Source organism: Oncorhynchus kisutch, linkage group LG14, assembly GCF_002021735.2.
Source record: "Oncorhynchus kisutch isolate 150728-3 linkage group LG14, Okis_V2, whole genome shotgun sequence".
NCBI classification, from domain to species: Eukaryota; Metazoa; Chordata; class Actinopteri; order Salmoniformes; family Salmonidae; genus Oncorhynchus; species Oncorhynchus kisutch.
Genome location: NC_034187.2, coordinates 62,889,774 through 63,033,952, shown reverse-complemented (window position 1 = coordinate 63,033,952; position 144,179 = coordinate 62,889,774). Strand labels below are relative to the sequence as shown.

At 45.1% G+C, this 144,179-nt stretch overlaps 2 protein-coding genes across 6 annotated transcripts; both read right to left on the bottom strand.

The window, feature by feature from the left end:
• Window positions 1-41,110: 41,110 nt before the first annotated feature.
• Window positions 41,111-54,262, bottom strand: LOC109903510 (palmitoyltransferase ZDHHC18). Of its 2 annotated transcripts, XM_031788729.1 has the most exons (10): window positions 53,099-54,262; window positions 51,533-51,693; window positions 49,700-49,849; window positions 49,206-49,343; window positions 49,030-49,081; window positions 48,705-48,807; window positions 47,914-48,026; window positions 47,588-47,681; window positions 45,776-45,886; window positions 41,111-44,112 (listed from the first exon to the last, which is right to left on the bottom strand). In XM_031788729.1, exons 1-10 carry the CDS (start codon window positions 53,344-53,346, stop codon window positions 43,687-43,689), a joined length of 1,596 nt encoding a protein of 531 aa, XP_031644589.1. In that variant the 5' UTR covers window positions 53,347-54,262; the 3' UTR covers window positions 41,111-43,686. The 2 variants fall into 2 exon arrangements, with proteins under 2 accessions (XP_031644589.1, XP_020355865.2); XM_020500276.2 differs by lacking the exon at window positions 45,776-45,886 and having other exon boundaries at window positions 53,099-54,257.
• A 10,566-nt stretch (window positions 54,263-64,828) lies between these two features.
• On the bottom strand, window positions 64,829-133,044 carry LOC109903512 (AT-rich interactive domain-containing protein 1A). 4 transcript variants are annotated; one of them, XM_020500277.2, is made up of 19 exons: window positions 116,693-117,922; window positions 102,483-102,710; window positions 97,776-98,432; window positions 97,482-97,598; window positions 79,325-79,565; window positions 79,012-79,098; window positions 78,600-78,770; window positions 76,859-77,177; window positions 75,940-76,100; window positions 75,647-75,756; window positions 75,167-75,376; window positions 74,741-74,945; window positions 72,173-72,305; window positions 71,795-71,952; window positions 71,280-71,544; window positions 70,950-71,046; window positions 69,913-70,747; window positions 68,456-68,586; window positions 64,829-68,205 (listed from the first exon to the last, which is right to left on the bottom strand). In XM_020500277.2, the coding sequence occupies exons 1-19, from the start codon at window positions 117,611-117,613 to the stop codon at window positions 66,319-66,321; spliced, it is 6,933 nt and encodes a 2,310-aa protein (XP_020355866.1). In that variant the 5' UTR covers window positions 117,614-117,922; the 3' UTR covers window positions 64,829-66,318. The 4 variants fall into 4 exon arrangements, with proteins under 4 accessions (XP_020355866.1, XP_031644586.1, XP_031644587.1 ...); XM_031788726.1 differs by lacking the exon at window positions 116,693-117,922 and adding an exon at window positions 132,948-133,044 and having other exon boundaries at window positions 65,549-68,205; XM_031788727.1 differs by lacking the exon at window positions 116,693-117,922 and adding an exon at window positions 132,948-132,992 and having other exon boundaries at window positions 65,549-68,205; window positions 75,656-75,756.
• Between the last annotated feature and the right edge of the window lie 11,135 nt (window positions 133,045-144,179).

Below are 144,179 nucleotides of genomic sequence, written 5' to 3'. Positions count from 1 at the left end.
AGGCAAAGGTACAGGACGGCAGGCAGGCTCAGGTTCAGGTCAGGCAGAGGTCGGTAAACTAGAGTAGTGGGGCAAAGGTACAGGATGGCAGGCAGGCTCAGGTTCAGGTCAGGCAGAGGTCGGTAAACTAGAGTAGTGGGGCAAAGGTACAGGATGGCAGGCAGGCTCAGGTTCAGGTCAGGCAGAGGTCGGTAAACCAGAGTAGTGGGGCAAAGGTACAGGACGGCAGGCAGGCTCAGGTTCAGGTCAGGCAGAGGTCGGTAAACCAGAGTAGTGGGGCAAAGGTACAGGACGGCAGGCAGGCTCAGGTTCAGGACGGGCAGAAAGGTCAAAACAGGGAAAACTAGGCTTGACGAAACACGTTGGTTGGCTTGGCGAAACAAAAATAACTGGCAACAGACAAACAGAGAACACAGGTATAAATACATATTGGATAATGGGGAAGACGGGCGACACTTGGAGGGTGGTGGAGATAAGCACAAAGACATGCGAAACAGATCAGGGTGTGACACAGGTTCGATCCCAGGTTGTGTCACAACCGGCAGTGATCGGGAGTCCCATAGGGCGGCCCACAATTGGCCCAGCGTTGTCTGGGTTAGGGGAGGATTTGGCTGGGGGACTTTACTTGGCTCATTGCGCTCTTGTGGCAGGCTGAGAGGCCTGCAGGCTGACCTCAGTCCTTAGTTGAACAGTGTTTCCTCCGACACATTGATGCAACTGGCTTCCAGGTTAAATGGGTGGGTGTTAAAAAGTGCAGTTTGGCGTGTCATGTTGCGGAGGATGCATGAGTAGACCTTTGCCTCCTGAGCCCGTTGGGGAGTTGCAGCGATGAGACAACATCCTCGGTATACGGTTTATACTGTATACCGCCCAAGCCTACTGGAATCCTTAAACTCATATTTATGGTTTTCTTGTCAGCATTGTTTTGGCCTCATACATACTGTATACGTGGCTTCTAAAGTTACACAAACACTTTGACAAACACTCTAAATGATTTTGCTTAGTTGAGGCTACTCCGATTGCAGTGGAAACAACAACATCAGTAAAGATGAAAGAAAAGAAGAAAGCTGCTGTCCTCCTGTTTTAAACAGTGAATTATATGTCAAACTGCAGCATCATGGACTTTGTTCCATTGTGTGTGTGTGTGTGTGTGTGTGTGTGTGTGTGTGTGTGTGTGTGTGTGTGTGTGTGTGTGTGTGTGTGTGTGTGTGTGTGTGTGTGTGTGTGTGTGTGTGTGTGTGTGTGTGTGTGTGTGTGTGTGTGTGTGTGTGCATACGTGTGTGTGCGTGCCTTTATACCATAATATCAAAGTGCAGCTCTCCAGAACACTGTGATTATAGGACCAATCAGAACTAGTAGTTAACCCAGATGAGATGTTCATGTGCCAGGAAAGGAAAGAGAAGGAAGACGGTTGAGCCTTGGATTTGACCAAGACAATACTGGCATATCAGAAGAAAAGGGAGATTATATTTTTGCAATCATATTGCAGTTTCCAGTATTTTGTATTTAGACAAGTTATTTGTTTAAATCTAATTGTTTTAAGAAGTGAACTGGTAAAATACATTATATGTGCAGGGTTAAGATCAAACATTGATATTCAATGACTGCGATTTGTACTCTTGTACTCTTACAATACATAATGTTTGAATTATAAAATTGTCCCCATGCCATCTCTACCATCAGCATCAGAAAAGATAAATATGTTCCTATTATCAAACCGTCTTGATCCCTCTATGTGCACAGCATATGAGAACGTTTAATTCTTCTTTCCAGCTGATCCTCAGACAATGGTTATGTCCCAAACGGTACATTTCCCTATGGGCCCTAGTCAAAAGTAGTGCACTACAAAGGGAATAGGTTGCCATTTGGGTATTGTCTCCAGCCTCCTAGTCATCCAGAGAGACAGACAGGGAACACTATTGTGCTTGTACAGACTGTAACGAGTGGAAAATAACTAAAGTTGTGACTCTCTCACACACACACACACACACACACACACAAACTTGAGCTTCGAGTTCCTTGGTGTCCACATCACCAACAAACTAGAATGGTCCAAACACACCAAGACAGTCGTGAAGAGGGCACGGCAAAGCCTATTCCCCCTCAGGAAACTAAAAAGATTTGTCATGGGTCCTCAGATCCTCAAAAGGTACGGCAATTGCTCGGCCTCCGTCCGCAAGGCACTACAGAGGGTAGTGCGTATGGCCCAGTACATCACTGGGGCTAAACTGCCTGCCATCCAGGACCTCTACACCAGGCGGTGTCAGAGGAAGGCCTTAAAAATTGTCAAAGACCCCAGCCACCCGAGTCATAGACGGTTCTCTCTACTACCACATGGCAAGCAGTACCGGAGTGCCAAGTCTAGGCCAAAACGGCTTCTCAACAGTGTTTACCCCCAAGCCATAAGACTCCTGAACAGGTAATAAAATGGCTACCCGGACTATTTGCATCGTGTGCCTCCCCAACCCCTCTTTTACGCTACTGCTACTCTCTGTTCATCATATATGCATAGTCACTTTAACTGTAACTACATGTACATACTACCTCAATCAGCCTGACTAACCGGTGTCTGTATGAAGCCTCGCTACTTTTATAGCCTGTCTTTTTACTGTTGTTTTTATTTCTTTACTTACCCATTGTTCACCTAATACCTTTTTTTGCACTATTGGTTAGATCCTGTAAGTAAGCATTTCACTGTAAGGTCTACACCTGTTGTATTCGGCGTACGTGACAAATAAACACACACACATACATATACTGGACACGCTTAAACATGCACAGCACACACACACACATGCATACATACATGCATGCACGCACACACGTAGAGTCAGAAAGCAAAGTCTGGAAAACCTTTGGAGAGCTTGTTCTTTGATTTTTATTGAAAGGAGCATAAGTTGTTTTATATTTTGGGTAAAGAATGGAACCAGAGTACTGTATTGGTGGTAAAGTCATTTTTCCATGTGTGGCTTCCAGTGAATTAAACCCCTTTTCTTACCAGACCTGACCTTTCAGACCTGAACAATCAACTCTCAATAAGTCAGAGACTGTCAGCGATGGAGGAGCAACACCCATTAATCATGCCTTTGATCCACCTCTCCACTTCATCACCAGACTCTCTGTGTGTGTGTGTGTGTGTGTGTGTGTGTGTGTGTGTGTGTGTGTGTGTGTGTGAGTGTGTGTGTGTGTGTGTGTGTGTGTGTGTGTGTGTGTGTGTGTGTGTGTGTGTGTGTGTGTGTGTGTGTGTGTGTGTGTGTGTGTGTGCCTACGCGCGTGTGCCCTCTGCCCTCCACCTCCCATCAATCCCTTCGGCCCTCCTCGCTCCTTCCATCTCTCTCTAGGTTCAAAGCATGGCTGACTGTGTGCCACTGACCTTGTAAATTCTCCACATCTCATTTGAAGTTATAGCCATCTTTTTAATTAGACTGTTGTCCTCATTGAAGGTGTATAAGCATGTTTAACCCCTGGTTGTAAATCAGACTGGACGTACGTACCTCCACTGTGAATACAGAGATCTGAGGGTCTAGAGTACATAGAGATCTGTTTATCTTTATATAGGGCAGTACATATAAGGCAATGTCCCACAATGACATATGCTGTGTGAATTATAGTGCTGCCTTTGCCTTATGACATCCCTCATACTGTGGAAGAAACAGTTGTGCACTAGTTTGTGGGGCTGGGGTAAATGTGTTCAGTGTTCAAATGCTGTGGCTATTAACTTTTGTGTAGAAGGCACAATCTACTGACACATTCCAAGGGCTGTTTCCTGGAGATTCTCTATGAGCAACACATTAAAGCCAGTATGGTATGGCTGCAACATTCCTATCTAGACTCTTAGTGTGCAGTCTTTTCCGAGCGGAGCAGAGTGAGCATCTGGAAGAAGTATACAGAGGGTTAAGTTAGGGAGGCGGCTGGCGCTTGTGATTTTCCTGGGTTTGGATGAGAGTTGGATGGCTTTTAATAGCATCAGCTCAGTGGCTGGGTGGGGTCACAGGGTCCACGTGGCTCTGCAGAACGCTGCTGTACTGCTATGGGAGAAGGACTCACATTCAGTACTCAGCAGAGTAAAGAGACTGGGATGGGGGGAGAGGGGGAGGAAGAGAGGGAGATGGAAAGAGGGAGAGAGATTGAAGAGGGAGAACGAGGGAGAAAGAGAGAAATAGGGAGAAGGAGAGGGAAAAGGAACGTAAGAGGGAAAGATTCTTAGATTTACGGCTGTTTTGGGAAGGACTTATTGAACTGTGTTTCTATTTAAGGACCACCTATGTGTAGCTAATGGCTGATAGGTGGTGACGGAAATATGGAGAGAGAGAGCGCGAGAGAGAGCTGCGAGACCGTCAGAGGCCTATGCTCCTCTCCCTCACAGGAAATGCCACAGTCTCAGTGTGTTATAAACTTCTCCTCTTCGGTTGCGGCAGCAGGAGGAATAAAGTTGTTTGTGAATGTCGTTGTGAGGCTCAGTTAGTAAGCCATTGGAATTTAACAGCAGCGATATTAAACCTGTGCTGCGTCACACCGAGAGAGAGAGGTCAGGCCAAACGTAAGTCAAAACACAATCCTCTCTGCTCCATACCAACGATTCCTTGTCTCTACGCTCTGCTCTGCTCAATGGCTGGAGAAGGAATACCAGAGCACCAGGAGGGCCCTGGGGTCCAGGGAGATAACCTCGCCCTATTGCTGGTTGCTTAGGATTTAAACCTCAAACAACCTAATTCATACTCTTCAGAGGGATAATGGACTTTAGTGTCTAGCTATTAAAATTATGTACACCAGTACGTACATATATCGTTTGGCTGTATATATATTTTTAGTCACAGGCCTATGTTAAATGTGTATTATTGTTGCCTCACCATCTTTATTGCAAAAATAAATACAAGTATAAACATAACTTTAAGCTATATTATTTTGACAGAGGTAATGAGCTGTCCATTGATCAGCACAGCAATTGATAAAACAGGATCATGTTTGAAACAAGTGGTTCTGAGCTGCTGTCAATATTACACAGGTAAGAAAACAGCTATAGAAATCAGGATTGCAGACAGGCTCTGAGCTACTGTGTCCAACACACCGCCACCTGTTGTTATGTGGGGTACCTACTAACCAAAAAGGGATGTTGTTATGATTTTTTTTTTCAATGACATATATTGCTAAAATAAAGGTTTAAGGAAATACAGGGATGCAGCACATTACTGCAAGACATAACAGCTCAATCAAGCCTGATGGTCTTGGAAGTATAAAAGCAAGGTAGCATAATGGGATAATGTGTTACTGTGGTGTGTGAAGAATCCAATACTTGACCTTTTCTTTTTAGGTTTCAGAATGCCTATTGTAACGAGTGTGCTGAGAGTCGGGAAGCAAGATCAGGGAGTGAGTGTTTTAATAAATGAACACAACATAATACAAAATAAGAAACACGAACAACACACAGACATGCCACTGGAACAGAAACAATAACGCCTGGGGAAGGAACCAAAGGGAGTGACATATATAGGGAAGGTAATCAGGGAAGTGATAGAGTCCAGGTGAGTGTAGCGGTGGTGACAGGTGTGCCATAACGAGCAGCCTGGTGACCTAGAGGCCGGAGTGGGAGCACACGTGACAGTACCCCCTCCCCAACTAGCGGCTCCAGCTGCAGGACGCCGACCAAAACTACTATCCCGGGGATCAGGAGCGGACCGATCACCTTTGCTGAGGCATGGGAACCTGTCGCCGGCTGGGGTGTGGGAACCTGACAGACCGGCTGAGATGCGGGAGCATGGTGACCTAGAGCTCCAGAGAGAGCATACGTGACGCTACTCCCTCCCCGGCACGTTCAGTTCCAGCCGCAGGACCCCAACCAAAGGGACGATCCCGGGGATCAGGAGCGAACCGATCACCTTGGCTGAGGCACGGGAACCTGTCGCCGGCTGGGGTGTGGGAACCTGACAGACCGGCTGAGATGCGGGAGCATGGTGACCTAGAGCTCCAGAGAGAGCATACGTGACGCTACCCCCTCCCCGGCACGTTCAGTTCCAGCCGCAGGACCCCAACCAAAGGGACGATCCCGGGGATCAGGAGCGGACCGATCACCTTTGCTGATGCACGGGAAGCTGTCGCCGGCTGGGGCGCGGAAACCTGACAGACCTGAGTCAGAGGAGCCTGGCGATCTGGTGGAGGCATGAGAGCCTGATGAGCCAGAGGAAGCATGGGAGGCTGGTGATCCAGTGAAGGCATGAAAGCCTGATGAGCCGGTTGTAGCAGGGGAGCCTGGTGATCGGGTGACAGAGATGGCCGCCTCGCTTCGCGTTCCTAGGAAACTATGCAGTTTTTTGTTTTTTTACGTGTTATTTCTTACACTAGTACCCCAGGTCATCTTAGGTTTCATCACATACAGCCGAGAAGAACTACTGAATATAAGATCAGCGTCAACTCACCACCAGTACGACCAAGAATATGTTTTTCGCGATGCGGATCCTGTGTTCTGCCTTACAACCAGCGCCACGGGATGGTTCCCATGCAGCGACCCAAAAAAACGACTCAGAAAAAGAGGGAAACGAAGCGGTCTTCTGGTCAGACTCCGGAGACGGGCACATCGTGCACCACTCCCTAGCATTCTTCTTGCCAATGTCCAGTCTCTTGACAACAAGGTTGATGAAATCCGAGCAAGGGTAGCATTCCAGAGGGACATCAGAGACTGTAACGTTCTCTGTTTCATGGAAACGTGGCTCACTGGAGAGACGCAATCCGAAGCGGTGCAGCCAGCGGGTTTCTCCACGCATCGCGCGGACAGAAACGAACATCTTTCTGGTAAGAAGAGGGGCGGGGGCGTATGCCTTATGGCCAACGTGACATGGTGTGATGAAAGAAACATACAGGAACTCAAATCCTTCTGTTCACCTGATTTAGAATTCCTCACAATCAAATGTAGACCGCATTATCTACCAAGAGAATTCTCTTCGATTATAATCACAGCCGTATATATTCCCCCCCAAGCAGACACATCGATGGCTCTGAACGAACTTTATTTAACTCTCTGCAAACTGGAAACGATTTATCCGGAGGCTGCATTCAATGTAGCTGGGGATTTTAACAAGGCTAATCTGAAAACAAGACTCCCTAAATTTTATCAGCATATCGATTGCGCAACCAGGGGTGGAAAGACCCTGGATCATTGTTACTCTAATTCCGCGACGCATATAAGGCCCTGCCCTGCCCCCCTTTCGGAAAAGCTGACCACGACTCCATTTTGTTGATCCCTGCCTACAGACAGAAACTAAAACAAGAAGCTCCCACGCTGAGGTCTGTCCAACGCTGGTCCGACCAAGCTGACTCCACACTCCAAGACTGCTTCCATCACGTGGACTGGGAGATGTTTCGTATTGCGTCAGCCAACAACATTGACGAATACGCTGATTCGGTGTGCGAGTTCATTAGAACGTGCGTTGAAGATGTCGTTCCCATAGCAACGATTAAAACATTCCCCAACCAGAAACCGTGGATTGATGGCAGCATTCGTGTGGAACTGAAGGCGCGAACCACTGCTTTTAATCAGGGCAAGGTGTCTGGTAACATGACTGAATACAAACAGCGCAGCTATTCCCTCCGCAAGGCTATCAAACAAGCTAAGCGCCAGTACAGAGACAAAGTAGAATCTCAATTCAACGGCTCAGACACAAGAGGCATGTGGCAGGGTCTACAGTCAATCACGGACTACAGGAAGAAACCCAGCCCAGTCACGGACCAGGATGTCTTGCTCCCAGGCAGACTAAACAACTTTTTTGCCCGCTTTGAGGACAATACAGTGCCACTGACACGGCCTGCAACGAAAACATGCGGTCTCTCCTTCACTGCAGCCGAAGTGAGTAAGACATTTAAACGTGTTAACCCTCGCAAGGCTGCAGGCCCAGACGGCATCCCCAGCCGCGCCCTCAGAGCATGCGCAGACCAGCTGGCCGGTGTGTTTACGGACATATTCAACCAATCCCTATACCAGTCTGCTGTTCCCACATGCTTCAAGAGGGCCACCATTGTTCCTGTTCCCAAGAAAGCTAAGGTAACTGAGCTAAACGACTACCGCCCCGTAGCACTCACATCCGTCATCATGAAGTGCTTTGAGAGACTTGTCAAGGACCATATCACCTCCACCCTACCTGACACCCTTGACCCACTCCAATTTGCTTACCGCCCAAATAGGTCCACAGACGATGCAATCTCAACCACACTGCACACTGCCCTAACCCATCTGGACAAGAGGAATACCTATGTGAGAATGCTGTTCATCGACTACAGCTCGGCATTCAACACCATAGTACCCTCCAAGCTCGTCATCAAGCTCGAGACCCTGGGTCTCGACCCCGCCCTGTGCAACTGGGTACTGGACTTCCTGACGGGCCGCCCCCAGGTGGTGAGGGTAGGCAACAACATCTCCTCCCCGCTGATCCTCAACACTGGGGCCCCACAAGGGTGCGTTCTGAGCCCTCTCCTGTACTCCCTGTTCACCCACGACTGCGTGGCCACGCACGCCTCCAACTCAATCATCAAGTTTGCGGACGACACAACAGTGGTAGGCTTGATTACCAACAACGACGAGACGGCCTACAGGGAGGAGGTGAGGGCCCTCGGAGTGTGGTGTCAGGAAAATAACCTCACACTCAACGTCAACAAAACTAAGGAGATGATTGTGGACTTCAGGAAACAGCAGAGGGAACACCCCCCCATCCACATCGATGGAACAGTAGTGGAGAGGGTAGCAAGTTTTAAGTTCCTCGGCATACACATCACAGACAAACTGAATTGGTCCACTCACACAGACAGCATCGTGAGGAAGGCGCAGCAGCGCCTCTTCAACCTCAGGAGGCTGAAGAAATTTGGCTTGTCACCAAAAGCACTCACAAACTTCTATGCACAATCGAGAGCATCCTGGCGGGCTGTATCACCGCCTGGTATGGCAACTGCACCGCCCTCAACCATAAGGCTCTCCAGAGGGTAGTGAGGTCTGCACAACGCATCACCGGGGGCAAACTACCTGCCCTCCAGGACACCTACACCACCCGATGCTACAGGAAGGCCATAAAGATCATCAAGGACATCAACCACCCGAGCCACTGCCTGTTCACCCCGCTGTCATCCAGAAGGCGAGGTCAGTACAGGTGCATCAAAGCTGGGACCGAGAGACTGAAAAACAGCTTCTATCTCAAGGCCATCAGACTGTTAAACAGCCACCACTAACATTGAGTGGCTACTGCCAACACACTGTCAATGCCACTGACTCTACTCCAGCCACTTTAATCATGGGAATTGATGGGAAATGATGTAAATATATCACTAGCCACTTTAAACAATGCTACCTTATATAATGTTACTTACCCTACATTATTCATCTCATATGCATACGTAGATACTGTACTCTATATCATCGACTGCATCCTTATGTAATACATGTATCACTAGCCACTTTAACTATGCCACTTGGTTTACATACTCATCTCATATGTATATACTGTACTCGATATCATCTACCGTATCTTGCCTATGCTGCTCTGTACCATCACTCATTCATATATCCTTATGTACATATTCTTTATCCCCTTACACTGTGTATAAGACAGTAGTTTTTTTTGGAATTGTTAGTTAGATCACTTGTTCGTTATTACTGCATTGTCGGAACTAGAAGCACAAGCATTTCGCTACACTCGCATTAACATCTGCTAACCATGTGTATGTGACAAATCAATTTGATTTGATTTGATTTGATTTGATTTGATTTGACATGAAAGCCTGATGAGCCGGTTGTAGCAGGGGAGCCTGTTGATCCGGTGAAGGCATGAAAGCCTGATGAGCCGGTTGTAGCAGGGGAGCCTGGTGATCCGGTGAAGGCATGAAAGCCTGATGAGCCGGTTGTAGCAGGGGAGCCTGGTGATCCGGTGAAGGCATGAAAGCCTGATGAGCCGGTTGTAGCAGGGGAGCCTGGCGACCATGATGCTTCCCTTAGATGAGGTGTCGCATCTGAATGAGCATTTTCCTGTTTGCTTATTAAGGCCTCATACACCTCATTGGGTGAATACTTAGTGCCAGTATTGGTTTGTGGTGGTAGATAGACACTTATGAAAAATATAGATTAAAACCCTCTTAATATTAGATTTCGTGCACCAGCTGTTGTTTACAGATATACACAGACCGGAGGCAGCTGTTCTATCTTGCCGATGCAGCGTAAACCCAGCCAACTGTATTTTATCCATGTCGTTGTTCAGCCACGACTCGGTGAAACATAAGATATTCGTTTTTAATGTCCTGTTGGTAGGATATTCATGATCGTAGTTCATTTATTTTGTTATCCAATGATTGTACGTTGGCTAATAGGACTGATGGTAGAGGCAGATTACCCACTCGCCGCCGGATCCTTACAAGGCACCCCAACCTACTTTCCCGATATCTCTGTCTCTTTCTCTTGCAAATGACAGGGATGTTGGTCTTGTCGGAGGTCTGAAGTTAATCCTTCACGTTCGACTCGTGAAAGAAATGGGAATTATTTTGATTATAATTAATGGACAATATTGTAGGGGTTGATATATTTTTCGTTATTGAAAATATGTGGAAGTGGAAGTTACAAACTTTAGAAGCCTTTTTGAAAATCAAATACACTACAAATTTGCATTTCCTGTACTGCAGGAAAATCCTCATCAACAAAAGACAGATCAAATTAAAATCCTACATCTGTATGTTGTTGATTCTGGATCGCCTCTATTGTTGATGGTTGACTCCCTCGAATCTAAATGAGAAAATGTGATAGAAAGGCTGCTGGTATAACAATCTGGAATAAATATATCTTGCTGGAATAAACATATCTTTCTTTTGGTCTCTTAACTATGGCATACTGCCTCTGTAATGCAGGTGGTTCTGAGCCAGGCTCACGTGATGAGTAACCTTTTCTTAGACCTAAAGACTTGCATTAGCTTTTTATTGTCCCTTGAATTTCTAAGGAAACAGCTAGAGGCAGGGCTTTCTCCTATAGAACTCAATTTGAATGGAATCGTCGGGCCTATCCATGTGACAGATGCAGACTTGGTCTCGACCTTTAAGTCTTTACTGAAGACTCCTCTTTTCAGTAGGTCCTATGATTGAGTGTAGTCTGGCCCAGGGGTGGGCCCCCCTTGCTGTCTCTGCCTGGACGGCTCCCCTCTCTCCACTGGGATTCTCTGCCTCTGACCCTATTATGGGGGCTGTCACTTGCTTATTAGTGCTCTTCCATGCCGTCCCTAAGAGGGGTGGGTCACTTGAGTGGGTTGACTCACTGACATGATCTTCCTGTCCAGCTTTGCACCCCTCCCCCCCAGTTCTCGTGCAGTGGAGGAGATCTTTGTAGGCTATACTCAGCCTTGTTTCAGGGTAGTACGTTGGTGGTCTGTTGATATCCCTCTAGTGGTGTGGGGGCTGTGCTTTGGCAAAGTGGGTGGGGTTATATCCTGCCTGGTTGGCCCTGTCCGGGGGTATCGTTGGACGGGGCCACAGTGTCCCATGACCCTGCCTACAGTATCTATGTTGTAATAGTCTATGTGCTGGGGGGCTGGAGTCAGTCTGTTATATCTTGTGTAATTATCCTGTCTTATCTGGTGGCCTGTGTGAATTTAAGTATGCTCCCTCCCACCCATCCCCGAGGACCTGTGCCCTAGGAACATGCCTCAGGACTACCTGGCCTGATGACACCTGGCTGTCCCCGGTCCACCTGGTCGTGCTGCTGCTCCACTTTCAACTGTTCTGTCTGCGACTATGAAACCTGACCTATTCGCCGAACATGCTAACTTGTCCCGGACCTGCTGTTTTCAACTCTCTCTCTACCGCACCTGCTGTCTCCAACTCTGAATGCTCAGCTATGAAAAGCCGACTGACATTTACTCCTGAGGTACTGACCTGTTGTACCCCCTATAACCATTGTGATTATTATTTGACCCTGCTGGTCATCTATGAACGTTTGAACATCTTGAAGAACAATCTGGCCTTAATGGCCATGTACTCTTATAATCTCTACCCGCCACAGCCAGTAGAGGACTGGTCACCCCTCAGAACCTGATTCCTCTCTAGGTTTCTTCCTAGGTTCCGGACTTTCTAGGGAGTTTTTCCTACCCACCGTGCTTCTGCATCTGCGTTGCTTGCTGTTTGGAGTATAAGGCTGGGTTTCTGTATAGCACTTTGTGACATCTGGTGATTTAAAAAGGGCTTTTTAAATACATTTGATGGATTGATTGATTGATTGATAGGTTTTAGCTCAGTGGGCTAACACAGTCTTGTGGGTGTAAGAGACCACAAGGGTTTGAACCATGGTTGGTCACACCTTTCTCTAACCCACACACAGTCCTACAGTTAGACTACCCACACAAAGAAAGGATGTGTGTAGATTCACTGTGACCCTTTTCACGCTAAGACAGAGACAAAGACAGAAACAGCGACGGGCTAAGAGAGAGGCAGAGACAGAAACATGGGCAGAGACAGTGGCAGAGACAGAAACAGAGACAGACTAAGAGAGAGGCAGAGACAGAGGCAGAGACAGAAACAGAGACAGACTAAGAGAGAGGCAGAGACAGTGGCAGAGACAGAAACAGAGACAGACTAAGAGAGAGGCAGAGACAGAGGCAGAGACAGAAACAGAGACAGACTAAGAGAGAGGCAGAGACAGTGGCAGAGACAGAAACAGAGACAGACTAAGAGAGAGGCAGAGACAGAGGCAGAGACAGAAACAGAGACAGACTAAGAGAGAGGCAGAGACAGAGGCAGAAACAGAAACAGGCAGAGACAGAAACCGAAACAGAGACAGACTAAGAGAGAGGCAGAGACCGAGGCAGAAACAGAAACAGAGGCAGAAACAGAGGCAGAAACAGAAACAGAGGCAGAAACAGAGGCAGAAACAGAAACAGAGGCAGAAACAGAAACAGAAACAGAAACAGAAACAGAGGCAGAGGCAGAGACAGTGGCAGAGACAGAAACAGAGACAGACTAAGAGAGAGGCAGAGACAGTGGCAGAGACAGAAACAGAGACAGACTAAGAGAGAGGCAGAAACAGAGGCAGAGGCAGATACAGAAACAGAGGCAGAGGCAGAAACAGAGGCAGAGACAGAAACAGAGGCAGAGACAGAAACAGAGGCAGAGACAGAAACAGAGGCAGAGGCAGAGACAGAAACAGAGGCAGAGACAGAAACAGAGGCAGAGACAGAGGCAGAGACAGAGGCAGAGACAGAGGCAGAGACAGAGACAGAAACATAAACAGAGGCAGAAACAGAGGCAGAGACAGAAACATAAACAGAGGCAGAGGCAGAGACAGAAACATAAACAGAGACAGAAACAGAGGCAGAGACAGAAACAGAAACAGAGCATGTATGGTCCTACACCTACACCCTCAGCAGGAGAGGCCCTGATACATTATAGAGGACTATAATGACAAAAACAATCCAGTGTTTGCGTCTCTAATGGCACCCTATTCCATGGTCTATTCCATATGGCTCATAGGGCTCTGATCAAAAGTAGAGCACTATATGGGAATAGGGTGCTATTTGGGACTCCCTGTGACTGGGGACTGGGGAGAGTATCATGGTGTTGTACCGCTGCCCACCCCGCCTACTGTGTGTCAGTTCCCAGGCTTCTCCTTTGTCCCCGTTCAGTCAGGAACAGGCTCCTTTATAACAGTCAATCAGGGTGCCACTGGAACAGGTTGCTTTACAAAGGCCACTGCTCATTGAACACCGCTAAACACAATACTAGCCGTCCCCGGAATCCAGTTACAAAACAAGATTTAGGCAGGGACCTGGGGTCATGATGCAAGGCAGCACTGCCAGAAGATGTGTTCCTTCTACCCATGACCGGGGCACATTTTAAAAATTCCATTAGGGCTAAAGTGAAAAAACTGCCCACCTGGGGAACCAGGTGAGCTAAAAACGAATGCACCCAATTTCTGAGAGGGAGCAATATTAGCTTAGCGTGTAGTTGCACCAGCCCTCGTCAGTCAGCCAGGCCCTTATTGGAGAGGGGCCTGTTCATCTCACATCAGACTCAGAGCAGGCTGGTTTATTTGTGAACAGGCCATTTAGCTCCAAAAGGATAGTCTGTGTTTTGAGGTGAGTGGAATTTAAGCATGTTGACGCTGGCACTGTGGTGCTCTCTTTTTGAATAGTTAAAGTTACAGATTTAGAACAAAAGGCAGAAAGCCAGGCTTGGGAGAATACTTTAGGTTTTCAGTAAAAGTTAGAGAGCGCATTATTGAATTAGAAATATATATGAAGTACTTCTGTTGAATGCTGTGGTTAGAGTGGACCAGCTTTCAAAAAGCCACTTACTATAAAACATGGAAAACCAGAGGAGCGTTGAAAAGCAAAGCTCTATGTTACAGATAATTTTGAAGTCAGTGGCTCTCAAGCCTCTCCTCGGGGACCCACAGACGTTTCACAATTTTATTGTAGCCCTGAAAGGGTGAGAGGTTTGAGAGCCACTGGTGTAAGTAACAAAAGACTGAATAGAACCTGTAATATAGCCAAGCTGTTCTGAAATGAAAGCCTTTCAGTAAGGGGACACTGCCTCACTGTTTGGCTGGCCCAATACAGATGGTCTAAAGATGTACAACAAACTATCAACTGCTACTCTGCTGATTTGCCACTTTTTAGGGTTAGGGTTAGAATTATGTTTAGCGAATAGTTTGCTGAACAGTCTGTTGATAGCTTTTGAACATCTACTGTATACACCATCTGTAGAGGATTATAGGAATAAAGTGTTACCCTCAACGTTGTCTTGATATCTGACCCCAGTTGAAGGCCTTACTGGAACTAGACCATGTTTGTTTCTGCTCACGCCCATCACGTGTTTGTTTCTGCTCACATGGGGTTCTGGTGAAATCAAACACAAAGCTGTTGAACTTGGCAGCTTCCACCAAGGGCTGTGGTGGTGGCTGGCCTATCAGAGCTCAGACCTGAGATCCAACATATAGTCTCTCACATACTTGTGATGCAAGTCAAATCAGATATAAAGCTATTTTACTTGGCACAGGTAAAGTACAGCACCAAGAGTGAAATGTGTATAAACCATATACATGGCAAAACCCCATGTCGCTATAGGAGAGGAGAGCTGGCTGAAGCACAATACAATGGACCTTGAGTAAAGGCAAAGCACGCCTAAAAACACAATTGATATGTGGGATTTATGTGGTTCATTAGCAGTAATGGCCGGTTGGAGAGGGCCCAAAGCCCTGAAGAAAATACCTGCCTCTTACACACATGGTTCAGACAGGGTTGGGGAGTAACGGATTACATTACAAGTAATCAGATACATGTAATCTGATTACTTTATATATTTAAAAAAACTAATCAGTTACATTACCAGCAAAAATATGTCATTTCAAATTCTTTCGAAAAACTAGATGATTACACATTGACACCTTTCTGTTTTCTCAAATACATTCAATTTAGCATTAAAAAAAAGTTTACATTCTTTTCACCTGATCGAGTCTAATCACATCACTATGATGTGTTTGATTGATCCTTTTTGTCTTCTTCTAATGCCTCTTAAGCGGAAAGTAATCTAAAAACAGTGGTGTAAAGTACCGAAGTAAACATACCTTTAAAAACTATTTCAGTAGTTTTTTGTGGTATCTGTAATTTACTTAACTATTTATATTTTTGACTACTTTCACTTTTACTTCACTACTTCACTACATTCCTAAAAATGATATCATTTTTACTCCATACAATTTTCCTGACACCCAAAAGTACTTGTTACATTTCGAATGCTTAGCAGGACAGGAAAATTGTCTAATTGTCTTATCAATCCCTGGTCATCCTTACTGCCTCTGATCTGGCGGGCTCACTAAACACATGCTTTGTTTGTAAATGATGTCTGAGTGTTGGAGCGTGCCCCTGGCTATCCGTAAATTTAAAAAACAAGAAAATGGTGCCATCTAGTTTGCTTAATATAAGGAATTTGAAATTATTTATACTTTTACTTTTGACACTTAAGTATATTTTAGCTATTACATTTACTTTTGACACTTAAGTATATTTTAGCTATTACATTTACTTTTGACACTTAAGTATCTATAAAACCAAAATACTTTTAGACTTTTAATCAAGTAGGATGTACAGGGTGACTTACACCTTAAGGTATCTTTACTTTTACTCAAGTATGACAATTGGATACTTTTTCCACCACTATGCAAAAGTAACTGAAAGTAATCAGATTACCATACTGAGTTTGGGTAACCAAAAAGTTACGTTACAGATTACAATTTTGAATGGGTAACTGTAACAGATTACATTTAGAAAGTAACCTACCCAACCCTGTATTCAGATCAGTTAGCACCCTCGCATAGGACAGGTTTAACAGGGTGTTAGGCTAGGGACTAGAGTAGAGTAAAGCATAGACATAAACAAAAAGTTACAGTACTCGGGCACTGGACACCATTGGTGTCCCGCCCGCCCGACTAGCATCACTACTCTGGACGGTTCTGACATAGAATATGTGGACAACTACAAATACCTAGGTATCTGGCTAGACTGTAAACTCTCCTTCCAGACTCATATTAAGTATCTCCAATCCAAAATTAAATCTAGAATCGGCTTCCTATTTCGCAACAAAGCCTCCTTCACTGACGCTGCCAAACACACCCTCATAAAACTGACTATCCTGCCGATCCTCGACTTCGGCGATGTCATTTACAAAATAGCCTCCAACACTCTACTCAGCAAACTGGATGCAGTCTATCACAGTGCCATCCATTTTGCCACCAAAGCCCCATATACCACCCACCACTGCGACCTGTATAGTCTCTTCGGCTGGCCCTCGCTACATATTCGTCGCCAGACCCACTGGCTCCAGGTCATCTATAAGTCTATGCTAGGTAAAGCTCTGCCTTATCTCAGCCTACTGGTCACGATAACAACTCCCACCCGTAGCACGCGTTCCAGAAGGTATACTTCAATGGTCATCCCCAAAGCCAACACCCCTTTGGCCGCCTTTCCTTCCAGTTCTCTGCTGCCAATGACTGGAAAGAATTGCAAAAAATCACTGAAGTTGGAGACTTATATCTCCCTCACTAACTTTAAGCATCAGCTATCTGAGCAGCTCACCGATCGCTGTACACAACCAATCTGTAAATAGCCCATCCAACAACCTACCTCATCCCCATATTGTTTTTATTTACTTTTCTGCTCCTTTCCACACCAGTATTTCTTCTTGCACATCACCATCTGCTCATCTATCACTCCAGTGTTAATATGCTAAATTGTAATTACTTTGCTACTATGGCCTATTTATTGCCTTACCTCCTCACGCCATTTACACACACTGTATATAGACTTTCTTTTTTTCTATTGTGTTATTAACGGGGCGGCAGCGTAGCCTAGTGGTTAGAGCGTTGGACTAGTAACCGGAAGGTTGCGAGTTCAAACCCCCGAGCTGACAAGGTACAAATCTATCGTTCTGCCCCTGAACAGGCAGTTAACCCATTGTTCCCAGGCCGTCATTGAAAATAAGAATATGTTCTTAACTGACTTGCCTGGTTAAATAAAGGTAAAATTACATTTTAAAAAACGGTACTTTTGTTGATTCCATGTTTAACTCTGTGTTGTTTTTTGTCGAACTGCTTTGCTTTATATTGGTCAGGTCGCAGTTGTAAATGAGAACTTGTTCTCAACTCACCTACCTGGTTAAATAAAGGTGAAATAAATTTAAATTTAAATTGGTAACACCCATTACGACTAATGGCCACGTATCCGCAGTATTTCAGAGATATTGTTTATTAAAGACAAAGAAAGGGAGTTATGTACTGTAGATTGAAGATGGAGGTATTGTACTGTATTTGTGTTTAAGAACATTTGTGAATGAAGGCTTTTATGTTGCTATCTACCAGGTCACTATGCTTTTCACACCATATTATGCAGTCGAACATGGTCACCATGGTACCAAAGAATCACTTGACACTTGAGAGAAAACCTGTTTGTTTCCTTTTATTCCCCTCAACCAGGGATAAGAGCTGTTACTGGCGGCATAGCCAGCCCTGTAGCCAATGAGAGGAGGTGTTATCGTTGGCATGGCTAGCCCTGCAGCCAATGGGAGCGCAGGACAGAGCTGTAATGGCTAAAGCAGGTGACCTGTAAGAGAATCACCATGATAATACATTAAAAGACTATTCAAAGGGGTAAACAATTTACTATTTGTGGAACGGTCTGTGTCTGTCTCTCTTACTGACCTCTTTGGGGTCTTTTTTTCCACTTAATCTCTAAAAACACATGTGAAATAACAGTAGAGGTCGGTCAGAAGGGTGTATGATGGTACTAACCCACTGGGTCACGCCACAGTGGCTTTAAAGTTAAATAAAATATGCGATGAGAGAAGGGTTGAGAGTAGAACATGGATTCACCCCGGTATATGGCTTTTCACCACGCTATTTGACAGGGCCTTTTTTGGCCTAAGTGCCAATGGGGGAAAGACTTCAATTTATGCCTCTATGGCCTCTCTTGGAGTACTTTGGTGTGAATTTGAGAATGCTCTTGGGGATTCCATACAAATATTTCTTATTGATTTGATATATTTTCTCTGAGCAGGTGGAATGGAGAGGAAAAGTAAGAGTAATGCTATACAGTGTGTGTGGAGACCCCAGGGAGGGGCTGCTGTATAGAGGGACCCTACAGTCAGCACTATAACAGCCTTACTGTCACGGAGACCGGATACTCACACCAGCTCAGTGACAGATTAAGGAATGGACTAATGGAGTACCCAGACTGACTGGTGATTTGGGTCTGTTAGTGAAAGGGCTCAGCAACACTTTCAAATCAGCTATTAGGTGGCTATGGGAATCACTAAGAGGCCTCACTAACAAGAATGTGGAAATATAACAGAAGAACATATGTGACTCGTTTCAGGAAACTAGGCGTATGTCGCGCATCACTACTTCACAGGAGCACCACTTGAACGTAAACATTTTTGGGGGGCAGAAATTACTTCCGGAACACTTGAACATTAGTGTGCCTTAATAACAAACTTGTATGTCATCTGCAAATATGAATAAAATTGTTCAATTACGAGCCTAGTAGGTTTAGCCACAGGAAAAAACAGCAACCTTCCCGCTAGCCATGATTGGCTGAGATAATGAGTTGGCTAGACATACCGAGAGATGAGCTTGACATTCCCAACACCCATTAGTTCAAATGTGCACTTCACATTTCCAAATCATAAAACTCATACCATGTACAGTGTCAACATTTATAATCATCATGTTTGATGTACAGTTAGAGGATGACATGGCGTTATACCCTGGGTTGTTCTGAACAGTATGAGCCTGTTTGTTCATGTGAAGAACAATTTGCCACGACACACGCACCAGAATGCACTCATGAGTCCTTTCCTTGCACACTTTTTGGTGAAAGCATAACACTGTGAGATAGTATTTTAAACTTAGCTAGTCATGTTGGCAATATAACAATCTTTCAAATCATGCCCACCTGATCCAGATTGCAATTTATAATGGACCACAACAGTAATTGTGTGATGGTGGTGATGCAGGGCTGTGTTCCAAACAAACAACTGCAAGTGTGCTTGCTGTAGTTCCTCAACGGCACAGCTAGGAGAGCTCAAAAAAGTATCTTATAGTTGAAGACTCTTCTTTGAGTCATAAAAGTGCATTGGAATTGCTTAGGAACTGTGCACACTTTGGAGACACCAGTTAGTCCTCTCACAAACCCTTGTAATTTTGTTGGTCCTATGTTGCATATACCCCACATTTTCCAGGAATAGTCTTATCATGTTACTGAATGTATCCAGAGTATTTTCAGATTTCGTAATCAACAAATCAACAGAAATAAACAGTGTAATGTTTGGATTCAGTCTTGTGTCAGGTGAACTGGTGTGTACTCAGCTTTGGTCTAATCATTTCCAGTTATCTCCAAACTGTTCCCTTTCAATTGCGACCATGGTTATGCATATGCTTTTCATATTTCTTCTGTAGGAAACATTTACATTTATCCCTATTCATATAGGCCAGCTGTAATTTGCCTACGCTCTTCTTTGTGGCAATTGACCATATTACTGGGCAGTAGTCAAGGTGTGATAAAACTAAGGCCTGTAGGACTTGTTTAGTTGATTGTGATGTCAAGAAAGCAGAGCAGCTCCTTATTGCGGACAGACATCTCCATTTTACATCTCCATTTTACATCCCCATTTTAGTTACCATTGTGTCAATATGCTTTGACCAAGTCAGTGTACAATCTAGGGTTACACCAAGCAGTTTAGTCAACTCAACTTGTTCAATTGCCATTTTACTCATTACAAGATTTAGATTAGGTTTAAGGGAGTAGTGAATGATTTGCTTTGTTTTTGATATATTTAGGACTAGCTTATTACTTGCCACCCATTCTAAAACTGATTGCAGCTCTTTGTTAAGTGTTGCAGTTATTTCACTTGCTGACATGTATAATGTTGTGTCATCAGCATACATAGACACAGAGGCTTCAGTCAATTCTAGTGGTAGGTCATTGGTAAACATAGAAAAAAGTAAGGGACCAAGACAGCTACCTTGAGGTATGCCAAACTCTACCTGGTTTAGGTAAGAGAGGATTCCATTAAAGAACACCCTCTGTGTTATGTTAGATAGGTAACTCTCGATCCACGATATATCAGCAGAAGTAAAGCCACAACACCTATGTTTTTTCAGCCACAGACTATGATTGATAAAGTCAAAAGCTGCACTGAAGTCTAACAAAACAGCTCCCACAGTTTTCTTATTATCAATTTCTTCCAGCCAATCATCAGTCATTGTGTTAGTGCTAGGGTCGTACATGTTAGGTTCCCTACCCTATAAGCTTGCTGAGAGTCAGTTGATAAATTGTATACTGTGAAATAGCATTGTATCTGGCCAAACACCATTTTTTCCAAAAGTTTACAAATCAAATCAAATATATATATATATAGCCCTTTGTACATCAGCTGATATCTCAAAGTGCTGTACAGAAACCCAGCCTAAAACCCCAAACAGCAAGCAATGCAGGTGTAGAAGCACGGTGGCTAGGAAAAACTCCCTAGAAAGGCCAAAACCTAGGAAGAAACCTAGAGAGGAACCAGGCTATGTGGGGTGGCCAGTCCTCTTCTGGCTGTGCCGGGTGGAGATTATAACAGAACATGGCCAAGATGTTCAAATGTTCATAAATGACCAGCATGGTCAAATAATAATAATCACAGGCAGAACAGTTGAAACTGGAGCAGCAGCACAGCCAGGTGGACTGGGGACAGCAAGGAGTCATCATGTCAGGTAGTCCTGAGGCATGGTCCTAGGGGTCAGGTCCTCCGAGAGAGAGAAAGAAAGAGAGAATTAGAGAGAGCATACTTAAATTCACACAGGACATCGAATAGGACAGGAGAAGTACTCCAGATATAACAAACTGACCCTAGCCCCCCGACACATAAACTACTGCAGCATAAATACTGGAGGCTGAGACAGGAGGGGACAGGAGACATTGTGGCCCCATCCGATGACACCCCCGGACAGGGCCAAACAAAGTGACGGTAGCAGGCTGATTGGTCGGCTGTTTAAAAACCAGTAAAGGGTGCTTTGCTATTCTTGGGCAATGACTTTTGTTTCCCTCTAGGCATGAAAGTTCAGAGTTTGTTGTTGGCATATCATGCATACGTTTTCTAATCTTACCAATGAAAAAGTAATTCAAGTATTTGGCAATGTCAGATGGTTTTGTGATGAATACGCCATCTGATTGATGAAGGAGGGAGCTAAGTTCACCTTTTTACCCCTAATTTCATTTAAGGTGCTACAAAGCTTTTTACTATGATCTTTTATGTAATTTATCTTTGTTTCATAGTACAGTTTCTCAAAATGTGTGGTTAGATGGTCTTTTTTTTAACCTACTATTGAAGCCACTTTCAGCTGCCCTCAGCACATAAAACAGGTATGGTCTATATGACTGACTGACTACGTGGTGGAGGAAGCGTATCTGAGATGTCTATGTAATACTTCCTCACATCGTTAGTAAGCCCCCTTCCCACATGGCGTATTACATCGTTTCACATGCCATACTTTATCCACACATTGGGACTCATTGTAGAGAGCTCTGTCAACGTGCACACTTTTTTGGTCCCCCCTCGTGCTCCCCTCATGCAAGGCTGACAGAAGAGCCCCCTCAAGGTGTCAGGTGGGAAGAATTACAGGAGCCCTGTGGGACAACTTTATATGAAGCACCTCTGTGCCCTTCACTTGTTAAACTAAACCCCCCTATCCTCGTCAACCCAAACCCCTAAACCCCTCCACCTTGGCTTCTTGCTTCCCGTTGAGGTCAGGTATGGGGGGGGGAGGAGGGAAGAAGGGGGCTTGTGGGGGATACAGCAGGGGGACTGGGGATGGAGATATGGGGGTATTTTTATTTTGGAGGAGACTAGGGGGGCCAAGGAGGAGAGGGATAGGCAGAGAAAGTGGTTGTTACTCGGTAGGTATTACTGCCGTATCACCCTGATTCATCTGGAGCTCTGTTTGAAACATGTTAAGCAAGCTGGCCATCTGACACGTGCTATCGCTCTAGTGACAAATGATTGGGAAGATTTTAATTGGTGTTTATAAAGTATCATTAGCCAAATCAATAGCCTCTGTGTTTGCTTAACCTTAAGGCAGGGTTAAGCGGGTCTTCTAATGTAATAAGAAGAGTAAAGTGAGTGAACAGTGAAGTCATTGAGCCATTCACCCTGCTCAAATTAGCTGCGAGATTTGCCTTGCTGTTTTTTCTGTCTTTCATAATGCATTTTTGTAACAAAATAGGGTTGAGTTTTGTATATCATCAAGCTAATTTATTTTGTCCTTCAACAGTTGAACTGACAGGCTGCAATCTCATGCAGTTAAACATCTCATTCTGAAAGCTGAAAACAGTATGATACTCCTTCACTTCACAGTTGAATCTTAATCTGTTAATGGTTTGCAGACGTTAGTATCCCATCTCAGACAGGGGGACCAGGCATAGGATTGTGTTTTTGGAGCAAGAGGGGTGCATGTTGACTTTGGGCTGAAATGGGGTTTGTCTGTCAGGAAACTTTCCACAGATTTACACTGATTGGATTTTCCAAAATCTGAGCCAAATTCTGTTGGATGAATCCTGGTCCACTGAGGATCCTCCTCTCAGGTCTGTCGCCATCTCTGTTTCAATGCTTTTGAAATGCATTCTTCCTTCCTTGTTTACTTGAGGTAAGCACCAATTTTCAAGTCTACCACCCCATTCATTTCACTAATCCAGAAGGATAGCTCAAAAGGAATGATACATATCTGAAGTTTTGGAACTCTGTCTGGCTGCTCAGGGCCTCATGGTTGGGTTCTGGTGCAGAATGATCTGGCACGGCATGGCCTACCCTGTCATGCCTGGTGTTGAGCCTGCAGGAGCCTCTGGAACTCATCTTCCTTGATCCTCCTCAGCAACACTTTCCAAATCAAATCCAAGTTTATTGGCTGTGTACACAGTTTAGAAGATGTTATTGTGGGTTCAGTGAAATGCTTATGTTACTAGCTCCTTACAATGCATTAAAATGTCAAACAAGTACACAAATAATCAGCAAATCCTTTTTAAACATAACAAGAAATCATGAAATGTCTCAATGAATCCAATTAACAATCCAAATAGCGCCGCAACAGTAATCCAAATGCAATCTATATGTATGTACAGCGGATTAATATACATAAGATATACTAAGAATGATATGTACAGCAGTAGATATATTAGAGTGACCTACAGTTGAAGTCAGAAGTTTACATACACTTAGGTTGGAGTCATTAAAACTCATTTTTCAACCATTAGGACATCTACTTTGTGCATGACACGAGTAATTTATCCAACAGTTGTTTAGACAGATTATTTCACTTATAATTCACTGTATCACAATTCCTAGTGGGTCAGAAGTTTACATACACTAAGTTGACTGTGCCTTTAAACAGCTTGGAAAATTCCAGAAAATGATGTCATGGCTTTAGAAGCTTCTGGTAGGCTAATTGACATCATTTGAGTCAATAGGAGGTGTACCTGTGGATGTATTTCAAGGCCTACCTTCAAACTCTGTGCCTCTTTGCTTGACATCATGGGAAAATCAAAAGAAATCAGCCAAGACCTCAGAAAAGGTTTTTGTAGAACTCCACAAGTCTGGTTCATCCTTGGGAGAAATTTCCAAACGCCTGAAGGTACCACGTTCATCTGTACAAACAATAGTACGCAAGTATAAACACTATGGGACCACGCAGCCATCATACCGCTCAGGAAGGAGACGCGTTCTGTCTTGGGTGAAAAGAATATTACATTTTCTTACGTTCTTACGATTACTTTTTGCAAATCCAATCAGTGCTCCACATTTATTCAACGTCATCACATTGAAATTATGTGGAAACAAAGTTGATTCAACCAGTTTTTGCCCAGTGGGTTACGTCTCTGGAAGGAGATCCTCACCCTGAGCTCGTCTACTTTATTGTCCAGGGACTGAACGTTAGAGAGTAATATACTTGGAAGCGGTGGATGGTTTGTTTGCTGCCTGAGTCTGACTAAAACCCCACTTCTCCTCCCTCTTCTCCGGGAAGTTCAAACAAAGGATCCATGTCAGGGAACTTTAATTTCTGGTCGAATTTCTGGTGAGTGAAGACCGATCTAATATCCCAAAAAGTATTTTTCAACTGTAGGCAATAATATTAGAAACATTCTGTCCAAATAATGTAATGTAACTCCCTGTCCAACAAACCCCAGAACCCCCAGTCTAACAGCTCACACATGACACTCATTAAACAAGTCCAAGCATCAAGAAACACTCTGATCCTCTCAGTCCCCCAGGCTGCTTTGTTTCTCTCTTTCTCTCTCTCAATCCCTCAGCGTATTATATGGCTTCTACAAAGCCAGACATCTTACTTGTGTGCCGTCCAAGCCTGTATTTACTGAGGATACAGTAGGATCGATGGACAGAAAGTCCTCAGTTGAGCTCCCCACCATCGGCCCAGCCTGCCCTTGACTCTGTGTCATTGGGTTGCAACCCTTTTCACAGTAGCTCTACAGCCCATAGTAGTAATCCTTCCTAATATGGAGCCCCTATATACTCAGACAGACAGTGAGGGGACTAGGCACTGCCCGAATCGCAAACATGGTGTCTTCAGTTGGCCATCTCTCAGTCCTATCTATCAGTGCCTGCTCCTGGTGGTTTGACACGGCTACTGGTACCACCTCATCTCAGCTGAGTGTGAGAGGACTAGAGGCACCACACCACTGACCAGCTAACCCCTGACTCCAACACCGCTGTCTCTGAGCCGTCTCTCTGCTGCTTCACAGGCACCGCCGTCCTACTGCCGGGACTCAGCTCGGATTCTGAAGAAGCTCATCCATCAAATCTTCCATGCAGTGTGATTGTGTTTCTTCATGCTTTTCTTCCACCTGACCATTCTCTCACTGCTGATGGTGATGTATCAACATACTGGAGGTCCTTCACTAATATACTGTAGCTGCCTAATAGCCTATAAGATTTCAAGCTAGAAAAATATTTATTGAGCTCTGTTGATAATTGTTAGTTTGTGGTGACAGCTTCAAATGTGTGAAAACACCCCCAGAACATTTGCTAAATAAGCCCCACTGTCTCAACGGTGTTCAAAGGTCATTTCCATCTGCTGTAAAATCTTCAGCGTGGACCTTACCGACCATTGGGAATGGAAGTGGAGGGGTGGGGTTAAATCTCATGTCCAATTAGCCTAAGTGTTATGATAAACAGATGATCATGACTACGACCTAAAACTCAGGTTGTTAGTGTATAAGGGTCACAGAAGATCTGTGTAGTAGTGTGTAGTATGTCAGAGTTTGACCCACACTGTTCTGGTCTGCACGTCACATAGTTCGGTGTGACCCTGTCAAACCAAGACCATCGCTCAGCAGCCCAACTCTGACCACAGACCAACTCTGACCCTGCTACATACTAGAAAAACCGTTCCATCTTCTAGGAAGCCAGACAGTATGAAAACACCCACCGGACACTAATTTCAATATTTTATACTGAGCCTCTACTTTACTTTAAAATGGATGATACATTGATGTGAGAGAGAAATCAAGAGGAAAAAGGACAGACTTAATAAGTAGACTTGACAGTTGACTGGCAAAAGTCTCCTACATCACCACAGTGGCAAATTCCACCAGCTCCTGTCCCAGCCCCAGTCTGCTGGGTAACACTGAACCTGATGGGAGAGGGAACAGTCCTCTCCCTGTCCTCCTTCTATGTACTATTATCCTATCCCTGCAGTGATCTGCTACTGTGGCTCTTCTCTGACTGTTTACCGTTCATATCCATTCATCATTGGGGCCCAAGGGGCCATGGGATCTCAACACACACACATAGGCAGGTAAACATGCACTCACGCACGAACAAGAGACGGATTGAGAAATGGAGAGAGAGAAAGAGAGAGAAATTGATGGAGAAACACAGGACACACTCTTACGTTTCATCCCCTGATGGAAGCTGTGGACAGTCTGGACACACATGGTCACTTTATGGCCACTTACAGCTGTTTGTTCTGCCACTCTCCTCTCCCCCTGTCCACCCCTCCATCTCCACCTCTCCACTCAAGCTGTTAATACCCGTCTTCAATAGGGTCACGGTTACCCAGCAATATCCTCTGCCTGGCTGTATTCATCCCAGCCAGCCTGTGTTCTTCCTCCTCCCAGCCAGCCTGTGTTCTCCGTAACCAAGGATTCTAATAATGAGCGCGGACGGCTGGGTGAGCAACATTTGGGGCCAGAAAGCTTCCATTGACACTCACTGCCTGGGCCTTTGGACAGGAGGTATCGACATGGATAATATACTCACTGTTGGAGCCACTCTAACCTTATCAATGGCACTTAGAGCCTGTCGTTGTGTCTGTATCAGTGTTACAGAGAAAGAGAGAGAGTGTTCGATAGCATATATGAAGCCTTCACTGTATTGAACGCTGCCCTAAAGGACCTTAAGGGCGGCATAGATGGCCTCTCGTTGGGCACAGACAACCACAGTGGCAGTCATGTTTGAAAAAAATTCCTCTCATATTGAACACACAAATGTACACACACACACAGAACGAGAGAGAACCATCCACACACACCCCAATAAACCAGTCTAGTTTATTCAGGCGTGATACAGTCAGTGGTTCCCAGGAAATCCTCAGATCTTTTCCCCTCCTGTGGTTGAAGTCAGAACAGAATGTATACTAACTAGCAGTTTTCCCAGTTTCCTAGAAACTTTCCCCGATCACACCACTAATTAAGAAGGAACTTTCCGTGCTCCTAAATGCCGAAACGTGACCATAAAACAACCTCTGGTCGTAAAGAGAGAGGGAAATCTCCAAGAATCACAATCTCCAGCTGCATCCCAAATGGAACTCTATTTCCTATAAAGTGCACTACTTTTGTGCAATACTTATGACCAGGACTACTTTTATTTACAGCGTCACAGACAGAGCTGGGAAAAGCAGAAAAAAGCTGAAAAGTGGAAAATGAAATCAAAATAAATCAAATTTGATTTGTCACATGCGCCGAATACAACCTTACAGTGAAATGCTTTGCGATTGTCATCTCAGAATGTTTGGCTTGATCATTGACCACGGCTGGATGGTAACATATGGGAGCTAAAGCTTCTAGATAACCTATCATAACTCTACAGTCATATAGAGACAACCAGATATACAGTTATAACTCCTTACTTTAGAGGCCCTGGGTATTTTGTTGACGTACCCGTGTATTCGGAAAGTATTCAGACCCCTTCACTTCTTCCACATTTTGCTATGTTTTTTTCTTCATCAAATCTACACACAATGCCCCATAATGACAAAGCGAAAACAGGTTTTTAGAAATGTAAATGTAAAAATTAAAAAAACTGAAATACCTTATTTACCTAAGTATTCAGGCCTTTTGCTATGAGACTCGAAATTGAGGTGCATCCTAAGGTGCATCCTGTTTCCATTGATCATCGTGAGATGTTTCTACAACTTGATTGGAATCTACCAGTAAATTCAATTGATTAGACAGGATTTGGAAAGGCACACACCTGTCTATATAAGGTCCCACAAAACCAAGCCAAGAAGTTGAAGGAATTGTCCGTAGAGCTCCGAGACAGGATTGTGTCGAGGCACAGATCTGGGGAAGGGTACCAACACATTTCTGCAGCATTGAAGGTCCCCAAGAACACAGTGGCCTCCATCATTATTAAAAGGAAGAAGTTTGGAACCACCAGGACTCTTCCTAGAGCTGGCCACCTGGCCAAACTGAGCAGTCGGTGGAGAAGGGTCTTGGTCAGGGAAGTGACCAAGAAACCAATGGTCACTCTGACAGAGCTCCAGAGTTCCTCTGTGGAGATGGGAGAACCTTCCAGAAGGACGACCATCTCTGCAGCACTCCACCAATCAGGCCTTTATTGTAGAGTGGCCAGACGGAAGCAACTTCTCAGTAAAAGGCACATGGCAGCCCGCTTGGAGTTTGCCAAAAGACACTTAAAGGACTCTCAGACCATGAGAAACAAGATTCTCTGGTCTGATGAAACTCTTTGGCCTGAATGCCAAGTGTCATGTATTGAGGAAACCTGGCACCATCCCTATGGTGAAGCATGGTGGTGGCAGAATCATGCTGTGGGGATGTTATTCAGCGGTAGGCACTGGGAGACTAGTCAGGATTGAGGGAAAGATGAACGGATTAAAGTACAGAGAGATCCTTGATGAAAACCTGCTCCAGAGCACTTGGGACCACAGACTGGGATGAAGGTTCACCTTCCAATAGGACAATGACCCTAAGCACACAGCCAAGACAAAGAAGTGGCTTCGGGACAAGTCTCAATGTCCTTGAGTGACCCAGCCAGAGCCCGGACTTGAACCCAATCTAACATCTCTGGAGAGACCTGTAAATAGCTGTGCAGCAACACTCCCCATCCAACCTGACAGAGCCCGAGAGGATCTGCAGAGAAGAATGGGAAAAACTCCCCAGATACAGGTTTGCCAAGTTTGTAGCGTCATACCCAAGAAGACGCAAGGCTGTTATCGCTGCCAAAGGTGCATCAACAAAGTACTGAGTAAAGGAGCTGAATACTTATGTTAATGTGATATTTCCATTATTTATTTTTTTCAATACATTTGTTAAAATTTCTAAACAACGGTTTTTGTGTGTAGATTAATGAGGGGAAAATATTGAAAGAGAGGGCCCGACCAATGTGTTGCAGACATAGACAAACATGTTGTGGTCTGTCTGTTACAGAACGATTACAGAGTCTATCAGACATGTTTTTCTGTCTGTACAATCTTAGACAAAAGGGTTCCAAAGGGGTTATTTGGCTGTCCCCATAGGATAACCCATTTTGGTTCCAGGTATAGCCCTTTGGGGTTCCATGTAGAACCCTCTGTAGAAACACTGTAACCGAAAAGGATTCTACCTGGAATCAAAAGGGTTCTACTTGCAACCAAATGGGTTCTCCTATTGGGACAGCTGAAGAACCCTTTCAGGTTATAGATAGCACCGTTTTTCCTAAGAGTGTAGGGGAAGTGTCTGACTGACTGACACACACACGCACACACACACAAACACACAAACACTCAAGTTGTTAGCCTTGCCTTCCCATGGCTAGCAGGTTGTGTTTTCCCTATGTGTCGTCTGTTGGGGGAATCAGATCAGTGTGAGTGTGAGAACCAGACAGCTTGTCATTACCTAAGAGGCTGATCGCTGTGATGTAACACTAGTGTATGCCATCGCTACGGCAACCTGGATCTAGCTGCTTACTGTGACCCTGGAAACCAGGCCTGACATAAGAGGGCTAATCACCTGCAAACTGGTTCAGACGTCGGTCTCTATCTCTCTTCCATCTTTCTCTCCCTCTTACTCTCCCTCTTTCTCTTTCTCTGTATCTCTCTCCCTCCATATCCCAAACAGTTTACCAAGTGATGTCTTACTCAAACATATTTTACATTCCTCCTATGTGATACATACTCTGCTCTTCACCCCCCGCCCCCCCCACCCTTTCTCTTCACTGTCCATCCTACTACATAAACTTCATCTGTTGCCTGCAGACAGACAGAACATATCAGTTCCATAACCTCAGCAGCATTGATAGCAATGAACAGTATATATACCGTGTTATTATGAGTTAACTATGCTGAACAAAAATATAACGTGCAACAATTTTAAATATTTTACTCAGTTACAGTTCATATGAGGAAATCAGTCAACTGAAATAAATTAATTTGGCCCTAATGTAAGGATTTCACATGACTGGAATACAGATATGCATCTGTTGGTCACATATTCTTTAAAAAAAGGTAGGGCATGGATTAGAAAGCCAGTCAGTATCTGTGTGACCACCATTTGCCTCATGCAGATGACACAACTCCTTGATCAGGGTGTTGATTGTGGCCTGTGGTATGTTGTCCCACTCCTTTTCAATGGCTGTGCAAAGTTTCTGAATATTGGCGGGAACTGGAACACTCTGTCATACACATCGATCCAGAGCATCCCAAACATGCTCAATGGGTGACATATCTGGTGACTGTGCAGGCCATGGAAGAACTGGGAAATCTTCCAGGAGATGTGGGGCCGATTTGTGTTGTGTACAGATCCTTGTGGCAAGGGGGCTGTGCATTAGCATGCTGAAACATGAGGTGATGGCAGCGGGTGAATGGCAAGACAGTGGGCCTCAGGATCTCATCACAGTATGTCTGTGCATTCAAATTGCCATAGATAAAATGCAATTGTGTTCATTGTCTGTAGCTAATGCCTTCCAATACCATAACCCCACCGCCACCATGGGACACTCTGTTCACAACATTGACATCAGCAAATCACTCACCCACACAACGCCATACTGCCGTCTGACGGTACAGTTGAAACCAGGATTTGTCCGTGAAGAGTACACTTCTCCAGCGTGCCAGTGGCCATTGAAGGTGAGAATTTGCCTACTAAAGTCGGTGAGGACGATGAGCACGCAGATGAGCTTCCCTGAGACTGTTTCTGACAGTGTGTGCAGACATTTGTTGGTTGTGCAAACCCACAATTTTATCAGCTGTCCAGGTGGCTGGTCTCAGATGATCTTGCGGGTGAAGAAGACGGATGTGGAGTTCCTTTGGCACTGCCAAATTCTGCCAAAACGACGTTTACATTAAATGATCTGGCAAAAGCTCTGGTGGACATTCCTGCAGTCATCATGCCAACTGCAAGCGCCCTCAAAACTTGAGACATCTGTGGCATTGTGTTGTGTAACAAAACTGCACATTTTAAGGACCTTTTATTGTCCCCAGCACAAGGTACACCTGTGTAATGATCATGCTGTTTAATCAGCTTCTTGATATGCCACATCTGTCAGCTGGATAGATTATCTTGGCAAAGGAGAAATGCTATTTTATTTCAGCTCCTGAAACCAACACTTTATGTTGCATTTATATTTTTGTTCAGTATAGTACACTACTTTTTGACCAGGGTATATAGGAACCAGTGGGGGCTGCTGAGGGGAGGACGGCTCATAATAATAGCTGGAATGGAGTAAATGGAATGACATCAAACAAATGGAAACCATGTGTTTGATGTATTTGATACCATTCCCCAATGAAGGTGCCACCAACCTCCTGTGATAGGAACTCTGGTCAGACGTAGTGCACAGAACAGGGAACATAGTGTCATTGTGAACGCAGCCCAGGTTATGAAACTGATCCTAGATGATATTGATCTCGTCTTTAACTTCTACACAGTTTCATCTACTAACTTCGTACTCCACTAGCAGAAAAAAGGTATAAGAAACGGAACAGAGGTGAAAATGTGAGATGCACATGAACGCATGGACACGCACAGATGTGTCGGCATTCACACACGCACACATGAACATACAGAGCGACTGAGGGCGAGAGACACACACAGAGAATATAAGATAGCACAGAAGCAACACCTTTACCACTTACATGGTAAAACAGGAGAGTCAAATATTATTTCATCTTTCTCTTACTGTACCTTGTGACCTGTCTTTCATAGCAGAGCAGACGTTGGAAGCCTCTCTTAACAGACAAACATGAAATCAGTCAACTACCCCCCACAGACAACATGCTCGCAGTCAAACCCCTTTCTTTACTGCCCTCCCTGGTACCAGACCACACAACCAACGCATGATAAATATTATCGATAAAAAGTCCTGGTTTCCTGCTTTAATATAGACTGGATATAAAATCTCAGCTTCCATTTTGGTATTTACTGTAAATAAAAAGGGAAACTGTCAGAAAAGAGTAATGATTTTTGGAACTGAATCAAGACATGGCAGGCATTACACTGTATTGAGATTTTCTGAAATGCTATTGCTTTCACTGGCATACTTGGCTGTTATAAGAGCTGACTACTGTTGGGCTAACCAGTAGGAAAGGCAGCAAGGCATCGCAAACAGATGAAATGACAACTGGACACTTTGGTATCGAATGCAGTTTGGGTTGTACTGCGTCCTCTAATTGGGTAGTGTTATCTGACTCGTCAAATAGTGGACACGGTACAACCCAAATGTCATTTGATACTTGGACAGGTCGTTTGATACTTGGACGGGTCGTTTGATACTTGGACGGGTCGTTTGATACTTGGACTGGTCGTTTGATACTTGGACGGGTCGTTTGATACTTGGACGGGTCGTTTGATACTTGGACGGGTCGTTTGATACTTGGACGGGTCGTTTGATACTTGGACGGGTCGTTTGATACTTGGACAGGTCGTTTGATACTTGGACAGGTCATTTGATACTTGGACGGGTCATTTGATACTTGGACGGGTCCTCGTGGACGGGAGCTGACCCTCCTAGTCTACATGTGTATGACCATGACTAACTCTAACCTCCAGGTCTACATGTATAAGATTACTGTACAATTAAGATACAGTGTATACAGTAGGCAGATCAACAGGGTTCTATACTAGCCTATTTCCCCTCCATCCGATAGCAGGGACTGACTGGCTAGTCTCTTCATCTCCTTACTCCTCCATGCACCCTCTGGGACTTCCAGGAAGATTTGAACCCACTTAACCACAATTTGTTTCCAAGTTGTCACCATAAAGCCCTAATTATTTTCATTTCTGATGATTCCAATTTATTTCATGTGATTAGTGATTCATTTATGACCCTCGTTTTAAGGTCAACTCTGTTACATGAACTGAACTATCGTTTTAATCAAAAGAAACATTGGACATCTGATAGTCAAATCATAGTGTAAAAGCAGGTGATCTGGTTCCACTCTTTTTGGTCATCTTCTGGTGTTTAGCGGTGGGAAATGGGCAGAAGACGTCAACCCCGTTACCAATAGATAGAATGGATAGAAATGTTGAATATTCTCCCTGTCACAAGGGGATTTATGTCTGATTTAAGATGAAATTGTGAACCCTGTTACTTTATTTGGCACTTGATAGGCACTTACTACAGTCCTTTTTTCTCCCCACTTTTTATGAATAAAAAAATGCTTTAAGTGGAACATGTGCTCTTTATGACAGAATGTTAAAATGACGTGAAATAAAAATCCGCAAGTTACACATCTCAAAAGTCACCGAAATGGTGGAAGGACCCTAATGTATGTGACACTGTGTGATTCTGTAGCAGCGGAGGCTGTGACTTCCTACAAAACTCTCAAGCTGGTGGTCACGAAACACTCGCTGCTGTGTGATTAACATTGTCTCTGCTTTTGTTCTGGAGGTGTCTCTCTGTTGCAACTTATAATAAACCGGATAGATCCCCTTTACAATGCTCCATGCATGTTTAGTACACAAACACAGGCCTTGTCTAGCATTTATGAAGCCAGCAAACACATTCCTCACACGCTAGGAACATAGTTCCTCCAAGTTTAATGAAAAAAGGTGCCTCGCTCACAAAATACACGTTTTCTTGAGACTTGTAGGCAGAGTGCTGATGACATCGCCCATTGTATGCGCATTTCGCGCCACTTCATTTGTGTGCATATTCATTTTGCGTGCCATTCTGTTGGCTTGTTTCCTGATAACTACAAGGTGCACTACCTAAGTGTAGTGATGATGAATTGTCCCATTGTCAGTCTTACAGGAGACACATTTCCAGTCGTTCAGCCTGTATCATCTGGACTCCAACTATACAATAGTTATTATCATTTGGCCTCTGTATGGTGAGCTTCTGTTTATACCACCACACGGTAATGCAGCACACATTTTAAATATTGAACATAAGCGGTACACAGAACACACCAGAGCCTAGTGTGGCATCCTAACCATAGCGTTGCGGAATGCTCTCCATTGACAATGCATGACTTCCGCCAGAACGCTAAGAGTTTGATGCATCTGGTGGACGTAAAGCTTCAAGAGGAGAAATCTGCACACAATGTGTCCCTGGCTGGGTGTACGCTTGACACTTACATGCGACTTCTGCAATCAGAATAAGAAGATCGCATTGAAAAGACAGGTCGCATTGAAATCCACACACAATACATCCCTGACCACCTCCTGGAGTGGTCAGCCAGATCTGAAGACAATGCGGCCTGTCTTTTCAATGTGATCTTCCTATTCTGATAACGCATGTAAGTATCAAGTGTAGACACAGCCAGGGACACGTGCAGATTTCTCCTCAGTCTGGATGGATTTCTCCTCAGTCTGGATAGATTTCTCTTCAGTCTGGATGGATTTCTCTTCAGTCTGGATGGATTTCTCCTCAGTCTGGATAGATTTCTCCTCAGTCTGGATGGATTTCTACTCAGTCTGGATGGATTTCTCTTCAGTCTGGATGGATCTCTCCTCAGTCTGGATGGATTTCTCTTCAGTCTGGATAGATTTCTCCTCAGTCTGGATGGATTTCTCCTCAGTCTGGATAGATTTCTCTTCTGTCTGGATGGATTTCTCTTCAGTCTGGATGGATTTCTCCTCAGTCTGGATAGATTTCTCTTCAGTCTGGATAGATTTCTTCTCAGTCTGGATGGATTTCTCCTCAGTCTGGATGGATTTCTCCTCAGTCTGGATAGATTTCCCTCAGTCTGGATAGATTTCCCTCAGTCTGGATGGATTTCTCCTCAGTCAGGATAGATTTCACAATCAGGCTACTGAAAGCGCATACAATGGGCGATGTCATCAGGCCACAAGTCTCCAGAAAATCTGTGTTTTGAGAGCGAGAGGAACCTTTTTTATTAAACGTTCTAGGAAATACGTTCCTAGCGTGTGAGGAACGTGTTTGCTGCCTTTATAAATGCTAGCCAGTTAGCTGCCTTATTTAGATGACTTATGCTAACCTGTTTGCAATCCCTTTAGCTTTGCTAGCTAGTTTGGTGACTAGTTACAGAGGTTAGCTGGCTAGTTAGGCTACTGCCATTAAGTTGTTGTTTTATCAGATTTAGCATGTTCCAGAGTTTGCAGAATGCATACTAGCACAAATAAAAAATAATACACAATAATAATACATTCGAATATAGCGCGGGAAAATGGAATCCAGAAACAATGTGGACACGATAGATTTAGGTGTAGAAGCATTACATGTTCGGAATTCCATGATCAGAAAAAAAAGCTATATGAACTGTCAAGTCTAGGCCCCTGATGACCTGAAGTAATCAGACAGATCATCTGAACAGATCCGACCACAATGCGATCTTCGTATTCTAATAACAGAAGTTGTATGTACAGTGTAGACACAGATGTGTCTATGTAGAAGTTGCTGGTCACTATCTCATCAATATTCCCCATTGTGCTTGTGGACATGGTAACCAGCCTCACTTTGTAAACAAACAAAATAAAATAAAAATTTGTTGTGGCAAGTATTTTGAAAAAAATGGTCAAACTGAAATCATACTCAAAGACGCCTGTTTCCAATGAGCTTTTATCTTTCTCAACAAAATTAAATGGTTTAACGTTTTCAATGAGCTACAATTAATAAAGGACTGGGAGTAATCAAAGAAAATGGCTGTGTAATCAATGATCCAACTCCTTGTGACTTGGCAACCATACAGGAAGTACTATTTGAGGAACAAGAAATAGGGTAAGTAGAATCAGCGTTAAGCTCTTGATCTGCAGTGAAGGAAAGTGACGACAGGACAAGAGCAGGTTCCTCAGGGGACTAAGTGGATCACAGACACTTTCTTCTTTGGTGGATTAGCTACTCATCCTGCTGGGCCGCCCTGGCGAAACCAGACCAAGTAGGTATTAACACAGTGACACAGTTCCTCTCAGCTCTTCTCCACTCAGCCTGTCTCCACGAGTCCATGAGTGAGTTTTAATAAACATTGTGAACAAGTCAACAGCCTACAGCTGTTATTTTGCTCTGTGTTTACTTTACATATCTGCATGTGTATTAGTTTGTCAGTGTGTGAAAGGATCTGAGCCTCCGTGTGTGTGTGTGTGTGTGTGTGTGTGTGTGTGTGTGTGTGTGTGTGTGTGTGTGTGTGTGTGTGTGTGTGTGTGTGTGTGTGTGTGTGTGTGTGTGTGTGTGTGTGTGTGTGTGTGTGTGTGTGTGTGTGTGTGTGTGTGTGTGTGTGTGTTCCAACACCCCACACAATGGAACTGTAAACATTAGGCAGTATTTTATGACTGGCAGTGGTTCATGCAATGCAGAAATGCAGAATAGTGTGCAGAAGTACAAGAATGGCCATGCATGGTTCTTCCAGCAGTACTACTCTTCTCTTGGCTGTGGGCTAGAAGTGAATATGGCCAAGCAGGCTTTTGTGTCCTTGCACTGGAAAGGCCTTGTCCATGTCCCCTCTCTACTCTGCTCTGTAAATCCTTGGCACTGGGTTCCTAGCACTTATCAATGTGCTACGAGTGCTAGGGAAAGGAGTGGAGAAGGTCAAATAGGGAGCTTGCAAAGAACCGCAGTTTGTTCACAGACAGGCCTAGAGACAGAGACAGAAACAGAGAGTGAGAGCGACAAAGAGAGCGACAGAGAGAGAGAACATTGTGGCCATGCAGGGACTGGTGAAGGGAGAGACAGAGGGATGTGGGACAGAGAAAGGACCAGGAGACGGAGGAGAAAGAATGGAAGAGAGAGAAAGGAAAAGAGAAGAGTGAGCCATGCTGGACAGTGAGGTAAAGAGTTCATGCCAACAAGAAATAAGGACGATGGAGAGGTGTATAATTTTACAGCACCGAGCACAAAAAAACAAAGATGAAAAGACAAAACAAAAGTACAACTCCTCCTAGTTTCCACACTAACCGTTTGTGGACACATGGACAGTATATGTTTACGCTGTATGCGTTTGTATATACAGGGCGTGCATATGTGTGTCTGTCTGACAAGCGCTTGCTTTATAGGGGTTGATCCATTGAGTAGACAGAACATGGGTGGGGTACATAACTTTTATCCCTAACATGGCCGCTATAGCCACTACATCTCTGAGAGACAAATACATTCATTCATATTTCTGAATGATGTCATCTCTGCCATCCAAAACGCTTTGCCCTGTAATTAACCATTTTCTGGCTATAGTACAGTAGTTGGCTGCAGTAAATGCTGGGGGAAAGGATGGCAGCGTGGAGAGGTAACACAAGGTCTATATGGCCACAGGAGCTGACTGGTTTATAGTTCATCTCAGCCCAAATCAGTTTAAAAGGACAGCTGGATGAACCGATTATACGGCCATTAAAAAGGCATGTTGCTCCAAGTCATATTCAGTTGCCAATTAATTGGCATGGAATAACATGGCAAAGACTGTAAGGCTGACAGCTACAGTGTCAGAGTCAATTGGATACAAGCAGGTTCGCTCCATTCATGTGGAAATGGTTTGGTGAATCACACTTGCGTGATGAGTAACCTTGCTAGAGAGTAAAGTCCCCAAGCTCATACTTAGGCTTCAGCTCAACAGGCTAGCACAGTCTTGTGTAATGCAGGAGACCTGGGTTCAGGTCCTTTAATGATAATGATACTATAGCGAACCCAGGTCGATGGAGTGAAAGGCAAACACCATACACATCGTGCCAATAGGGTTAACCCACTAGGTGGGAATTGTAGCGTGGTTCATATAGCCAGGATCAGTACATTTCCCCCTCCGAATGTCAAGGCACGTCCCCGTGCTTCAACTAACCTCAGCCCCCTCACATGTCCCCGTGCTTCAACTAACCTCAGCCCCCTCACACGTCCCCGTGCTTCAACTAACCTCAGCCCCCTCACACGTCCCCGTGCTTCAACTAACCTCAGCCCCCTCACACGTCCCCGTGCTTCAACTAACCTCAGCCCCCTCACACGTCCCTGTGCTTCAACTAACCTCAGCCCCCCCCCCACGTCCCCGTGCTTCAACTAACCTCAGCCCTCTCACACGCCCCCGTGCTTCAACTAACCTCAGCCCCCTCACACGTCCCCGTGCTTCAACTAACCTCAGCCCCCTCACACGTCCCCGTGCTTCAACTAACCTCAGCCCCCTCACACGTCGCTGTACTTCAACTAACCTCAGCCCCCCCCCACGTCCCCGTGCTTCAACTAACCTCAGCCCTCTCACACGTCCCCGTGCTTCAACTAACCTCAGCCCCCTCACACGTCCCCGTGCTTCAACTAACCTCAGCCCTCTCACACGTCCCCGTGCTTCAACTAACCTCAGCCCCCTCACACGTCCCTGTGCTTCAACTAACCTCAGCCCCCCCCCACGTCCCCGTGCTTCAACTAACCTCAGCCCTCTCACACGTCCCCGTGCTTCAACTAACCTCAGCCCCCTCACACGTCCCCGTGCTTCAACTAACCTCAGCCCCCCTCACACGTCCCCGTGCTTCAACTAACCTCAGCCCCCCCCCCCCCCCACGTCCCCGTGCTTCAACTAACCTCAGCCCCCTCACACGTCCCCGTGCTTCAACTAACCTCAGCCCCCTCACACGTCCCCGTGCTTCAACTAACCACAACCCCCTCACACGTCCCAGTGCTTCAAATAACCTCAGCCCCCTCACACGTCCCGGACTGTATTTTCCGATGGCCCCACGGCCACCATCCCACTTCTGACACCAATGTGGCGTTAGAGGGTCCACTCCTCAGGCAGTTAGCTAACTAGATGAATGAGGAGATGATAGCTCAAGATGAACCGGGGAACCAGGTTTAAACGGCTTCGAAATACAGGCCAACAGAGGGTTAGAAGGGTCGCCCAAAACAATAAACTTATCTGGCTCACTGTATAACTTGGTGAAACTCAGATGTTATTGCGATCCATTCAGTCTCGGTCTGTCTCGCTCTGACCCCCTTCAACCCCCAAAACTTGTGGCCTATCAGCTATCTGAACTGATAGGAGTGGGTTGATTCACTGTTGTGGTCATCCTGTCTGGGTTGGCGCCCCCCCCCCCCCCCCCCCTTGGGTTGTGCCGTGGCGGAGATCTTTGTGGGCTATACTCAGCCTTGTCTCAGGATGGTAGGTTGGTGGTTGAAGATATCCCTCTAGTGGTGTGGGGGCTGTGCTTTGGCAAAGTGGGTGGGGTTATATCCTTCCTGTTTGGCCCTGTCCGGGGGTGTCCTCGGATGGGGCCACAGTGTCTCCTGACCCCTCCTGTCTCAGCCTCCAGTATTTATGCTGCAGTAGTTTATGTGTCGGGGGGCTGGGGTCAGTTTGTTATATCTGGAGGACTTCTCCTGTCCTATTCGGTGTCCTGTGTGAATCTAAGTGTGCGTTCTCTAATTCTCTCCTTCTCTCTTTCTTTCTCTCTCTCGGAGGACCTGAGCCCTAGGACCATGCCCCAGGACTACCTGACATGATGACTCCTTGCTGTCCCCAGTCCACCTGGCCATGCTGCTGTTCCAGTTTCAACTGACCTGAGCCCTAGGACCATGCCCCAGGACTACCTGACATGATGACTCCTTGCTGTCCCCAGTCTACCTGGCCATGCTGCTGCTCCAGTTTCAACTTCCACCTGACTGTGCTGCTGCTCTAGTTTCAACTGTTCTGCCTTATTATTATTCGACCATGCTGGTCATTTATGAACATTGAACATCTTGACCATGTTCTGATATAATCTCCACCCGGCACAGCCAGAAGAGGACTGGCCACCCCACATAGCCTGGTTCCTCTCTAGGTTTCTTCCTAGGTATTGGCCTTTCTAGGGAGTTTTTCCTAGCCACCGTGCTTCTCCACCTGCATTGCTTGCTGTTTGGGGTTTTAGGCTGGGTTTCTGTACAGCACTTTGAGATATCAGCTGATGTACGAAGGGCTATATAAATAAATTTGATTTGATTTTGATTTGATTTGAACCATGGGTAACTCCTCCCCTCATACTCTTGTGTTATCAGGTGTGTGTGTGTGTGAGAGAGAGAGCGAGAGAGAGATCAGGAGTGGATAATTAGAGTGTTTTGCCAATAATCACCCATCAGGATCCTCCAGTGAAGAGGCACTTATTTACTGCTATGCTTGAAATAGGACAGCAGCACTGAATGGTACTCTGTATTTGTAGCATGGCCCATCATGGGAATCACTGTGATTGTCTGCAATCATTCTCTCCAGAACCAATTGACGTGGCCACATCACTGAAATAGGAGAGAGGTTATCATCGTCGTTACAGACACAGTAACCTGTTATTAGGGTTGGTCGGCAATAACCTGTCATTAAATGTTGTCCCTTTATGCATATCCTGATTGAAAATCAGACCTATGAGATCAAATAATTGATGTATAATATCAAACAGAGGCATGACCCCATGCCAGAGAGATTTTATATTAAATAGTTAAGTTGTGACCTGCAGCCGAACACTAAGATAAAGACCCTCTCATCATCAGCTGGAGTGGGGATCTCCCTGCCTACATCCTTGACAACTCTTTCTTTATGTCATGGTACTGTAATACATGGACTGGGGGAGAAAATAAGCCATTATGGTGCTAGGGTTTGGGTTCAATTCCCTCAGGAATCACATACAAATGTATACACTCCCTGTGCTGTAGGACACTTAGGAAGAAAGTGTGTATTAAGCAGTACATATTGTATCTGATCCTATCTGCTGTCTCTCTTTAAAACAAATGTTTGTTCTTCTTAAACAAGACAGACTTCTATGGCTTTAGGCTACTAACTCAACACTACCTGATATTCCAAGGGATACACACCGTGGACACACAGGGAGAGGGTAAGGGTAGCCTCCAGTCATACGCACAGCACCTGCCCTGTGTAACCCTCAACATCATTCAGACAGCACAGGGAATCTACAATTAAGGGACATGCAGGGGCCTGTTGCTGAAGGAAGAAGAAATATCATTGAGTTCATCTTTTATTGTGCAATATTCCCCACGATTCAGTTGGCCTACATTAGATGTATTTATTTTTTACGGACAACATAAGCACTGGCCATCTGTTTGAATGGCTTAATAATGACAAAACCCTGTTATACTATAAACATCTAAAGGGAGACTCGTCCACATGTTTGGGCCATTTTTGTCAGTAAATAAAAACAAATAAACAAGATAAACATATTGCCTGAGAGCCTTTGTTTATGTAACTACTTGACTGAACAAACATTGGATTATTTCTGGGAAGAGAGCTCTTTTGAAAGTGTGAGAACATGGTGCGAAAATCTCCATTTAGTTGTAACCATCGCCATCTGCTGGCCGTGGTGTGTAATACGCGGACAGAAAGCATCAATTCCAGTTACTGTGTGGAGACAAGCATATCACTCAGGTTATAAACACACAACTGTTTTTATGGTTTTCCATAAAGAATCAACAATGTTGAACATAAATAAGCACAGAGGTCAACAGACCAATCATTCTGGATCCATGACTGACATGAAATAGACCATTATAAAGTCAGTGCTTTTCATTTTGAGGAATATTGGCTGAAATAACATGAAATGCCCTTTAGAATCAAATTTGAAATGCATTGTGGATGACCACTAATCTACAGTATGTCCAAGTTGTTGTGATGAAGGGAAACACTTTTTGAAATACAAAATGTGCAGTGAATTCACTTCTCTGCTCTAGTGAATGCGAATGCCATAGGTCCAAGTGGACAATAAGAAATACCATTTTATTTGTATGAAATGGACTGTCAGTGTTAAGTGATCTTTGTGTGTCCCTACGACTCAGTGTGCTCACGTTTCATGCTCAGTGGCAGTTCATTGCGTTTTCTGTGCTAATGACTGCAGGGGTAGGCGTAACGAAGTGGATCAACGTGAACTTTCACAGTTATCTTGTATATCAACTAAGCCTATAACACAAAGACAGGTTCTCAATCTGAAACCACACTCTGAATTCTTCCTATTCAGATGCCCTGGTTCAGTGGGCCTTCTCATATCACACAGTACCTTATTAGATTTGTCAAACCGCACAAAGAACAAAAAGGTTCAAATGAACAAGAGGCTAATTTTGGTCTAGTATCACTGCTCAAAATCAAGGAAGGGATCAGATTCACACATCTAATATGTGGATTATGGAATAGCAATTAGTGCCGGGGATCCTGTCTGGACTAATGGTGCAAGCAACTCAAGGAGGAAGGAGTATTTGGACATGGCATGAGGCAACCACATGCGACGCAAGATACTGCTAACATGTCTCAGGTACATAGCAGTATTATGGAGGTGTATATGAATCATGGGAAACACTGCTTTAGTAAGAACACATTCCTGTGTGAGGTGAAGCATTTGAGGTATGCTGTAGGGGTGTCTTGGGTCGTTACTGTTGAATGAATGGTTGGTTTTGAACCGTAAAACAGCAGTTAGGATTTTCAAGACGTCCTCATCTGCCAGTGCATTTCAGTCATATCCGTGTTGTGCATACTAGTCACTCTTACTATTGTCCTTGGGTCTAGGGCTGAGTACGAGAGCTACTCTTATCGATGTGGGGGGGGGATCTCTTCAAGTTCAGAGACATTGATATATAGAAAGCTCTATGTACTAACGCTAGCCTATCACATACTAACTCAAGCTCATCCGTCCGGTTCTGCTTTTAGATTTTTTTAAAAGGATTTGGGTTGTTTGGCACTCACACAGCCAGGTTTTTGGGCCTCAAGCCAACTACTCTAATAATCTGAGCCATCCCAAATCAGTAGGTAGGTATCCCCAAAGTTTATCAAGCCTTAAGCCAGACTGAACGCTGTACTCATAGCGAAATCAGTTTGGATGCTAACAGAGTCTGTATGAGGCCCTGTAGTGCTGGCTAGGTCTCTTCAGCTGGTGTGTGTCAACAGAAGAATGTATGGTTCACTGAGTAGCTACACAAGTTTGCCCCACAAAATACCAGCTCTTTTGTTGTGCTTTTCGCTGTAAACATAGGGGATATTCAGTTAAATTACATTTGGAGGTTTGTCTATGTGTCCTATAAGTGTTCACATCACATGTACCACTCTCACTGCAACTCTCACAGCAGGTAGTGCCCTCTTCTGATAGGAAGCTGTAATGTATCTCTAGAAGGGCTCTCCATTCATTTGCAGTCTAATAAAGGCCCAAGCAGGCTATACAAATTGGTAGTAGATTCTCCAGGTCACAAATACTTCTCCAGACGGTCATACCCCCCACAGCTATACATCCTTAAGCTCCAAAGTAACAGTCACACATCCTTGTCCCCAACCACCACATAGGCCCAAGATGTAAAGAGGGTGCTGGTGACGCTTCAGTCATGTCCCACCTCTTCCAGAGGACTTGTGGACTTACATAGATTATAAAAGCTACCACCTGACTGCATCCAGTGTGATTGACTGTAGTCTCTTCCTATAGCCGTGCGCCATGAGTCTGGCAAGTGGGACTAAACTGTTGTACAGCATGCAGAGCGTAGAGCTGTGGAAGGCAGCAAGGCGCAGGTCCATTCACTCACTCAGAGGAAGTTAAGAGTTTGCTTGACTCAGTGCAATGTGGCAAAGTTGTCCCTTACGTGCTCCTCTGCCCCTGTGCCATGACTAGGCCCAAGGCCTGGAGAGGTGGGGGGGCTGAGGCTGACGTTGTAAGCCGGGTTGGAGATGTGGAGAGCAGCCCGCTTGCTGCTGCTCCGTGCCGACCGCGTCTTGTGGTGCCGGTTATGGTGGTGGTGGTGCAGCTGGCGGGGTTCGTCCGGAGGACTGGTGGTGTGGCTGTGGTGGCGGCCTCCGCATTTCAGAGAGGGCACCGCAACAGGGTCAGGGTCAGAGGTTACATCAGGGTTAAAGGTCACCGCCGGGTCAGCTGGGTCAATGCTGTCTGGACAGGAAGTAGAGACGGTCTGGGGTTTCCCTGTCTGGGGACAGGGAGAGCGAGATGCTGACTCCAACAGATCTTTAGTTCCCTGTGTGCACTGGGTGGGAGAAGGAGAGAGGGAGGCGGAGAGAAAGAGATGAGACAAGGGCAGCAGAAAAGACAAGAACCACCAAGAACAGTTAGCCCAGCTGAAAATAAAACAGAAGTCCCCCAGGGGAGAGGAGAGATCACTCAGACAGCTATGCAGAGCAAAACTATGGGTCAACAGTCAAGCTATATGTAATTGAGGTGGTGCAAGGACATGCAGGTATTCTGATGCGTGGTAGCAGACAGTCATTTTGATGAGGGGTAACCATGCAGATGATAAAAAATGCAACTTGGAAGCAAAGTAACACAGTGCTGTTGTATCAATCTTGCCACGGTATTTCCACAGCACCAGAGATCACATCAAATTCTCGTTTGAGTAATGTAAGACCCATACACGGTAAGGGGACAGGGCTATTGCTTTAAAGAATGGTCCTTTGAGGGTTTTATTCTCGCTTGCAAAAGTGACAAATAAATTAAAGTTACTTGAAAGATGAAGTAACAAAGGTCAACAAAAACCCACCAGAGCATAAACATTGTAGTGTGGAGATGATTGCATGTCTGACTGCTTAAGTAGAGAAGAGAGAGATGCTCTTATGATGTTATGTAAAGGACTGGCGTAGCTGTCAGCGCACATTTAGCACATGCAGAACCTGACCACCGAGGGGAATTTAGAAGTGTTTGCATTTTCGCCTCTGTGGAACAATTTTCATTTATGCTTCCAAAGAGAAAATAAGAAGCAGTTGTAAAGACTGAATGGATATAAACTATTAACGAGTCTACTGCTTGAAAAGGTTTTGATCATTGTCTGGTGTGTACATATACCGTGAGCTCGAAGTATTGGGACAGTGATATTTCTTGTTATGCCTCTGTACTCCAGCACTAGATTTGAAATGAAACAATGGCTATGAAGTAGGTTAAAGTGCAGACTAAACTTTCATCCATAAATCATTTAGAAAATACTGCACTTTCCACCACATTTCAGGGGACCAAAACAAACAGCAAAGGCTGTAATCATTGTGTACTAGGAATATGGGTCCAACTTTTGACTACTTTAATACACACCTTTTGGTCCACTAAAGCTGACAGTCTGCACTTTTACCTCCATCATTGTATAATTTCATCCAAAGCGCTGGAGTACAGAGCCAAAACAAAACACTCACAGTCCCAATACTTTTGGGGCTCACTATCTGTGCATTTAAGCATGCATGAGTGTATCTGAGGCATAGCTGACAAGAAAACAACACAAATATATTAAAGTACAACGAATGTGCCATTATCCTTTCCTCGGTTTGACGGTCTGATATTCCAAACCTCACAGGTCTGGACTTTGAGTTTAGAGAGGCTGACTGTGTGTGATGGGATCCAGCCTGACGTGGTTGAAATCAGCCATGTTAAAAGAAAAGCATAGTAGCACTGGGAGAGAAGCCAGCCAGGCAGGCAGAAAAATAAAGCAGACAGCAACCAGCCACAGAGAGAGGGCCCCCTAGAAAACCTTCCTTCTGCACCAGGGTTGGGCTCTATTCAGTTTTCAACTCAGTACTTCCAAATAAGTGAATTGGCATTCAATTGACGACGATGTAGACACAGTAGCCACAGCGACGGGTAAGGCCAGCCAAACACTCTTACTGCACTCTACCTGGGGTCATCTCACCAACCTGTCTGTCTCCACTAACCTTGCTCATCAGCCAGCACAGGACAGAGCAAAGTCCAGACAGCTGTCCTCCTAGTGGGGGGTGGTGATGGGCCATACACACAAATACGGAGAGACACAATACCAGTTGACACTACGGAATAGGCACACAGGGGTAAGGCTTAGTGACAATGATGACATCGGGACTGTTCACACGTATGATTATGCCACATCTTAACTGTAACACACAGGTGAGAATTAAAAAAGAAATGCACGTCTATTAAACTCATTTGGAAATAAAAACGTATTTATTTCATTGTTAAAATGGAATATTTATTACTGTACATTTCAGATTAACATAATTTATTCCAAAATGACGTATAAATATTTAGATGACCAGAAAAAACAAAAAGACAAAATAATAAGATTGTAATATAAAACATATTTTAAAAAGCATAAGAAAACAGTAAGAGGGAGATGATTTGGACTGTCTTGAGGCAGGCAGGTAGTGTCAGGCCAGCGTCGGATTCGCTGGTTCGAATCGCCGAGCCGGCTAGGTGAAAAATCTGACAATGTGATATTGAGCAAGGCACTGAACCCTAATCGCTCCTGTAAGTCGCTCTGTATAAGAGAGTGTCTGCTAAATTACTGAAAACATTTCAAATGTAAATGCAGGTAGCTTTTATGTTACGTTTAACATGACCATTACATTATGGTATGACACACAAAACTCAACACACACACGCCAATACACAGAGTCACGTCAGAGACAAATGCAGACAACAAGAACATTGAGGGAAGACAAATAAGTGTTTTCACACTCTGTAAACAAAGAATTCCATGTGCATAAATAGAATACCTCTTCCATGCTTTCTCAGCAGACCCACTGAATATCAGTGAGGGAGGGTGTCCAGACAAATGAATTGAGACAAATGAAAACAGCACTTGGGTACAGATGTATTTGTGACCGGTAAATTCCCAGCAGTAACCGCTACCATTACCAGCATCTTGTTGCTAAAAGTATAAATACTGAACCAATACTGTGCTTGGTCTCTCTCTCTGATCTAACTCCTTATGTGCAAATACATTCTAATCCTCAAACTTCCAGCAGACATGACAGTGCCCTTGTATCCTTAAAGTAAACCGAGGTTAGGTTAGCTTGTCCCTATTGCTTGAATGTAAACAGGAAGGCCTAGTCTGAACGGTTGGAGAGTGCCACTGCTGTCAGACTGAACTAAAAACCCAGTGGCAGTCGTACTTTGTAAACAAACCTATTTTAAAGAAAACTCCTAGCACTGACGTTTCTCAACTGCAAAACAAGGGCAAAACCTTTAACCCAGCTGGGAAGCGGATGAATCATATGTAGGCTGTTCCCTTTTTCACTGAAATGAAACACATAAATGACACTGAGTTGACTGACTATAAGATTAGGGAATGGAATGGCGTGAGTAACTAACAGTTGAGCTACACCCAGGTCAAACATGGCCTAGCAGCCAGTTTCACTTCCTCTTTCCAGCCAGAGACAGTCTTTTACTGTCAACTGTAAACAATCAACAGTCTGGTGTAGACTGGATTACCAGGACCAGGCAACAACATATGTAATGACCACACCAGGATCCTGGACCCTTAGCAATAGTACTACAGTACTCTGGTATGAGGGACTAAGTCATGAGGGAGTGACCCCATACACAACAGCCAGTCAGGCAACAGTCAAAGGGGGTTCGGTTGGAAAAGGCAACTAAACTGGAGTCTGCAAGTCAGGCTGATGGTGGTTTGGGGTTGCAGGTAGCGGTATAGGGGAGAGGGGAACCTGCAATGCACAAGGGGGCAGCTGGGACGGCGTGGGCCCTCCTACCACGTTTATCTCGTTCTTAGCGGCCAGCTCTATCTCCGTGGCAACTGTCTGGGACGACTCCTCCACTGGCATGAAGCCTCGCCTGTCAATCAAACTGAACACGGGACAACATGGAGGAAACAGGTTAGTCAAATAGTTCAGGCTTCAGGTCAATTCAGTTTCCTTCTTAGTCAAATCAAGGAGTGATTAGAAATTAAATTCATGCATTGGAGAAAATCCTCAGAAAACAATGGGGCATTTTTAAACACTTGCCAAATAGACGGATTTGAAGAAAGAACTGACTCAACCCCTATCAAAGATCCATTATAAACCAGGCTGAGTCTCACCTGGGAGGCATGGGTCCACAGAGTACAGAGCAGCAGTTAGTAATGATGTTGTTATAGCTGTAGGGGTTACCGGTGTCCTCCGTCCCACTCTTCCCCGACCACGAGCCTTTGATCTGGGACCAAGAGAGACACACAAGATTGACCATCAGTCCTTGTCCAAGACTAGTTTTAGTTTATTCGTCAGGGACCAGGCACAACAAACATGACACCATGTTAAGCTACATGGCTACTTTCCATCTGCAGTCTGCACATACCGGAAGGGTCACTTAACTGTTTAAAGCGCAAAATCTGCAGTCAGTCAAACATTTGATTTTCCTGGATTTTATATACATTTCCACACTATAAGGTTGGAGTAATAATATGACATTTTGAAAATGCCCTCATAATGTAAGAGCTGTTTGAAAAGCCCATCTGAAATGTTTCCATTTTGGTGGGGTGGAGTTTTGGCCTTCCATGGTAGCATCACTATGTGGTAAATTAGTTTATAATCCAATAAGAAAGAGTTCCAAACCTCTTTGCTAATAACAGCTAATTTTCCATTTCCCCCTCAACACTCAGACCACTCCCAGACAGTCCTAGCTAAACTCTTACTTGAGAAATTGCCCATTGCTAAGATGCCTTTGTTTGTTTTTGAGCATTTTTCATTGAAAACAATCATAGTAAAGATACTTAATGATTTGATATTGAGATAAAAACAGCTGCATTGAACCTTTAAAGTGTATAATACCTATATGTCTATTATACATATCCCAGAAGAGACAGAGAAATGACACTCATTGGCATTTACTCACATCTTCATTTGTTGTCAGGTTAGAAGCAACCAGATAGGTATGGAAGCCTGAGAGGCCCAAGATGGACCAAACTGAAAAGAAGCAAATCACCAGCTCCACAGCAGTGCAGGAAGAAAAGTCAAGGACATGTATGGTTTGAGTATCTAAATATCACCAGAGATGTCAGCTGGACAGATTGAGAGACCCATTCGTATTCTGCAATATGGCCAATAAGCTGACGTGAATGACAGTTTAGGTGCCTTAACACCAGACTACTCGAGGCAGGGAGTGGTATTATGAGGGGATCTGATCGGTTACACTAGACACAGTCTTGGTAAAAGGATATCTGGCTGGACTTTCCTGAAGAGCAAACATCAGGCCTCTCCCTCCTTGTGCCCCTGAGGACAGAACCATTGAAAGTTGATACAGAAAACCATGACAGGATGATAAATCAGGATCTACACAAAAGTTCCATACAAAATCTCACAAGCCCGGGCAGTGTCTTCTGCGTGGACTACGTACTCAGTGCTAGATGTGTGGCGACACAGCCAAAGATGAAGACTGTCAGGAAGGACAGAGAGACGATGAAGGTGTAGAAGAAACGATAGTTCCTCTTCCCAACACAGTTTCCCACCCAGGGACAATGGTGGTCGAATCGCTCTGGAGGACAGGAAGAAAGATTGAGGAAGAAGAACATTTACAAATATCTACAATGGACATCTCATTGACACGAAGGCCAAGCTCTCAAGCCCCTTTCAACAGTCAGATAAATGTGAATTAAATGTAGAAAAGTCTTTAAAAAAAAAAAAAAATTAAGGTCTGCTTTCAAAGTTGATCAACATCTTTACGGAGGAGAACAACACTAATAAATACTCTTCATAAGACTGTTTTGCATGAACAGTCTTTATTTATCAATCTCAGTAACAGGCTGTGTAGTATAGTCTAAATCACTCAGTCTAATAAATGGCAGTGTGTGTCCCTGTCTACGTTCCGTGTTGAACGTCACCAGTCCTTACCCACACAGTTGTCACAGAGGGAGCAGTGGGAGGTGCGCGGTGGACGGAACATCTTGCAGGTGAAACAGTACTTGAGCTTCACTACCTGCTGGTTGATCATCACCTCCTTGGTGCGGGGAGGGGGTCGATAGGTGGAAGAGCCAGAGTTATCTGAGGAGGAGAGAAAGACAGGGAGGACATATCAGGAGATATAGTACACAAGGTGTGTGTGTGTATATTACAATTCTCTTAGGTACCGGAAATCCCCCAAATTCCTCAAAAGGATAGTAAAACAAGGAAAAGTATCTTATTTCAGGCTTAGGTATTAGGGTTAGAATTAGAGGTCAGGGAAAATAGGATTTTGAATGGAAATCTATTTTTGGCCCCCACTAGTATAGTAAAACCTATGCTTTGTGTGCATGTGTCCATGTTGTGATCCAGGCAGTAGTAGCTTTAGGCCTAATTGCTGGCGGAGTGGTGTCCATTAAGGCAGCTTCATGGGGGAGGCAATCAATCAACACAGGCTCTGTGTAATGTATGAAAGTGCACTGCCTGCCTGGCAGTCCCATATGCTGAGTTTAGACAGGCAGTCCGGTTCTGATCTTTTTGTTTCAGTTGAGTATCAGGTTTCAGTTGAGTGATGATTTGATGTATTAGACTGGCTCTATCACTACATGAGCTCATTAATAAATAGTAAAGTGTAAGGTAAGTTCAAGATAACAACCGAGTCCAAATGTTTGATAGACAGCTGAATATTTGGCAGCTAGTCAGAACTAAGTATGATACTGTTGATAACTTTCTGGAAGTATTCATCTGGTTTAGGGAAATAGGCCTAACCAGCAGATATGCACAACTTAGGCCTAAACCATGTTGCAGAAAGCTGAGTGGACATCACGCTCTGTCATCCTAACAGAGACATGTCACAAGAGCATGAGAATATCACTCAATAACTTATTTTTATACTTTTGGTGCCACACAATGAAATTACTCTATTTAAAACCACAACTCCCTCTACGTGAAGTGAGTTTCTACTCTACAAAAAAACAGAGAGAGAAAGAGATGAAGAGAAAATAAGGGCGGGGGAGCGAGAGAGAGATGTTAGAGGCAACCCACTGCAATGGGGCCCGTGTCTTAATTTTTCACAAAATTAAACGGCAGAGTTAACTACCCACACAGCAGACTGACCACCCACACAGCAGACTGACTACCCACACAGCAGACTGACCACCCACACAGCAGACTGACCACCCACACAGCAGACTGACCACCCACACAGCAGACTGACCACCCACACAGCAGACTGACCACCCACACAGCAGACTGACCACCCACACAGCAGACTGACCACCCACACAGCAGACTGACTACCCACACAGCAGACTGACTACCCACACAGCAGACTGACCACCCACACAGCAGACTGACCACCCACACAGCAGACTGACCACCCACACAGCAGACTGACCACCCACACAGCAGACTGACCACCCACCCAGTAGACTGACCACCCACCAAGCAGACTGACCACCCACCCAGAAACAAGCAGTGCCACTAACAGTTCAAAGACCTCTATCCATCCATCCCTCCCTACATGCCCGGTCAGAAGAGACTGTGTGTGTGGTTCAACCATTTGTTGGCTGAATAATGCATTGCTTCAAACAAAAAAAGGCAGGAAACTACCATATATGTTGCTACTACTGTGTCTCAAAAACCAGTGCAAACAAACTGGTGATAAAAGCTCAAAAGGAGACCAGAATATGGAGCAGGAAAACAAATGGTGAACGTCTACACAAAGCTGTGAAAGTGAGTGGGAAAGGAAGAATGTTCTTTCAGGTGTGTATGTGTTGCCCTTACCGATCTGCTTCTCAATGTCTGCGGCCTCGTCCGGTGTAGCCCGGGGCAGGATGCCAGGGTCAGTGAAGCTGGTCTGCAGGAGGGAGATGACTACAAACACAAACAGCACTCCTCCAATTGCTGGGATGAACACGGTCAGGTGCTTCAACAGGAAGGGACAGCTGTGGTGACAGGACAAAGAAAAAAAGAGGACTATATTCAGCAACAATTAAAGTGGACTGTCTTATATGTTAAAACTAAGGGTGTGTTTATACTGGAAGCCCAACTCTGATATTTTGCCCAATTAATAGGCAAAAGACCTGACCTGATGAATCAAAAGACCAATGACACCTTTTCTGCGTTAGCAAACTGCCACAAGAGGGCGATGTGCGTGCAATTTGCAGAACCCCCTCCCTGCTAATATGTAAACTGCCAGTTACAAATGCAGTAAATCCGTGTGGAGCGCAAATGGTGATCTTGAGTATTCGTTTTTCACAATCTATTCAGAATATTACTGTGCATTATCTGCGTACGATCGGGAGCGCTTCTTCAGGAAAATCTCATTAAGCAATACTCAGAGTATTTCTTAAAAAGCCTAATTTACATGTTGCTTATGTGTGTATTTCACAATACTTTTGGATTATACATTGGATTGTGAGTCGTGCATAAATGCTCTGCTTAATATAAAGTTCGTGTCATCCTCGCCAATCAATTTCATTATACTTCAAAAACACACCAACCAGTAAAATGGCTCTTTGGCTAGCTTTGCTACAAGCCTGTCAATGAGCGTTAGCATTCTAACTAACAACTGCTGAATCCAAAACAGGTATTTTGCAACTATCACAACCAAATATAATCTTAGTGACTGTTCAAGCAATAATCAAAACAACATTGTAAGCCTAGGAGAACCCACCCCCCCAAAAATGATAATATCTTATTTCAGTGGGTGATAATACATGCGCGCTGACTGACAATGTGTGGTTATTCCAGCTTCATTTCCGCAACCAGAAATCATGCGCATAACGTAACGTTCGTGTGTCGGGTACTGAAAATAAAAATCAGAATTGGGCTGACTGTTAAATGCAGCCTAAAGTGTTTTGTGTAGCCTGGCTTCATTAAGGTCATTTTTTTTTTTAAATCACCAGGACAACTAAAGAGGACAAGATTGATTGCAGAGCACTGCAGCGACAATCAGGACCCTGACTAACCACATGAAGGACTAGTTCTCATTTTCAACATGAGAAACTGAAAACGCTGTCAAACACAATAGTACAATATTGCAATAGTTTCTCAACCACCAGGATCTGGTTTTAATCAACTTTCACTTTTTAATTACTACTGGTAGCATAGTCTCAGGAGATGTAACACACATTTCAGCAAGACACTTGTAAGAATATGTAATGACATGTTCTGGTATTAAAACTATTCCTCTATTGTTGTTACCAGAATCTACTGTATTGGTTAAACTGCTAGACACACAACCAAACTTACCATGGTTTGTTGAAACCTGTGTGGCATAATTTTAATGGCTAGGGCAAACATTTGTGTGTCAAAGCAATGCAAAAGAAAACGAGAACTTGTACTTACTCGAAAACAAAGAACAGTACCGTGGTGACCAAAATGAGGCCGAGGGTGAGTGGTAGGACACCACTTTGCTGAGCCACTATGATCCGTCCATCACAGTAGAAGCGATTCTTGCCGGGGAACACTTCCCATTTTCTCCGTGCGGTTTCCCCCTTCTTCTCTTCCTGAACAACAGCGTGTTGCGGCGGCAGGGTCGGTGTTGGCGTTGAAAGTGCCTGCGGGTCGATTTGCTGGTATTCGCAATGTTTCATGATTTACGAAAATGTGGCGCTTCCCGAATAGAAGAGCTGTCTTGTGCTGGCCACCACTATCTATATAGGCAGCAACTTGCTAATTCTCTAGCTAATGTTTGCTAACTAACGTTACCTAACAATAACATCGACTAGCGTGTTGCCAGGAACGTCAGCTACAAACATGTTCCAGTACCGGTAAGTTAGTGGTGCATGTCGTCATTGAATCAACGTCACCAAGCGTATCCAGTGTATGCAAACAGTGTCCCCAAAAATCTACACTCCACGAGGAGAACAATTCGACTTTGATATTATCCATCATATCGGTCTATCAACCTGAAGAACAGCAGTGTGTGTGACCCATTGCATTCGTATGACCGCTTAGCTGGCTAGGCTAACGCTCTAGCTAGGCTAACGCTACCTAGTTAGCCCAAAAATCAGTGATGAACAGACTAACGTTAGTGAATAGTAGCTAGGTAGAAAGCATATCCTATGCACAGCATAAAAATAGGTATCAATACCATACCAGGGTTCTGTTTGATACGGACGGTTCAATATGATCCTATTTGAAACCACCAACTCCTACACTTTCAGCCAGGCAGATGAAACAAAGTGATGTTGGAATTTCCCGGTGGTGATGTAGAGGAGGGTTTTCGTAGCTACAAATCGACCCTAACCAACTACAGACCGTCTGTTATACTAATAAACATCATAATCGAAATTCTAATTTATGTTGGTCTCGTGTAGTCTATTACATTCAGGAAAGCGTACAGGTCAGGCGCACTTCTCTATCATCCAGCGTTATGACCGAGAGGAAGCGGCGAAGCGAGAGGATTTACTCCACCCCAAATCTATCCGCGTGAGAATAAGCGCCTTTTTTTCCAACTGACATCACATGTATTTCCATTTCTATTGTAAAAGCGGTCCCTTGTCAATATAATATATAATATTTGGTTATGATCGCTATGGAATGTTTACGACACATTCATATGTTGTACGGCGTTCATGATTTGCTGGCAAGGAATTACGACAAACGTGGAAACCTTTAGTGGGTTAGTCAACTATTTTTCTCCTTCCCCCTTCTGACACCAAGGTGGCGACACGCATCTCTGCTTCCTCAAGCTCAACCCCGATAAGACCGAACTGCTCTTCTTCCCCAGGAAAGTCTGCCTGCACAAATACCTCTCCATCGGGGTTGACAACTCCACAGTGTCACCCTCCCAGAGTGCAAAGACCCTTGGCTTGACCCTGGACAACACCCTGTCTTTCTATGCAAACATCAAAGTGGTGACCCGCTCCTGCAGCAGGTTCATGCTCTACAACATCCGTAGAGTACAACCCTACCTCACACAGGAAGCGGCGCAGGTCCTAATCCAGGCACTTGTCCTCTCCTGTCTGGACTACTGCAACTCGCTGTTGGCTGGGCTTCCCAGAATGCAGCAGCCCGTCTGGTTTTCCACCTTCCCAAGTTCTCTCATCTCACCCCACTCCTCTGCACACTCCACTGGCTTCCAGTAGCTTGCATCCACTACAAGACCATGGTGCTTACCTACGGAACTGCCCCTCCCTACCTTCAGTCTATGCTCAAACCCTACACCCCAACCCGAGCACTCCGTTCTGCCACCTCAAATCTCTTGGCCTTCCCACCGCTACGCTCAACCCAGTCCAAGCTCTTCTCTGTCCTGGCACCCCAATGGTGGAACCAGGTTCAGAGTCCCTGCCCATCTTCCAAAGACATCTAAAACCCTACCTCTTCAAACATTATCTTAAATAATCCTCCTCACCTTGACACACCCCCCTTCTAGCTCTGACTCAGCTACGTTATTGAGGAAAAAAATGTACTTTTTATGCCTGTGATACGTGGTTGTCCCCCCTTGCTATCTTAAGACGAATGCACTAACTGTATGTCGCTCTGGATAACAGCATCTGCTAAATGACTAAAATGTAAATGAAGTTACCAGTATCTTTGCTTACACCTCAAAAGGCAAAATCCAGATAGTCTACTTTGTTTTATGATCATATTAACCATATTAAATCATGAACAAGTGACCCAATAATGTCAATGCAAAATTACTTTTATTAAACCTAGATATTTAGAAAACTAAGTTTCTGCATTTCCATTAATTGACTGTTGTCACTACTGTTCCTTTGGGGGGGCTTGGGCTGGTGTTGCTACTGGATGACATGAAGTCTGGGGAATCCCGCTGGAAGAGTTTACACAAGAGTTTAATCTCAGAGGCTGCAGAGGGGCTTGGAGGCTCGCTGAACAAACTGTTGTTGCTCTTGACTGGACAACCCAGCAGAGCCACCATCCCACTGCTTCTACTAGTGGTCCTGGAAATGTCCAAGTCCATGGAGTTGACCACCCTTTTTAGAGAATAAGGGAAGAAAATAGAACTTTATTCGTCCATTTTGCACAGGATATTCAAACTGTTCTCTGAAACCACCAGCACTTCAGTTGCAATTTCAGTTCCCACGTTTTCATTGCCCTGCCCGGGATTTGAACCAGTGACCTTCTGGCTATAGGTCTGTCTCTAACCTTTGGGATACTTTCCTCTTGGCAGCCTGGAGAAGTCGGATTTTCCTCCTGCTGTCCTCTTGGACAGGCTTATTATCCATCTGGCTGTTAGTGTGGGTGGGGCGAGGAGGGGATTGGCACCAGTGTTCTGGTATTCCTACCAAACTTCATAGCCGAAGCTCTGCTTTCCTTTGTATCTGTGGAAAGAAAAATACCTCCGGATTGTATGAATTAATATACGGTAGTCTATAGCATATTTTGCACCAAATTCAATCTAATATGAGGTGTTATGAATATCATACAGGATCGATAAAGATATTCAGGACTCCTACCCGAGACTGCATCAACTGGAACCTGAAAAGCTCTATCCAGAGACAAGGAGCTAATGATGGATTTGGTCATCAGTATACACAGCATACTAATCAGCTCCACCCATTTCAGTTTGCTTCACGGCAAGAGCTCGGAAGGAGACTCAGCAGTGAATCTCCTCTGAATACTGTGGCCTATGCAGGTTCTCTGTAATAGAAGAGAGAGTGATTTTATTTACAATTAGGAAACATTGCATAGTATCAATAGCGCCAAAGGCTGAATTATTTGTTTCATTATACATTTCATAATAAAAATACCATGGACTATATGGTAATTGTACTTCAAGTACAATTGATAGGACTGGATTAAACTCTTTAAAGTATTATTGTGGTAGAAGTTTAAAAAGTTTGACTTTAAATCCGTTTTAAAGTACGTATGGTTTGGGAAAACGTTATAGTAGTGGTAGTGTCTGCAGTAGTAACGGTGGTGACTGGTTATAGTTGAAAAATGTAGAATGGCCTGAACATATGAAAGTTGGTATGGTGTATCTAGCTTGAACAGGTCAAGAGTTACTGTTCGTTAGTTATTTTATGCTAATTTAGATCGTTATACTTGATCAAAGTTTTAAAGAATTTGAAGTTAGGATAGCCTGAACATGTGAAAGTTGGTTTGGTGTATGCAGCTGGAACGGTTTAAGAATTACTGTTGGCGGGTTAGATTATGCAAACGTGTGCACATTTATATAGTTAGTTATTAGTTAATAAAATGTTGATTTGATTTTGATTTGATTTGATTTACACAACATGCCGACCACTTTGAAGATGCAAAATATTTTTTATTGTGAAACAAACAAGAAATAAGACAAAAACCTGAACTTGAGCGTGTGTAACTATTCACCCCCCAAAGTCTATACTTTGTAGAGACACCTTTTGCTGCAATTACAACTGCAAGTCTCTTGGGGTATGTTTCTATAAGCTTGGCATATCTAACCACTGGGATTTTTGCCCATTATTCAAGGCAAAACTGCTCCAGCTCCTTCAAGTTGGATGGGTTCTGCTGGTGTACAGCAATATTTAAGTCATACCACAGATTCTCAATTGGATTGAGGTCTGGGCTTTTAAGCCATTCCAAGACATTTAAATGTTTCCCCTTAAACCACTCGAGTGTTGCTTTAGCAGTATGATGAGATCATGTAACAGATCATGTAACACTTTATTTAACTAATTATGTGACTTCTGAAGGTAATTGGTTGCACCAGATCTTATTTATGGGCTTCGTAGCAAAAGGGGTGAATACTTATGCATGCACCACTTTTCCATTTTATTTTGTGTATGTCCATTACATGAAATTCAAATAAAAATCCTTTTAAATTACAGGTTGTAATGCAACAAAATAGGAAATACACCAAAGGGGATGAATACTTTTCCAAGGCACTGTATCTGCCCCTTTATTTATCCTAAGGCTCTGACTTGGTGTACACAGCCCATGTTCTAAATTCTGTTGGTGTACATTTAAAAAGTGCCAAACAAATAGTTATATTCACTATGTCCGTCCTAGCTTATCCACTTGTCGTCCCCTTATGCCGTAGTTTGTGCATCTCAATTGTCACTAGAAACCACATTTGTTTAAGCAAGTCAGCCATATCAGCTGTGTTTTTTTAAAGGCAGTAAATAAGGCTGAATGAACTGTTTCACTGCCAGACAAGGCTTCGCTGATAGCCAGGTGTAGCAGTGGTAAGGTGTTGGGACTGCTGTTGGGACAGCTTTATGTAGGCCCTAATAGTTTGTGGGCACCCTTGTCACCGTTATAGTGCAATGTATTGTTTAGTGTTGTGTTATGTAGCTGCTTTGCTGGCATGCATCCCACTTCTTCTTTTTCTTGTCCCACCAAGATTTACATGCTAAAATCGCCACTGATAATAATACTGTTTCATTATTTCTCATGGATCAGAAAAGTTTATGTCTCGTTTGTGCACAGTATTCTCTGTAGAGGAGCGAGGTCGAATTTCAAAAGTGAAACATTGTTTGCGAGGTCAGACAGGCTGACAGCAAGGGTTATACAAACTATCACTGTTGGAAATCAAATGCAAGTTTAGAAGCAATATTAAATTATGTGTTAATAAATGTCTTATTGCTTATAACATTGGTTGCGTGTCAGAGATAGAATGTTGGTTGCATGTTGTGTTTGGCCTTAAGATGTACAATCACACCATGCATCTATTAGTCTCACTGTGGCTGAGCTCCCTGCCATCCAAGACCTCTATATCAGGTGGTATTTTGCATCTTCAAAGTGGTAGACATGTTGTGTAAATTAAATCTAATTTTATTTTTCACATACACATGGTAAGCAGATGTTAATGCGAGTGTAGCGAAATGCTTGTGCTTCTACTTCCGACAATGCAGTAATAACCAACGAGTAATCTAACCTAACAATTCCACAACAACTACCTTATACACACAAGTGTAAAGGGATGAAGAATATGTACATACAAATATATGAATGAGTGATGGTACAGAACGGCATAGGCAAGATGCAGTAGATGGTATAGAGTACAGTATATACATATGAGATGTGTAATGTAGGGTATGTAAACATAAAAGTGGCGTTGTTTAAAGTGGCTAGTGATACATGGATTACATAAAGATGGCAAGATGCAGTAGATGGTATAGGGTACAGTATATACATATGAGATGAGTAATGTAGGGTATGTAAACATTATATTAAATGGCATTGTTTAAAGTGGCTAGTGATACATTTTTACATACATTTTTCCATTATTAAAGTGGCTGGAGTTGAGTGAGTATGTTGGCAGCTGCCACTCAATGTTAGTGTTGGCTGTTTAACAGTCTAATGGCCTTGAGATAGAAGCTATTTTTCAGTCTCTCGGTCCCAGCTTTGATGCACCTGTACTGACCTCACCTTCTGGATGATAGCGGGGTGAACAGGCAGTGGCTTGGGTGGTTGTTGTCCTTGATGATCATTATGGCCTTCCTGTGACATCGGGTGGTGTAGGTGTCCTGGAGGGCAGGTAGTTTGCCCCTGGTGATGCGTTGTGCAGACCTCACTACCCTCTGGAGAGCCTTGCGGTTGTGGGCGGAGCAGTTGCCGTACCAGACGGTGATGCAGTCCGACAGGATGCTCTCGATTGTGCATCTGTAGTTTGTTAGTGCTTTTGGTGACAAGCCAAATTTCTTCAGCCTCCTGAGGTTGAAGAGGCGCTGCTGCGACTTCTTCACGACGCTGTCTGTGTGGGTGGACCAATTCAGTTTGTCTGTGATGTGTACGCCGAGGAACTTCACTTACTACTCAGTGGGTTTTGTCCAACATGTCTCTGGACCTACTCACTGTCACAGTGATACTCTGGACCTAGTTTTGTCCCATGGATCTTAATGTTTTTCCTCATAATCCTGGACTATCGGACCACCATTTTATTACGTTTGCAATCGCAACAAATAATCTGCTCTGAACCCAACAAAGGAGCATCAAAAGTCGTGCTATAAATTCTCAATCAAAAGATTCCTTTATGCACTTCCAGACTCCCCCTGTCTACCCAAGGACGTCAGAGGACAAAAATCAGTTAACCACCTAACCGAGGAACTCAATTTAACCTTGCGCAATACCCTAGATGCAGTTGCACCCCTAAAAACTAAAAACATTTGTCATAAGAATCTAGCTCCGTGGCATACAGAAAATACCCGAGCTCTGAAGCAAGCTTCCAGAAAATTGGAACGTAAATGGCGCCACACCAAACTGGAAGTCTTCCGACTAACTTGGAAGGACAGTACCGTGCAGTATCGAAGAGCCCTCACTACTGCTCGATCAACCTATGTTTCCAACTTAATTGAGGAAATTAAGAACAATCCTAAATTTCTTTTTGAAAAGCAGCATCCCCAAGAGAGGATGGCTTTCACTTCAGCAGTAATAAATTCATGAACTTCTTTGAGGAAAGAAAAAAGATCATGATCATTAGAAAGCAAATTACAGACTCCTCTTTAAATCTGCGTATTCCTCCAAAGCTCAGTTGTCCTGAGTCTGCACACCTCTGCCAGGACCTAGGATAAAGAGAGACACTCAAGTGTTTTTATCTCTTGACACAATGATGAAAATAATCATGGCCTCTAAACCTTCAAGCTGCATACTGGACCTTATTCCAACTAAACTACTGAAAGAGCTGCTTCCTGTGCTTGGCCCTCCTATGTTGAACATAATAAACGGCTCTCTATCCACCGGATGTGTAACAAACTCACTAAAAGTGGCAGTAATAAAGCCTCTCTTGAAAAAGCCAAACCTTGACCCAGAAAATATTTTTAAAACTAATCGGCCTAAATCGAATCTTCCATTCCTCTCAAACATTTGAGAAAAAGCTGTTGCGCAGCAACTCACTGCCTTCCTGAAGACAAACATTGTATAGGAAAGGCTTCAGTCTGGTTTTAGACCCCATCATAGCACTGAGACTGCACTTGTGAAGGTGGTAAATTACCTTTTAATGGCATCAGACCGAGGCTCTGCATCTGTCCTCGTGCTCCTAGACCTTAGTGCTGCTTTTGATACCATCGATCACCACATTCTTTTGGAGAGATTGGAAACCCAAACTGGTCTTCACGGACGTGTTCTGGCCTGGTTTAGATCTTATCTGTCAGAAAGATATCAGTTTGTCTCTATGAATGGTTTGTCCTCTGACAAATCAACTGTACATTTCAGTGTTCCTCAAGGTTCCGTTTTAGGACCACTATTGTTTTCACTATATGTTTTACCTCTTGGGGATGTCATTCGAAAACATAATGTTAACTTTCACTGCTATGCGGATGACAAACAGCTGTACATTTCAATGAAACATGGTGAAGCCCCAAAATTGCCCTCACTAGAAGCATGTGTTTCAGACATAAGGAAGTGGATGGCTATAAACTTTCTACTTTTAAACTCAGACAAAACAGAGATGCTTGTTCTAGGTCCCAAGAAACAAAGAGATCTTCTGTTGAATCTGACAATTAATCTTGATGGTTGTACAGTCGTCTCAAAAAAAACTGTGGAGGACCTCGGCGTTACTCTGGACCCTGATCTCTCTTTTGACGAACATATCAAGACTGTTTCAAGGACAGCTTTTTTCCATCTACGTAACATTGAACAAATCAGAAACTTTCTGTCCAAAAATGATGCAGAAAAATGTATCAATTTTTATCTATTTATCCATAAAGCACTAAATAAACTTCAGTTAGTGCTAAATATGGCTGCTAGATTCCTGACTATAACCAAAAGATTTGATCATATTACTCCAGTGCTAGCCTCCCTACACTGGCTTCCTGTTAAGGCAAGGGCTGATTTCAAGGTTTTACTGCTAACCTACAAAGCATTACATGGGCTTGCTCCTACCTATCTTTCCGATTTGGTCCTGCCATACATACCTACACGTACCCTACGGTCACAAGACGCAGGCCTCCTAATTTTCCCTAGAATTTTTAAGCAAACAGCTGTAGACAGGGCTTTCTCCTATAGAGCTCCATTTATATGGAATGGTCTGCCTACCCATGTGAGAGACGCAGACTCGGTCTCAACCTTTAAGTCTTTTCTGAAGACTCATCTCTTCAGTGGGTCATATGATTGAGTGTAGTCTGGCCCAGGAGTGTGAAGGTGAACGGAAAGGCTCTGGAGCAACGAACCACCCTTGCTGTCTCTGCCTGGCCGGTTCCCCTCTCTCCGCCTCTAACCCTATTACAGGGGCTGAGTCACTGGCTTACTGGTGCTCTTCCATGCCCTCCCTAGGAAGGGTGCCTCACTTGAGTGGGTTGAGTCAGACGTGATCTTACTGTCTGGGTTGGGCCCCCCCTTGGGTTGTGCCGTGGCAGAGATCTTTGTGGGCTATACTCGGCCTTGTCTCAGGATGGTAAGTTGGTGGTTGAAGATATCCCTCTAGTGGTGTGGGGGCTGTGCTTTGGCAAAGTGGGTGGGGTTATATCCTGCCTGTCTGGGGGTATCATCGGATGGGGCCACAGTGTCTCCTGACCCCTCCTGTCTCAGCCTCCAGTATTTAATGCTGCAGTAGTTTGTGTCGGCCAGGGCCTAGTTATATCTGGAGTACTTCTCCTGTCTTATCCGGTGTCCTGTGTGAATTTAAGTATGCTCTCTCTAATTCTCTCTTTCTTTCACTCTCTCGGAGGACCTGAGCCCTAGGACCATGCCTCAGGACTACCTGGCATGATGACTCCTTGCTGTCCGCAGTCCACCTGGCCGTGCTGCTGCTCCAGTTTCAACTGTTCTGCCTGCGGCTATGTTCTGTTATAATCTCCACGCGGCACAGTCAGAAGAGGACTGGCCACCCCTCATAGCCTGGTTCCTCTCTAGATTTCTTCCTAGGTTTTGGCCTTTCTAGGGAGTTTTTCCTAGCCACTGTGCTTCTACACCTTCATTGCTTGCTGTTTGGGGTTTTAGGCTGGGTTTCTGTACAGCACTTTGAGATATCAGCTGATGTAAGAAGGGCTGTATAAATACATTTGATTTGAAGCACGGGGCTCAACTTCTCTTCTTTTTTGGTCCCCTGGCTACAACGCTGTGAAGCAAACCAGTGAAGCACATGCGCAGATACCGTATGAGAGTGAAGTCACACTACAGTATGAAGATAGGCAGAAACTGCTTCTCCAATAGAAATCCCCAATCACACTTGTCGGCGATATCACGGAGACGTTGGCTAATCTAAACTCATGCGTAGGAACACGTCATCGGTTCTAACTGTTAAGATAAATAACACATTTGAAGACAATCATGGTAGCAATAATGTATTCTAATACACCAGATGTGTCCTTGAACCGATTATTTAAAATCGCACACAGAAGAAGATATAAGAATAGTTTAGTTGCTAATGGCAGCCTGCAATACCCCAGTTGGCATTGAACTTACATTTGTCAATGAGAGGGGGCAGCACTGAGCAAGCCTGCAGTGTCACTTCCTGGAGTAGTTCAAACTGCAAAAGTTGTCTCCTTGAGACGCCATCTTAACCGACTTCATTTGGCTTCAATATGCTGTTGAGTCTTCACATAGGAATGGTGTCACGTGACCGATGTTTTTTTGTCCATTCATATACATAGATGCAGGATGAAGAGCAATAACTATCTCCTGCATTGTGGGAGGCTCTATTGTCAACCAATCATTAGGGTGTTTAGTTTGACCCACGCAAATGTGACCAAAGACCTGATTGAAACTGGAACCAACTGTGGAATGCTGTGTTTGGTTTTCACCAGGCATAATGGGACCCATGTCATGCAAAAATGTATTATTTTGACCAGGGGCACAACTTTGGTTTAGAAGTGGGGAGGATATATCAAATTTTTGTTTTTCTTCAGTCAGATAAACACTCCAAACAGCAGTCAAGCATGGTGGTGGTAGTGTGATGGTTTGGGGGTGTTTTGCTGCCTCAGGACCTGGACGAGTTGCCTTAATTGAAGGAACCATGAATTCTGCTCTGTATCAGAGAATTCTACAGGAGAATGTCAGGCCATCTGTCTGAGCTGAAGCGCAGCTGGATCATGCAGCAAGACAATGATACAAAACACACAATCAAGTGTACATGAAAATGGTTTAAGTCCAGACCTAATCCCAATTGAGATGTGGCAGGCCTTGAAATGAGCAGTTCCTGCTTGAAAACCCACAGATGTCGCTAAGTAAGAGCAGTTCTGCACACAAGAGCGGGCCAAAATTCCTCCACAGCGATGTGAGACTGATCAACAACTACAGGAAACATTTGGTTGCAGTCATTACCGCTAAAGGTGGCACAACCAGTTGAGTGTAAGGGGGGGGAATTACTTCTCTTTTTTTTTTTACACAGGGAAATTGGGCATTTCATAACTTTAATTAAATTAAGTATTTTTTTGTTATTTGTAAACTCAGGTTCCCTTTATCTAATATTATGTTTTAACATTCAGTATCAAGAGACTAAAATCAGAAAGGGGGCAAATACTTCTCCCGGCACAGTATATGTATAAATTAATGTGATACTTGAGGCGCTCTCACTAATTAATTGTACAATGTACACACATATATTCAGTTTGTGAGTGTGATATGTGGAGACATGTTAATTTCGACAATATAAAGAACAACTTTTATAAACAATGCCAACACTGCCATGTTGCACTGAGCCTTGCTATTGGAAAATCACATCAGTGTCCGATTTTCAGCTGTCGCAGATGCACTTCCCCCGATTTCAGTGCTCGACTTTTGTCTAGTCAGTTGCTTTTGATTTACCACTCAAAAACAAGCTCAATATCACCGGTGCTGCTCATGGAAACATCAGTTCAGTCTACTTTTAAGCAATGTACTGGCCTCTACGGTACTAGAACCTGGCTGAACCCAATTTGAAGTAGCTAACAAAAGCCTTATGAGTTGAAGGTAGATAGAACTGTACATATACAGGAAGTGTGCTATGCTCAATCTCATAACACACTATCAGCAACCTCTAGGAGATTATCAACTATACACATGGTAGAGATCAGTAGCATTGTAAAATATATATATATATATATATATGCCTCAACTTGACTACAGCAGAGAACACTTTGTACAAAATGAAAGTTTCTGCCCTGTTTCGGCCCGTTCGGATCCTAGTGAATACACCTGTGGTGTATGACTGCAGGGCCACCAATAACAGACACATTCAAAAGCCCATTGTAAATAAATCCATCAAACGTCTTACGAAGATTTAATGTACATTTATTCGTAACACGTGGAACATATAGTATAAAGATTTCATAATGAAGAAATTATATTCATTAAGCCAAAAAAAAGGAAAAGAAAATAGGAATTTACATCAAGTCTTTAGCTACATCGTCTGAAATACAAATATGCAGAATCCATATCACTGGAAAAACAAATGAACAAAATTCAAACGGTTTATTTCTTCATCAGGGGTCTTGCTTTGCTTTGATGTAGGAGCTGAAATGGAACTGTAGCAGACATGGTTTCTGTCATGTTAGACTCAGTGGTACTGGAGACAAACTTGATCAGTGTGTGTCGTGGGGGTGTGTGTGGGAGTGGGATGAGACGTTGCGAGGGAGTCGCAGCAGCGGAGTCCCTGTAGCGAGAGACAGGCGGGTGGGTCAGGGGTGAGGGTTCAAAGGTAATTCCATGGCGAACTTGATGCAGGGAATTTCACTTGAGTGTAACCTTTAATTCATCTAAGATTAAAAATGGTGAAGAGCAACAGAAAGGTTAGAGAGAAAGAGAGAGGTGTAATGTACAACATCATATATACACAGCAGTCGGGACTGAGTCTAAAGTAGAGGAGCAGTCCTAAAAGGTGACTTATTTTATAAGGGTCAAGTCATACAATCGAGGGACAAAGAAGAGGTCGGGGTGTTGTAAGGTTCACGATACTTTGGGGGGAAAGCCTTTTGTCATCTCTCTCAGTTCAACATTTAACTAAAATCATTTTTAAAAACTACAGTTTGCTGCCAAGCCAGCGTATCTCAGTGTGAAACAGTATTATTACAGTATGTTTACAGTTGTTTTTAAGGTGTACAGTACAGGGGGAAAAAAGTCCTACAATCTACTGCACAGGCCTCCCCGTTGAAGATGTCCGTCTGTCTGTTCACAGCTGATAACCTGGGTCGTGAATAGAGAGCGTCCAAGTTACAGCAGTATACCAAACCAGAGTCCAGGAGTCTGTTTCACCGTACATTAACCAAAAACAGGTTTTCCCTGTCCATGCCCGCCCTGCTCACCACCAACTCCAAGGGAGGAGAACCCGGGCACATATATCCCCCAAACTCACTGTAAACGAGACAGCAACTTTGGTTACAGTTTTTATGTTTTATTTTTTTGTGTCAATTTTTTAAAATCTTTTCATTAAAAAAGTTGTTTCCCGCCGGGCAGTGCTCTCCCTCCCTCCCAAGCCAGGGTCCCATTTAATCTGTTTTATCACATATCCACGTTAGTTTCTCAGTTTCCGTGTTCCAGAATGTTTAACTCCACCGCTACTTCAGTAAATCTGTCCTTTAAGTGAGAACCAGGGGGGTAGAAAGGACAGACAGTGGAATCCGAGGTGATTTTGCATAAATTAAAACTAGGACAGTCAGTTTTGCTCTTAGTTCTCCCACTCGACACACAAAAAAAATAAGGGTGGGGTGAAGAACGGGGTGGGGGAACAGAAAGAGAAAGCGAAGCTGAAACCCCCACGGCTGTCATGACTGGCCAATCAGAAAGAGTACGTCACAGATCACATGGGACACCAGAGAGTTCATGAGTGGTGAGACAGAGATGTCCAGTAGGCGGGACTCGTACAGGGTGAACTCTGAGTGGTTCTCCTCCACCTTAGCCATGGCGTGCAGTGCGCGGGCCGCTCGCCGCATCATGTCTACGCTAGTGGGCTCAAAGTGAGCCCCCTGTAGGTGCATCAGGGAACTCTGGCTCTGCTGGTACTGCGTGGCTGCTAGACTGTCCTCCAGGAAGCCCAGGAGGTTACCAACGCTGGCCTTCTGCACGGCGATGGCCCTGGCCGCCATGCTGTCTCCCTGGGCCAGGTTGGCCAGTAAGACCACAGACATCTCCCTGCAGACAGCCACCTTCCTCTCCCCGACCAGACGCACCAGCGTCCCGTACAGCTTCTCCAGCCGGCTGAATGGAGGCGTGGCCAGGATAAGGTCCACGTTGTTGTCCTGGATGCTCAGCTTGCTGAGGGTCTCCAGCACCAGTCTCTGGGGGGATAGGGCCCCGTGGGGCCCCAGCATGGGGAAGGGGTCCAAGGCCTCGGCTGAGGGACAAACAGCCCAGTGGAGCAGGCCATCCAGCAGGGGCAGACAGATGCTCTCTGGGTAGATGGACAGGTCCAGCTGGCCGGAGATGTTAGCCAGAGTGACCAGGCAGTTCTCCCTGAGGACCTCCAGACAGTCCCACCACCATTCGTCCCTCTCACAGCTCACCCCCTCATCCTCCTCCTTCTCGTAGGTGACGGGGGCCTGTTTCCTCTCTGGGTGACGGTGGTGGAGCAGGACCAGACGGCCCAGCAGCAGCAGCAGCCCTGGGTGTTTGGACATCTCCAGGTCGTTGCCGGGGATGAAGGAGAGCGATCGAACAATGTTGGAGACGCAGATGCAGCGGCGAGCCAGGGCATCCTGCCAGTCCGACAGCGTGCTCAGTGGGGTCTCGTCCTTGCTGTGAGGCTCGTCCTCCAGGATGGTGATGTTGCGTCGGCTCTGCTGCGCCTGGCGGATGGAGAACAGGAACTGTCCCCCGCTCTCCTTCTGCTCCTTGGCTGCTCCTCGCACCGCCTCCTCCGTCACCGAGCCCGGCCGGGCCGACAGCACGTCGTCAATGGTGGCGGTGACCGGGGCAGGTGTGGTTGGGGCGGAGGTCTTGGTGATCTTCTCTGCAGGGGAGGTGGTCTGCTCCTTGCCAGGCTTGGTCTTCTCAGGGTGTTCCGACACAGTCACGGCAACCTTCTTCCTGCTCTCGGTGACTGACGGCGGCACCCGTTTCCGCTGCTTGAGGAGGTCGGACCGGCTCTCGAAGTGGGTCTGGATGTGTTCCGTGGTGTCCCCCCCGCCGATACTCCAGTGGATCAGTCCGCTGTCAAAGCTCTGCCGCCGGCCTAGTTTACTGGAACGGCAACCGGGGAAGGGGTCTTTCTTACGCACCATCTTGATGGGCAGCTTGTCGAACTTACTGGCCTGTTTGGGTTTCTCCTGGGAGAGGCTAGAGTCCTGAGGGGCTGGGGAGGAGGAAGAAGACTCTCCTCCTTCCCTTTCCTCCTCTGCTGTCAACTTCTCCGTTGGGGATTTCTCCTCTTTCCCCACCCCCTCCTGTTTCACCTGGACCTGCTGCGACGAGGTGGTGGTGTCTGTGTTGCTTTTCCTCTCCTCCTCCTCTTCGTCATCCTCTTCTTCTTCCTCGTCCTCCTCCATGTCCTCCTGCTCAAGTAGCTCTTCATCAGAGCAGTCTTCGTCGGCAGTATGCGGGTCGATGAGCATCCTCTGGCCAGGGTCTCCCACCTCATACTCCTTCAGGATGCCAAAGATCTCGATGAGGCAGCGTCTGAAATACTCCACTACCAGCTCCAGGAACCCAGGCAGCTGAGAGGAGACAGGATATGACAGGACAGGCTGTAATCATGCATTAATTCTTTATTCAGAGATGTGACAACCTAGAAAATCTGATTGGAGGATAATGTCAGACAATACATAGATATTTGAAAGTTTTATTAGAATGCTTCTTAAAGAAAAACACTATCATCTGGTAAAAATGTTATATTTTTTAAGTATAATATTAATATAATAAAAGTATTATGGGTGTTTCATTCTAAGGCCTGTTGTTGTAACTCACCTGGCAGAGGTTGAAAGTAGAAATGCTGTTGTCATCATACAGTAGAATATTAATGGTGTCCAAGGCCCAAGTGCTCTCAGCTAGTAAGCCTGACTTCAGTGACATCATCACTCTCCAGGCCTCTGGGGTGCCTGAGAGAACACAGCAGAAAATACATCAGTGATACAGGAGGATGGCACCACTTTACTAGCATTACAGACCTTTTCTTATCCATTAAAGTAACATAAAATTGATCAGAAATACAGTGTAGACATTGTTAATGTTGTAAATGACTATTGTAGCTGGAAACTGCTGATTTTTAATGGTATATCTACAGAGGCCCAATATCAGCAACTATCACTCCTGTGTTCCAATGGCACGTGTTAGCGAATCCAAGTTTATCATTAGAAAACCCTTTTACAATGTTAGCAGCACAGCTGAAAACTGTTGTTCTGATTAAAGAAGCAATAAAACGGGCCTTTTTTAGAGTAAATGAGTATCTGGAGCTTCAGCATTTGTGGGTTCGATTACAGGCTCAAATGGCCAGAAACAAAGAACTTACTTCTGAAACTTGTCAGTCTATTCTTGTTCTGAGAAATGAAGGTTATTCCATGCGAGAAACTGCCAAGAAAATGAAGATCTCATACAACACTGTGTACTTCTCCCTTCACAGAACAGCGCAAACTGTCTCCAACTAGAACAGAATGAGTGGGAGGCCCCGGTGCACAAATGAGCAAGAGGACAAGTACATGAGTGTCTAGTTTGAGCAACAGACGCCTCACAAGTCCTCAACTGGCAGCTTCATTAAATAGTACCCGCAAAACACCAGCCTCAACATCAACAATGAAGAGGCGAGTTTGCTCTGTTCTGTGAAGTACACAGCGTTGTTCGAGATCTTCATTTTCTTGGCAATTTCTTGCATGGAAGCCTTCATTTCTCAGAACAAGAATAGACTGACAAGTTTCAGAAAAAAGTTCTTTGTTTCTGGCAAGTTTGAGCCTGTAATCAAACCCACAAATGCTGATGCTCCAGATACTCAACTAGTCTAAAGAAGGCCAGTTGTATCGCTTCTTTAATCAGTACAACAGTTTTCAGCAGTGCTAACATAATTGCAAAAGGGTTTTCTAGTGATCAATTAGCCTTTTAAAATTATAAACTTGGATTAGCTAACACAACGTGCCATTGGAACACAGGAGTGATAGTTGCAGATAAATGGGCCTCTGTACGCCTATGTAGATATTCCATAATTATTACTATTATTTTTATTATACTCTTTAAAATTTATTTTAAATCAGCCGTTTCCAGCTACAATAGTCATTTACAACATTAACAATGTCTAAACTGTATTTCTGATCAATTTGATATTATTTTAAAGGACAAAAAATGTGCTTTTCTTTCAAAAACAAGAACATTTCTAAGTGACCCCAATGTAAGTGACTTTGTGCATTTAATCTCCTGAAAATGGCAAGTTTGCGTACCGATGTCTTTCATGGTGAGTCTTCCTCTGTGTTTGAGGATGGGTTGGGAGGCCTCCACCGACCCTGGGGGGAAAGATATGTCCCGCCTGATGAGAGGGGGCTGCACAGGGGCCTGGCCTATGTGGGAAGCAGGCACGGGGGGCCCCGCCTTCTGCATCTTGATGCCGGAGTGCATGTAGGGCGACTTGGAGGGGGACGTCCGGCTCTCCATGGGGCGGGGCATGGGGGCAGGACTGGACACCTGGGATATGTGGTTCTGGGAGCTCTGATAGTTGGACTGCAGAGGTCTGGACATGGGGGGACCCGAGCCCCCCGGTCCGTAGGGGGGTTGTCTCTGGTTGGGGTGTCCCGGCCACTGGCCCTCGTGGTTAATCCGCTGGTCTGCCCCTGGCATCATCTCCTCAGACCGGTTCATGCCGTGGTACCCCTGGGGGGGCCCCTGGCCAGGTCCCGGAGGCCCCTGGCGGTTGGGGTAGTTGGGGTAGCCCATCTCGTTGCGTCCCTGCCACATGGGGCACTGAGGGCCGTCAGGGGCCGCCTGCATTGGGCTGCCCATCATTTGGGGAGGCATGGGGGACTGGGAGTTTGCGCTAGAGGGCCCCCGGTCTCGCCCGAAGGGGAAGGGGAACTGGCCCTGGGGGCCAGGTGGTCGGCGGTCGGAGCCGGGGTAACCTGTGTTGTACTGATTGTACATGTCCTGTTGGCCCTGGGGGGCCCCAGGGGGCTGGGGCCCTGGCTGCTGCTGACCGCTGAAGGGGACATTGTACATCCCATCCCCCTCGTGACGCTTCGCTGGGGGACCGTAGGCCCCGTCGCCTGGAGACCGCTTATAGTTCTGAAGACAGTAACATTGTTAGCATCTCAATATCAAAACAATAGTATTGATTATGAATTCAATACATTTCAAGTTAAATATATATCTCATCCCACATTCATTACATATACTGATAAATGTAAGTCCATTTTAACTCCACATTTACAAGGCTTCTGAAGCAGATATGGGTATACAAAGAGAGCAGTGGACAAAATGTTCTTACCGGTTGTTGCTGTGGAAACATTCCTGGCTGCTGATTGGGGTAGGGGCCACCAGGTGGCGCTCCTTGGCCAGGATACTGATTACCATAGGAATCATGCCTGAAACAACATACAACAAGGTAAACAAACTAACACTTTGGCTATTGAAATGCAGCAGAACTTAACTCAAATAAACAACATAGAAAACAACACAAAATAAGACAACGTAAACGTTTGAATAGATAACATAAGCTAAGATCCACACCGAGATCCACACCTTCTTGACAAAATACAGTAATTATTTAACATGTTTAAGATCCATTATGTGACTTAGCCCAGTTTGAGGTACTGACCGTTGCACCGGTGGGGGTCGGCTGGGGGAGTACATCCCCGAATCGGCCCCTGAAGGCATCAGGTTGGGCTGGGGGGCTCCAGGACCCATACTGCCGTCAGGACCCATCCCTGGTTCCTGTCTCCTGTCATATCCAGGTACATAGGGGTACTGTTGTCTCTGACCCATCTGCATGTTGGGGACCATGGGCCCTGGGGGGCCTCTGTTGAACTGCCCCTCCACACCACTGTTAGGCCCTAACGCTGGAGTCATGAATTGCTCTCCAGCTGCAGAGACACAAAGAGTTCTGGTTAAACACTAAACAGTCTCAATATTGAACGGGACAAGTCTGTCTAGGCCACTTAGCAGGTGGTTAGAACCCACCACAACCCACAAAGCCACAGTCTTAACCAGCTGAGCCACGCATGATCACACTGGATGATAGACAATATACTCCAAGTCTTCGTACAGTATTCTTCTACAATTTCCTATGACCTCCAAATAAAATGTCTAAAAACCAGTTAACCCACTGCTCACCTTTCCTCATGCCACCAAAGGGGTCCTTGTTGGGTTCATAGGGCCCCATGCGCCCCATCATCTCCGGACCACCCATCCCAGGCTGGTAGCTGTTAGGGGTCATAGAGTTCCGTCTGGCAAACGCCGGGTCGCCCCCGTCTGCAAACGGGTCCTGCAGCCTATAGAGAAGCAAGAGAAGAGTTAATTACCACCACAATTTAAAAAAAAGCTAAATAGAGTTTTCAATTGTGTTAATGAGTTTGCTTTCCCATGAATGGAAAAATCTCTTCTGTTTTTGTTGCCAACACTTATTCGGTGGAAGGAGGAAGGGTAGGAGATTGTTGTCAGGTGTGGTAGAGAGTGATGTTTTGAGAGAGTAGTAGAGAGTATCATAGGTACCTGACTCCTGGCATGGGGGGTATCTGGCTGTGAGGGGTGGAGGCTGGGGTGGGGGGCTTCAGGTCCCCCCCCTCCGCCATGGAACTACTGGTGGACTGGGGGGTCTGGGGGCCCTGCAGAGATCCAGACCCAGCTGCAACACACAGTAGAAATACACACATTTTAGGCACACGTCACGGGGCTAAATCACACACAGCCTCAGTGGTAGTAGAGGCTCACAGTGAGAGATAGAGAGACCACCTTAGCAGTGTTGAGGCTAAACCTCAAATCCCATGCTGCACACACAGTGCACAGAGGAGTCAGGCTGGCTTTGGGAATCCTACATCTCAGCATGCCTAGCTGCCGGCATCACCAAGAAACAAGGATCTAAAGTCCGCCTCTGTCAGATTACCACATGGTCCAGTGTGTTTGTGTTGCATGGCATGGGGGGGGCTCTCATCAGATTACCACATGGCCCAGTGTGTTTGTGTTGCACGGCATGGGGGGGGGGGCTCTCATCAGATTACCACATGGTCCCGTGTGTTTGTGTTGCATGGCATGGGGGGGGGGGGGGGGCTCTCATCAGATTACCACATGGTCCAGTGTGTTTGTGTTGCATGGCATGGGGGGGGGGCTCTCATCAGATTACCACATGGCCCAGTGTGTTTGTGTTGCATGGCATGGGGGGGGGGGGGGGGCTCTCGTCAGATTACCACATGGCCCAGTGTGTTTGTGTTGCTTGCATGGCATGGGGGGGCTCTCCTCCTTTGCCCAGCTCACGCCTTTCTGATGAGTCATGTGTTCCATTCAATAACTGACACAAACACACACACAGGAGGTCATTGGCAGGTCACAGTTATTCACATTTTCTCACTTGTCACATACAGCACCGCTCACATCAGTCAGCTGGAGGGAAATCCCTGCCCCTCTCCCTCCCTCCCCTGGGGCAGGGATTTCCCTCCACTACAGCTGAAGAGAAGGGAAGGAGGAGGGGGGCAGAATCTCAGGGAGGGAAAAAAAGAGCAGTCAAGGGAGGGAGCAAAAAAAAAAAGTGTGTCACTTTACACACACACCCACCTCTCTTCCCATTCATCATTTTCTGGCTCAGCACAAAGCTCCAGGGAGGGAGGGAGAGAGAGGGTGTCTGAAGCCGTGGGCCAGGAACCAGACACCAGGCACTGTAGTAGTATTAGCAGCAGCAGCTAGTAATGGAGGTATCAACAGACAATCCCCCTTCATCCTCGTCCCTTTCCACCCTCCAACTCCCTGACTCCTCACCCACCATCCCCCCAGCACTGACTCTCTGCCACCAGATATGACTGACTATCCTTGGCTTGGCCAGGCCAGACCAGACCAGCAGAGCAGACTGCTGAGGAGCACGTGGCTAGTTCTGGCATCATGTCATCATGGTGTGTCTGCCAGGCAGGCTGGGGGATACCAGAGACCAGCCTCTCCAAAACAAATAGCATTTAGGGTGAGAACACCAACAGAACACAACACCCCCCTGAGGAGAGAAGCAGCGTAGGGCAGATGACTGAGGGCAGCCCCTTTAACCTCCAGCATTAGACGATGAGGAACCACAGAACAAACACACACAGTCTGCGCCTCTCATAGACAACCACAGGACTGCTTCAGCATACCAATATGTTTAGAATAAACTGAATGAGTGTTTGTGGCCTGAGGGGGCAGAAGGACGTTGACATCCAGGACAGGACACATACCAAACAGACCAACACATACCAGGCTAAAGGACAAGTCGACCCCGCCCCTTGTCTTTACACACACACACACTTTGGTAAATGCCAGGAAGTATTCTCCCAGATATGCTCATGAAACTGTCGGAGGACACCACACACACACCCGTGACTTACTACCGTGGCAACGCTATCACTTATCAGCCAAAACAGCGGTGATTTAGAGAAGGCGGCGTCTCATACAGAGATGACAAAACGGTGTTGGAAGATTGCCTTTTAACTTTCAAATGAATAGGACACAGTAAAATATGCTGGTTCATGGCCCAGTTATATGGGGCGAGGAGGGAAACGAGAGATCCATGTGATAAATAGAACAGTAACCAACCGCAAGAGACTGGAGAAATGAAACATTCTTTCATTCATTCCAGTTGAATCAATGCGACTATAAGTCAACCTGAACAGAGTCGGTATGGGAGGGAGGGGACGTAAAGGTTTAGTTTGACTGTCCGGCACTGACCTGGGCTGGGGGGCTGATGCACACACATACACACAACACTGACCTGGGCTAGGGGGCTGATGCACACACATACACACAACACTGACCTGGGCTGGGGGGCTGATGCACACACACACACACTGACCTGGGCTGGGGGGCTGATGCACACACACACACACAACACTGACCTGGGCTAGGGGGCTGATGCACACACATAACACTGACCTGGGCTGGGGGGCTGATGCACACACACACACACACACACAACACTGACCTGGGCTGGGGGGCTGATGCACACACACAACACTGACCTGGGCTGGGGGGCTGATGCACACACACACACACAACACTGACCTGGGCTGGGGGGCTGATGCACACACACACACACACAACACTGACCTGGGCTGGGGGGCTGGATCTTGGGCTGGGTGGTCTTTTTGGCGTCGATGAAGAGATCCGGGGGCGGGTCCTCGCCACGTTCGATCTTGCACTCGAAGGCGTACAGACACTGGATGTACTGCTTCTTCAGAGAGCTGGCGGCGCTGCTGGACGTGCCCACGTTCAGGTTGGTGGACAACTCCCTCCACTTCTTATTCTTGTTCACCTGATGGGCGGACGGAATGAGGAGAGCTTACAACACCACAGAGCTCCCAAACAGTCCAGACTAGGTAACTATGTGTTCATAGAACAACTCTACATTTCTGTAGAAACATTAAGTGACGATAAGACAAGATTATCAGGCAAATTATGACACGTCGGTACACTAAAACACACAGATAAAGACACACTAAATACCAAGTACTGCAAAACCGGTATCCCACTGACCTGTGTGAGGCCTCCTATCTCTTTGACCGAGACGTAAAGTCTGAAGAGGTCCAGAGGTTTGCGTCCCACGGCGGGAAGGTTGGTCATGCCCGTGGCCTTCTCCTCAGTGAACGCCAGGTACCGGTCTACCCACGTCCTCCTCTCCGGCTCCGGACCCAGCTCATACAGACGAGTTATCTTCTCATTGGTCGTCGTCGAAGAGTTTGACTTCTAAAAGAGGGAAATGGGAGGAGGAAGAGGTGAGGATTTGGCTTGATGTTCACCATTGACATCAACTTACTTCCACTCACCAAGCCACAGTAGTAGAATCCCAATACTAGGTCAGCCATATTGAGTGTGCCCATGACGTTACCAGTCAAAGTGCCATGGTCAGAGGGGCTTTGACCTTTCTAGGGATTCTATTTCTATGTACAAACACAACCATGCAGCGCTTTCATTCTGACTGTATCATTCAGTACCACAAAGTCGGTGACCACAAACCTTCTTTACCTTCTTGGTTTCAGGTTTGGGCGTGCCGTCCACCTTGTTGTTCATCTTCTGGGCTGGGTTCAGTTTGACATCGATGCCAAACTCAGGGCTAGGAACAATGCCTGGCAGAAGGAGAACAAATGTTACTTATTAGTTAAGTAACATTTCAATCCAGTTCATTGACAGTTCTATTCAATTTCAAATATCACGTCAGATGATATGCCAAAAGCAAAAATGTTGTCCACTGAGTTTGGTGATAATAAAATGTTGAGACGCAACAGATTGGATATGTCCTCCAGACTCACCAGGTGTGTTGTTGGCCATGTTCCCTCCCATGGGCCCTCCTCCATAGGGTCCTCCTTGGTTCAACATGCCCTGCATGCTGTTGATGGCCCCCGGCCCCGAGCCGTACGGAGACCCTGCTCCCATCATCCCCTGGGGCATGTTGGGGGGGTAGCCTGGAGGCCTGAGGGGGGGCAACATAAAACCATTCACAATGGTTATGATACATGACACAGTTAAAAAACATACGCGGAAGAATACCGTCGGATGAAAACCTCATAACGAAAACGGATTCAAAATAGCTTCTGACGTTTCTAAATTGTATGTTCGTCAATGGGAAAATATGGCAGTTTATTCCATTTCCTGACAAGTTTCTGTTTTGGAGATAGGTTTTAATCTGACGATATGAATAATCTTTCACGAACAAAACCAACTAAATGTCTGAATACTGTATTTCTCATCCCTCCCTTTTCTTACAGAGGCCCACATCTGCCTAAAATCCCTAGTTATCTCCATCAGTAGGGTACACTCTTATAAAAAAAGTATTCAAAAATAAAGAGTATTTCCCTCTGTTTCAAAACGTCTTACCTCCTGATATACCCATCTGGGTCTCCAGGCTCTGTCTCTCTGTCTCTCTGTCTCTCTGTCTCTCTGTCTCTCTGTCTCTCTGTCTCTGGAGCTGTTTCTCTGCTCTGAGCCTCAGCTGACTTCCTGACTGAACAACGGTGTGAGCTTTCCTCTCTGTCCCTGTGTTCTGTGTTACCCTGCCTGACTGGTAGACTGAATGGGCACACACCGGACCTCACCCGCTGGGAGTGGGAAAGATCAAACAATGGGGTTTTCTTTCCAACAAAGAGAAGAACCATGTAACACTGAATGGCACGCAAATCTGTCTCCTAAAGCAGCAATACTGTGTCGTTGAGTGCAGACCAGGCGGCCTACCTGTTATGTATAGAGTTAGCTCCGGGGCCACCGTGGTGCATGGCGGAGGCTGCATCCGGAGGGCCCCCGGGGACCTTCCTGTTCATGCCTGGAGGGGGACACATCCCAGAGGTCACCTGTGGGGGCATGCCAGGGCCCATATTGGGGCCCATCCCAGGGCCGTAGGGGCGAGCACCCATCTGACCTGGACCCATCCTGCCGGGGGGCATGCCTGCGTACGGCGCCCCACCAGCCTGGCCTGGCATAGGGTTCATGCCTCCTGGACCTCCAGGATAGTTGGCGTTGGGCATGCCACTGTAGCCAGGCTGTCTGGGGTAGCCTGGAGGGTGGGGAGAGAGAGATACATCAGGTTATAGAGGGCATATGTCATTTGCCCATGTAGTACCTCCCTATTTCACCATTTCCAAACGTCTTATTATAACTGAATACAACCCAGGTCTTACTCTAACAGAGTAAGGCATTCTAATCCTAAATAAGAAAAAGGACTTAACAGCTGGGCCTACTATTTGAGTTTAAAAAGGAGGTGGTTTGGATTCAAGCAGATACACCACAGGTATCGATATATCTTTAGGCCTGTTGTATGCAGCTTGTGGTGAACCTAGACCTAGTCTGCCTCAGAAACCTTCTAGCCTCCGGCATATAGAAACCTGCCTGGGAGTTTCAGTGGTCCACGTCTAAATTTAACTCCACAGATATGGTCGGTCTCTGTTCTGACAGGCTAGCTGATGAAACATGGTGTAGACGCTGGGCTAGAGTCTGATTCGATGACTAATCCATCTCCATACTTCTTCAAAAACAGTGAAAAAAGCCCTCTGAGGGAGAGAGCTAGAGAAAATTACACGTTTTACATTTTTATTCTACATTTAAAATGCAGCTTCAAAGGGTTCACTGTATCTAAGCTACGAAACGCTGTGATGGTTGTAGGACGACAATTTAAAAAATCTAGAATGTTCTGATCTTTTTCAACAGTCCAGAAAGCAATGCTAGGCTATAGAAGAGGACAAAAAGGAGGGTACAGTGCTCCTACTATCCCGACAATCAATGGCTTTACAATCAGGACGAGCCACGTGTGTATGTTACAGCAATAGCACTTTAAAGCAGGAAAGGGAGCACGTGGCTCCTACTACCTCGCTAAGATCTAGAACAGGAGGATGGTATGTTCCCTGTTGACACTTATTTCCCCTTTTCTTCTCCCACTCCTTTCACTAAGCCGGGAGAAAAATCATTCAGCAGCTCTTAACGGACATCGTTAAAGGGATACTTCGGGATTTTGGCAATGAAGCCCTTTATCTTCTTCCCCCTGCTTATCCCATTATAACCAAGGTGCTTCAGCATGCAGCCTTCCATCACGCGGAGCGGCAAAACACTTTGCGTAGCTGCCATCGGTTTGTATGAGGTCTACATAGCTGTGAACGTATCTTCATTTAACCAGGTTAGTCTCCTTTTCAAGAGAGACCTGGAATATTTAGGCCGGTCATTTGATTTTTTATTGAACTAGGCAAGTCAGGACAACCTACAAGGTCAGCCATAGTAGTGTGGCGCCCCTGGAGCAAGTTAGGGTTAAGTGCCTCGCTCAAGGACACCGACAGGTTTTTCACCTAGTTGGCTCGGGTATTCGAACCAGCGATCTTCTGGTTACTGGCCCAACGCTTTCACCACTAGGCTACCTGCCGCCCCATTCAGCGGGACAGAACCAACCTGATGACTTCATTGTGTACGAGCTGTGTGTACGGGGCCTCACCTTGTGGTCCGTACTGTCCACCCTGAGGGCCGTAGTTCCCCATGGAGTTGTTCTGAGGGTAGGGCCCCATCCCAGGATGCATCTGGCCTCCCGACGACTGGCGGGGGGATAAGGCGGAGCCAGGTTGCTGCGGCGACCCGTACGGAGGCATCTGGGGGTTACGCATGTACACTACAAAAGAGAGAGTGTGAGATGGAGGAAAGGAAAAGTTAGCTACACTCTTTCATTCACACACAGCAGCCATAGAAGAGTCGTTTTCGTCTCCTAAAAGCCCATCGAGGGACAGGTGTTGAAAGTCAATCTGTCCTAACAAACTAGAAATAAGCAAGTTTGATTTGTCGATCGTGCAGGCTGCAGTCACCTGCGCCAGGGTAGTCGATCTCAAACACGACCCCTCTCTTAACCTACTCACCCCTGTCCTGGCCCATGGCTGACTGGTTCATGGATGAGTGGATGCTGTCTGAATGGGCGCTGGGTGGCCGGGCAGGCATCTGGTTACCTGCGTGATTATCACCAGAGATTCAGACCCAATGGGCATCATAGCAAACAGATCAAGCCTCCATCTTACAACAAAGTGGTGTTTTACACCGGCTTCAGGAAGCTGGACGTGTTACTATGTGATAGGATATTACTGCTTCTCTCTGGAAACCAACATCGGTGGCTCTATTGACCACTCGGATGTGCGATCATAAACGCGTGTAGCTCTATTCTCTCTCTCCACCCACCTGGCACGGCAGCAGGCGAGAGGGGTCCAGAGCGGGAGGGGGTGACGCTGGCAGGGGAGCCCACGGGGGAGGGGGAGGGCCCGCGGATGCCAGGCAAGTGGGGCGAGGTGTGAGGTGAGAAGGGTGACTGGGCGGGGTTACTCTGTTCCCCCTGGCTACTGGACACCCCCGACGTGCTGACGCCCGGACTCAGAGCCCCCTCCGTACCAGTCGGCAGGTCATCTATAGAACCAGAGAGGTCCTGGAACGAGAGAAGGCGAGAGAGGAGAGAGTAAGTACCATAGAATGACATAGAACACTAGGAAGTATGAATCGAGAAACAGTATTTATTTATTTATTTGGAAGACATGGTTTTGGTTATGCAATAGAACGCGTGATGTTCACTTGGATATTGTGGGTTGTAGGTTCAAACATATTGGGCAGCAAAAGTCAAGTCGTCTCATCTGTCCAAAGTCTATAGAGGGGATCCACATGAACAGATTCCAGGGACGAAGACAACAAAACCTACCAGCTGTGTGATCCATCTCAGAAGAAACACTGCAGTCCTGTGTCCAATTCAGAGACATAAGCGTCACCATTTATCCATCTGGCTATTCACAATACATTGTGGGGTTGACACATTTTCCCCAGTTCAGGATTCAGTCAGGCCCTAATGCTATGGTGTGGCAATGACATTGTCAGAAGAGGTGGGCTGATCATTGTGTTCAAGCAGGAAGCTCAGTTGTTTACACGCCCGTGGATCCCATGTGTTCTCCTCTCTAACAGCTAGCTAGTTCATCTGACAGTCACGGAGGGAGGGAGGGAAAAAAAGAAGTGGAGGGAGGTGGTGGAGAAAGAAAGAGAAAGAAGAAAAAAAAAACTCGCTGGAAGGTAGCCAAGTATTCCCACAAAAATCTCACACTCTGTGGCAGGCAGGCAGAGAGGCTGGCTGCGGCCCCGAAGCCGGCGGTTTTCAAGTTGAAACGGAGCCCGGTGCTATTTTTGGGCCGTGACCTGACGGAGGCACCCGAGAGGGGCCGACAGAAGGAGGACGATGATTCAGCAACCCTCGCCTCCCTCGTTCTCGCTCTATGCCAGCAAAGAACTGTGAGTGCCATGACCCACGCAAGAACATGGCATCGTGTGCGTGTGTAACCCACAGGAGAGGTGGGGAGTGTCTGTATGCAACTCCACTCTATAATAGTGGCCTTGCCTTGGACTTTACAAGAATATGTGTGTGTGTGTTTCTTTTATTATCCACTCGCACCCCCCTGTGTGTGTGTGTGTGTATATATATATATATATATATGTGTCCCAAGAGTGTCCCCCCTTTTCTGTAAGCAACCCAGGGGGGTGCAAGTGGATAATAAAAGAAAAATTTTCAGAAAAGTGAGGAGGCATCCCTGGTTAAAGAGCAGATGTCAGGATTTGAACCGTGTTAGTTGACCTCCGCCACTCTGGTCACAGAACACACATCACAAGACCAGTCATCTGACAGCAGGGTTGACGGGAGGCAGGGCGAGAGAGAGGCAGCCCAGGTAAAGCAGTCATTGTAGCATTCTGCCCAGGGCCCAGCCCTGCCTGCCAGCATCCCTGCCCATCTCCCTGCTTGAGGACCCCACTAGAGAAACTCCATCCCCACCCCACCAAGGCCACAAGGTAGGCGTTAAAGGTCAGAGGTGAGGGGTTAATCATCTAAGGCTGTGTTCTGTGGTCATCTCATTAAGAGGTCACATACAGTGAGCTCCAAAAGTATTGGGACAGTGACCATATCGGGTACACCCTTTGGAAATTACAGCACTTTTTGTACATAGCTTGTGACTACAAACTTCTGTTTGTTTTGGTTAGGTTTCAGATTATTTTATGACCAATAGAAATTAATGGTAAATAATGTATTGTGTGATTTTGGAGTCACTTTTACTGAAAATAAGAATATAATACATGTCCCTAAACACTTCTACATGAATGTGGATTCTACCATGATTATGGATAATCATGAATGAATCTTGAATAATGATGAGTGAGAAAGTTAGAGGCACAAACATCATGCCCACATGACATGCTAACCTCTCACCAATACAATTGCTCCTGAAGCTAAGCAGGGTTGGTCCTGGTCGGTCCCTGGATGGGAGACCAGGTGCTGCTGGAAGTGGTGTTGGGGGGTCAGTAGGAGGCACCCTTTCCTCTGGTCTAAAAAAAATATCCCAATGCCTCAAGGCAGTGATGGGAGACATTGCCCTGTATAGGGTGCCGTCTTTCGGATGGGACATTAAATGGGTGTCCTGAATCTCTCTGTGGTCACTAAAGATCCCATGGTACCTATCTTAAGAGTAGGGGTGTTAACCCTGGTGTCCTGACTAAATTCCCAATCTGGCCATCATACCATCATGGTCACTTAATCATCCCCAGTTTACAATTGGCTCATTCATCCACCCCTCTCTCCTGTAACTATTCCCCAGGTCATACTGTAAATGATCATGTGTTCTCAGTCAACTTCCCTGGTAATATAAGGGATAAAAAATGATATCAAAAACAGTAGGTTAGCATTTTTGGGTGGGTATGATATGTACGAGTCTAACTTTCTCACTCATGATTATACACCATTCAGTCAAGGATTATCCGTAATCATGGTAGCATCCACAGTCATGTAGCAGAAACGTATTCTATTCTTATTTACAATAAAAGTGACTCCAAAATGAGACAATACTGTATGTACCATTCATTTCGATTTGGCACAAAATAAATCGGAGAAACAACCAAATCAAATCACATATTTACAAAGCCCTTTTTTACATCAGCTGATATCTCAAAGTCCTGTACAGAAACCCAGCCTAAAACCACAAACAGCAAGCAATGCAGGTGCAGAAGCACAGTGGCTAGGAAAAACTCCCTAGAAAACCAGAACCTAGGAAGAAACCTAGAGAGGAACCAGGCTATGAGGGGTGGCCAGTCCTCTTCTGGCTGTGCCGGGTGGAGATTATAACAGAACATGGCCAAGATGTTCAAATGCTCAGATGACCAGCAGGGTCAAATAATAATAATCACAGTGGATGTCGAGGGTGCAACAGGTCAGCACCTCAGGAGTAAATGTCACCAAAACAAACAGCAAATGTATCCAACACATTTGTAGTCACAAGCTTGATGTGGTCATTGCATGCAATGAATATGAGACTAAAAACTAAACTTATTAGTACTTTAATACACAAATTAAATTGTCCCAATTTTTTGGTCCTCTAAAATGGGGGGCTATGTACAAAAAGGGCTGTAATTTCTAAAAGGTTTACCAGATATAGATGAAAATACCTCAAATGTAAAGCTGACAGTCTGCACGTTAACCACATAGTCATTGTATAATTTCAAATCCAAAGTTCTGGAGTACAGAGCCAAAACAACAAAAAATGTGTCACAGTCCCAATACTTTTGGAGCGCACTCTAAATAGACAGGCATCAGGACTATAGAGAAACTCAGCAAGACCAGGAAACAGCGGTCGCGGTAGAGTTTGGAAATCAGCATTTTAAACCATTTCACCTGGGTTTTATATTGAAAGTCAACAGTGTTTATCTTCTTCAGAGTGATCAGGGATGTGCAACTATAGTTTTCCTTCACAGAAAATACATTAGTGCAACACATTCGGCACAAACTAGCTTCATTTCCATCAAATGACAACAGAAGTGCAACGCTATTTGGCTAGCAGCCACACAACTAAATGATCTTCCAATGAAACAGCAAGGTCTTGCTCACTAAAATAATGCATGGTCTTCATATGTCTAAGGTTGAACATAGAAAGAATGCTACATTTCCTTACGTCTTGCATTTTACCAGAGAAAATTAGGCTACACCAAGAAAAGTACCTGGGAAAATGGGAAGGGAGCCACTGAATGTGACACGAGGTATGGTCCTACCAGTGTGGAGCTTAGCGAGAGAACTGAATAACCAGTTATTGTGCACGACACGCAAACAACCTCTTTAAAATTCCCCAATAATCTCCCCCAACCAAAACTGTCAGCTGTGATCCCTGGATACAGCCAGTGCTGTGTACACACACACACAGAGAGCCTCTGCCTAGCTATACTACTCCCACTCCGCAGCCAGTCATTGATTTTTTCCCCCAACTCGATATTAGCAGCAGCAGCGAGAGCGAGAGCCAGGCTCTGCTCTGTCCTGTTCAGTTGTGCTGACTGCACAGATCTGCTGGCTGCCTGGACACAGAGAGAGAGAGAGAGAGAGAGAGAGAGAGAGAGAGAGAGAGAGAGAGAGAGAGAGAGAGAGAGAGAGAGAGAGAGAGAGAGAGAGAGAGAGAGCGAGAGCTTAACAGGGGGGTGGCAGCACTACCTACTGCTGCCATTCACCAGATGGCTACTCATCACAGAGAAAGATAGAGAGATAGAGAGAGGGATGGAGAATGAGGGAGAGTAGAGAGAGGATGGTGCAGTACAGAAGGGCTGGGGGAAAAGACTATTGAATAGAAATGACCCAGAAATAGAAAACAGACCCCTATCAGAGCCCTGACAACAATCCACATATGTTACGTACTAAGGCTAAGCTAGCGCAACGTGGGTGAGAGAGAGAGTGGAAGCCAGTGCTGCAGCTCCTCTATAGCACCATCTCCCCCTCTGCTCGGTGGCAGCCATTTTGTGTTTCCAGCTAACATGGAATCGAGCTCTATGGAAGTTCCCATCTTTTAAAACAAGAAAACACCCGACTAAAATAGAAAAGCACTTGTAAAACAAAATCTAAAATTCTAGATACAAAAATGTAAAAAAAAAAATATATAAAATAATTAATTCCTAAGGTCCAGTCTTAGAAGATCATTTGACCCAATTTTCATAGTCTTATAGTAAGTATCCATGTTGTTTCTAAAGCAGCCACTAGCATAGCCATACAGCTCCAGTCTCCTGTTCCCATCCACTCTGTAGTCTAATGTATTCCATTTGCAGTATACTTCAGTGAATCAATCAGGCTAAACTCCAGAACATTAGTCTACACTACAGTCCAAAATGGCACGTTATTCCTTATTTAGTGCACTACTTTTGACCAGAGCTCTATGGAGCCCAGTTCAAAAGTAGTGTATTTTCGACACAGCCCATGAGAAGCAGAAAGTAGGGGAAGGACAGTGGTTAGTGCGAGTGTGCAGTGACATCACCAGTCAGTCAGTAACCTAGCTGCTATCTGAAGGCTAGGCTGTGACCGGATCAGGGACAGCAGTGTAACATGATCTGGGGACTAGTGGGCTGGTGGTCCTGGAAGAGTTCAGAGTCACCCACTCTCAATGACACCCCCCTCTCTCTATTTCCCTCTGGCTTGCTTTCTCACCCTCTCACTGCCTGCCAGGTTCTGTTCTCAGACCTCAGTACACACAGAAACACACAGACAAACAGGCTTTGGGGATAATACACACACAGAGACCGTAGATAGGGCATAGGAACACGTACGTCTGCACATATGCTCCGTCATCCTCTCCAGAGAGGTGAGGGGAGGGGGATGGGTGAGGGGAGGGGGATGGGTGAGGAGATGGGTGAGGGGAGGGGGATGGGGATGGGTGAGGAGATGGGTGAGGGGGGGAGAAAGAAGAAGAAGAAAAAGCTTGCTGCATCTCTGGGGCTGCCATGGTAACCATACTCCACGTGTGTTGACACATTAACACATTAGTGCAGACACCGCCCCTCCCCTCTGGCCTCCCTGTGAGCCTGTAGGGGTCACGCTGCAGTCAGCTACTACAAGAAGTGGTATCATTGTTACAAGAAGCTCAAATAAACCAAAGCCATCCTCTTCCTCCCAGCTTTGCATTATGTTTTCATCAGTTATAGTACTGCTCTACTAACTGAACACTAAATCGTACCTTACCTCCGGTTACTATGGGTAATGCCTGCTTGCTATGGTACTGTGCGTCTCTGATCTTCTCAGAAGAGATTAAATTATTTTTCCAAAGACCCCATTTCACTATCAAAACAACATCTCACCTGATTTCACTTCCAGTGTTTTCTCCCCACTGCTTCAGTGCATATCCACTACCTGGACTCAGATGCATGGTATTCAAATGACGACTGCACTGCAGCCATTTTATAGGTTTAATATGACAACAAATACCTATTTTCATATTTGCCTTTCGTTCAGTAGTTGTTGGGGACCATTTTGCATTCTGTGAGTATGTGGCTCCACCATAGACCCTCGTGACATCTGAACATACAGACAGTTGAATACAGTTGAACAGGAGAAGTAGGGGAGGGGAGATGACCATCCATGGTCAGAGGAGAGGGTTAGGAATGTTCCCTGCATGCAGGGCCAGGGTAGGTTAGAGTGTTCTGGGTTACTCAGTGTGGGTGTAGAGATGGAGAACCACAGCCCCAGCTCCCCAGCTCTGGGTTGGCTAGGCAGAGCTCAACCATAAGGGGGCACTCCCATCCCACAGTGGAGAAACAGAGGGAGAGAGGAGTAGAAGAGAAGAGAGAGGAGAAGAGGCAGGCCCCAGCCTCATACAGCACAGCAGCCATTACAGTTTCAGAAACACAAGGCTGCAGAATGAGAAGCTCACTACCACCAAATGGTACCTTATACAACATAAAGCCAACCATACACACAGCGCTATAGAATCGACTACAAAGCATTACTGCGGTCTTAGACTGAAACCATCGTAGAATATCCTAATATCCAAGAAATGTAAGAGCGTGGGGGATAACTGATTACATTTCAATGAAAATCATTCCACCCGCTAGTCTCTGCCCTGACGGCAGGTAGAGCAGCAGAGCCAAATTCAAGGCAGTATACCCCAAACCTAGATGCTGTTCTCTCCCCTAGCACACGCCACTCGGAACCCCTCCTAATCTAAAAGGTATGTTCCCTCCACAGACCTAGTCCCTTCCCAGTCCCATCTCCCCCGAGAGCAACATTAGCCTGCTACTTAATACAGAACACCATATGGGGATTGTAATTAATGGAAAAGGTAGAGGAGGCAACGTGGGAAGGGGACATCGTATAAAAAGGTAACAGACTGCTATCCAGTTTTTTTAACAGCATAATAAACTAAATCAATATTGCTCAGGTGTTCTTTTCAGAAATCTAGATGATTATGCTTAAGAGCACGGATGGGTCAAATGTTTAGTCATGAAAAAATTGTCTACCTGACTAGATGGGTTTGTAAACATTCAACACCTGAACATTGAGGTTATCTACTGGTAGTAACACACACTGCAGCAGCCTGTGTGCAATACAGAGCAGGGGGGGGGGGTCTAACTGCTGTGAATAATGGGGCTAGGGCTTTTGTACATATCACAATGGTAGAGGAGAATCCCAAAGCTCTGCACAGATGCCCCAGTGAGGCAGGCAGCTGCCCTGTCCTGGGTGATGGGTGCTGGGATAGGAGGGGCTGGGAGGGAGGGACCAGGGTCTGCCTAGCCTGCCTGATACCAGGGGCTGATCTGGGGGCTGGGGGGGAGGAACCACAGCCTGTCTGATACCAGGGGCTGTTCTGGGGGCTGGGGGGGAGGAACCACAGCCTGTCTGATACCAGGGGCTGATCTGGGGGCTGGGAGGGAGGAACAACAGCCTGTCTGATACCAGGGGCTGATCTGGGGTCTGGGAGGGAGGAACAACAGCCTGTCTGATACCAGGGGCTGATCTGGGGTCTGGGAGGGAGGAACAACAGCCTGTCTGATACCAGGGGCTGAGCAACTTGACTGGCTGCATCACTGCTTGGTATGGCAATTGCACCGCCCTTGACAGCAAAGCACTACAGAGGGTGGTGCAGACTGCCCAGTACATCACTGGGGCAGGGCTCCCTGCCATCCAGAAACTCTATATCAGGCGGTGTCAGAGGAAGGCCCGAAAACTTACCAAAGACTCTAGCCACCCAAGCCACAGACTGGTCACTCTGCTACCATACGGTAAACGGCACAGGAGCATCAGCTCTCGGACCAACAGGCTCCGAGACAGCTTCTAACCCGAACCCATAAGATTGCTAAATAGTCAATTAATGGTACCCAAATTATTTGCACTGACGCTACAAAAACTCACTAGACTATACAGTGCATTCAGAAATGATTCACACCTGTACATATTTTGTTACATTACAGCCTTATTCTAAAATTGATTAAATAATTTTTTCCCATTAACAATCTACACAATACCAAAGCAAAAACAGGTTAAGAAATGTTAGCACATTTATAAAATAAATATAAAAAAACTGAAATATTACATTTACATAAGTATTCAGACCTCTTACCCAGCACTTACATTAGCGATTACAGCCTAAAGGTATGACGCTACAAGCTTGGCACACCTGTATTTGGGGGAGTTTCTCCCATTCTTCTCGACAGATCCTCTCAAGCTTGGTCAGGTTGGATGGGGAGCGTCGCTGCACAGCTTTTTTCAGGTCTCTCCAAAGATGTCTGGGCTCTGGCTAGTCCACTCAAGGACATGGCACGATGCCTTCGCCCCAGTCTGAGGTCCCGAGCGCTCTGGAACAGGTGTTCATCAAGGATCTCTGTACTTTGCTCCTTTCATTTTTCCCTCAATCCTGACTAGTCTCCCAGTCCCTGCCACTGAAAAACATCCCACGGCATGATTCTGCCTTCCCCATGCTTCACCGTAGGAATGGTGCAAGGTTTCCTTCATGCATGACGCTTGGTAATCAGGCCAAAGAGTTCGATCTTAGATTCATCAGACCAGAGAATCTTGTTTCTCATAGTCAGAGTCTTAAGGTTTCTTTTGGCAAACTCCAAGCGGTCTGTCATGTGCCTTTTACTGAGGAGTGGCTTCCGTCTGGCCACTCTACCATAAAGGCCTGATTGGTGGAGTGCTGCAGAGATGGGAGGACCTTCCAGAAGGACAACCATCTCCACAGAGGAACTCAGGAGCTCTGTCAGAGTGACCATCGGGTTCTTGGTCACCTCCAATCAATTGACTTTACCACAGGTGGACTCCAATCAAGTTGTAGAAACATCAAGGATGATCAATGGAAATAGGATGCACCTGAGCTCAATTTCAAGTTTTATAGCAAAGGGTCTGAATACTTAAGGTAATTCCGTTCCTTTTTTTTTTGCAGGCCAGCATCTCGGAGTCGCCTCTTCACTGTTGAAGTTGAGACGGGTGTTTTGCGGGTACTATTTAATGAAACTGCCAGTTGAGGACTTGGGAGGCGTCCGTTTCTCAAACTAGACACAAATGTACGTGTCCTCTTGCTCAGTTGTGCACCAGGGCCTCCCACTCATTCTGTTCTAGTTAGAGACAGGTTGCTCTGTTCTGTGAAGGGAGTAGTACACAGCGTTGTATGAGATTTTCAGTTTCTTGGCAAATTCTCACATGGAATAGCCTTCATTTCTCAGAACAAGAATAGACTGATGAGTTTCAGAAGTAAGTTCTTTGTTTCTGGCCATTTGGAGCCTGTAACCAAACCCACAAATGCTGAAGCTCCAGATACGCAACTAGTCTAAAGAAGGCCAGTTTTATTGCTTCTTTAACTTCTTTGGGACTGGGGGGCAGTATTGAGTAGCTTGGATGAATAAGGTGCCCAGAGTAAACTGCCTGCTACTCAGGCCCAGTTGCTAATATGCATATGATTTGTAGATTTGGATAGAAAACACTAAAGTTTCTAAAACTGTTTGAATGATGTCTGTGAGTATAACAGAACTCGTACGGCAGGCAAAAACCCGAGAAAAAATCCAACCAGGAAGTGGGAAATCTAAGGTTTGTAGTGTTTCAAGTCATTGCCTATCAAATATACAGTGTGGGGTCATATTGCACTTCCTAATGCTTCCACTGGATGTCAACAGTTTTTAGAACCTTGTTTGATGCTTCTACTGTGAAGGAGGGGGGAATAAGAGCTGATTGAGTCAGGGCTCTGCCAGAGTGGCATGAGCTGATCACGCGTGCTCACGTGAGAGCGACCTGCGTTCCATCGCATTTCTACAGACAAAGGAATTCTACAGTTGGAACATTATTGAAGATTTATGTTAAAAACACCCTAAAGATTGATTCTATACATCGTTTGACATGTTTCTACGAACTGTAATATGACATTTTGTCTGAACTTGCCCGCGCCTCGTGAGTTTGGATTGTGTACTAAACGCGCAAACAAAAAGGAGGTATTTGGACATAAATTATGGACTTTATCGAACAAATCAAACATTTATTGTGGAACTGGGATTCCTGATTACTTTTATCACTATTTCTGCTTTTTGTGACTCCTCTCTTTGGCTGGATAAATGGCTGTTTTTCAGTGACTAGATACTGACCTAACATTATCGTTTGGTGTGCGTTCGTCGTAAAGCCTTAAGAAATCGGACACTGTGGCTGGATTTACAACAAGTTTATCTTTAAAATGGTGTAAAATACTTCTATGTTTGAGGAATTTTAATTATGGGATTTCTGTTTTGAATTTGGCGCCCTACAATTTCACTGGCTGTTGGCGAGGCGCTACCGTCCCACATATCCCAGAGAGGTTAAATCAGCACAACACATTTCAACTGTGCTAACATAATTGCAAAAGCGTTTCCTAATGATCAATTAGGCTTTTAAAATGATAAACTTGGATTAGCTAACAACGTGCCATTGGAACACAGGAGTGATGGTTGCTGATAAAGGGCCTATGTAGATATTCATATTTTTTTTTTTACTTTTTTTTTTTTATCTGCCGTTTCAAGCTACAGTCATTTACAACATTAACCATGTCTACACTGTATTTATCAAATTGATGTCATTTTAAATAAACAAAAAAATGATTTTCTTTCAAAAACAAGGACCTTTCTAAGTGACCCCAAATGTTTAACGGTAGTGTGTGTTATACATACACACATTTATACACACTACCAGTCAAAAGTTTGGACACACCTACTCACTCAAGAGTTTGTCTTTGTTTTTACTATTTTCTACATTGTGGTGAAGACATCAAAACTATGAAATAACACCGTAACCAAAAAATTAAGTGTTCAACAAATCAAAATATATTTTATTTTTGAGATTCTCAAAGTAGCCACCCTTTGCCTTGATGACAGCTTTGCACACTCTTGGCATTCTTTCAACCAGCTTCATGAGGCAGTCACCTGGAATGCATTTCAATAACAGGTGTGCCTTAAGTTAATATGTGGAATTTCTTTCCTGCTTAATGCGTTTGAGCTATTAAGTTGCGTTGTGACAAGGTAGGGGTGGTATACAGAAGATAACCTTATTTCATAAAAGACCAAGTCCATATTATGGCAAGAACAGCTCAAATATGCAAAAAGAAATCCAAAAAGAACTCCATCATTACTTTAAGACATGAAGGGCAGTCAATTTGGAAAATTAAGAACTATGAAAGTTTCTTCAAGTGCAGTCGCAAAAACCATCAAGCATTATGACGAAACTGGATTTTATGAGGAAGGCCAAAGGAATGGAAGACCCAGAGATACCTCTGCTGCAGAGAATAAGTTAATTAATGTTAACTGCACCACAGATTGGAGCCCAAATAAATGCTTCAGAGTGTTCAAGTAATAGACACGTCTCACCATCACCTGTTCAGAGACTGTGTGAATCAGGCCTTCATGGTTGAATTACTGCAAAGAAACCACTACTAAAGGACACCAATAAGAAGAGACTTGCTTGGGCCAAGAAACATGAGCAACGGACATTAGACCGGTGGAAATCTGTCTGATGAGTCCAAATTTAAGATTTTTGGTTCCAACCAGTGTCTTTGTGAGATGTAGAGTAGGTGAACGGATGATCTCCCGCATGTGTGGTTCCCACCGTGACGCATGGAGGAGGAGGTATGATGGTGCTTTGCTGGTTTTTATCTAGAATTCAAGGCACACTTAACCAGCATGGCTACCACAGCATTCTCCAGCGATATGCCATCCCATCTGGTTTGTGCTTAGTGGGACTGTCATTTGTTTTTCAACAGGACAATGACCCAACAGACCTCCAGGCTGTATAAGGGCTATTTGACCAAGAAGGAGAGTGATGGAGTGCTGCGTCAGATGACCTGGCCTCCACAATCCCCCAACCTCAACCCAATTGAGATGGTTCGAAATGAGTTGGAAAAGCAGCCAACAAGTGGTCAGCATATGTGGGAACTCCTTCAAGAATGTTGGAAAAGCATTCCTCATGAAGCTGGTTGAGAGAATGCAAAGACTGTGCAAAGCAGTCAAGGCAAAGGGTGGTTACTTTGAAGAATCTAAAATATATTTGGATTTGTTTAACTGGTACACATACATACCTACCTACACACTCCCACACACATTCACTACATATGCAAATACATATACACTTTTTGACTCATCATATGCTGCTGCTCTGTTCTTTATTTTACTCTTATTATCTATCCTGATGCCTAGTCACTTTACCCTGCTTTCATGTACCTATCTACCTCTAAACACTAATCTGGTATTCCCTGTATATAGCTTCATTCTTGTGTATTTTATTTTATTCCATGTGTTACCATTTTATTTTTAAAACTGCATCGTTGGGAAGGGCTCATAAGCAAGCATTTCACAGTAAAGTCTAAACCAGTTGTATTCGGTGCATGTGATAAATAAAATGTGATTTTATTTGATTCAGACTGCTTGCTTCTCTGCCTTGTTCTCCAGAGCAACGCCCCTCCCACCGACGACAGACACCCAGCAACAACCCAAAGTAGACTAGAGGGCGCTGCCAAAGCCCTTCACTAACTGACCCAACCACCGTTTCTCAGAGCAGAACAACAAAAGGTGGTTTAATCTAAAAGAGCATTACTTAAAATTTAATGAGCTGTTTTGGTGCATCTAAAATCCCCCTGTCCAAGCAACCACCACAGAGAAAGAGGGAGCAGAGAGGATAGACAGTGCTGCAGTCAGCCACTGCCTTTGTGCTGAAAAACTAGCTCAGCCTAGCAGAAATGGAGGGGGGAGGGGCGTGCTTGTGTGAGAGAGTGTGTGAGAGAGAGTGTGAGAGAGTGTGCGCGTATGTGCGCACAAGAGCAAAAAGCAAGCTGGGTTAGCCAGCTCCAAAACAATTCACTGAGGCAAATTCAAACAATACATTATCAGCAGATTGAATTTTCTCAAGTACATTAATTAAAAATCATGTACGTACGAGAGAGAGAGAATGAGAGGGAGCAGAGAGGGGTGAGAGAAAAAGAGTAGAGAAACCGAGAGAGGCAGTCAACCCAGGAATCTGAATAAGACACGTGGGCACAGGAAGCTCTGGCCCCAGAATAGCAACAGGAAATACGCCCAGGACACTGAATACTGCAACGACAGGCAGAGCAGAGAGAGATGTTCGCAAAATAAGGCTGAGCCGAAGCTGATTTACACACACAGAGACAGAGGGTGATTCCTTACAAAACCAGGACAAAAAAGAACATGATCACAACAGTTAATCTATAGAATGGTCCTTTGGAGGAAGGATTGTTGACATTTGTATCTAAAAGCATAATATAGAAATAATCAACATTAGCATATTTATGACATTTTGGCATTACCGGGCCTCCTTTAAGACTCCATGTTTTATGGAGTACGTGCTACAAAGCAAACGTGTCATATGAAGCTTTATATGGACTCCTGAGTGGCGCAGCGGTCTAAGGCACTCCATCTCAGTGCTAGAGGCGTCACTACAGACCCTGGTTCGATCCTGGGCTGTATCACAACCGGCCGTGATCGGGAGTCCCATAGGGTGGCGCACAATTGGCCCAGCATTGTCCGGGTTAGGGGAGGGTTTGGACGTCATTGTAAAATAATAATTTGTTCTGTAATAAGAGTAGTATTTTGATTTCAATTTTTTTAAAATATTATATACATTTATTGAAAATATGGACATTCTGAATGGGTAAATGTTTCAACATCTTGTTGGACATAATATAATCTACAGGCTAATTGAAGTTCCATAGTAGGCTCTCTGCTACCTTTAGAGTTATGATCGGATTTGTCTGCATTACCAACAGAGTGAATGTGTATAATCGATTTGCAGGACTTGCAATGATGTAAAAGGAGGGTTGTGATTGGTTACATTGCCACCTATTCAAATTTTTAAAAATTGGCCAAACCAACAAAAGCCAAAAGGAAGGTTGGGGCTGAGTAGGGTGAGAGAGAAAAAGTGGTCCGGCCTTGCTAGGCAGAATGCGCCAGAGCTGTGTCGCACAAACAAGCTGTACTGCTGCAGAGGAGTAGAGAGAACTTGGAACATACACTATAGGTCATGGGAGCTGTTTGGGAGATGGGGTTGGTCCGCTAACAGTGATGCAAGCCACAAGTTCCTGTGTGAAGGAATCTAAGGGTGGGGCCCAATTGGGCTTTCCTCTTGCACACAAACACGCTGGACAACACAGACCCTGAATCGTATAAGTTCTGAATCAACTACTTCAGATGAAACGCTTGTTAATGAGAAAAGGGGAAAAGCGGAAGGGAGGGATGAAAAGAGAGAGGGCGGAAAAACAACAGAGAGCGAGTGTGTGACCAACATGTGACCTTCCCCTCTCTTGCGCCTCCTCTCTCTAGTCCAGAGCTCTTTCAGTCAGTCAGTGCCCACACACCGAGTCCTTAGGATCCTTAGCAGCGGGGGCAAAAGACCAAGACCAGTGGGAGTGTCAGTGGGATTAGCCCCACGTTGGGAGGGGTACAAAAGAAACTCTCAGAGGGCAAGGAGAAGATTAAAAAAGAGAGGGGGGGGGGGTAGACTTTCCCATTCCCACAGAGGGCTGACATGGAGAGGAAGTGTCACTTCCAGGGAAAGTGAAAGAACTGCCTGACATTGACAACACTGAGACCGCTACCCTCCCCCTCCACACAGTGACAGACACACACACACAGTGACAGACACACACACACACACACAGTGACAGACACACACACACAGTGACAGCCACACACACAGTGACAGCCACACACACAGTGACAGCCACACACACAGTGACAGCCACACACACAGTGACAGCCACACACACAGTGACAGCCACACACACAGTGACAGCCACACACACACACACACACACACACACACACACACACACACACACACACACACACAGTGACAGACACACACACACACACACACACACACAGTGACAGACACACACACACACACACACACACAGTGACAGACACACACACACACAGTGACAGACACACACACACACACACACAGTGACAGACACACACACAGTGACAGACACACACACACACACAGTGACAGACACACACACACAGTGACAGACACACACACACACACACACAGTGACAGACACACACACACAGTGACAGACACACACAGTGACAGACACACACACACAGTGACAGACACACACAGTGACAGACACACACAGTGACAGACACACACAGTGACAGACACACACAGTGACAGACACACACACACACACAGACACACACACACACACAGTGACAGACACATACACAGTGACAGACACACACACACACACACAGTGACAGACACACACACACACACAGTGACAGACACACACACACACACAGTGACAGACACACACACACACACAGTGACAGACACACATACAGTGACAGACACACATACAGTGACAGACACACATACAGTGTTGTGTGTAGGTCTGGGGTTTTATGTGTCAACTATGGGCCTTGTAAATGATATTACAATATCCATATAACCCAGAGGACTTCAACTTATGCTCCTACAGTAGTGACCCCCTGACCCCGGTATGTCTCTGCCTGGAGCCAACCCGAGGCCAAGCCGATGCCTAGACGACCCAGGGTCAGAGCCACCTAAGCAGGGTTAAATCCTTTCTCTCACGGCGTGTGTTTTGGATCATGGTCTTGATGCATGACAGGACCCAAGTAGTCCAAAAAGTCAGCTGAAGATTGCCAAAAAAAGCACCTGGGAGCACCTGGATGATCATCAAGACTCCTGGAAGTCAAAAGTGGAACTTATTGGACGACATGGATCCCGTTATGTCTGGTGAAAACCAAAAACTGCATTCCACAGAAATGAACTCATACCAACAGTCAGGCATGGTGGTGGTAGTGTGATGTTTTTGGGGATGCTTTGCTGCCTGTGGGCCTGGACGACTTACCATCACTGAAAGAACCTTGAATTCTGCTCTGCATCAGAGAATGTCAGGCCATCTGTCTTAGCTGAAGTGAAGACAGTGATACAAAACACACAAAGAAGTCTACATAAGAATGGCTGAAATGCAAACAAAAGTTTTGGAATGGCCTAGTCAAAATCCAGACCTGTTGCGGCAGGACCTGCAACGAGCATTTCCTGCTTGAAAAGCCACACGTCGCCGTGTTAAAGCAGTTCTGCATGGAAAAGCGGACCAAAATTCCGCCTGATCAACAACTACAGGAAGCATTTGGTTGCAGTCATTACCAGCTAAAAGGTAACACAACTTTGTTAATTAAATAAATAAATAAAGTATCAACAATGTGTTATTTGTTCACAAATGTTCCCTTAATCTAATATTAGGTTTTGGTTGAAGATCTGATAACACGGTGGGAAATAAAAACCTTATTAAAAGAAGAGTGTGGTATGTGTAACACAGTATGTTGAACACAGAGAGAGAGTGCGGTATGTGTAACACAGTATGTTGAACACAGAGAGAGAGAGAGAGAGAGAGAGAGAGAGTGTTTGCAGTTCCGTTAGCAACCTGGCTGAAAACAAACGAGGAACCAGCTCAACTCGTCCATCTGGTTTCAACCTCGCTGCCTGGCTGTTTTTCCATTTTCTCATGCTGGTTGTTGTTGTGCTACCAGGGCTTGACTATCGTCTGTCAGTTAGTCTTGTGAATTCCCACAGGAATATGCAGCAGACAGAAACACTGGTTGTCAGCACCTGGATCAAGCAGACCAGTCTGCTTGTACAACGGCTGAGGGGTTGCCTTGCTAAAGTTTCATCAATTCACCATAAATGTTATGGTGAAACCAAATGGAAATTTCCACATTGTGTGAACAATTAAGTTTTTAAAAAAGTTTCATTTTAAAAGGCAGTAGACCTAAGCTGTCCTAAAGCTACCTACCTGACATTGGTGGTTTATAATTATGCAATGTGATCTGTTCCGGTTGGGCTATCATTTGGCATTGGCTAAGGCAACACTGGCTTTATGATATAGCTGAGGCGATCAGTGTTGTATCTCCACTGTTCTGGCTGAGGTGTTAGCCAGCCAGCCGCCAGCCGCCAGCCGTGTGTGTGTGTGTGTGTGTGTGTGTGTGTGTGTGTGGCAGGCTGAAAGGCAGCATGGCTAAAGTTGGCGGGACTAATCTGCACACTCTGTCATGTGCACTCCACGGGGAAGGTAGGGGGAGGAGGGGGCGGCAGGCAATGTGGAATCTGCTTGTCCAGACCTCTGCCAGATGAATGGCTCTCATAGCCAATCACACACAGCCGATGGGGGGAATCCCCAGGAAACACAACCTCCTTGGCCAATGGCTGAGTCCCGAGATAAATAAATAGGATAAATACGAGGGAAACGCATCCTCAGCGTGTGTTGCTCAATCGCTCCCCCTCACTTTCATTATCTCATTAACGATCTAATTTTTCACCTTCTATCCCTGCCGCTTTGAATGAGGTCATATGTGTTCTCTGTCTCAACCTATAAACAACCACAGATACTGACTTCAACTGGAGTGTTACGCCTTTTCACACAGAGAGAGAAGTAGTGAAAGTTCAAAACCCTTTCCTTTCATAATCCGCTATCTTTGAATTAGCATTTGCTAATTAATTAGGGGTGAAATAAAAGGTCAATTTCAAAGTGAAAAATATCAAATATAAATCACTTTTTATTTACCTCATGAACATGTTTTCACCTGCTTCTCGAGACAGGTTAATTGTGCTTCAGTAAATGTGGCCTTTTACTCAACTCAACTCCTCTGTTCGTCCCACAGCTCCACAAACCTGCCCTTTCGCCTTACCTCTCCTCTCAGAGACCTGATTCACCACTCCTCCCTGCAGTGTGGGAACGCTCACGTCAGAATAACTGTCAACCCAGGAGAGAGTCTATAAAGACCGTGACGTGTGTGTGTGTTTGTGTTCCAGCTTATTACCATGTGAACAGTCAAGGTCAACTCAGCCAGCAGCCAGTCCAACAGAGGGGGCTGGGCCAGAGGAGGTGGATATGCTAAAATAAGGTGCTGGGAAAGAGGTCTGCTGAGTTGACAGTCAGGGAGGTAGTGTTTGTTGTAGTGGTAGAATGATAGAATGTGTGTACGTGTGTGTTGAGTGACAGACCGTTAATGTCTTGGGAGGGCTCACCGGTAAGCTAGAAGGCCGTCCCTGCATGCTGTCCTCAGCTCCACTCTTTGTGGAAGTCATGGGCTGGTTGGAGGGGGGAGCACTGGACTGGGAGCTGAACGAGTCCTGGGAGAGCTCCTGAAGACAGAGGGAGGAAAAAGGGTGAGGAAAAACAGATGACCGTCTGTTGACTGAGGAGCCTACACTTCCTTTTTCCATTTCAAAAGACATCGCCCTGACGTGGAACCCTGCTGACTTACGTTAGCTCCCCAAGCTATGCCTAGGTCTTAGTTCAACGGGGGTGTGGTAATTTACCTGCGGTGGAGGTGGAAACCGCTGGAAGGGCGACTGCTGCAGGGGTGGGGTCTGGGAGTAGGGTGAGGGCTGGCCCTGCTGAGACTGACCCTGCTGCTGGGGGGGTCCACCGTGACCTGGAGAGGGGTGGTGGCCCTGGGGGCCTGGGGAGGGCTGATGGCCTGTGGGTGGCTGCTGCCCACCATGGCTAGGGGGTGGCTGGTGGCCTGGAGAGGGCTGGTGGCCTGGGGGTTGTTGATGGCCCGGGGGTGGCTGGGCCTGTGGAGGGGCCACCCTTTCTTGCTGCTGGGGGGGTCCTTGCTGCTGCGAGGGGAGCTGCTGCTGTGGAGGCTGCTGCCCTTGCCCTTGGGGTCCTTGCTGCTGAGGGTAGCTGGGCTGGGGGCCCTGACCCTGAGGCACGGCCTGGCCCTGCGGTCCCTGGTTGTAGGGCGGCTGGATCTGAGGTGGACCCACCTGCGGAGGGCCTTGGCCCTGGGGATAGGGGCCGGGGGCCCCAGGCTGGCTGTGTTGGGCTGAGGGCTGACCCTGGGAGGTGTGGACCTGCTGGGGGTAGGGGGACTGCTGCTGACCAGCGTGTGGTGGGGGGCCATGCTGGCCGTAGTAGCCCTGGCTCTGCTGACCGTAGCCCCCTGGACCCTGCTGCCCATAGCCGGCCATCTAGAGAGGACAAACAGCAATGTAATCACAGATTTAGAGTCTTTACAATCTATATCAGGGGTCCCTGTATACACATACAGCTGAAGTAGGAAGTTTACACTCACCTTAGCCGAATACATTTCAACTCAGTTTTTCACAATTCCTGACATTTAATCCTAGTAAAAATTGCATCTTAGGTCAGTTAGGATCACCACATGTCAGAATAATAGTAGAGAGAATGATTTATTTCAGCTATAATTTCTTTCATCACATTCCCAGTGGGTCAGTAGTTTACATACACTCAATTAGTATTTGGTAGCATTGCCTTTAAATGGTTTAACTTGGGTCAAACGTTTCAGGTAGCCTTTTCACAAGCTTCCCACAATAAGTTGGGTGAATTTTGGCCCATTCCTCCTGACAGAGCTGGTGTAACTAAGTCAGGTTTGTAGGCCTCCATTGTAGCACACGCCTTTTCAGATCTGCACACACATTTTCTATAGGATTGAGGTCAGGGCTTTGTGAAGTATGCTTTGGGGTCATTGTCCATTTTGGAAGATCCATTCGCGACCAAGCTTTAACTTCCTGACTTCCTGTCTTGAGATGTTGCTTCATTATATACACATAATTTTCTTCCTCATGATGTCATCTATTTCATGAAGTGCACCAGTCCCTCCTGCAGCAAAGCACACTCACAACATGATGCTGCCACCCCTGTGCTTCACGGTTGGGATGGTGTTCTTCGGCTTGCAAGCCTCCCCCTTTTTCCTCCAAACATAATTGTCATTATGGCCAAACAGTTCTATTTTTGTTTCATCAGACCAGAGGACATTTCTCCAAAAAGTACAATGTTTATCCCCATGTGCAGTTGCAAACCGAGAGTCTGGCTTTTTAATGGCAGTTTTGGAACAGTGGCTTCTTCCTTGCTGAGCGGTCTTTCAGGTTATGTCGATATAGGACTCGTTTAACTGTGGATATAGATACTTTTGTACCGGTTTCCTCCAGCATCTTCACAGGGTCCTTTGCTGTTGTTCTGGGATTGATTTGCTCTTTTCGCACCAAAGTACGTTCATCTTTAAAAGACAGAACGCATCTCCTTCCTGAGCGGTATGATGGCTGCGTGGTCCCATGGTGTTTATACTTGCGTACTATTGTTTGTACAGATGAACGTGGTACCTTCAGGCGTTTGGAAATTGCTCCCAAGGATGAACCAGACTTGAGGTCTACAATGTTTTTCTGAGGTCTTGGCTAATTTCTTTAGATTTTCCCATGATGTCAAGCAAAGAGCCACTGAGTTTGAAGGTAGGCCTTGAAATACATCCACAGGTACATGTCCAATTGACTCAAATGATGTTAACTTGCCTATCAGAAGCTTCTAAAGCCATGACATAATTTTCTGTAATTTTCCAAGCTGTTTAAAAGGCACAGTCAACTTAGTGGAATTGTGATACAGTGAATTAAGTGAAATAATCTGTCTGTAAACAATTGTTGGAAAAATGTAGTGTGTCATGCACAAAGTAGATTTCCTAACCGACTTGCCAAAACTATAGTTTAACAAGACATTTGTGGAGTGGTTGAAAAATAGGTTTTAATGACTCCAACCTAAGTGTGTGTAAACTTCCGACTTCAACTGTAATTAACAAAATACAATAAATTGATTTTAGAAAAACAATCAAATTCGGCAGTTAACATATAACATGTATTTTTATACATTAGGCTATATTAAATAAGATTAAATAAAAACTCTAATAGCTGCCCTTTAAAAAGTCACTTGGTAGTCTTGCGAGGCTTTCCTGTACGTAAAAACACTTACAGCTAGAGGTCGACCGATTAAATCGGAATGGCTGATTAATTAGGGCCGATTTCTAGTTTTCATAACAATCGGAAATCTGTATTTTAGGACGCCGATTTGGACGTTTTTTTATTTAAAAAATGCTTTTTTTTAAACACCTTTATTTAATATTTTCAAAGATGGCCTAGGAACGGTGGGTTAACTGCCTTGTTCAGGGGCAGAACGACAGATTTTTACCTTGTCAGCTTGGGGATTCAATCTTGCAACCTTACAGTTAACTAGTCCAACGCTCTAACCACCTGCCTCTCATTGCACTCCACAAGGAGCCTGCCTGTTACGTAAATGCAGTAAGAAGCCAGGGTAAGTTGCTAGCTAGCATTAAACTTATCTTGTAAAAAACAATCAATCATAATCACTATGGTGATTATATTATGATCCGATGACTGATTCTATCAAGTCTCTGTGTTACTTAAAAAAAATAAAAAAAACATCTCCTTTAACTCATCATTACAATGCTTCAACATGGTTGATGATATTACTAGTTTATCTAGCGTGTCCTGTGTTGCATATAATCGATGCGGTGCGCATTTGCGAAAAAGGAATCTTTGCTCCAACGTGTACCTAACCATAAACATCAATGCCTTTCTTAAAATCAATACACAAGTATATATTTTTAAACCTGCATATTTAGGTAATATTGCCTGCTAACATTAATTTCTTTTAACTAGGTAAATTGTGTCACTTCTCTGCAACAGTGTCAGGGTATATGCAGCAGTTTGGGCCGCCTGACTCATTGCGAACTAATTTGCCAGAACGTTACGTAATTATGACATAACATTGAAGGTTGTACAATGTAACAGCAATATTTAGACTTAGGGATGCCACCCATTAGATAAAATACGGAACGGTTCTGTATTTCACTGAAATAATTAACGTTTCGTTTTCGAAATGATAGTTTCTGGATTCGACCAACTTAATGACCAAAGGCTTGTATTTCTGTGTGTTAATATGTTATAATTAAGTCTATGATTTGATATTTAGTAGAGCAGTCTGACTGAGCGATGGTTGGCAGCAGCAGGCTCGTAAGCATTCATTCAAACAGCAATTTTGTGCGTTTTGCCAGCAGCTCTTCGCAATGCTTCAAGCAGTGAGCTGTTTACAAGCCTATCAACTCCCGAGATTAGGCTGGTGTAACCAATGTGAAATGGCTAGCTAGTTAGAGGGGTGCGCGCTAATAGCGTTTGGAGTAGTTGTTCCCCTTGCTCAGCAAGGGCCGTGGATTTTGTGGAGCGATGGGTAACTTCGAGGGTGGCGGTTGTTGATGTGTTCCTGGTTTGAGCCCAGGTAGGGGCTAGGAGAGGGACGGAAGCTATACTGTTACACTGGCAATACTAAAGTGCCTATAAGAACATCCAATAGTCAAAGGTTTATGAAATACAAATGGTAGAGAGAAATAGTCCTATAAATAGTATATTAACTACAACCTAAAACCTCTTAACTTGGAATATTGAAGTCTCATGTTAAAAGCAACCACCAGCTTACATATGTTCTCATGTTCTGAGCAAGGAACTTAAATGTTAGCTTTTTTTACATGGCACATATAGCACTTTTACTTTCTTCTCCAACCCTTTGTTTTTGCATGATTTAAACAAAATTGAACATGTTTCATTATTTATTTGAGGCTAAATTGATTTTATTGGTGTATTATATTGAATTAAAATAAGTGTTCATTCAGTATGGTTGTAATTGTCATTATTACAAATACATTTATTTTATTTTTAAAATCGGCCGATTAAACGGTATTGGCTTTTTTTGGTCCTCCAATAAATCGTTATCGGCGTTGAAAAATCATAAATCGGTCGACCTCTACTTACAACACAGCACATTAGTGTTGTATTGTTCTCTGGTAACTCAAAAGAGCAGCTGACCTTGCCTAGCAAGTCCGGTGAGGGAAAAATGAAAACAAAAGCTGTGTGGTGTCTAGCAGTGCACTTACCCTCTCAAGGATTCAAAGAAAACACGAGGAGTTGCAGAAAAGACCTGCATCAAACCCACCTGAAGTGGCGGTTGTGTGAGAGGTAACAATGAGACAGGACTTGTCTTCTCTACAGGGTGCTTAGAACACCCAACAGGCCTGTGACTGTCTATCAAACTAACAGACCCATTTTAGCCGTGACTTCATGGAAGTGTGATGACAGAGGGTATGATGATCGAGAAAGAGAGCGAGCGAAAGCGTGAGAGAGCGAGCGAAAGAGCAGGATCAACAGAAAAACGTTACCAACCTGTTGTCCGTATTGCATGCCACCCATGCCGCCGGGGGTGCGTCCCTGCATGCCCATGGGGTATCTCTGAGACCCTGGGGGTCCGTAGCCCTGGCCTGGGTAGGAGGCACCCTGTTGAGCCCCTGGCGGAGGAGGGCCCTGCCCCTGGCCTTGCTGCTGAGAGTAGGGGTTGACTCCACCATACCCCTGGCCTCTCATCTTCCCTGCCTGGTCCATAGGGCTGGGGGGCTGGAGAGAGGGGGAGAGGGCTAGTAAGAAACCAAACTTAAGACATTCATATGTTTATTTCCATCTTTTAACAAACATTGCGATAACTGTACCCCTGAATACAATAATTTGAACCAACTGAACTCATTAAAATGTGACATTGTGATGAATTGTAGTTAGAATTATAAAAAAATAAAATTAAAAAACAAACTGCATGAGATCTCACTCCGGGGTCCCATAACAAGGCCATGCCACCGGTGGGAAAAGTGAAACCTATGAGGGTATAGCTAAAGAATGCTAACAAAACAGGATTAGTTTCCCACAAAAAAAAAAAAACTTGGCCATGAATGAATGAGCCCAGTCTATCCTCCCTCCATCCCTCCGCCAGGAGCATTTGACTGCCCAGGAGATCAGAATGCCAGCAGGAGGATAATGTTACGTTCCGACGTTGGGGAGTGTTAAAGTTCCTAGGAAAATCATCTGGAGGAAATGGAAGTGTCCGTCTGTTTGTGGTGGCTGGAGGCCTGCCCACCTCTCAGCTGGAGGACTGGAGGGGAGAGAGACATCATGGGAGAGGAGCCTGACCTTGGCTGCACCTGGGGTGGAGTGGCGGGGGGAGCCACATGGCTGGGGCAGCGTCTCACACACAAACACACACGCCTCAGTAATGCGTTGAACACAGCGTCATAGTGCAAAATAGTAAGCAGCATCATCTGGATATGTGTGCAACAAAAGTTCAACATTCACCTTCTGCTACCATTTCTGTCAAGCCGTCTACGCATACAGTTTGACGCCTACCTTCTATAAATCCAACGTATGCACCACCCCCCGAACGTACTGCAACCGCCTGGCAAACGCAATGCTGCAAGGCAAACTTGGAAATGAATGTAATTCTGGTGTACCAAAATGCAACGGAGCGGTCGGTGTGTTTGAAGCGTCAGTTTGACTGGACTGGTGGAATACCACCAGCAGTGTTTCCCCTACTACTGAGAGCTGATGGCGGCTAGTTGGTATTGCTCCACTCTTATCTGCATTGTTGGAAAAGGACCCGTATGAAAGCATTGCACTCTTAGTCTACACCTGTTGTCTACGCTACTGACATAACACTTGATTTGACTTCAATGCCTGTTGTTTTCTTATACATCTAAGCCAGTCTGTCTCTTTTCATGTAAATGCCACTGGCGGCGACCGCCAGCATACAATCAGAGAGGGGATGCTAGTAGAGAGAGAGGCTGCTTTGAAGTACCAGGCATCAACACCTTGAGCCTCTTGGACACCAAGACAGGTGGGCAACACAGACACAAGGCCTTCTCACTGTTTCCCACGGTTATTCATCCATCATGTTTTCCCCTGCCAAATCAAACCTCAGTCCCTGGTTATAGGAAGACAACCATAATGTATTTATAGCCCAGACCAGAGAGGAGGGAGAGGGCAGTGTGCCTGAAACATAACAGGTCCCAGCTGTATAACGTTTGAACCTGGGCCAGAGACTGGCTCCTCTCCTCTCTTCCTGCTTTAATAACGCCGTTTTGGCACCGTATGAATGACACTGGCGGTATGTGGGAGAGGCTAGGGAACTGGTCCCATGGGGGGTGGGGTCAGCATAAGGAGATAACACATTCATCCACTCCACATTTTACCTCCAGCCAGCCCAGTCACCCACAGGGCAGGCCTCTCTCTCCAGGGCTACCCCAGGTTCACAGACAGAGAGTATGTGTGTTACTATACTCCCTAGGGTCATTACAGGACCCCACCACAGGGAGCTATTCTCCTGTGACCGCACTTTTAACCCAGTCTTTCTCGGAGTCTGACTGGATGTGCAGAGGCAGCCAGCCACACGACCCTCTAGTAGTCCTCTGGCTAGAAAAGGTAAATACTGTCTGCAACCACTTTCAGGTTTGACGTTTTAAAATGGTTTTATTTGTTCAAATAGATAAAAACAAAATCACAGTCATTAGTTTACCAGCCTCACTGGAGTGTCATCCAACCCCAGTCAGGTGACTGACCATCTATACCATTCTTTCATTGATCGGTTTACTTGCAAGCATTTCCTTATATTGTTGAAGTTGTTCAAATGTCTGACACACACATACATACTGCCCAATCTGAGTCCGAGGCCCTAGGGATCCCCTTGCGGCGTGTGCGAGAGAGAGATGCTTGTCTTTTCATTCTCCTGGATGGAGGTCAAGGATTGTTATGGCATTCTGCTCCTTAACTCACCTATGGAGTACTGTGAATAGAATTACAGACACACGAAGGTTGGTATTTCAACGTGTCATAAATCAATTGATGTCCTCTACTTCTTTCGTCATGGTTAATTTGACAATAGCCATTAACGAATCCTACAATTTTCATATTTGTCTCAAACCATTAATTTGCACAAAAAAAATGAATGGTGCTACTGTAGGTAGGCCTAGCATTAGCTAGCGCTAGTTGGCACTACCTGCACCAAAACAGCGTTATTTTTCATCCTATAGCTTGTTCTCCATCTTTTTTTTTTTTTAAGTGAGCCAACATGTTTTCAGCACTGATCAAACTCCCTCGTCTCTCTACAGCAGGCATATGGTGAGCAATATGTTTGGAACATTTATACATGGTGTCGGCACCTAAGTATCGTGACATGGTATTGTGAGGTCAGATGAGTTTGCAGAGGCATGTTTGTTGCTGTTGTGTAGCCTGCATTCTGAGATCATGTGCAAGTGTGTTCACTTCTAAACTGACTGGTGAGAACGACAGTAAAGAGATAGTGGCTGGAGACGTTCAAAGGTTTATGACAGTCTAGAGACTCTCTCCCTCCCTCGCTCTACCCCACACGGTTCTCTCCCTCCCTCGCTCTACCCCACACGGTTCTCTCCCTCCCTCGCTCTACCCCACACGGTTCTCTCCCTCCCTCGCTCTACCCCTCTCGCTCTCTCTCTACCCCAGAAGGTCCGCTCTCTCTCGCTCTACCCCACACGGTTCTCTCCCTCCCTCTCTACCTCAGAAGGTCCGCTCTCTCTCGCTCTACCCCACACGGTTCTCTCCCTCCCTCTCTCTCGCTCTACCCCACACTGTTCTCTCCCTCCCTCTCTCTCTCTCTCTACCCCAGAAGGTCCGCTCTCTCTCGCTTTACCCCACACGGTTCTCTCCCTCCCTCTCTCTACCCCAGAAGGTCCGCTCTCTCTCGCTCTACCCCACACGGTTCTCTCCCTCCCTCTCTCTCGCTCTCTCTACCCCAGAAGGTCCGCTCTCTCTCGCTCTACCCCACACGGTTCTCTCCCTCCCCCTCTCTACCCCAGAAGGTCCGCTCTCTCTCGCTCTACCCCACACGGTTCTCTCCCTCCCTCTCTGTACCCCAGAAGGTCCGCTCTCTCTCGCTCTACCCCACACGGTTCTCTCCCTCCCTCGCTCTACCCCACACGGTTCTCTCCCTCCCTCTCTCTACCCCACACGGTTCTCTCCCTCCCTCGCTCTACCCCACACGGTTCTCTCCCTCCCTCGCTCTACCCCACACGGTTCTCTCCCTCCCTCGCTCTACCCCACACGGTTCTCTCCCTCCCTCTCTCTACCCCACACGGTTCTCTCCCTCCCTCGCTCTACCCCACACGGTTCTCTCCCTCTCTCTCTACCCCACACGGTTCTCTCCCTCCCTCCCTCTACCCCACACGGTTCTCTCCCTCCCTCTCTCTACCCCACACGGTTCTCTCCCTCCCTCCCTCTCTACCCCAGAAGGTCCGCTCTCTCTCACTCTACCCCACACGGTTCTCTCCCTCTCGCTCTCTCTCTCTACCCCAGAAGGTCCGCTCTCTCTCGCTCTACCCCACACGGTTCTCTCCCTCCCTCTCTACCCCAGAAGGTCTGCTCTCTCTCGCTCTACCCCACACGGTTCTCTCCCTCCCTCTCTGTACCCCAGAAGATCCGCTCTCTCTCGCTCTACCCCACATGGTTCTCTCCCTCTCTCCCCCGCACGGTCCCTCTGAATTTCAATTTCAATTCAAGGCCTTTATTGCCAAAGCAAGAAGTAGACAAAAATGTACAGTAAACAATGCACTCACAGAAGTTCCAAAAGAATAAAGACATTTTAAATGTCATATGGCTATATACAGCGCTCTCCACACTCTGTCCCCCTCTCCACCACACTGTCCCCCTCTCCACCACACTGTCCCCCTCTCCACCACACTGTCCCCCTCTGTCTGTCCCTCCCTCTCTACTCCACACTGTCCCTCCCTTGCTCTCTGCCCAGTCATCTAATCAATCGCTTTAAGGAAACTCCTCCCACCTTTTTCCTCTTTCCCCCTAAAAATAAATAAATGCAATTAGCACATGGCTAATCTGCATAGAGGAAAGCCAGAACACTCTTGGCCTTTGAGGGTGGTGGAGGGACTGATGATACTGGTGCTGTGTGTGTATGTGTGTGTGTGTGTGTGACGGTGGACTCAAACAGATGGGCTTGGGGCAGACGATAAACAAGTCCTGCTAATTTAATCCTCCACATGGCCTAGGATCTACACAGACTATTGTTCTGTTGTAAAGCCCTGCACACACCGACACACTCACTCAGGGGCCCCCTTAGACGGTCGTCACTGTCACTTACACCCCAAGACTTCATGGTTGGCTTTGAGTATATCAATCAAACACGGACGTTAAGGTACTTAGAACAGCTACTTCGAGCCTAAGAAATAACTTGCAAACCTACTGAACAGGCCTAATCCAATGAGTGTTCACACATGCTAAGGAAAAAGAATACTCTTTGCTTTCACTAAAGTGTATGGAGAGGAGCAAGAATAACCATAAGAACACTTTCTATACCAGTATGTCAGTCCCCATCCCTGTTCCCCTGACTATCACAGGCCTAAAGCAAGAGTTGGTGAAACACTTTACAAACTAACGCAACCGCTAAGAAAAACAATGTCGATTAACAGTCGATTACCCGTTGATTTTTAAAAGAAAATATTATGTCTGGTGGGCCAAATAGTAATTTCACTGAGCGGGTCTGCAACCATCCATATCAGTTAAAGAGCTAAATGTAAACAAAAGGAAAGTTAAACCCATGCCATGTTCTGGCCTGCCACACAACAGCAGTGGTTAGAACTCCAAGCTGACCGCCACATGTCTCTGGAATAAAACAAGAAAAACCTCTCCTGCTTAACTCTCCTATGGTCTGAGCACACACACGTGGACAGAGAGTCTGAGGCACCACACAGCTAATACAGCAGTACACACACACAGATATTCCTCCAGCTGATCGCAAGAATTCTAAAGATCTACAGAACAAAACAAAACTACAACAGGTCACACACCCCACAGATTAAAAACGCTTCATTTCAACCCCGTTGGAAGCGAACGGGATGAAACAAGGTTACCAGGCCTTAAGTTCTGAGCCTAAAACCTACATAAAAGATGGCATGCTCTTATGATCACCATTCTCTTCCCTGTGAGCTGATCCTGAGGGGCCTAGTCATTTTCTTCATTCGGGCCGGTTGCTTTCGCTTGGCACCGGCCCAGAGGGCCACAGGACAAACCACCTGGATGTTGAACTCTGCTATTAGACTAGATAGGCTACCCTTCTTCAAATGTAGTATTAACCAAATATGGTCTGCAAAGTACTGTCTGGCTTAAGTTGAGAGAAGAACAAAGCGGCCGCCGTCAGACATTAAACACAATATTACAGATCAAATTGTCTGACTTTCTTCTATCTATTCAGCGACAACAAATAATTCTCCCATTTGACAGAGGAAATGGGGTGGCAGGTAGCCTAGTGGTTAGAGCGTTGGACTAGTAACTGAAAGGTTGCAAAATCTAACCCCCAAGCTGACAAGGTAAAAAAATCTGTCGTTCTGCCCCTGAACCGTCATTGAAAATAAGAATTTGTTCTTAACTGACTTGCCTAGTTAAAAGGTTAAATAAATCTTCTTATTTTTTTTATGGTATTTGTTCTGACTTTTTCCTTCTTCTATAGGAAGCATGGTATTAGGTCAATGATAGAAGATATTGAACAAGACCCTCCACTGCAGAACATTAACCTGTTACTGTCAGACCCATCTTCTAGCCAGATCACCATTCCTGACCTGTAGTGAGGCTGGGGCTGCTGGTGGTTGGACTGAGGAAGAAATTAAACAGGCTCACGCCATATACAACCAAAGTTTAGAATAATTCTGCTTTTTGATTGGTCAACCAACATCCCACCTCTGCTCGAATTTCATTGGCCACGCCATTGTCACCAACCCAGAAGTGAAGACATATAAGCAGCTAATAAGGAATTATTTTGGCTTAGTTTTAGGGGTAATGTCATGATTAGGGTTAGTGGTTAAAATCAATGTGGCACATTAGGCTAACCTTTATTTTAACCCGTAGAGTGGGCCTGTTTTATGCATCAGCCAAAGACGTCCGAGCCATATGGCCACAGGTCAGATGATGTCCTCAGTGTTTATGCCAGCCTGACTATCAGCCACGATGACCACAGTGGCCTGGCATGGATGACACCTTACGATAATAAGTGTGTCACTCAGTCACTATACTACCATTTACATGCCTGAAATAACCATCTGAACAAAGCCAGCGGGGCCAAGCCAGGCAGGCAGAGAGGAACAGAAGGTGCTTAAGGAACTGGCTGGGTCACAAGCCTAACCCACTAACACTCTTAGTCACACAACACCTGACTGACAGTGATGTCATTCCCCCTAGTCTCAACTGACTCAAGTACTGGTAGTTGGTCGCCGGTGTAGGTAAGCCTGCCTCAGAGGGGGAGTAGAACCGTTGGACTGGTGAATTTGCACATCCAGTGCTTCAATGGAACGAAGCACCAACAGTTAGCGATACACATACTTCGTTAAGCCATAGTTAGGCCTGAGGCATGCAAATTCTGGGGTCGTGGAGAGGTTGGTGCATAGCAGGAGATAAACGCTGCAGCCTGCCACACCTACACCTGGACCTGGACTACATGCTGGTGGAGGCCGAGACCCAAGGAGAAATGGTACTAACAGGTTTCAGAAGAAGAAAATGGTAGTTGCCTTGCCCTACCAGTAACTGTACCATTTAACTTTAACCTGGTCAATGATGTTATTCCCCAAAATGCATTGCAAGAAAACCCTCCAACGTCTGCTTTCCCACCCCTCATGAAGCCAATGGCATTTTAGCACAGAGAGCTAGCCTGAGTCCTGAGCAGAGCTGTGTATGAAAAGATGTGAGGTACAGTAACAATCTACCTACCCCCCCAGAATCAACAACTGAGACGCCATTCCCCCCTCAACAGCCACACATTTAAAGGTTAACCTGTTTCTCCATAACACACACAATACGTTATGCAAATAAAGTCTGCAGCACCGCGCTAGCTAGGAGAGAGGCATATTCTAATCTAGTGCATTTTGAAAAAAATGTTTTTTGACAATTCGATGCTTTAATTAGCTGTACATTCCAACCTGGACCAGAGTAACAGCCCAAGTTCAACATTTTGTCCAAACATGGAGAGACAAGAGGAATTTGACAACATTTTCAATGAGTTTGCCTTTCTTTTTTCTTTTTTTGTGCGTAGTTTTAAATAAATGCTAGCATTTATGTTTTAAGCTGCACACCTTGTATGCTTCACCTAGTGGTAGACCACTAGCATGGTCCCAATCCCATACCACTGCTCTAAGGGCAGTGGCTGGTACAAGTACAAGGAGAGTGAATGTTTTGAGGATGGGGAAAAACAGGTACAAAGTGAACTGATGAAGGTAGGTAACAACGGTGGACACAACGTGTGGAATGAGAGAATAATGTAGGGTCACAGTAAATAAATGAAGACGGGAGAGACTATCCTTCGTTTGCGCCACCTCCTAGACTGTTGTTTCAGGGATGGAGAAAGACTTCAGTACCGTGTTACTGAAGAGAAGAGACGGATGGCTGGTGGCACGTGGAGCAGGTTACTGAGAGAGGATCCTCCTGAGGCTTCTGCCACACAGGAACACACAGACACACACTGCCAAGGACACACACACACACACACAGCTGTCACAGGCAGCCAAAGATCATTCACAAAAACACCCTCCCCCCCAGGGTATCACTGACACTTACTCTTTCTCCCTCACTCACACACAAACACACACACCAGCCCGTCACACAGGGTGTGCACACACAAACAGAGTGTTATGAGGCAGCGTGCTGTCCTGGCCGTGTGGCTAATCACTACTCAGCACTGCAGACGGAGAGGGAGAGAAATTAGCAGAGAGAATCTTTGAATGCACAGCCAGAATACAGCAGAACACACCTCCTGTCCAGTCCACTGGCTACACAGCACACCACCTCACCGGCTACAGCAGTGTTTCTCAACTCTGGCCCTCTCCAGTACATCTTGGTTACAGAGATTGACAACATTCACCTTAAAAATCGGTGATCATGCTCCTATCAATATTTACCTATAAGATTCCACAAATTGAAGTCATCACCCGTCAGTATGGGCAGGCAAGTTCATAGTGCAGGGAAACAGACCAAAGCCGGTCGAACGGAGACTTCACTTGGACTTTGGTCCACTATCACATCAAGGCCCTCAGTCAAACTTCAATACCACAGACAGACACAACCTTTAACTGAATGTACTGTGTGGATCACTACCATATGTCCACGTTGGTAGATACTATTATTTAAGGTTTTTATTGTCAAAGTAAATGGACACTAACCAGATTTGATTTCAGCCTGACACACGGTTCTCTCCCAGAAAACAACTGGGTCTGTTTGTCGGCAGACATCAGAGTCAACCGTTAGGCTAGGTTTTACAACCAAAGGGACCAATTAGCCCACTGATATTAGGTTAGACATCTCTCACAGCTTCATCTTTGCCTCAACCGATCTTAATCAAGCAATTGGCTTCTCCATCAATCAATAAATTAATTAATTAAAAGCAACATTTGTCACAAAGTGCTTTGCCGTAATTGAGACGAGACCCCAAAAGAGCAAGCACAGCAGAAAGGAAAAACTATTTTGCCATCTACTCCAAGTCCCACAGTCTCAGCACCACCCCCCTAACAACCTGGCCATAGAGCAGGGAAATACAGTGGTGAACTCTGTCCACAGATCTATAGAAATGCATGAACACCAAATACAGAAACAACTTAAAGGCATTAAAAGTCAGTAACAGTGATATTGTAGCCTAGGCAGGCACAGCAAATTAATGAAAAGGCATCTAGGGAGCTGAGGAGAGGCAAAAGCATTTCTATTCTGGTGTATCAACCGTTGGAGCACGAGTTTATGTGAGCAGCACAATTCGAGAATAACATCTGTCAATCACAGATCGGATTTTAACAACATAACTTGATTTAACACAAGTCTCTCAGAGGAGATTGCCACTTGAAACTGCATAATTCTAATTTCTTTGAATTTCCAGCATCTCCACATGCAGAACCGTGGCTGAATGAATCACAAATTGCAGTCCTGGGTATTAAATTGTCCACTACACAGCCTGCATAGAGGAGAATTAACAGGAGTCTGCAAACACCTGAGAGAAAGAACCAACTTTAATGAAGGCAAACTTAAATCCGTTTTACCTCATTTCTACCAGCATGTCACGTGCAACCAGAGGGGAGAGGGGGGAAAAACCACACCACCTTTACTCCACACACAGCGACGTGTACAAAGCTCTCCCTCTGCCTCCATTTGACAAATCTGACCATAATTCTATCTCCCTGATTCCTGCTTACAAGCAAAAACTAAAGCGGGAAGTAACTGTAACTCGCTCAATACGACAGTGGTCAGATGACACACATGCTAAGCTACAGGATTGTTTTGCTAGCACAGACTGGACTATGTTCCATGATTCATGCAATGGCATCGAGTATACCACCGCAGTCACCGGCTTCATCAATAAGTGCATCGACAATGTCATCCCCACAGTGCCCGTACATACATTTCCCAACCAGAAGCCATGGGTTACAGGCAACAGCAGCACCGAGCTAAAGGCTAGAGCTGCCGCTTTCATGGAGCGGGACACTAATCTGGATGCTTATAAGAAATCCCGCTACGCCCTTAGACGAACCATCAAACAGGCAAAGCGTCAATACAGGACTAAGATTTAATCCTACCACACCGGCTCAGAGCTCCTCAGATGTGGCAGGGCTTGAAAAATATTACGGATTACAAAGGGAAACCCAGCAGTGGTCTTCCCAGTGACGTGAACCTACCAGACGAGCTAATTGCCTTTTATGCTTGCTTCGAGGCAAGCAACACTGAAGCATGAATGAGAGCACCAGCTATCCCAGATGACTGTTTGATCACGCTTTCCGTAGCTAATGTGATCAAGACCTTTAAAGAGGTCAACATTCATAAAGCCACAGGGCCAGACGGATTCCCAGGGCGCGTACTCAAAGCATGCCCGGACCAACTGGCAGGTGTCTTCACTGACATTTTCAACCTCTACCTGACCGAGTCTGTAATACCTGCCTGTTTTAAGCAGACCAACATAGTCCCTGTGCCCAAGAAAGCAATGGTAACCTGCCTAAATGATTACCGCCTGCAGCACTCACGTCAGTAGCCTGAAGTGCTTTGAAATGCTGGTCATTGCTCACATCAACGCCATCATGCCAGAAACCCTAGACCCACTCCAATTCGCATATCGCCCCAACAGATCCACAGATGACGCAATCTCAATCGCATTCCACACTACCCTTTCCCACCTGGACAAAAGGAACACCTATGTGAGAATGCTGTTCATTGACTACAGCTCAGCGTTCAACACCATAGTGCCCACAAAGCTCATCACTAAGCTAAGGACCCTGGGACTAAACACCTCCCTCTGCAACTGGATCCTGGACATCCGCCGGGCCGCCCACCGGTGGTAAGGGTATGCAAAAACATCTGCAACGCTTATCCGCAACACTGGGGCCCCTCTGGGGTGCATGCTTAGTTCCCTCCTGTACTCCCTGTTCACCCACGACTGCGTGGCCAAGCACGACTCCAACACCTTCATTAGGTTTGCTGACGACACAACAGTGGTAGGCCTGATCACCAACAACGAGACAGCCTATAGGGAGGAGGTCAGAGACCTGGCAGTGTGGTGCCAGGACAACAACCACTTCCTCAATGTGAGCCAGACAAAAAGGAGCTGATAGTTTACTATAGGAAAAGGAGGGGCGAACAGGCCTCCATTAACATCGACGAAGGCTGATATGGAGCAGGTTGAGAGACAGTTGTGAAGAGGGCACGACAACACCTTTTCCCCTCACGAGACTGAAAAGATTTGGCATGGGTCCCCAGATCCTCAAAAAGTTCTATAGCTGCACCATGGAGAGCATCCTGACCGGTTGCATCACCGTCTGGTACGACAACTGCTCGGCATCTGACCGTCTAGAGGATAAAATGCCATTTCATTTTTGACTGAATTGACACTAGCTGATATGACATTGCCACAATGAGGAGCATTGAAGCTGTACTGTATTGACACTAATGCTACAATAAATGTAACACGCTTCATGATTGGTAGCTAGATGCATGACCTAGCTACCAGGTCTAGGACCAAAAGGCTCATTAACAGTGTCAACCCCCAAGCCATAAGACTGCTGAACAATTAATCAAATGGCCACCCAGACTATTTAAATTGACCCCCCTCACCCTGTTTTTACACTACTGCTACTCTCTGTTTATTATCTATGCATAGTCACTTTACAAATGACCTCGACTAACCTATACCCACGCATATTGACTCGGTACCAGTACCCCCTGTATATAGCCTCGTTATTGTTATGTAATTTTCTTGTGTTATGTGATTTGATAACAAAAATTATTTCAGTTTATTTAGTAAATATTTTCTTAACTCTATTTCTTTAACTGCTTTGTTTGTTAAGGGCTTGTAAGTAAGAATTTCATGTTAAGGTCTACTACACCTGTTGTATTCGGCACCTATAACAAATTAAATTTGATTTGATAGGTGTCTTTAAGACAGGTATTCCACGAGGCATCATGCAAGTCTGTGGGTAGAATAATAAAACTGAACAATTAAAATGGTGGTACAGTAATCGAAAAGGGTAATGAACTACCGAGCTAACCAATAACTTGTTTAAAATGTTGATATGTTTTATAATGTTGAATATTATATGAACATTTAGGGCCAACAACGGCAAATGACAATTGCCAAGAAACGGAAAACAACAAATTCAATCGAAACTTCAATGGATAGAAATTACAAACAGGCCTAGCTATTCAATATTTAGGAGGTCAACGCTATAGCTAGCCTACACGTGGTTGATGATATTCTAAAACCGGAATACACCATTTGTCTGTTGACATGGTTACACACTGTGCAGCATCACATGTGAAAGTAATCATAGTAACCCAGTGAACAAAGCAGTGACACTTGGCTGACACCTTGGCTGCTTGTAAACACTACAATTACTGCAGCCATCAGATTCTCCTCACAGAACACAAGTCAGATTCTCCTCACAGAACACAGGTCAGATTCTCCTCACAGAACACAAGTCAGATTCTGAAACCCACTGTAGAACCACAGAGCACCAGTCAGATTCTCTCAAAGAATACAACCCATTCTGAAACACACTGTAGAACCACAGAACACCAGTCAGATTCTCAAACAGAACCACATAACTCCTGTCTCTCCTCTACAAGATTATCCTAGATCAGCTAGGAACACTATTCTAGCATGGGGGAAACAGCCACACCTACTCCCTCTGCTGTTCCAGAATCAGCACTAGAGTTCTGCCACATCTCCAATCTGCCTGTGGAGCTGTACATGCACGTATAAGTATGAACACAGCATTTTTGCATGAAGGCTACAGCTGAGATTTTACGTAAATGTACACTAAACAAATTTAGCTGCACTGTATTATTTGAGTGGCAGGCAATACAGTCATCATGCAAATTACTGCAGAGGGACTTACACAACATAATGTGTTCAATGAAACCATCCATAAAGTATATTTTACACATTGTTATTTTATTTAGCATGCTTGGACACACGCATTTCAGCTGAAATGTAGGCCGCTGCACGCTGACCGCAATACAAACATATTTTGCTTGCATATCGAGTAGGCTAAATGTCATGCACAGACGGTTAAACAGGCTAAAGCGCGTGAATAATATGCGTAATGTCATCTTGACACTGCCAGAGTACATGAGCTGATGTGGGTGATTTCTACAGCGTTACATTGGACGCAGTTACAAATGGCCAGGAGCAGGGGATGGGGAGCCAATCAGATCTCAGCTAGCATGTCAACCTAAGACCAACTGTCTCCTGGCTTTGACAGAAGGATTTTACCTCCATAATTCAAATCCCAAAGCAAAGCAATCTGCTCCTTCTCAAATCACTGGCCGTGTTTACTACCGGTACTGAGACCACTCCGGAATACAGGGGCAAAATATAACGTCTCTCTGTCGTTAACTACAATGTAACAATCGGAACAATCATCAGAAGATACAATATAACAAGCTGGCGGGGGAAATGTTGCAACTGAAGGATAGTTATTTGCTACATTTACAAACGTCGACCACAGTCAGGTGTACTTTTAGTTATACAATCCGTTCTGCTTGCTTCTAACAAACTATTCCAATATAATCTTACGTCATGTGTCATTTACATCTTGCCGTTTAAAATTGGTGTGAAAGCTTGCAACAAACTTCAGGGCTACATGGAGTGGATATAGCATACAAATACATTTTGCATTGATTCGTTAGCGGCATAGCTAACGTTAGCTGGAGAAATAACTGTCATTGCGCTTTATACAGTACACGCTTTGCTAAGAAAGAAAAATACACATTTAGCCTTCCAATTTCTCCTCTCAAACGTGTCCCCTTTGCCCCTGACCAGGCAGAAGCTACACATCTTTACCAGCTCAGTAAGTTTGGTATTTTAGCACAGACATGGCTTGTTTCTCTGTTTAAATACTCTAAAAGGAGGTGGTGTAAGGAGAAAACAGAGGCAGCCATTTTAGAGAGCTACCTAGCTAAGCTACATGGGCAATGGCTGTTCCATTGCAACCCTTCACTGCTACACAGAGCTATCTGCAACTTGCTCAAAGTGCACCAGTACTGAGAGAAAAGTTTACCTGGTTTCTGTTCAGAGGTCCCGTGTTCCCAGGTCCCGTGTTCCCTGGGCTCATTGGAGGCGGGTGGTGGGTCCTTTGTTGCCAACCCGGATGGCCCCCACCATACTGACTGCTGGCCATATCTGCTGCTCCCTTGCTAGCCCCTTCCTGGTTACTATAGTCTCCTTGTGGGTAATTCTGGTAGGTCCTCGTTGAGCTGGGAGACGTTAGAAGCTGATTTAAAGTCGGGGTAGACGTGGGTTGTAGGTTTCCTATGTTATACCTCTGATTATTGTACGAGGCAGCCATAGCTGTAGTTCCGCCTGCTGGCTGTTGCTTGCCTGGCTGCCCCCCAGCCGCCGGGGGCTGGTTATTACGCGGGGAATTCATGGCGTATCCTTGGCCCTGATAAGAAGTCCGGTTCGGGAAGGGGCTGTAGTTGTTAAAATGGTTGGGGAAGCCGTGCTCGTGTGAGTTGGGCGGGTATGGGTCCATCATGTTACCTGGCTGCACTGCCGGCCCCGCTGCAGCTGCCATGCCAGGGCTTTGTTGTCCGCCATGTTGATGAAAAGGGCCCCGGCTGTAGTGCTGGTTGTAACCGTAAGGAGGTGGAGGGAATGAGCCCTGGTGGTGATGGCCCATCCCGGAGTGGTTATTCCCCTCCGGTCCCCCAGTATCATTCTGGTTGTTATTATTATTCACCCTGGACGAATTCCCGTTCCCGTTCTTCATGTCAGGCTCCCCTCCTCCCCCTACATTTCCAGCATCGGCCCCGTCCTGCAGATCCTTCTGTCCAGGAGATCCATTGTCAGATCCCGGTTCCTTATTTACATGTTGTTTCTCTCCCGGTACCGACTCCTCCAGTGGGTCCCGATCCGGCTTTTTAAGTTCGGATGGCGGGCTAGTGTTGAGAGTGGCGACGCTAGCGACCTGCGCGGCCATGATATCCCTCTCTGCCTCTCACAGCGAGTCACTCACAATCGAGCTCTCTGAATAGCATTGAACATAAATACAATTGTTTATAACAATGTACCCGTGTCCCGGATCATTCCCCCTACCTCCGGACCTAATCCGGCATCCACTCCCGTCTCCGATTCGACTGGAAAGTTACTGGAAGAATATAAATAAGGATCCAGGGAATTAAATTAACCAACAGAGAATGTGGGAAGGCTTCTCTTACAGAACGAGAGTGTGAGCAAGAAACCGACCAAACCAGCACGAGGCTTGGCGAGACACAGCCATTTTACTGAAGCGTTCAGATGAACGCAAAACACGGAGCGGATTCAACCAGTAGGTAGGAGGCGACTAGGCTACAACAAGCAGGGAAAAAATATGTATTCTGTTTATTTTGAAGGGGTTATAGAGCTAGTCCTAGAGAGACTATAGCAGAACATGATAAATAATGTGACTTATAAATGGAACATAATTCATAACATTTTGTGGACAACCACATAATCTGTAAATCATAAATTATTTCCATTACAGGCAATATAGATTTGTCTTAAAGCTTCAATCTGCATAGTTATAATGCATTTAGTTTTCATTTTATACAGAGTAGACACACATATGAATATGTTACTGGGAGACTATATAATTCTACCCACAATATAAGTCTATGTTTATAATTGCATCGTATCAACAATATATTCACAGTTACATAGTATTAAGATTGGGATTGACTCCTGCCATGTGCTGAGAGAGAACGAAACAACTAGCAAAAGCAGAGGGCTTGATATGTGGAGAGGAAAGCAGTACATTACAGTGTGTGAGAGAGAGAGAGAGAGAGTGTGTAATGTTTACTGTACATTTTTATTGTTTATTTCACTTTTGTTTATTATCTATTTCACTTGCTTTCGCAATGTAAACGTATGTTTCCCATGCCAATAAAGCCTTTTGAATGGAATTGAATTGAGAGACAGAGAGAGAGCTAGAGAAAGAAGGATAGAAAAAGGGAAGAAGGATGGGGGATGGACTGAGCCAGTCACAGAGCAGGAAGTGAAGATAAAAAAGAGAAAAGCAGAGTGAGAGAGAAAACAAAATTGAAATAGAAATTGAGAGAAAACAAACAGTGTGAGCCACTGAAAAAGCCTACATATAATGCTATATCTAAAGCAAAATTAACCGTTGAAAATGTGTGTGTGGTTTCGTAGAATAGCCTATAGGATAAATCAAGAGGAGATTTTGAGAAAGAATAAAGTAAATAATGAAATGACAACAGCCACGCTCTCCTCTTCCCCACTCTGCTGCTCTCTCCCTCCCCACCCCCTCTCCTCATTCTCTCCGCCCGCCTGCCTGCCTCGTGTTCTCTCCTAGCAGCAGCAGCCTCTCTCTGCTTGCAAAAGCAGCAGAACTTTGCTATCAGCGCGTGGGGGATGGGCAGCACAGGCACAGCTCAGCCCTTTTCTCCTCTACAATGCAGGGCTTTCTGGCGAAGAGTTACAGCGGCCAGGCTCATACTACTGACTAGCATGGGAAAGGGGATCCCCTTAGTTTAAGTTTTGTTTATTTTTTTTCTCTGAAATGTGCATTAAGGGAGGAAGGACAGACAGGCTGTAAAAGGGGGGAGGTGTGGGGGTGGGGGCCAGAAGCCTGACTGACTATATTGGCTAGGGAGGAGTGTTTCTGTGTGCTGCTAGAATATAGAGAGAGGCAGACAGAGGAGAGGGGGGGTTGGGATCTTTCTTTTTTTTCTTTTCAGCATAAACTTGGTGTTTATCATAAGGGGACCCTGTCTATTTTTTACCCCTCCTGTCCTATTTTCCACCCTCCTCCCATTCACTGATATTATAGTCTGTTACACCTGGTTTTAAATATATTTTGTCTGCACACTTCTTTTTAGAATTAGTCCTAATGGAGAGAATCATCTCTGTAGTTGTAGGGACTCATCATTGTCCTCACACTGAGAACTGCTTCTTAGTGGGTCATAGAGCTCACCGTACTCGTTCCTCTGGTTGCACACACACACACACCTTATAATATATTCTGCTACAGTATTATTAGCTCACGTTAAACAAAATTAAACGTAAATATACTTCTAAATGACAATCATTGATAATGCAAAAAATGCATATAGTGATTTGTGGAATCCATGTAAGACAAAGGCACTTTAGACATTATTAGTCTTCATAAAGTATGCTTTAGACATTATTAGTCTTCATAAAGTATGCTTTAGACATTATTAGTCTTCATAAAGTATTCTTCAGACATTATTCGTCTTCATAAAGTATGCTTTAGACATTATTAGTCTTCATAAAGTATGCTTTAGACATTATTCGTCTTCATAAAGTATGCTTTAGACATTATTCGTCTTCATAAAGTATTCTTCAGGCATGATTAGTCTTCATAAAGTATTCTTCAGGCATGATTAGTCTTCATAAAGTATTCTTCAGGCATGATTAGTCTTCATAAAGTATGCTTTAGACATTATTACTCTTCATAAAGTATTCTTCAGACATTATTAGTCTTCATAAAGTTTCATTTGGACCATTTGAATATAGAAAGATTCACTCCAGATACCCACTCAACTGTCTTGACCCAGAGGCAAACACTCTGCTTTGGATGGAACTTCTACAACCATCCTCTAGGCTTTATAATCTCAGGTCATCAACCACCTGAAATAACACTGGTTGAATCAGTTGTTAATGACATTATGAAATGTTATGAAGGTGTTATGAAGGCTACTTAGATTGGACTCCTTACACAGTCACCTCTGTCCTAGGATGGGGATTTAGGAGTATTTACTCTGTACCCCACCGTGTAGCTGACCATGATGCATCACCCCAAGCCTGGTGGCCTGAGTTCCTCCAACATCACCATGGATACAGACCTGGACACATGCCAGGGGAATACAGCCAGGAACTACTTTTTCTTTTGATATCAAGTATTGATTAGAGGCCTCTATGAAAAAACAACAACAAACAAACAGTGCATCAAGGAAAAGCATTATTTCAAAATGTTGAGTAAATGGTAGGGCGATTGGAGAAACATAATGCTATGATAACAGAGATGTATAATGTGAAGACATTGGTTGGAATGAATGATAAGAGATGATTCAAATGTATTTATGCAATTGTCAGCAAGAGGGCCTTTACTCTGTATTTCCTCAGTATCACAGGCCTTCACTAGGAGAGTATACAAAAGAAGAAGAACATTGCTGGAGAATACGCTGTTCTGGCGTCCACTATCCACAGGTACAACCCCTGACCGGGATCCAAAACTTAACAATGCATCCTTCAAACCACATACTCTCGACTGAACTGTAAATAATACGTACTCAATATTCATCATCATCAAATGAAATCCAAATTCTTAGGTCTTTTTTATGAGCTTAAAACCCACACCAATCTGAGTGCAACATCGTTGGCCAATAACATTCTGCAGTTCCTTCCAAAGAGTAAGTGATTTAACAAAGTTCACCCAGAGGCCTTGTTGAGGCATTCATAGTTAATTATTTTTCAGTCTGTGTCATAAAGCTATAGAGACGTTTTTGTATAGTACATTTATTTTTCTCTTTTTTGACCCAGGCGTGCGATGGTAAAAGTGTCAGTCTTGAGGAAGTTAATTGATGACAGATCATTGAGAAGTTTTTTTAATCCCCAGAGATCTAGTCTGGGAATGGAGCCATTTGATCGCCAAGACAACCCAATTATGTGGAGTGGAATTTCTTAACAAGACTGGAGTTGAGTTTGGAGTGACTGGGAGACACACAAACACACACACACACTTGCATTCATTACTGAAAAAGCAGCCCCGCATGTTCAGCCCGCCAAATATACATACTCCCACAAGCACAAAGAGAGAGGGAGAGAGAGAGAGAGAGAGAGAGAAAAAAACGTACATTCCCTCAACAACATGCTGTCATAGACGCACATGCTCACAGTAAATGTCAGGGACACTCCCACACAAGGCCTGCCACACAGGCTTGCTCACACGTGCACAAACACACACATAGACATAAAATAAGACGCACACAAAGTGCAGTTGGGCTGTGTCCAGTTGGTTGCCAGGCAGCAATAGAACACATAGTCTGGAGTGTGCATGGGAAGGAGGGAAGTACCACTTTGAGAACTGTCCAATGGCTGCCTGGCTTACTCCCTGTAGGATAATGTACATAAGAGCTCAGACCTGCATACGTGTATACCCAATTCAAATACTTAAGCTGTTTAAAAAAAGGAATACAATGCATCATGATGATATTAGAAACAGGTTATTATCAATGATATCATCTCTTGGTTAGTATTCTCAATCTCAGCACCAAATAACTCACACCAAAAAGAGTTTGATTTGATACAACGGAATCAAACTATGTGTATTTTTACGCTCCAACACACCAGCAGCTTTTATCACCAGATACTAAGCAAACATCAAATCCCTGTCATAGAAAACAGTGTGAGGCTGCTTGTATTCTGTATTCAGTCAGAGATGGAATCCTCTCAGCTCCTAATGTGAAAATAGGCTAGGACACACACACACACACACACCTCCGTGCATCCTGACAGGCTTTCACAACAAAGCTAATAGGATATATTCAGTTTAGACCAGTGTACTTTTATCTGAGGACTTTTTCTCTGAAGTTATCATTTGCTTTGGGGCATTTCTGATGTATTTTCATTCTTGAAAACCCCTGAATATTCTGTATGAAAACTTCAGTCACACACACAGGTTGGAACACAGACAAGCATGCATGCACACACACCTCTCTAAACATTCAATTTCTCTCACTGTGTGTGTGTGAGAGAGAGAGGTCTGGGGTCCGCTCACCAACCAAGAATTCACAAAATGGGACAAACACCAAATTGAGATTGTGCATGCAGAATTCTGCTAAAATATCCTCAGTGTACAACGTAAAACACAAAATAATGCATGCAGAGCAGAATTAGGCCGATACCCGCTAATTATCCAAATCAAGAAAAGATCCATTAAATTCTACAACCACCTAAAAGAAAACGATTCCCAAATCTTCCATAAAAAAGCCATCACCTACAGAGAAATAAACCTGCAGAAGAGCCAATCCCCTTATTGCAACACAATCCCCTTAGTGACTGGTCTGCTGGTGCCATCATGGGTTGGAGGCTGTTCTGCCACTCTCAGTGCCTGAAGTCAGCGCAGCCTGCTCCGGGACGTCTTCCTGGGGGCTCGGAAGTTGCCGCCATTGCCGGTACTCCGTCATTCCCGCGGAGTACCAGGACCTCCGGGAGGTGTTCAGTAAGGCCCGGGCCACTTTGCGGTCACTACAAGTATCTGGTCATGCCATTTGGCCTTACCAATGCCCCTGCTGTGTTCCAGGCTCTGGTTAATGATGTTCTCCGCAACATGTTGAACTGGTTCGTCTTCGTCTACCTCGACGACATCTTTGTCTTCTCCCGCTCCGCCAAAGAACACGTGCTACACGTCCGACAGGCTCTCCAACGCCTCCTGGAGAACCAGCTTTTTGCGAAAGCGGAGAAGTGTGAATTCCATCTCTCCACCATCCCCTTCCTGGGTTACATCATCGCTGCAGGTAGTGTACAGACGGATCCCAGGAAGGTGAGAGTAGTGGTGGATTGGCCCCAGCCTACGTCCAGAGTGGAGCTGCAACGTTTCCTGGGATTAAACTTTTATCTGCACTTTATCCGAGGTTACAGCACCCTGGCTTCCACCCTGTCTGCACTCAACTCTCCCAAGGTTCCGTTCACGTGGTCCCCAGCGTTCCAGGATCTCAAACAACGTTTCACCACAGCTCCCATCTTGGTTCATCCTGACCTGTTCCGCCAGTTCGTGGTGGAGGCCGATGCTTCGGATGTCGGATTGGGGGCTGTCCTGTCCCAGCGTTCTGCCCTGGACGTCAAGTTACATCCCAGATAACCGGATGTTTGTTCCTGACATGGTCCGCTACCCGGTCCTGGAGTGGGCCCACTCCTCCAGGCTTGCCTGCCACCCGGGCTCCTGTCAGACCCTGGCCTTTGTGCGACAATGCTTTTGGTGGCCTACCATGATTCCCGACGTCTCAGTGTTCGTCACCGCATGCATGGTCTGTGCTTAGAACAAGACTCCTTGGCTAGCTCCGGCTGGTCTCCTTCCACCTCTGCCTGTCCCTCAACGTCCCTGGTCTCACATAGCCCTGGACTTTGTCACGGGTCTCCCCCCATCTGATGGCAACACTGCCATCCTGACAGTAGTGGATCGGTTTTTCAAAGCTGCTCACTTCATTCCTCTCTCCAAGCTACCATCTGCAAAAAAAGAGACCGCCCAGCTCATGGTGCAGCACGTCTTCCGGATCCATGTACTCCCAGTAAACATGGTCTCCGACTGGGGTCCTCAGTTCTCTTTCCGGTTCTGGAAGGCGTTCTGCACACTCATTGGGTCATCGGCCAGCCTGTTCTCTAGGTTCCACCCCCAGTCCAACGACCAGTCTGAGCGAGCCAACCAAGACTTGAAAAATGACACTTCGCTGCCTGGTCTCCGCCAACCCCACCACCTGGAGCCAGCAACTAGTGTGGGTCGAATACGCCCGCAACACCCTTCCTTGTTCTGCCATGGGTCTCTCGCCATTTGAGTGTTCCCTGGGCTATCAACCTCCACTTTTCCCTGAGAAAGAGGAAGAGGTTGGCATACCTTCAGCCCAGACATTTGTCCTCCTCTGTCATCGTACCTAGAAGAGAGCCCGGTCAGCCCTTCTCAAGACCACCTCCAGGTATCGACAACAAGCGGACCGTCACCGGACCCCGACTCCACGGTATCGTCTCGGGGAGAAGGTATTGCTGTCCACCCGGGATCTACCCCTCTGGTTGGAGTCCCGCAAAATCTCCCCCCGGTTTATCGGCCCTTTCCCCATCTCCAAAGTCATTAGCCCCTCTGTTGTTCGTCCTCTGTTTGCCCCGTACCCGCCGTATACATCCCACTTTTCATGTGTCTTTTCCATGTCTCACAGCCCTTTGTCTCCTGTTTTCTGTACCTTGTCACACCGCCCTGGATTATTGACCTCTGCCTGCCCTGACTCTGAGACTGCCTGCCGTTCTGTATCTTTTGACTCTGATCTGGATTACTGACCTCTGCCTGCCCTGACTCCGAGACTGCCTGCCGTTCTGTATCTTTTGACTCTGATCTGGATTATTGACCTCTGCCTGCCCTGACTCTGAGACTGCCTGCCGTTCTGTATCTTTTTACTCTGATCTGGATTACTGACCTCTGCCTGCCCTGACTCTGAGACTGCCTGCCGTTCTGTATCTTTTGACTCTGATCTGGATTACTGACCTCTGCCTGCCCTGACTCTGAGACTGCCTGCCGTTCTGTATCTTTTGACTCTGATCTGGATTATTGACCTCTGCCTGCCCTGACTCTGAGACTGCCTGCCGTTCTGTATCTTTTGACTCTGATCTGGATTACTGACCTCTGCCTGCCCTGACTCTGAGACGGCCTGCCGTTCTGTATCTTTTGACTCTGATCTGGATTATTGACCTCTGCCTGCCCTGACTCTGAGACTGCCTGCCGTTCTGTATCTTTTGACTCTGAGACTGCCTGCCGTTCTGTATCTTTTGACTCTGATCTGGATTACTGACCTCTGCCTGCCCTGACTCTGAGACTGCCTGCCGTTCTGTATCTTTTGACTCTGAGACTGCCTGCCGTTCTGTATCTTTTGACTCTGATCTGGATTACTGACCTCTGCCTGCCCTGACTCTGAGACTGCCTGCCGTTCTGTATCTTTTGACTCTGATCTGGATTACTGACCTCTGCCTGCCCTGACTCTGAGACTGCCTGCCGTTCTGTATCTTTTGACTCTGATCTGGATTACTGACCTCTGCCTGCCCTTGACCTGTCGTTCTGCCCGCCCCCTGTTCTAGTAATAAACTTTTGATACTTCGACACTGTCTGCATCTGGATCTTGCCTAAAACGTGATACACATATTTCCCTCAGATTACACAGACCCACAAAGAATTCTAAAACAAATCCAATTTTGAGAAACTCCCATATCTATTGGGTGAACTTTCACAGTGTGCAATCACAGCAGCAAGATTTGTGACCTGTTGCCACAAGAAATCAAAACCAGTGAAGAACAAACACCATTGTAAATACAACCTATATTTGTTTGTACTTTAACTATTTTCACATCATTACAACACTGTATGTAGACATAATATGACATTTGAAATGTCTTTTTCTTTTGTGAATGTAATGTTTACTGTTCATTTTTTATTGTTTATTTCACTTTTGTTTATTTCACTTGCTTTGGCAATGTAAACATACGTTTCCCATGCCAATATAGCACCTTAAATTTAAATTGAGAGAGAGAGAGAGAGAATGAAGGGTACCCCCAGTCTAAACAAAGCACAGAGCAGGGTTAAGAGCACTCACAAAACATGGTGTCCTCCTTACGAGGACAGAGAAGTGCTCCAGACAGACTTTCATCTGGGATTAAAAGAGAGAGAGCAGAGAGAATGGAGAGAATCATCTCTGTAGTTGTAGGGACTCATCATTGTCCTCACACTGAGAACTGCTCCTTAGTGGGTCATAGAGCGCACCGTACTCGTTCCTCTGGTTGCACACACACACACACACACACAAACGTATTGTGCAACTTGTTCCGCTGGTGACAGAGCACTCAGTCGGTCCCTGACAATCACACTGAGCACGCTGTCATGAGAAGGGGACTCCGCAGTACCAAAATAAAGATGAGAGAAGGACTGATGGGCAGCACAGAGGAGTGTCAGGTAAAGAATGAAAACACAGCAACATAAAATGGACCATTTTGTTTGGCTCATGTAAAACAGACATGGCAGTCATTAGACTGCTTGGTTTCTATATGGTACACAGAGAGGAAAACTGATTGAGGAGCCAGGACAGTAATCAATGGTAGGGGACTAAGGAGTTGGAGTTTGTTGTGTCGAAGAAAGACCTGTCCAGTGAGGGGACGGGCGGCCAGTTGGACTGGTCAGGCCGGGCTGGGCAGTATGAGTGATGTGATGCCAAGCTGGACATATTGACACAGTGCAGATTGAATAATTGAGCTGCCAGTTTTAGAACAGCCCTTGAAGCTGTGCAAATCAATCTGAACCATGACAGACTGAGAAGATGAATCGGACCGCTCGTTGCCCACCAGAGAAAATACAAAGAATCTATTTAGTTTAGGCTTTGATAGTTGTTGAAATTCATCTTAAGATTTGAGTACTTTAGTGTACAAGTCATCATCCGAACAGCTCCGTCTGCTCTACTAGTCATAAATTTCTACTGCATTGCATTACTATTACTTTTCCCTCAACTGCCTGAGTGACAGCTACTGTGTGACAGTGAGGAACAACTCAATGAAAATGAGTAGTAGCAGTAGTATTGCAGACACTTAATAGGATCATTCCCTCTTCAACTCTATGTTATAGCCTATTGTTTACAGAGTCTCTTACGGAGTCTCTAATGGAGTCTCTCACGGAGTCTCCCACAGAGTCTCTAACGGAGTCTCTAATGGGGTCTCCCACGGAGTCTCTAACGGAGTCTCTAACGTGCTTTACAGTGTTTGTGTTGTTTGGAGTGTGAGCCGGAGCACCACAACAACTCAGAGGCCACAGATGAAGGGAAATTCTAAACGCTGTGAATATATTAGCAGCAGTGGCTACAGTTTGATCAGAGATATGTGCAGGGGTACATGTTGAAACAGAGACAGATGAGAGAGAGAGATGTATAAGGAAATACATGCATGCATACATTTCCATTTATTTAACTAGGCAAGTCAGTTAAAAACAAATTCTTATTTTAAATGACGGCCTAGGAACAGTGGGTTAACTGCTTGTTCAGGGGCAGAACGACAGATTTGTACCTTGACAGCTCGGGGATTGGAACTGGCAACCTTCCGGTTACTAGTCCAACGCTCTAAACACTAGGCTAACCTGCCGCCCCCATACATACTGATACAGAGACCGAGGAGGAGAGATTGGGAATAAACCTTGGCGGTTACATTGTCAACATACAGAATGCATACAATGCCTTCAATGCTGGAGAGGGAGTTACAAACCAGGTGTGGAGGTGTCAGACCAGAGGCAGGCTGGTCAGGCCTGTAACAACATCAACCACAAGATCCTCTCACAGGATCTAATCGGGTCCTCCACAGGCTCTGTTCCTCATTTTCCTTTGAGACACACACCCGCCCACTCCCTCCTCTGTGGGCCTGGGGACCATAGCTGTGGCCCCTCCACCATGGGAGAGGTGCAGCTGTGACAGTGTGACAGGACATGCCGACGCGTGGGGTCGACGGCACACTTCAGGAATGAACCCTCGCACCCATGCTGGGGGTTCCATGTTCCCGTACCACCACACACACAAACACACACACCGTCCGACACCACCCACCAGTCAACTGTGAAAACAAAACTTAGTCCTGGCTTTGTGACGTCCCTGTGGGGGGGGGGGACAGCAGATAAAGGAGCACAGAGGCTTTGGAAGGACAACTATTATCTAGACCTGATGATTGGCCCCAAGACCTGGACAATGTGAAGGCTGTGTGTGTCTATGTGTCTGTCTGTGTGCGTGTGTCTGTGTGTCTGTGTCTCTGTGTGTGTGTGTGTGTGTCTCTGTGTGTGGGTGTGTGTGTGTTTGTGTCTGTGTGTGTGTGTCTCTGTGTGTGTGTGTGTGTGTCTATGTGTGTGTGTGTAAAGAGGGGTGTAGGATTTGAGATATTTGCATTGAAATGCTGAAAAAAGAGAAAGACAGACACTGAGTTGAGAGTGCTCCTTTGTAGGCCTATAGCTGACTGATAGGAGGCGTATCCAGCCAATTAGCTATCTGAAAACCTAGAAATTAGAGAGTAGACACTACAAAGCAAAAGCTGCCATCTCTCTCTATCCATTGAGTGAATCCAATGAGGATAACCAACAAAAAATGGCTATAGTGTTTGATTACTATAATGTATGACAAAGCAAACTTAGTTTACATGTGACCTTGTGTCTGTTGCTGACTATTGCCAGATGAGGTGGCAGAACATTATTCATGGTTTCCTTTAACTATCACCATAACATTTGAAATGCAAACTAGCTTCTAGAATTTGGAACATGTTCACATTTAGAGGAGAGGGTATTTGAACTGGAACCTTGAGAGAGACACTGCTGCCTCGGCAGGGCAGAGCTGAACATGGCTGCTGCCAAATAGGGCATTTATAAAAGGTTGGCACAGACCCCTACAGCATGGAGGCTGGCAAAGGCACGATGCCCACATACTCAGAGTGCTAACCAAGGGTTTTGTTTGGCATGTGTCACTATAGTGTTCTGCTGCCTAGCCGTGGCTCCAACAGGAGGATAACCTCTGAGAAACAGAGAGAGATGAATCCTCTCTGAAAAAAAGTGATTGATGAGACTGTTGTTACTCTATTGTTGCTTTGAGTCCGCGGCCGTGCACAGAACTGGAGGGGTGAGCAAAGGACCCACACATTAATTAATAATATCATTTTAATTACAGTAAGGGTGCAACACTGGTAAGAGTGAAATACGCCAAGTCACATTGGAAGTGAGTGTCTTCTAAGTGTTATATATGATAAATAGGTGTATGAATGTGAAACCACTAATATCAGTCATGCTACTTCTCTGCTGTGACAGTGCCTTGTCCATGAACCTGTGTCTCCACTGAAGGATTTGGCTGAGTGCTTCTCAAAGAGAGATTTTGATATCTGGTGTCTATGATAGCAGCAGGCGCCTCATTACACAATCCTCAACCAGGGCTGTTACAATAAAGTGACTTATAAGAACCCAGACAGTCAGGGACAATAGCTATGTTTAATTTCACACACCAAGGAGAGAGACATTAGTCTGCCTTCCTTCGTGTGTTTCTTTCAGCAAACCAGTAAGGAGGAAGAGGATGGGAGAAGTACAGCTGTTATCATAGCCTGTTATAACTATATTCCTTTTGAGAGAATGCAATTTAGAAAGAAAATGAAAAGAAGGGAGGTGGATAATAGATGAAAAGAAGAGGCTCCACCCCCAGTAGACCTCTATCTGTCAGTCACGAGGACTAATGCAAAAACAACATATCAAGGGTGTCTAGAGGGGGGGGGGGGTCAAAAACAATGGTGCATTCACAATCACAGTATTATAACACTATTCGTTTTGAAACATTTTATGTCTATTGTTGTGCGAGAGAGAACTGTATGAACACAGAGCAACAGAAACATTGAGCAGGAGGCAAAGGGGAGGCTTGGTTTGGTTTGCCTGTATAAGGCACTTCTTCCACTGCAAGAGAAGGGAGAGAGAGAGAGAGAGAGAGAGGGGGGGGGGGGGGGAGAGAGAGAGCGAGAGAGAGAGAGAGGGAGAGAGAGAGAGGGAGAGAGAAAGAGGGGGGAGAGAGAGAGAGAGAGAGAGAGAGAGGGAGAGAGAGGGGGGGGGGGAGAGAGAGAGGGAGAGGAGGCCCAGCAGACTTGAAAAAAATGCACAAGGCCAGTTATGCAGAAACCCAGATTTAATGTAAGGCTTGGCTCCCTGTTATAACCGGGAGAGAGAGGGGAAAGCTGGCCTGGATCAGACCGAGGTAGGAGCGGGAGGCAGAGACAGAGAGAGCGAGAGACAGAAGGGAGCAGGGAGAAAGAGAACGGGCGCCTGCCACAGAGTCACTCTGTCAACCACAAACCCAGACTACTGGTAAGAGCTTTCAAAAAGGATTCTGTCCAATCAGAGGAATTGCTGGCCCTGCACCCATGGTGATCCTCCTCTGTGGTAGGGAAGGGACTACTTGTCTGAGAGGAGTTGTTTGCCTATTGAAACTAAACTACTATCTCTTAGCTCTAAAGCTGGGTAAACAATGGCATAATGCATTAAATTAACAAAACCGGCACCAGGGAAATCAGGCCTCAACGCTGTAAATTGAGCCCCCCCCCCCCAGACACACATACTGCCCCTGATTTTCATGGTTTCAAGCTCAATAACCCTGCTATTAAACCACGCTTACTTGAATCACATGCATGTCCTTGTCATAGCAATAATACAATGCAGACATGCAACAGTAATAGCTGGATCAAAATAGGTACTGATTTGAACTGTACTTCTGATGGTGCATTTAAATCTGTTCAAATCTCTTGTGGCTAGCAGACCTATTAATAATACAACTACTATATATTTTACAAGAGCTGGAGCTTTGATACTTGTCTCAGGTGAAAATGTGTATGTATATAACGCGTGCTGATGAAATGAATATCAACTTCATTTCGTAGTAGTAGCCTAGCCGTGCCATCATACCCCCAGATGGTATCCCCATTTGGCCATTTATGTCATTTGAAACCTTAATATTCAAGGCTATGAGAAAATGTCATTCATGGGCAGCCCGTGTAATCTCTACTGGTGGTCTTTACTCTGGCAATACATTTAACATCAACGACATAATCAAGACAAGAAATACTGTTTAGCCACACAAAGCACAGTGTGAAAGGAAAGGGGGAACGACTCCAGCCTCTAGCTGGGTCTGTGTGTTTTAAGCTGTAAGCGCGGCGTCCGTCCCCAAATGTGTGACTCTGGATACGTCTCAAATGGCACGCTATACCCTATATGTAGTGCACTACTTTTGACCAGGACCCATAGGGCCAAAGGTAGTGCACTGTATAGGGAATAGGGTGCCATTTGGTACGCAGTCTCTGTTTGGCTTGTTTTCTCTGCTGGAGATCAGGTAGGGAACTCTCAGCAGCAGCTCCTCGCCCGCAGCTTAATCTCAGCCACAATCACCCTCAGTGACAGGGGGACAAAGCCATCCGGCAGACCGACAAGGCCCTGCTATTATGTAACCATCGACAGCTGGGCGCTACAGGGAGGGGTAAACCCCAGCCCCATCCCTGTCGCCACGGCAGCACGCTCTCTGTGTCAACCAGACAAACGTGACAATCAAACAGGGGACTGACTGAGGGGCCTGTGTCCCAAAACTAGCCCTGCACCCTAACCCCTAGCCCCTAAGGTTCATGGGTAAATGCAATATGGGGAATGGGTTAGGGTTTTCTCTAGACAGTAGCATGGGGTTTCCGACGGGAGGGGCCATCCAGTCGCAGACTGATATCAATACAGTCTAAATAAACATAACAGCACGGCCCAGTGCAGAATGCTGAGCTGACCTTTCCTCCAGATCATCCAATGAATGTCATCGAGAGATACAGGTAAACATTCAGAGATACAATTCGTCTACATTATAATTCCAAGGCTGTTCTTCCCACTCCCCAAATGTGACCATTACTGACGTTTACACCGGCACTGACTGAAATTTAACCACTATGTTTATTTTGCATGAAATCCTCCTCCTGCTCTGCTTTTTCACAATGATTTTCTGAGGTAAAAAGACTAAGATCAGCTTTCTGGATGAGAAAGAGAGATAGTGAGAGAAAGAGAGCGAGAGAGAGAGAGAGAGCAAGAGAGACCCTGTCTGTGATGATAGAGAATCATTTTCTTTGAAGTCCTCCCCAAAAATATTTTGGTTGCATGTCAACTAAATGTACCTCCCTGCTGTCAGCCTTCTTTCAGAGACATGAGCAAAGGCAATTTTGTTTAGAGACTCCCAACACTCCAACAGGAGGTGATTTTTCCCTATTGTGTTCCCTAATATGTCATCTCTTTGAAATGGTGTCACATTGACATCGAACACAGTGGCACCCCAATGTTTGATTAAAGTCCTGGCTGAGGCCGCCTCATTCCTTGAGATCGGTCTGTCTTTTTTTTTCTCACATGTGCTGCAGCCTGGCTGCCTGTATCTCTGTCCAACAGCCCCTCTGATGCTCGGCGCACAGATGAGGACAAACAGATGGGGACAGACAGAGGCATCAGAGGAGAACAGAGGAGCAGGGGATAGCCAATAGACCAATAGGGAGGTGTGTTGGTTTTGTCACCCATTCCAAATACTTGAGTGTTGTTTGAGGGAAGAATCCCGGCCAGTGGACGCATTCCCGGGCCAGAGGGCAGACAGTGGAGAAAGTTGGCGTGGATAGACTTAGGGTCAGGCTGGTTCAGATGGATCATAGAGAGTATATAGTCTTGTTTTTCTGATAGATCGTTGGCTATATCGAGAATCTATGGTCAGGGAGTTCTGGCCATCAAGCATGTATAGCCTATATTAGAAGATTGAGGTCTGGCGGAGATCACCCAAATTAACTAATCCATTTGTATTTATTTTTTTCCCTTCTGGTGTAGTAATACATAAGTTCCCTCTGGAAAAAAATATGGTATTCTATTCTATCCCAGTATTAATGTTGCCTACCATGTGACTGGAATATTTGATAAGAATGCATATGGACAAAATAATACAGTTGACTTTACTATAGCAAAATATAAAGATTGATACTTAAACATGTATCTTTACCTCACGACTGTGTGTTGCAGGCAGGCTTCCCCGGCGTTGTTTCCATGAGGTAAAATATCAGCTCTAGTCTGGAGTACAGAACACCAGCCCTGCCCTCAATGAACACAAATATGGCATTTATTAACAGTTAAAATGTGGGAATAGAAAAATATATATTTAAATTCTCACATTGAGACACTATTTAAACCGAAGACGTGTGACGCTGGTTTTGTTTGCATACTTTTTAAAGGGTTTTTGGGTTAGATTAAAATCAAACCCCACTCCGGGTTTTCGAAGCGATTCTAGCTTCAATTTACTGTGTGCGCTTTCAGCGGCGGAGCACGCACTGCCAACCTTAAGGATTCCTCCGCGGCTCACTTGTGCGTGTGTGTGTATGTGTGTGCGTGTGTGTGTGTGACTGTGTTTTTTTGCCGGAAAACAACAAAATACCCGGCCATTTCACCTTGGAAAATGGTGCTGGAAAATAGGATTTCACTCACTATTTTACAGGGGTGTGTGTATCGTGGTTCAAATCTACTAAATTACGATTTTAGTTAACTTATGGACTATTTCGCCTGACTGTCCTGCCTTTCTAACACATACAATGCATTCCTGTGTTGCTCCGCCGGTGATGGGGCCTGCCTGCCTGCTGCTGTTCCTGTAACTCCCGCCTTAGAAGAGAAGTGGAGAGAGAGGGTGAAAGGGAGAAAAGAAATAGAAGATAAGGGTAACGAAAAGTGGAAAGGCTCGGGTAGAAAATATAGAAGGCAATTTTGGGAAAGATAGTTTATCAACAAAAATATTGAATTGGTACATTAATTGAAAAATATACATAAATGCACAAAGATTGTCTGGGAATAAAATATGTTATTCTACCAGCAATTTAGTGTTTTTTTACTGCACATTGAGGAAATACTGTTTATAATATTTCCAAAACATATTTCCCCATATTATTTATTGAAATGAGGGAAATATCTATTTTACACATATATGACTATCTGTTATTTTGTATGTAGGCCCAGTACACAGAGCTATTCATTCAAAACAGTGATTGTAAGGCAAATTCTCTCCCCTCATTCATATTCTTAATTTCCAATATCTTTAAAGGGGACTTCCCTCCCACTCCCTTGGCTTAATATCATATATAACCCGTCAATTCATTTTGAGTCAGCTTCTGTTTTGCGTAGAGGTTTGTGTCTGGGAGGCGAATAGAGCCGAGGCTCCTTGGTTTGTGAGGGATGCCTGACATTTTCACAGCCGGACTAGTGTGGAAAACCAGATTCCACTGGCCGTAAGTGACACTTTATGGTCTCTGATTTGGTTTGGGGAGAGATTGCCAGGCAACAAAACTAGCCTGAGTCCTGAATGAAATAGCCATCTGTTCCGTGGGCCGGTAAAACTGAATTAATTTCACATCATCCTGGAATTCAGCTGTAGATTGATGTCTCAGGGTAAAAACTCCACATCATGGATGGTGCCCCTGACCTCTCTGGTGATAAAATAAATAAATAATCAATAGCAATTTTGTTATTTTTCTTCAGCTATAAGTATTAAACAATGTTTTTGTTGTTGTATGTTGTCCATACTGTATGGTTGTACATATTTGCTTCTTATAGCCTGTACTGAGAGCATATAAAATGATGAAAGCAGTTTAGCAGTCTGTTATGGCCTAATTGAAATGGGACACACAGTGTCACACTGCAAAAACAAAGGACACAGGCCGTGTTTGTATTCCCATACAGTAAACCAGGTCAAAGTTGAATAATCCCTTTATCTATAGGCTGTGATATGCTGTACATTTCCTTATTCCCTCCTATATACTTCCTATTCATAAATCTAGCCAGGGCCAAGATGATTTGGAAGGAGATTGAGTTTCCTGGGTTATAGACAAATAACAAAAACCTTAAAGACTTCATCTTTAGGAAATATTACAGCATAATCGAACTGATTAACAGAATCAACTAAAACAATTTCTTTATTGACGTTTGCAATATTACAACATGTTAATATATATATATTTTTAAACAGGACTCAGACATTTCTGTGTGATTCTAAGGATTTTCTTCTGGTAACAGCAACGTAGGCAAAGCAGTCCTACGTACAAAGAGCATGGTTTGAGTGAGGGAGGGAGTCCGGGGTTGACGATACTGCAGTGCTAGACTATCCAGGTGAACACACACACGCCTGCTGACAGCTGACCCTTAACCCCTGGGAGGAGGAGGGCAGAGGGCTGTGACTCTGCACCACGCAACATTTCCTGACCTAGCCTCTACAGTCTTTCTGCGTATTAGACACTGACTGGTTTAGCTCCTGATCCACCGTGGTGGCTGGCGTTGAGTTGGGACATAATGCCTTTTCAGAGGAATGGATGAGGGGTCAGCACCGCGACCCCACCACAGGGCTTTTGTATGGAGGAAACTTTGTTCTCTCACTCTGTGGTCTCACTGACAACCACCTTCCCAACCTATGCTTTGTACATTTTCATACATTTAATCAGCAGATTACTTACAGTAATGAGTACTATTGTATGGAGTATATAGACAGCAAACTTGGATCCCATTGTGTTCAAACGTTCACAACCCATGCACAACCCCATGCTTTACAATCCATTTCCTGCGCACATTAAATCATTGCTTTTCATTAGCACATTAGATATAAATCAAATAAAATTGTATTTGTCACATGCGCTGAATACAACAGGTGTCGACCTTACAGTGAAATGCTTATTTACAAGCCCTTAACCGACACTGCAGTTTTAAGAAGAATACCAAAATAAGAAATAAAAGTAACAAATAATTAGCAGCAGTAAAATAACAATAGCGCCGCTATATAAAGACGGTACCGGTACAGGGACAATGTGCGGGGGCACGGGTTAGTCGGGGTAATTGAGGTCATCTGTACATGTAGGTATGAAGTGGCTATGAGATGCGGTTTGAATAATTGCGCCTCTCTTTTGGTCTCTGCTACGGTCACACATGTCCCTCTCACCCAGTTCTCATAGGCACCGATGATCACATTTACTGTAACTCCACTGTGACTGACTATGACTCCATCAGTCTGAGTCCATGTAACAAGACTCTGACACTATCCCAATGCCATTGTGGCTGTGGTGTTAGACTGTGGTGCAGTGTCATCATGATGATGTGTGCTTTACTTCATAGACTGAGAACCTGTACACAGCACAGATCCTCTTTCGTTGTCTTTTTAAAATTGTTGATGCAGGTTCCATTAGTGTAAAAAGACAAATTCACTTTGACTATGCAGATTATGGTAATTAGGGATATGGTAATGTGATGTATTTCAGAATCACGGTTATGCTCGATTAATCAATCCAAGAATACACTTTGAATAAAGCCCATATACAGTATTATTGTGGAAAATGAACTGTGAGGTGATATTTTTTTGACATACTTCTGGATATTAAAACGGGGGAGGTAGCAAATATGTTGGATTTTGTTCCCCTTTTTGTTCTAGAACATTTTCATAATAGCATTATCTCTTTGACGGAAATGGATTTGAACAAGAAAAGAACAAAAGAAAGAAAGGACACATCTGTGAGGAGGGGGTTGGGAGTGTATAGGAAGGGGGCAGCTGCTATTTTTAGTGTTGCTATATTGCAGGCTCATTTGAATGAATAACCACCAGTCTATTCTTAACCTGAGGAAAGCTTCGACAGTAATACAGGAGCGTGCATCGGTCTACGCAGCTAAGCAGAGCAATGATGCTGGTCCATAATGGATCTAACTAACTACTCCTTTTTATTCACAGTAATTCCATCTGTGATGGGGAAGAGTGTGGGACACAGAATCAGGCCCTTTGAAACAGAACAGCAATCCAGGACTCCCATCTAGTGACAAAAAGTATGTAGCACAAGTTTGGAAATACATCCATTCCACAAGCTGCATTGCTTCACAGAAAATGGCCACATAAAAACATCTGAGGTTCTTGATTATTTATTTTTTATTTTGTAAAGGTATAAGATACCAACATCATGCAAACAAACAATTCATTTAATGTATTGTGTGTGTGTGTGTGGGGGGGGGGCCAAGTGCCACTTAGGAATATTGCCTGAAGGACTGCTCTTCTTGTTAAACTCATTGCTGTGGGCATAAATAAAGCCACGTCACATGATTTACCGACACACGATCCCTCTCTTTATGCTTCCTCCTAACAGGCTGGCAGACAAATGAATGTTCCAGCTATGGGAACCTGCTTCCGCATGGCCGGGGGAAATGCTGTGAAAGGGGAGGACTGTTTGTGTGTGTGTGTGTTTAACTATACTTGTTACAAGAATAGTAAACAAACAAACATTTTACCAACTGGGGTCATTTTGTTGGTCCCTACAAGGTCAAATGCTATTCATAGAGGGTTTAGGGTTAAGGTTAGAATTAGTGCTAGGGTTGGAATTAGGGTTAGGGTTAGGAACTAGGGTTCGTTTTAGGGTTAGGGTTATCAGCTAGGGTTAGGTTTAGGGTTAAGGTTAGAATTAGTGCTAGGGTTGGAATTAGGGTTAGGGTTAGGAACTAGGGTTCGTTTTAGGGTTAGGGTTATCAGCTAGGGTTAGGTTTAGGGTTAAGGTTAGAATTAGTGCTAGGGTTGGAATTAGGGTTAGGGTTAGGAACTAGGGTTCGTTTTAGGGTTAGGGTTATCAGCTAGGGTTAGGTTTAGGGTTAAGGTTTTTGGATTAGGGTTAGGGTTAGGCTTAAAGTTAGGGTAAGGGTAAGGGTAAGGGTACAGGCACGGGTTAGGGTTAGGGTTAGGATTAGGGATTAGGAAAGATTGGGGACATTTTGCTGGTCCCCACAAGGTCAAATGCTATTTCTAGGGGGTTTGGGGTTAAGATTAGCGTAAGGGTACGGGTTAGGTGTTAGGAAAAATAGGACTAAATTGTGTATCCTCACAAGGTTAGTTGCACAAGACTGTGTGTGTGTGTGTGTGTGTGTACATGTGTATGTGTGTGTGTGTGTACGTGTGTGTGTGTGTGTGTGTGTGTGTGTACGTGTGTGTGTGTACGTACGTGCGTGCATTAGAGAGAGAGACACACATTTGACCCTGTTCAGTGTTTTCAATGGGTCGTTCTTGAATTGCGGTGACATTTGCGATCCTTTTTTATTTAAATGTATTTGGGTACTAAATCAAATAATATGGTAGCTTAATGACTAAATCATTTGTACCTTTATGATAACATTGTGCCTAGAGTAGGAGTATTATAAAAAAAACATGACCTGGCACACACCCAGAACGATTATTTTGTGTGGAGGTGCTGACTAACGGCGAATAAACTATAAACTATCAAAATAAAGTCGCACACCCAATAAATTACTGGAAGTTTATATATGGAGTGTGCAACTCTCTTCATTTGTACCAGTAGGAGTATTAACATCAATGATGGTAACACCAATGAGACATTTTTGGTTATTGAGGAATTTCTTAAAAGCCACGGCTGCTTCAATAATTTACTTAAGTGATATGATTAAATATTTGTCTCACAATGTTATTTCCCTTCATTTAAATAGAGTAACACCAAGTGACACTTTGAATTTAGACTGCATTTACACAGGCAGCTCAATTCTGATCTTTCTCCCAATTATTGGCAAAAGAGCTGATCTGAATGGTCAAAGACCAATTAGTGGGAGGTACATTTTCAGAATTGGGCTGCCTCTATAAACACAGCCATAGACACACCAAATTATCAATGGAATCCTAAAATGTATGACATGCGAACAAGGTGCAATTAGCTAATAATGTTCTTTAATGTAGACAGCTCCCCCGATAACGGTTTGCCATTGAAGGGAATGCTCAAGGTCCTTGTATATCTTTGTAATGAGTGATTTTCAAGGCAGTAACACCGATTACATAAACTGAGCAGACAGACATACTAGTAAAAAAAAAAGTATTTTAATCAACTTTATTTATTGATTATACAATATAATATATTACATAATTTTGTTCACTTTGTAATATTCAAAATAATTGATAGATATCACAAGATCTCCAAAACATGTCACTACAACTCTACACACCACTACTGGGACAAGCCAATTGACCTACCTTAAGTACTTAAAGCAATTCATAAACATAAGGACTTACACTATGTTTTATCATTGGTAAACAGTTCAATATAGACAAATCATGTATGATGTGTAACTATTTGTCATTTTAAAGTGTTTTTCACCTCAATTCAAGAACGACCCCAACGTATCTCTTATACTGTATGCTGCATATTCATGACATAAAATTACACTTCACTTGGTGTCACAATCATTCACTTCAAAAGCCTCTCACCAGCGAACTGACCAATATAGCAGCGTGAAGGGAACAGCAACAGCAATGGCCAATGCAACTCTTGGACTGAATGGAATGGATTATTTAATTGTTCATGGCTGTCTCATGTCACCATCCCCTATACTCACATGCAATTTATCTCCATCTCTCAACTCCTTTCCTCCTCCCTCTCTTTCTATCTATGTGTCTGTCTGTCATTATTGCTCCCTGATCTAGGTGTCTCCATCTATCCTTCAACACTGTGTCATAGCTTCCAGGTTGCTGGTGACGCGTCCATATTTATCAGTTCTGACAATGAGCTACTCACGCTAATTTACTCATTTAGATTAATATGATTGACATTTCATTTCAGCACACATCACTCCTCACTCCCCTTCTCCCACCCTTCCTCTCCCCCCTCTTTGTATGTCTGACAGCTGATTGGCTGAGCAAGGTGGTAATCACTGACAGCCCATTAGAAGAGTCTGCCACAATTATCTCACTAATTCAGAGGCTTCTTTTTTAATTCGGCAGCATAAAATTGTCAATCTTGGAAGGGTAATCAGCCTCATTCCCTATTCCAGACCAGGACTAAAATAAACAAGAGAGAGTTGGAGAGAGAGAAATAGAAAGAGAAAGGGAGAAAGGTAGATAAAGAGGGAGAAGGCAGACACAGAGAGAGAGACAGGGACAGAGAGGAGAGAGAGAGCGATGGCAGACAGAGAGAGAGAGAGAGACAGAGAGGAGAGATAGAGCTAGACAAGGTAGACAGAGAGAGAGAGAGCGAGACAGAGTAAGAAGAGAGAAAGAGAGAGAGAGACAGAGAGGAGAGAGAGAGCTAGACAAGGTAGACAGAGAGAGAGAGAGCGAGTGAGGAGAGAGAAAGAGAGACAGAGGAGAGAGAGCTAGACAAGGTAGACAGAGAGAGAGCGCGCGAGAGAGAGAGAGAGCGAGAGAGAGAGAGAGAGAGAGAGAGAGAGAGAGTAAGACTCATTAAACAACCAGTCACTACAGCCAGGCAAGCAGGGGGCATGCTGTTTCAATGGACTTCTGACAAAGGGAAGGCAAAGACACACTTTTCCTTATTTTATCTTCAAACTCAAACTGATCTGTTACGTGTGCGTGCATGCTTTCGTGCGTTTGTGCATGCGAGCATGTTTGTGTGTGTGTCTGTTTGAGTGAGTATGTCAGACAGAGAAAATATGAATATTTATGTCTCTCAGAGAGGTTTGAACTCTCGCACTGCTACCCCTGTCATTCAGAATAACGTGCATTAGAAGACTCTACTGACGAGTTCCTGTCTTGATATGTGTGTCATGTTGAGTGTAACCTTTAGGAGAAACAGAGGGAAGATGCTGTGATGTTGATCGCCCTTACCTCCCAGTGGGCTGCCGTTCTTTCATTTTGCTAGGCCTTAAACTAACTATTTTGCTATGTTAACATCCATCACTTACTGTCTAACAAATGGTAAACACACAGATCCAGGACCAGACTGTACAGGTTTCACATGTTCGCATGGGCTGAAGTCCCTCTTCTCTTCCTACAGTGGCTGTGTGTAATGACCCATGAGTTTGGAAAAGTAAGTCTACCCCTTCACTTCACAGACCCACCACTCATAGAATGGATTCAGAGCAACCTGCTTTACCATGCAGGAGGAGTACACAGCTACCACTCCAATCTAGCATCTCTCACACTGGGCTTTTCTCCTCTTTTTTCATGATTGATGCTCGGCTTTAGAGTGGTAGTAGGGGTAATTTCATCAGCACCCAGAAGAGGGCCTCCAACCCAGCTAACTCAAGGGCCAACGAGGGACTGAAGTTTGAAGACAAAATAGAAGAGTGGATCTGAGAGGGGGGTGGAAAAAATGAGAGTGAAAAAGAGAGATGGGGATTCTTTACATGAATGAGAGAGAAAAACCCATGGCATTCTGAGCTCGGAATTGGCTTCAATTCTACGCTCTTAGAACCAGAGAAGATAATTGGCTGTAAGTCCCGGGGGTAAAATAAATCAATGAACTTCCTCACGTGCATTAATGGATACAACTTTATAAGATAAAGCATTTTATTATCAAAGGCTCAACAGTTCAATGTTTCCAATATTTACAACATTTTAACAATGACAATCCCTCTACCGGTCCGATATGATGCAAGGTCGCATGGTACCGACAAAACTCCATGAAGCCAAAACGTCTGCCTCTGAAATGTAGCCTACATTTGAATTCAAATCGGTGCTTTGATTGCGTATTATCATGTTCAAAACAACACAGAGCCATCTGAAGTCTTTGGTTGTTCAACCATAAGAAAACCTCATTTCTGGGAATCTATCTATAGGATTCTCTGACTGTGTTTGAGAGTGCTCGTCTTTTTGCCGCTGAACCTTTGAGAGTTTACAGACTCATGAATAAAGTATCCTGTCGTTATCCTTGAGTAGTAGTGTTGCATTATTTGATTCATTCACAAGCCTTGTTTTCATTTGATTCACACTGTTAATATTCATGACTTGACACAGTTGGCAGGCAGGGTGAAAGGAAAGAGATTTGTCTGAATGGAAGGAGGGCAACTGGGCACCTCCATCCTACCAGAAGTGGGCATCCAAGCATCGCATGAGGACACTGGTGAGCAAGCAATCATCAATGGGATTGTTGATCTAAAAATCATGTAACTTCCAATCATATTGGAATTGAAAGGATGTCTAAAACTGGATATATATGGGAATTATCTAGAAATCAGCTTTATAAGGATGACAACAGAAAATAAACATAATATCCTTTGAACAAGCCCCTCGTATGCCTATCAGATTCAGAGTGAGTCTACTTTACTGAGGCAGCAAATACATCTAAGCATCTGTGCCACAGTATCCCCTTGTTTACTTCAGCTGTTGTACACACAACATTGCTCTGATGTAGTCCACCTCTAAGATGGACCCTTCCTATTTAAACCCTTCATCTCTTCCTGGTTTGTACAGATGTGTTCCTCCTGGGTTCCTCCAGGCCTGGGCAGTGAGTCAGTAGTAAACAAAGAGAGGCGGAGGGGGCCGTTTGGGTTTGGACAGGGAGAATTCAATGAAAATGTCACCAAACCTTGAAATAGAGTGGGCAGCTGTGGGTTTTTCCAATAAAACAAGTTATAAAATGCCAGCCAGTCCACAGTAAACCTTATAGTTGAATAAAACTAAAACATTTTATTTGTCCTATGTTGAAGTGTTTGCAAGACTTCGGTATACACAGAACAATTTTCAGGGTATCACAGAGAAGTACTGGTATTGATACCCCTGTAAGAACTTAGAAAGTGGAGAGAAGAGCGGCGGACATTGGTTTCTATGCCTCACATGTCCGTTGTACTCTCCTCAGCACCTAGTAGTACCATCATGGTTTACAATTATCAACATGATAGTACATGTTTTTACCAACATATAATTCACCCACATGCTATTATCAATGGGTGGAGAAAGGGTCTTTCTCACACAGGCCGTAGCATCGGACATGTTACACCCCTGCTAGATGTTATTTCAACAGGGGCAGACCAGTTTGTTTACAAGTCTGTTCTACTTGGTGAAACTATCCACAGCTAAGTTGACAGGCCCTGTCAGGATGGTGAGAGTGTGTCACCATCTTAGTGATGACTTGTGGAGACATACATTAGCTTATGCTAGCTAGCAACTCTTCTTGATGTGTGAAACTGACACATATATATTCTAAAAGCTTTCAGACAACATCCGATTCACCTTGAAAATTATCCTTTATTCTGATTATATCAGAAAGTGGGAGTAGAATTTCTGAGGCTGATTTGTGTGATGATTTGTGTCCCCCTCCCAAAAAAAACAAATGGTTCTCCACACAATAACCCAACATCTGTGATTCCAACCAAGTGGCTACAGACATTTTCTGTTATATTCCTCCAAAGGATGCAGGTTTTTGTTGTGCCTGAGCCGGTGCTGTTTCACGAGTGAGGTAGCTAAACTGTTCACTAGCGTGGTAGATGACCAGATTTCACAGTATGACAGTAGAAGGCCCACCTTCTATTGACCATAGGCTCTCTGTTCCAGAATTAGCTGCCTGCGTATCTTCAAGACTTTCTTTCCTAAATGTTATATCCACACATTTTTCAGAGTTGTGTTTTTTTCATCAGAAATTAATGCTTATGGGTACCATCATGTGTGTGTAAAATATTACTGTTCCCAGATGTTTTTATTCATAGATTTTTGTTGTTGTTGCAAAACGCTATATATCTATTGTTTAGCTGGAATGGGATGTTCGTACCTTGTATATTTGACTGTAATATGTAGTTGCCTCACCCAGCTATTTTAAGATGAATGCACTTTCTGTAAGTCCCCCTGGATAAGAGCATATGCTAAGTTACTAAAATGTCAAATGTAAAGGTTTTACATACATATCTCATGTTACTTTATTGAATTATAAAAAATACAAATAAATAAGTGTGTGTGTGAGAGAGTCTCTGTGCGTGTGTGTGTGTGTGAGAGAGTCTCTGTGTGTGTGTGTGTGTGTGTGTGTGTGTGAGAGAGAGTCTCTGTGCGTGTGTGTGTGTGTGTGCGTGTGTGTGTGTGAGAGAGTCTCTGTGCGTGTGTGTGTGTGTGTGTGTGTGTGTGTGTGTGTGTGTGTGTGAGAGAGTCTCTGTGCATGCGTGTGTGTGTGAGAGAGTCTCTGTGCGTGCGTGTGTGTGTGAGAGAGTCTCTGTGCGTGCGTGTGTGTGTGAGAGAGTCTCTGTGTGTGCGTGTGTGTGTGTGTGTGTGAGAGAGAGTCTCTGTGCGTGCGAGCGTGTGTGTGTGAGAGAGTCTCTGTGCGTGCGAGCATGTGTGTGTGAGAGAGTCTCTGTGCGTGCGTGTGTGTGTGTGTGAGAGAGTCTCTGTGCGTGCGTGTGTGTGTGAGAAGAGTCTCTGTGCGTGCGAGCGTGTGTCTGTGAGAGAGTCTCTGTGCGTGCGAGCATGTGTGTGTGAGAGAGTCTCTGTGCGTGCGTGTGTGTGTGTGTGTGA

Coding starts and splice junctions, on each gene's coding strand:
- LOC109903510 (XM_031788729.1), bottom strand. CDS start 53,346: ATGAAACATTGCGAATACCAGCAAATCGACCCGCAGGCACTTTCAACG. Junction 48,027..48,704: donor ACCTGACAACAAATGAAGAT/GTGAGTAAATGC, acceptor TCTTGGTCCCAG/ATCAAAGGCTCGTGGTCGGG. Junction 45,887..47,587: donor CTAAGAACGAGATAAACGTG/GTAGGAGGGCCC, acceptor CCTATTCCGTAG/TGTCAACTGGTATTGTGTCT.
- LOC109903512 (XM_020500277.2), bottom strand. CDS start 117,613: ATGGCCGCGCAGGTCGCTAGCGTCGCCACTCTCAACACTAGCCCGCCA. Junction 102,711..116,692: donor GACCTCTGAACAGAAACCAG/GTAAACTTTTCT, acceptor CCCTCTCTCCAG/CCCCCCAGCCCTATGGACCA. Junction 68,587..69,912: donor ACTCACCATGAAAGACATCG/GTACGCAAACTT, acceptor GTGTTCTCTCAG/GCACCCCAGAGGCCTGGAGA.